At 38.5% G+C, this 144179-nt stretch overlaps 2 protein-coding genes across 4 annotated transcripts; both read right to left on the bottom strand.

Moving 5' to 3' along the window:
• Positions 1–13913: 13913 nt before the first annotated feature.
• Positions 13914–27744, bottom strand: ccdc3b (coiled-coil domain containing 3b). Its single transcript, XM_052569281.1, has 3 exons — positions 27061–27744; positions 21519–21693; positions 13914–15073 (listed from the first exon to the last, which is right to left on the bottom strand). Exons 1-3 carry the CDS (start codon positions 27414–27416, stop codon positions 14813–14815), a joined length of 792 nt encoding a protein of 263 aa, XP_052425241.1. The 5' UTR covers positions 27417–27744; the 3' UTR covers positions 13914–14812.
• Positions 27745–36684: 8940 nt separating this feature from the next.
• Positions 36685–61117, bottom strand: si:ch211-236d3.4 (protein FAM107B). 3 transcript variants are annotated; one of them, XM_052569283.1, is made up of 5 exons: positions 60813–61117; positions 48840–48897; positions 42539–42770; positions 38179–38335; positions 36685–38001 (listed from the first exon to the last, which is right to left on the bottom strand). In XM_052569283.1, the coding sequence occupies exons 1-5, from the start codon at positions 60834–60836 to the stop codon at positions 37885–37887; spliced, it is 588 nt and encodes a 195-aa protein (XP_052425243.1). In that variant the 5' UTR covers positions 60837–61117; the 3' UTR covers positions 36685–37884. The 3 variants fall into 3 exon arrangements, with proteins under 3 accessions (XP_052425243.1, XP_052425242.1, XP_052425244.1); XM_052569282.1 differs by having other exon boundaries at positions 48840–48900; positions 60813–61116; XM_052569284.1 differs by lacking the exons at positions 48840–48897; positions 60813–61117 and adding an exon at positions 47486–47672.
• Positions 61118–144179: the final 83062 nt, after the last annotated feature.

The raw sequence follows: 144179 nt of genomic DNA on the forward strand, positions 1-144179 counted from the left end.
TCAATGCCTTCTTATAGGCTACTTTTGGGAAACACAGCTCTGTTTAAATGCACTGTCAGAAGTGAGAGAACTTAATTCTCTCAGAGCTTAATTGATTGATTCTGCCTTGCATTTAAATGGGTCGAGCTGGCGGTCTCTGCACCAAGAAGTGAAAAGCTTCCACTTAAAGGCATACCGTTTCCTCATTGAGGGAGCTCTGGATTGGAAAACGGTCTTACAACCTCGATTGAGAGACCGGAAGCTAAGAGTTGTGCCTCCTCAGAGGCAACACCTATGGCCTCTAAGCTCCATGCGGGGTTGCACCCTCCGCCTGCGAGAGGAGATCTCTCCTGATGGGAATCTCCCATGGAGTGCCGTCAAAAAGAGAAATCAGGCCCAGGAACCATACCCGGCCCATCCAAAACGGGGCTACTAACAGCAGCCGTACTCCGTCCCGGCACACTCTTTCCAGAACTCCCTAGAGTAGAGCAATCGGGGGAAAAATGTACAGATGATGCCTCAGCCATGTCCGTACCATGGCGTCCTGCCCCAGTAGAGATGGATGAGTCAGTGGAAGCCAGAGGGGACAGTGTGATGTCTCTCGAGTCGCAAACAGATCCACCCGAGTCTGGTCAACATCTCCAACTCTGCTTCATCACCTCAGTGTGAAGCCGCCATTCCCCGGGCCTCGGCCCCTGCCTCAACAGGATGTCTGCTCCCATATTAAGATGCCCAGGAATGTGAACTGCTCTGAGCAAGAGGAATTTGTCCTGTGCCCACACAAGGATCTGGTACGCTAGTTGTATAAATGGTGTGAGTGCAGATCTCCTTGTTGGTTGATGTAAGAGACCAACAATGTGTTGTTGGTGCACACCAACACATGGTGACCTCTTAGGTCTGGGAGAAAATAACGAAGTGCACAAAGCACGGCCACCATCTCCAGGCAATTGATCTGCCATGTCAGATGGCGACCACTTCACAGACCACGGACAGGGTGGCCACTCATGGCCGCACCCCAGCCAGTGAGGGACCCGTCTGTCGCTAGCATCACGGGGCCACAAGAAGCTCCCAGCACCGGGCCCTGGGACAAGAACCAAGGCTTCCTCCACATATCCAAGGCACGTAGGCAGCGCAGTGTGACCTCTAGCATGCGAAGTGGGTTTCCCCTCAGGGAGAACCCCTTGGTCTTGAGCCACCACTGTAGGGGTCTCATGTACAGCAGGCCAATAGTATTCACGTTGGACGCAGCTGCCATCAGACCCAGCAATCTCTGTGACTGCTTGACAGTGAGTGACCGGCCTTCTCTCACTCTCAAGACTGCAGTGAGGATTCGACTCGATCCAAGCAGGTGACATATGTGCCTGGATTGTGGTCAAATCCCACATCATGCCCAGATAAGTGGATATCTGAACTGGAGAAAGCACACTTTTCTTGCCGTTAAGTCTTAACCCCAGCTCTTTCATGTGAGCGAGAATGACACCTCGGTGCCAAACCGTCATCTGCTCAGATTGAGCTGATATCAACCAATCGTCAATGTGGTCGTGAAAGTGTGGGGTGAGAGTGCAAGGCCAGTGGAAGATCTGTATTGTTATGCTTTTGCCCCCAAAGGCAAACCTCAGGAACTTCCGATGAAGAAGGATGGAGATAAGTGCATCTTTTGATATATTGTGACACACCAGTCCCCGGACACTGCAACCCAAGAGGGACCACCTCGATGGTCTCCGTCCTCAGAGAGAGTCTACTTCTGTTCCATTACCAGAGCCTGCTTGGGGCCCACTAGAACTGGATTCTGTGGCCTCTCACTACAGTGTGCAGGACCCCCTGAGACACATTTGACAGTAGTTTTCATGCTGCAAAATAGTCTACTAAGAGAATCAGCCTCTCAGGACAGACTTCGAGGCCACTTTGACTCTAGCATCTGCGGAGTACAAAAGTAACACCCCCAGCACGAGGGGCTGGAACACGGTTGGGACTGCTCCGCCCAGCAGCCCCTGACCGCGTCAACCTTTTCAGAGGAAGAGTGATACACATGGGTTCTCACACAAGAAATCACATCCCTGGAGCCCCTGTACATCTAAATTCACATAGTCAGATAAATATGTCATTTTATTCCTTAGAATTAAATGTAGAGAGCAAACAGACTAGTCAACACGGTCTGGTGTAGAAAAAAAATGAAACAATGTAATACACGTGTTGCCTCGGCAGTGCGCATGTCTTTTATATATATATATTATATATATATTGCCCGTCTTACATTAATTCCAGCAGATCTGAAAGAGAATCCTGCGAGCACAACAACCGCTCTCCCTCGGCGAAAGCGGGGCTGGCACCGCGAGAAACGCCAGTGAAAGCTCTCTCCTCAAAGAGAGCCTTCTGAGAGTGAAGCAAAGGCTCGCATCGCAGCCGTCAACTCCCTTCAGAGCTGACACTGCATGCTTCACTCTCAAACAGACAACACATGAGCTGCGTGTGTCCCTACATTTTTTTTTTTGGCAGGGAAAACACACAGCCTGAACGCTGTCTGCTCTCGCCCAAAACTTCTCCTGATTGAAGCTTTGACAATGGAGTTTATCAGTGGACAAATTACACTAAATAAGACTCACAAACAGATAGTGACTGACACACAAACAGAGCGCTTGCTGAAGACACAAGGCTGATTATTGGCTTTGCCGCTCATGCTTTTATGCTTCCTGGTCTCTGACGTCACCCGCCTATGACGTCTCGTCCTTGCATTGGACTGATTATACACGTTATTCAGAGACGTAACGCTGGACGCATTCCCCATTCGTTCTCGACGCAGCTTGAGTTACTGAAGAGGAATCCTTCCCACGCAATTATTTGCTAACATAGGTTATTCATCCAATTTAATGAATATTGTACAAATTATTTTTTGTTAATGAACAAAATCACTGGTAAATAAAAACACTTTAGTATCAATATTTTTATTTGAGTATCGATTAGGGGTGTAACGGTACGTGTATTCATACTGGACCATTTCGATACAGGGCTTTCGGTACGGTTCACGTGTACCGAATGACTGAATGCAATGTTTTGTGAGCGGAACATATACATTTACGTGTTTCCAAATTAACATATTAAGTGGTGGAAGTCTCCAGTTCAGCGCAAATCCCGCCCTGCAGCTGATTCTAAGGCCGGTGACACACTGGCTGCGTGGCGTGAGCATGGCAGTGCGTGACAGCTGCTTCGTGTTTTCTGTGTCTTTACACACCAGAATCGTGCCTGACGCGGTGCTGGCGCACTGCTGCTAATGTAGGGGACATAGAAGGAGACTGCCGACAGACCAGGATCTTGTCTTCACGACAACAATATCTATACTTCATGTTGAGCATAAATATAAAGCCTACTGATAAAGGAAACTGTCAGCACTATAGACGGCAAAATAGACTATGTTTGACAGGTGCAATTTGCCAGTGTGTCACCGGCCTAAGGTTTTCAAAAGGCATCACACGAGTGTGAACATCACTACAACTAGGAAAAAAATTATTGTAATTCAAACGCAGCTCCTGTCGGCATTTAAACCGACCTTTGCTTTTAATTCAGATCGGTCCAACGAAATAATGAAATCTGAGCAGGTCTAAAAACTGAAACTGTTGATGCTGCACTTTACACTTTGGAAAAGTCATATATGTTTTTTAAATATGAGCAGGCCTACAAGCTGGGATTGGTAATGCTGCACTGTAATCATAGTTATTTATTTATATTTTTCATTATATTTTATTATATGATATTGGTTTGAGACAGAGAGTTTTTTATTTAGTGGAGAACTTTGCAGAAGTCTTTTATTTCTTGTTCTTTTTTATTTTATATATACTTTATTAAAAAGTATAAAACAAAACAAACAAATTGTTAAAAAAAGTTTATAGTAATAAACAACCTGCAGTTTAATGTTTGCATTTCTGTCCCTTACTGTACCGAAAATTAACCGAACCGTGACTTTAAAACCGAGGTACGTACCGAACCGTGATTTTTGCATACCGTTACACCCCTAGTATCGATACTTTTGATACTCGCATCAGAATCAATGTAACAATACTTCAGGATCAATTCCCCATTCCTAACTAGCCAGAATAGGTTACCAGAGGTAAATGAATAAAGTGGTATTTGGTCAGGAAGGTTGTGCACTGTATATGGATGATGTGATTGTAATCAGTGACAGCTTGGAACAGCATTTGGTACATCTTCATGCTCTGTTAATGCATTTAGTAGAGGCACATCTTACAATTAATCTAGCAAAGTGTGAGTTTACCAAGACTACGGTAAGATGTTTGGGAAAAGAAGTTGGGCAAGGTGAGGCAAATTTTTTAAATATGGTGGAGTATTATGAGAGTGTTTGTCCCCTTATTAGTTAAAAATTCTGTCACATCTCCGAATCACCCGGTGTTTCTCTGTGTTCCTACGATACAGGTTATTGGCTGATGTGGCTTTGCACCTAGGCTAAATCAACATGCTTTAAAAGAGACTCAATGGAGGGAGAAGCAGTTGCTTGTTGGCATTTACACATGAGTCTGCTGGAGCTCTCACAGGAAATAGAAGTTTCTGGAGTTCACTGCCACACCCAAGAAGTTCTCATTTTGTTTCATCTTCCCCTAGACTGGACTTTTGATTTTTGTTAAAGGTGTTTGCTTGGAGTTTTGTTATTTGTACTATTTTGTTTTGGAAAGTTTTTCTTTTATTCCATTTTGAATGATCCTGCTGGATCCATGCTGGAGCATGGGGACCGCTCTCTCAAGGACCATAAAGAGGACTCTGTGTTCCTGGCCAACTAAATCCACTACCTGGATAACTGCCCCTGCATGTTTTACTGACCTGGACTGAATAACACCACACGAAAGCAGTTGTCCTGTGATGGTCCCCGAGGCAGCTTAGCCACCTTTGTGGATCATCGCTGACTGTGGACATCGCAGGCGACCACACCAGCCCCAATCCAGACCCAGAGCCCAGCTAACGATCACGCCTCAGTGTGGATAAAAAAACCTGAGCCCACTGTTAATGGAAATCAAGAGCCCCCTGTGATTGACGAGCTATTGCCAGAGAGAACTACAAAGTCAAGGATCACCCCGGAGCCCGAGCCTGAGACACCAGACAAGGTGCGAGAGTCAGCAACTTACCATGCAATAGTGGATTATGCCAGCGGCTTCACCATGGCTCCTAGCTCCCACCTTTCCACTGTGGCCCGTCACCATCAGCTCCGCCAGGCTCCCTCATTCCTCATGCTTCACCTTGATCAGTTGTTGACCATCTGCCACCTCGGGAACCCATTCATTTGGCAGCGTCTCATCCGTCTTTCCCTCCAGCTCTTTCAATCTCCTCCTTCAATCTTGCTCCACCATGGCCCTCTGTTGCTCCGGCCCCCCTGCAGCCGTTCTGGATCCTTGCCTCCAGCTCGATTGTTGGAGCTATCTGCTCCAGCTTGGCCCTTCGGATCCTCTGTATCACCCTGGGTCATCGGCTCTTCATCTCCACCTCGGGCTACTCGTCCACCTGCTCTGCTGCCATCGGCTGGCTCCTTGAGTTGTCAACACTTGATCCACCATGGCTCCTTCCTTCGTCAAGACTACTATGGTTTGCCTTCATGACTGCAGCCTGGGTGCCACGTGGCTCCTCTTGTTCCAAGTCCCTTGTGTCTTATCCCTGGCTCCTCCCTCCATCTGATCCACCCTGGCTCCTTCTGTCTTCTCCTTGGATCTTCCCTCCACCCTGGACTCTGTTGGCTGTCTTCTTCCAGGTCATCCATCCACCTCCTGAACCTCCTCCTGCCTTTCTGTGCCAGCCTTTCACTATCCCTCTCCACTGTCTCTTAATCCTTCCTTCTCTGCAGTGCGAGGTCATGCCTTCCGGGTGGGGGGGGCGAACTCCCACACTTCATGGACTTTTGAGTTTGTTTTAATTTCACCCCTTGTGTTCCTTGACCTAGATTATGTATCCCCTTGTTTGTGTCATTATGTTCATGTGTGTCTTGTCAATTATTCTCATTTGCTGGATTATTTTGTGTGGATTATATTAACCTTTTGAGTGGTACAGTCCCACATATGGGATTTTTATTTCCATGCCCCTGGGAGTATGGTCCCCTATATGGGATTTAGAAATTTAGGTGAGGTTATATAACTGCCTAATTCAAAATGTGGTTTCACGCCTTGGCTGGCACTGAGCCAGAGAGAGACATGCTCTGTGCTTGTCATATTATCATAACCATGCAGTGTTTTTACCACATAATTTAAACTGTTTAACCCCTTTACTTGGAAACATCGCCGATGGCCCCAGTTTATTATTGTTTCACTTTCACAACACGTTACATATCACTCTCTTACTTGATCTGGACAAATTGTGCATCAATTGAAAGTTTAAAGACTCTAGCTTTGATACTTGACCAATATTTTGATAAAACATTGCTGTAGTGACAGTTATTTAGCAATTTACGTCAGGAGTGCAAAATAATAAATCCGTATTATGCCACATTTTGAATAGAAATTCACCACTCATTCACATTCAGTCACGTCAGCAGCGGTTTATTTGTGTTCACATAGACTCACTGAACAGCGTCAATAAGGATTTATAGACCAAAGATGCATATCCGCGGAGATATACGGATATATTTACTGATGTTTACTTAATATCTCTTCAGACAGAATCATCATTCCTATTCATTTTCCACTGATTTATGCGATCTGATGATAAATAGCCTCTCCAAGTGCCGTCTCTGTGTGTTTGCTTCCGTGTACTCGAGCTGTGACCCAGACAGACTCTGATTGGACGTTCGGCTTGTCAATCTAAAAGTCAAAAAACCGGACAGTAGGCGTTTCTCAATGTCAAGGATACTTCCTTGGCAGGACTGATCCTTCCAAGTCACTTCCTTCAGAGGCTAGGTGAGACTCCTCGTTAGCATACGGAGAACATGGAAATGGAACAGGCTAGCAAGAGCACGTAATTGCGTCATTACATCAGTGAAAAGGTCCGTTTGAATAACGCTGTGAATGGTATCCTTAAATACCATTTACTTTACTAGTTATTTTTAAAAGAAATGCTGATGTTAAATGACAGGTCCGTTTCAGTTAACCATTTGTATTTGTATAATTTACAATATCAATATGGTAGTAATTTGTACTGGCATTTAAACGTCAAACTTTACTTATATTTACTACAATTGTAACAAATGTTTGGTAACATAAATAAAAACCGTCAACGCTCCGACTACATTAACGTTCGACATTTTTTTATTTTTTAACTAACGTTAGATAGCAAAGCTGCACGCATAGGATTGTGGGTGATTTGAGAGCGCGATACACATATGCATCCTTTCCTGTGTATGGGATATTCTTTGAACGAAGGACTCAGTCCTTGGTTGAAATTCCGAGGATCCTCGACATTGGAACAGTCCTTCGACGGATGTCGATGACGTAGCATCCTTGAAATACTGGCTTCCGAGGATCCTTCCTTGACATTGAGAAACATCTAGTGTCAGATCTTGTCACATGGTTCATGAACAGTTCCTGGTTCATATCTGCTCACAACAACACTGAAACACCATTGTACACACAAAATATCCGAATAATACATCTGTGATTACGATAAAAAAGCTTGGTATGAGATTTTCTTGAGATCTGGGGCATTTTATAGAACAAAAAAAAAAAATTACATCAGAAATCCTAACTTGTGCAGCGATTAAAAAGGCTACAAATAGCATATTTTTACAATAGTAAACGACCAAATTCCACCCGTAATCGCAAAAGGATGTTATTAAAAACACTCGATCAGGGTTCAAAGTCAGTTTTATGTGAAAGTGTACTAATAATTAAATAAATTATCTGATGTAGCTTGATTCTAACATTAGCTCTAATGCTACTAATAGCAGGTGCATTTCTTCTTCACAATCCATTTCTGTCACAATAATTCACTTAAAGGCCATGTTTCAGGTTAACCACCACTTTCGATTAATGGGTACATAAATCACTCAAGATATGTATATAATTTTTAAAATGTCTCAAAAATGGTCTTAAATACCTATTTTTAAGTTTTTGGTATTAACGTTTTTTTTACGCAACTCGGTGATGACGTCACGTTGTGGAGAAGTCGAGGAAAGGTAGCCTCAGTCTAGTATGATGCCGCGTTCCAGGCAACCCGTAACCCATGTTTTTCCAACCTTAAACCCGTGAAAGTGCACTGGAATGGCAGTCAAACCCGTGACTTCGCACCCGTGAACTTGTGTCTCATACTAGATCGATGTACTCCTAGTTTCGAGGTCACACAGCACGCGAAAACAACGATGTCAGCCCCTACGAATAATACTGCATACTACGGATGCAGTGTTTATGTAAGTGGTACACGTTGAAAAAACGATTTAAGGTCAATGTAACTTTGCAATAAAATAAATAATCTAGTCACAATTCCTTGCGCTCAGAAAGTTTGGCGTAACTTGTCGTTAGTAGTGGTATGAAATAATGATTACGAGTTCAAAAACCTGCCTGGAACGCAGCATCAGAACTATAGTGACTGACTGGGATGAGGAAGAGGTGGCAAGAACCAACATGTACTGTATGATAGCCCGCAGCCGTGTAATTTCAATCGAGACAGTCGTGAGAGGGCAAATGAGGAATTGCCAAGAACTGATGTCCGTCAAAGCCTATGCTATCTCTTCCTCCGGTGAAAATGTTGTTGCAAACGTAGCTGCGTGTGTGTCGCTGTGTTTGGCAGGTGCTTGTGTGGGTGCTTGTCCCATGGAAACTGCGCTGAAAAGCTTGTGCTATAGGGAAAGTGAGTGCGTTTGGGTCGCTGTTGGTCGATATCTCTCTATCTATCTATCTGTCTGTCTATATATGTAGTCTATCTATCTATATATATATCTATGTATTTATCTATTTATCTATAATCTGCGCTATCTGAATACTCTCATCTACTACTCGTCTCTCTCTAGTCACTCTCAATGCTCTCAAGGTGGGCTTTGGTAAATTCTCTCCCCAAGGTGACGTGATGCAATGCATTGTGGGGGAAAGGAGACCGCTGTAAGATAGTACCTACTTTTTCGTATTTTATTCCGTTTTGTGATACCCAACAACATAAAATACAATGAATAACAGTTTAAATGTTTATTACTGTAAGGGAAACAGGTCAATTTAGCTCAAAGGGAATCATTTAAGATTTTAAAGGGAATTTGAACAGAATCACTGTTTCACGGCTGATCACTGAGACGTCCTGCGATTCACTGAACAAGCCGTTTAACATCGAATCTGCGCTGGATATTAATATCCAAACTATAGTGAAAACACTATCAATTAGCACAGTAACAAGATCGGCAGTTTAAGACATTAACTTGTAAGCACAAAACACAAGATACTTCTCTTTTCAATATAAATAAGACTTTATTAGATAAATCTAAGACATACAAACTAATCTAACACATAAACACACGCACTCACACAAGTTGCAGGAAGATCGAAAGTTAGGGAAATATGAGTTTAAGAGAATGGAAATTTGGAATCCCAAGTTTACAGCAATACGTTAAATTGCATAGACATGAACAACCATCAATCAAGAAAGAACAGTGATGACAAACAGCATGGCTAAAAGCTAAAGCTATGTAGCAAAGCTAAAAGCAGGCATGTCTGATAGCGAAAGCAGAGCTAAAACTAAAAGCAGACATGACTAATAGCAAAAGCATCGCTAAAGACTAAAAGCAGATATGACTAATAGCAGAAGCATAGCTAAAGACTAAAAGCAAGATTTTATGGTGTCCTAAGTATTTAAACTGGCCTGTTGGCCACACATTAAAATGTTGTTTTGACCAATCAGATATTGTCTTGGCTCGGGGGTATCATAAATCATATGTTATCTTACCAAGCATGTGGTCAGAATTTTCCCGCTCTTGCAGGGTCTAATTTTGGACATGATTCCTATAACGAGAATATGATACATTTGACAAATAACTGATGGTCAAGACTATTTCAAGCAAGCGGATTCGATTACATAGATACTAGACATGAATATGTATCCTTAAGCTATCCCATAGTTATTAAAAGACATACACAATAAGTGATTATAACATGATAGTCAAATGTGTGGGTTACATATAAATGAATATGGAGTGAAGGGATGGACTGATGTTCATTTATAAGTCTTTTTGAGTTCATTTTGGTCCATATATATGTAGAAAAGACAGTTTCTTTGCCATTCTCTTGTCAAAGATTTCTGTGGAGACCAGAGGTTCAAAGCCCCCACCCCCACCCCTTTAGGAATTTCAGTCTGGTTCTGCTAGGTGGGGGAAGTGTTTAAGGGTCTTGTGTAGTACTCTCATGGGTTTACATGTGATGTCTAGCTTTGCATTTCAATTACGAACAACAAATTTGACACAACAAATTTGACAAACTCTTCTCAAAATTGAAATTGTCAATAATTGTTCTAGTGGTGTTAATGTTGAAAGCTGTTCTGTGAAAGTGTTGGCTGGTTGATTATCTTGCTTGGGACTTGTGGCACAGAATGTTTTATGACTTCCTGTTGCCTTACTGAGGAATTCGGATCATGTTTCAGCCACAGCCTTTATCGACTCTTTGATTTGTCTAGTTCGAGTAATTTCTGCTACATTACCAACAAGCAAATTGCACAAATTTGTTAAAAAATTAACCTTGCAACATGGCCTTTAAGGTCGTAAGAAAATGTTTTGTTGTATTTTTATAGTAAGACTTTTGGTAAATAAGGGCTAACTGCATACAGAGACTGAAGTGAGATCGCTGCTTTGTTGCTTTGTAAAAATTGAAATTCCACAAACAAGGCTGATAAAGGTGGAATAAAAACAAAAGAATAATGATAAAAGAATAATGCAGATAATGTGTCATACCTGGCGGGGGGTCACTCGTTTGGTGAGAACAATAGAACCATGAAAACGGGGAGGTTTCAAAGCCAACACACATATAGAAAACACAGGAATGTTTACATGTGAGATCTTATAGAGATGACAAGTGCCATAAATCAATCTGATTAGCCTTCTCTAAAAACACACATGACATGGCCTTAGAAAATATTTCATAAAATTCAGTTTTACAGATTAGATTATGACATTTCTAATGAAGTTTTGAAAGACTTGTGGCTTTAGCTACACTGTATTTCTAAACTCGTATCTTACATCAACAATTTTTTTAATACATTTAAAAAATGTTTTTAATATATTTATTTTTGTTTTTATGTTTGAGCTTAAATATCTCTATTACCATAACAGTCTGAGTGATTCTGATTCCTGAACAGTAAACTTTGTGAAAAAATGTTGATTATGTATCTAGTCAGAAAGAATCATGAGCAGAAACCTTTTTATTTTGGGTATGTCATTTCTGTCTCCATGCCAAAAAAGGGGGGTGACTAGTAAGGGGTTAAACTGTTTTGAGCGGGATGATGACATTGAATTCAATGATGAACTGCCTTTTTGCTTTATTGCCACACTATTTTGCTATTTAATGCTGTTCAGTTGCTTTGTTAAAATCTGTATTGTTTAAAAGAGCTATATAAATAAAGGTGACTTGACATGATGCATGTTTAAGGTTTCAGACATTTAAATACACATAAGTACTAGTAAAACAATACATTTAGAGTTTGTAAAATACACACAGACGTGCCGATGTGTTTTATTCATATCGTATACACATAGTTTAAGTAAAAATAAAGTTATCTCTATTCTTCACCCTGTTCACCGGCCACTTACTAACATGCATTTATAATTTGGCTAAGAAGTGGTTGTGGGCAGTGGTTCCCTTCATTCTTAGGAAAAGACTGTAACAATGGGGAAATGGTAAGTGTAAGTAACAGGGAATGAAACTATGGAAAAGGAGACAATTAACCACCAGAGAGGAAACCATCAGCACATTTGTAACAAAGTGGATTCTGAACTCCTGTTGATGGCATTGCAGTTAGACAGGATGTCTCCAGTCCTTTCCACTCAAACAGCAACCAGTAAAAGAGTTCAAGAGCAGAAGGGAGACAGATATAAGACCTTTTAACTTCTGTATATGTCACATATTATGAGTTTGGCTTGGCTAGTGAAAAAGGTGTAATTTCAAGTGGGAAAAGTTCCTTTGTTTGGAAGTTGGCTCATTTACATGATCAGAGTGGGAAGCAGTTTTGTTTGCCTTTATTCTTTGAATAATATAACAAGCATGCAACGCATATTGTGAGGATGTGGTATACACAAACTCAGTGGACAATGTGTTATCTTAAAGTCAAACATGGCACCAACAGGGTTACATCATCTAATAATTATATCATAAGGCATGCATAAAACGCATACAATACAAAATACAATATACAAAATAATAATAATAATACACACAGTGTCCTGGGGATATGCATGTTAATTTATAAAAAGGTTTGTCTATATGAAATAATGGGAATAAGTTATTTTCTATTTAAAAGTACATTAAGTAAAATTCTCTAAATTCCTTTGGGTCGTTAAAACGGAGTAACCTTTCCTGCCTCTGGTTATTAGTTCTCCAACATCCTGGAACCCAGTCTAGTTGTTGGTTGAGGGGTCTATTGGATTATTAGTTATATTTGATTTTGATTTGTCCAGCCATTACAGCCCTTTTCTGGGATTCGGATGTCAATTAATTAGCATAAAGTCTCTAAGGAAGATCAATGCACCACACATACTGTCAAAACATCTGTTCTGCAGCTTGGCTGAGAACATAGTTTACATTGAAAATGCATTGTGTATATGCGTTCTTTGGAGCATGATAATAGAGTAAAAACAGATTCTTGCAGGGTGCAGAACTACAGTGATGTACTGCTTTAAGGTTATTTAATGTCTATACATTATTAAAAATGACAGATCTGTGTTGTTGGTTTAGAAGTATATAAGAAGTCCATAAATGTCAAAACACTTCTCCACTTCATACATTTACAGCAACATCCATTTTTTTCAGTTTATTGCAAAGAGAACATGCTGTAGCTCTTTCAAGGCTCAGTCATTCAAAGTTATATGCACACACTCACAGACACACACACACACACACACACACACACACACACACACACACACACACACACACACACATGCCCGCTTTTTAAATAACAGGCACACACATTTGGAAATCCTGGAAATAGCGTTGAAAAAATTAATTGCCAATCAATCAATCAATCAATCAATGATCAAGTATATGTTTATTTCTTTGAATATGTAAAAAAAAAAACATTAGAGGAAAAATTGTGGTCTGAGGAAACATTTTCACATTGCACTTTATATTGGCTTAGCATCTCATTGGATGAGTCATAAATGATCTTCATTTCTCAAATACAGGGAGAAAACCAGACAGCCTTTATGATCCCTTTGGTATCATCAGTAAGGTCTAAAATTATTCAGAAATGGTGTGTGTGTATGTGTTTGGAAACAATGTTCCTCCAAGGGCTTCAAATTCCTGAGATTTGACATGAGAAGAAGAAGGATATCTTTCTCGGGTCTCAGAAGCCTCATGGACACAATTTCAATCCAGTGAGGTGTCTTGGACTTACATTGAAATTGTACATTCTGGATGCAATATATCAACCCTTCTTCTATCCAATTAAATGGGACAAGCTAGCCCATTTGAATGAATTAATGACTAGTCCCTACATTGAAGTACTTCCTGTTATAGCCTGGCAAGAGCACATTTGACAGCTTATACAGTATATGAATCAAAGCAATCAAGACACTTTACCATTTACCTTCACCTATGACCTATCACTATTAAGCAGACACTTTTATTTAAAGAAGCTTATTTACTTATATATAATTTAGGGTGAGGTTATCAGGCCAGAAAACATTATTTGGACAAACATTAATTACATACACCACATTTTAAGATATTTTTATGATATGTATGTATATATATATATATATATATATATATATATATATATATATAACAAAAAATAACAAAAATGTGTAAAAGGTAATAGAGACATTTTAAAGCAAATGTGACTTTTTTATTTTTCATTGGCATACATGTAGATGTGTTAAACAGGAAACAATCATTGAAAGTTCAGATTAACAAAAACAAAAATAACAAATTAACAAAAATAACTGTTTCAAAACCTTGTCAGTAAATTGTTCTTTAAATGATGAACAGTTCACTTCACTGAGTAAAGATTACATATGTCAAGTGCTCAGCACCTTGTTTGCAATTATAAAACACATAACTTGAAATTATTACATGAAAAACTTGAAGAAAGCTGATCCCAAAACAAGAGTCATGATGTAGATTGACTCTTAAGGTTATATCTACCCATAAAAACTGAAATAAGACTTTACATATGGAAACACTTCTACACATAAGATTTTTTGGGTCTGTCTTGCACTCGGCCATAAATGTTTATTGGAGTTTTAAGCTGAACAACTTTTACATTAAGGAGAAAAGGGTGATTTTTTTTTTCTTAAATGTATTCATTTATTTATTTATTTTGTAGACTGAAGGTCAGTGTTGCTACATTGTGCCAAAATGTATTTCCATAAAAACACCTGTCCAAATAAATTCAAAACACTGTGCTACATCTTATCAGGCTCTGCCTGATTAACATCATCTGCTTCTAGTCAGAATGATTGTGTTTTCACAAAAAAAAAAAAACACATTGTGGATTTTAATGCCTTTAACCTCATGTTGTGGTTGAAAATTGCAATGCATCAATAACTTTACATTTTGATGAAAGGATCATGATATTTTAATGATTGTGAAGTCAAATTTTTATTTATTTTTAAAAGCTTTTTGTCTAAACTATCTGAAGTCTGTAAAGAAAAGTTAGCCTACATCTTCCAATACACTTTTATTTTTAATTTTTTTTTTATTGCAGGAATGGCTTTTAACTGTTAAGCTTTTTTTGGCAGGATTTTCCTGAGAGTGGTGTCCTGTTGTGGATGTGGTAACTCTGGTTCAGCTTCGTGAAGCTGTTTGAAGCTTTGAACTGGCTCTTTGGTCTCACGTTTGGCCTGCCTCAAGAGACGTTTCATGTTCTTCACCTTGTCCTTCAGGTGATTGTTGGCTTTCTCCAGGACCTTTACTTTCTGAGAGAGGTTTTTGACTTTCTCTTCCTCCTCAAATAAGGCCTTCTGCACATTGGAGCACCATAGCTGAAGGAATTGAAGAAAACGTGAAGTGAATAGAGGTATGTAAAAATGTATAAAGCATCTGTTTGACTTTCATATTTGGACTAAACTGGTGTAAAGTAAACTTCAGAAGAATACAAAATATTTTTTGGCAATTTAAACATTCCTGAACTTCTCAAATTTTTTTTCAATAATAATTTGTTTTTTACCTGAAGAAAAAATGGGTAATAATTTAGTATAGGGACCAATTCTTACTACTACCTAATTTCTAAAACAAAATGTTCGCTGTTTATTAGTGCTTATAAAGCAGACATTCTGCATGACCATTTTCTATATCCCTAATCCTAGTACCTAAACATAACAACTACCTTACTATTTACAAGCAGAAAATTAATAGTTTATTGAAGCAAAAGTTATAGGAGTCTGATGTAGTGAGAAAATGTCTCAGTTACAAATGTACCCCTCATTCCCTGAAGGAGTGAATGGAGATGTCACGTTGGTGACCGACAAATTGGGATCTCGCTTAGAGAGTGTAAACTCAGGCCCCGTCCACACGGAGACGCGTTTCTGTGAATACGCACAAATTTTTTATCGGATAGGCGTTTCGTCCACACGGATCCGGCGTTTTGGCAAGGTGAAACCGCTATTTTTTGAAACCGGGTCCCAAAGTGGATAAATTTGAAAACGCCGTCTCTCCCTTGCCAGACGAAAACGACGAAAACGCCATCTTTGCGTTTTCGTCTGGACGGCTAATCCGTATATTTTCTGAAACGATGACGTCATCAGCCCACATCTCCCCCCTAGTCAGACACCTCTACGTCACGTAACAGCAACAAAAACATCAACAAACACTGAACGATTGTCTTTTTATTAACTAACATTAACACTGATTAATAAATGTATTGTTCCATGTTCGTTTGTGTACCACGCGCAAGGTTTATGAGCATAGTCCAAGTCTTCTTCTCTGTTTTTAATTTATCTCTGTGGCAGAATTACAGCGCCACATACTGGTCTGAAATGTATACTACATCATTTTGCGGTTTCGTGTGGACGCGGATATTTCTTGAGACGAGGAAAAAAAAGATCGGATTGGGGAAAGCTCCGTCTCCGTGTGGACGGGGCCTCAATGAGCCAATGCACATTGGCATGCGATGATTGCATCCAGCTGCCACTGATCGCAATGGGAGTATAATTAGGCACCAGGTGCAATGAATAATCAAGTTTTTTTCAGTGCAGTCTGTGGAGTGGTTTTAACAAGGAGACACTAAACTGGGGCCTCTCAGTGCTTTTTCCCATTTGAGATGAGAACACAGGAGGATAACAGCTCCACACGAAGGCTATAGAATCTAGCGAAAGTGTTGGGGGTCACCCAGCTTGCAGCTCTATAAATATCTGTCAGCGAGGTGCCACAAGCCAATGCCCAGGAGGATCCCACACTCTTAGTAGAGAGGGCTTGCAACCTGAACTGGCAGGGTACACCCTGTGCCTGATAAACCAGGGTGATGGCATCCACTACCCAGTGGGCCATCCTCTGCTTAGAGATGGCATTGCCCTTCTGCTGGCCTCTGAAACAGACAAAGAGATTATCTGAAGCATTGTGTCCAGGCCACATACCATCTCAAGGCTCAGATGGGACAAAGAAAAGCTAGAGCTGGGTCTGTGGGGCAGTGCTTGCAGGTTCACCACCTGATTCCTAAAGGGAAAAGTAGGAACCTTGCTCACATAGCTGGGCCGAGGCGGGGGCCTCAGGATTTACCTAGGAGTCAGCTTGCCCAAACTTTAGGCATGATTCCTCAACTGAAAATGTGGCTTAAAACACTACAAAAATATGGGCAATTATAACTGACTGCCTCTATGTTGTTTTCCCGTTTCTCTGCATCAAAGCATGACAAGCTCTTAAAACATCTAAAACAGCAGTTTGGGTATATACACTCACCGGCCACTTTATTAGGTACACCTGCTCAATTGCTTGGTACCACAAATTGCTAATCAGCCAATCACATGGCAGCAACTCAATGCATTTAGGCATCCAGATGTGGTGAAGATGACCTGCTGAAGTTCAAACTGAGCATCAGAATGGAGAAGAAAGGGGATATACCGTATTTTCCGGACTATAAATCGCACTTTTTTTCACAGTTTGGCTGGTCCTGTGACTTATAGTCAGGTGCGACTTATTTATCAAAATTAATTTGACATGAACCGAGAGAAATGAACCAAGAGAAATGAACCAATAGAAAACATTACCGTCTACATCCGCGACAGGGCGCTCTATGCTGCTCAGTGCTCCTGTAGTCTACACTGAAGACATAGAGCGCCCTCTCGCGGCTGTAGACGGTAATGTTTTCTCTTGGTTCTTGGTTCTAAATAAATGCGACTTATACTCCAGTGCGACTTATATATGTTTTTTTCCTGATCATGACGTATTTTTGGACTGATGCGACTTATACTCAGGTGCGACTTATAGTCCGAAAAATACGGTAAGTGACTTTGAATGTGGTATGGTTGTTGGTGCCAGACGGGCTGGTCTGAGTATTTCAAAAACTGCTGATCTACTGCCATTTTTACGCACAACCATCTCTAGAATTTACAGAGAATTAAAAAAAAACTGAAAATATCCAGTGAGAGGCAGTTGTGTGGATGAAGAAGCCTTGTTGATGACTGGTTAGACATGACAGAAAGGCAACAGTAACTCAAATAACTACTCGTTACAACCAAGGTATGCAGAATACCATTTCTGAATGCACAACACATTGAACCCTGAAGCAGATGGGCTACAACAGCAGAAGACCACACTGTCAACCAAGAACAGGAAACAGAGGCTATTATTTGCACAGGATCACAAAAATTTGACAATACAAGATTGGAAAAATGTTGCATGGTCTGATGAGTCTTGATTTCTGCTGCGAGATTCAGATGTTACGGTCAGAATTTGGTGTAAAGAACATGAAAGCATGGATCCAACATGCCTTGTCTCAACGGTTCAGGCTGATGGTGTAATGGAGTGGGGGATACCCATCTTCCTATGGCTACATCCAGCAGGATAATAACGCATGTCACAAAGTTCATATCATCTCAGACTGGTTTCTTGAACATGACAATGAGTTCACTTTACTCAAATGAACTCCACAGCCACCAGATCTCAATCCAATAGAGCAGCATTGGGTTGTCGTGAAATGGAAGATTTGCATCATGGATGTGTAGCCGACAAATATGGAGCAACTGTGTGGTGCTATCAAAGTCAATATGGACCAAAATCTCTAAGGAATGTTTCCAACACCTTGTTGAATCTATGACATGAAGAATTAAGGCATTTCTGAAGGCAAAAGAGGGTTCAACTGGTACTAGCAAGGTGTTCCTAATAAAGTGGCCAGTGAGTGTATGCTGGTTGCAAGATTCCCCGTCAATTCCCATCTCTTGTCAATGGTATTCAAATCTTTGCCTGCAAAGTTTGCAGACAACCTTTTTGGGGTCATCTTTTATCCTTTCAAAATGATCCCACACTTCAGATTGTCTTCCCGACATGCTAATTAGCAGGTGGATTTTCCAGACCCGCTGTGTTAATGAGCTCTCTGTTGTTTACTTCTCCACTTCCTGTGGAATTTTTTTCCCCCAACTAACCAACTACCATTTTGTTTATTTAAATGGGGAGTCATCTCATTTATCACCAGTAAAATATGAAGTGGCACAAGGATCCGTCCTAGGTCCCCTTCTATTTTCAATATACATGTTGCCCTTTGGTAATATTATTAGAAAATACGGGATTAGTTTCCACTGTTATGCTGATGATACTCAGCTATATATCTCAAAGAGACCAGAAGAAACTTCTAAATTATCTATTAAAAATGTTAACGATTGGATGACCAATAATTTTCTCCTTTTAAATTCGGATAAGACAGAGATATTAATTATTGGGCCAAAAAACAGTACACAGAATCTTGTAGATTACAGTTTGAAACTAGACGGATGTACTGTCACTTCCTCTACAGTCAAAAATCTGGTTGTTATATTAGACAGCAACTTGTCTTTTGAAAACCATATTTCTCAAGTTACATGCATTCTTCCATCTTAGAAACATTGCCAAGCTACACAACATGTTACCTGTTTCTGATGCAGAAAAGATAGTTCATGCATTCATGACCTCTACACTGGACTATTGTAATGCACTTCTAGGTGGTTGTCCTGTATCTTCAATAAACAAGCTACAGGTAGTTCAAAATGCAGCAACTAGAGTCCTTACCGGGTCAAGAAAATATAATCATATTACCACAATTTTACAGTCTCTGCACTGGCTACCTATTAAGTTCTGTATCAGTAACAAATGATCATTACTTACCTATAAGGCCCTAAATGGTTTAGCTCCTGCGTACCTAACTAGCCTTACACCACGCTACAATCCATCACGCTCCCTAAGGTCTCATAACGCTGAAAAAAGCAAAGTAAACTAAAGGAGGTAGAGCTTTTTTCGCATTTGGCTCCCAATCTCTGGAATAGCCTTCCTGATAAGGTTTAGGGTTCAGACACACTCTCTCTGTTTAAGTTTAGATTAAAAAATCATCTCTTTCGCCAAGCATTCGAGTAATGCATCTCATAATATAGTGACTGCAGTTGCATCCGATCAAATGCGCCTTCTTATTGTTTAGCTTGGGTTAAACTAATTAATTTTATTTTGTTGGAACAGCAGCTACGCTAATTATGTCTCTATTTGTCTCTCTGTTTTGCCACGGGATTGGTAACTAGGATTTACACAAGCTCCAGTCTGGATCCAGAACACCTGAGAAGAGATAATGCTGACCCCTCAGAGGACCTCAGATGATGCTAACCCTAAATCAACAAATAAAACTAACAAATATTGCTACAAGTGTGATTGCATCATATAATAATTGCTTTTAATAATGTTCATCTTCTGGTTGACTACGTCTTGCATACATTTTTCTGAAAAATCCTGTCATATGCACACAAATTTACAGTCATCACTTATAAGCTACTACTAAATATTGTAGAAATTTAATTTTCTGTAAAGTTGCTTTGTAATGATTTGTATCGTCAAAAGCGAACTATACAAATAAACTTGAATTGAATTGAATTAATGAAAATGTAGACTATCAATTAGTCCCAAGAGGGTATAGACGGGGGCTGGAGAGGATTCAGCCTTCTCGCCCCCCTGAGAAACCTGATGACCAGGTCGTGCTTCCCTTCCCTACTACAGTGTCGTGGTTAGCAGCAGTTGCAGCAACATAGACTTGAAGGGTGGAGGGAGGCAGCCTTTGCTCTAGCCCCTGCTGCAAAAAGGAAAGTGCAACTCTGATCAGGCATCTTCAAGGGATCTTCTCAGTGAAAAGAACACCACTCAATGAATAGGTTCCACTTCAAAGCCTAAGCGTGTCTTGAAGTGATGGTGTCTACTACCTCTTGACGTAAGTCACCTAGAGCTTTCGCCTCCCGTCCAGAGACCAGCTATGAAGTTTCCAGAGGTCTGGACGCAGTTGTCAGTCGATCATTCCTGAGAGGAATCTGCCAGGGAGGGGCTGTCACAAGGAGCATTAGTTCTGGGAACCAGGTCCGAGTGACAAGCAGGACCTGCTCTTCATCCTCCCTGATCTCGCACAGTGTCTGTACAAAAAGGCTCACTGGGGAAAATGCATACTTGTGCAGGCTCCGCGGCCAGCTGTGTGCCAGTGCGTCCATGCCTAGTCTTCCCTCAATCAGGGAGTTAAACAACTGACAGTGAAAGGTCTCTGGAAAGGCAAACAGGTCTACCTGAGCGGTTCTGAAACATCTCCAAATCACAAGGCTGAGAACCTCTGGTTTAGAGTTTAAACATACCACAACCAACGATATGAGAAACATGTTCTCCCAAGGCAAATGAAAAAGTAAAGAAGTAAAGATGTCCAGAGAGGAATATTAATATCCCAGCAATCACTTCTCTTAATTCTCTTGAGATTTGGACCCAGGCATAAACTACACTTAATGGTGATCACCAATTCACAGTAAATTATAGGTTTGAAAATGTCTTTTGGTTTGGATTTTCAAAATATGTTGCCTACTTATTCTAGCAAGATTTCTGTGGAAAACAAGCTGCATCTTCCACTGCAATGTTGATTTTTGCAGGCAATAGCCACAGACATGCAATAGCCACAAACATTTCTGTTAGTGTTCCTCATCCATTTTCATAAGTCAAGAGAGCCACAAAAAGACATGCAAAAGAGCCAAACAAGCAAGATTTTCATACTTCTTTGCTCACTAAGAAGTGTCTGTCTCTCTAATACTATCCATCGATGTGCACACGGACAAGCACACAGCAAGCAAGAACAGAACATGAATTTTTAAATTAGTCTATCTAATGCTTCATGTATCAGAGTCAAAACAGGTAAAAGTTACATCTGCTGTTTATTATTATTATTATTATTATTGTTATTGTTGTTGTCATTGCTGCTGTTGTTATTGTGTTAACACATTAAAAGTAGCTCACTCTGTTGTCCTCTTGTACTTCCCAGTCTGGGGTGTACATGTGAACCTGTGTGCCAGCTGTGCAGTTGGAAAACTGGAACAAGCTGGCAAACATGCGATGGTTCTCTGGGGTGTCAGAGAAGATGGGGTCCTGGAAGTTGACTCCATGGGGAATGATGCTGTAGTTTTCATCCATCCTGAGAAGAAATGCAACAAAAACTACATTACTATGATCATTAATTGTTATGCTTGGACTAATAAGTGATTTGAACACACACCAATTTCTTCCCCACATGGTCTGTACTATGGACATCAGTGATTAATTATCAGACTTACTAAAAGGTGTGGCTGATAAAAAATTACTGATAAAAATGCTGATATCTGATTTTAAAAAAAAATACAATAAAGGCCACATCCAAACCTCAGGATATCACAGAGCTTGGGGTGGTCTTTTGACTAATTTGAGCCAGTAACCAACCAACTTGTAGAAACTACTTTAGCAACCTTAGTGTCATCCCTCCAGTTTTATTCCCCTCATTCACAGCTGGCCCTTACATTACCATGCTCAAAACCATTCTGAACACCTTAACAACCTCATATCAATACCTTATCAGAAAATTTTTAAATCCTGCTTTATAATGTTACATTTCTGCAAATGTCCATGCATGCCATAGGGTGTGTATCAAACATGTGAGGCAACATTCCGTTACAAAATCATGCTATACCACGAAAGTCGCACACCCGTTATGCATATTTTTCTTTCTCTTGTGTGGGCCTCAGCAATGCAATAGTTAAAGACCACTTGGGACACTTAATGTCAATGACTCTTATATTTTTAGGCAGGCAAGAGGCCAAGGTGAGGGGAGGTACCAATAAAGGGTATGCTGGGACAGCTCTATTTGTGTGTTTGCATTTGGGCTGCCTTTATATATTTTTTTGTTGCTAAAGCATTAGCAAAAGTATTACATTTAAAGAAAAATATTAAGGGAGTAAAAATCGATGTAATCAATATAAGAGGTTAATTACACAGTGTGTGGTGTCCCAGGAATTATACGTATAGCTTAGGGAGGTCTATTATTTTCTCTTTGTTCTTTCTCTTGTCTCTGTAGCTGTGTGAGCAAAGAATTCATTACTTGTGATTGGTGTACAAAGCTGTTCTTTGGCCGGTCTCTTGCTGTTTCAAGCCTGTAGTCTAGCAAACGTTCACACATCAGCACACACATACGCACACACCTCCCAGCAGAGAGGAAATGAGGAAAGTCTGTTATCAAAGTTTCAAGGGTGGTTTTAAAAATATTAATTCAAAAACCATGGTTACATTGGCACAATGTGAGGAAATGAGACACTCTCTTCATACGGACTCTCCAACACCCTTGTTCTCCTATTTTTTTTTTTTTTGTGTGTGTGTGTGTGATTCAGCTGCCATCAGCCTGCAGGAAAATCTACTTTTTGCAAGTTAAATGGTTTGCAGTACTCACTTGTAATAATCAACAATGTATATTTTTTTTACATTTTAGTTTGGGAAAAGAAAAACAAAGTCACTCCAAACAAATGACAAGTTAATGCATGTGTGTACGTTAGAGAGCCAGAATTCCCTCAAGTGCATTCGTTGATATTTATATGATCAGTTCAAACATATGTAAGCTTTGTTCATAAGTTTGTTGGCTGCAAAACACTGTTGCTCAGAGTGAGGTAGACGGTTTTGAGGTGAATAGTTTTCCACCTGGCTTCCATATCCCCTTTTCCCTGACAGAAACATTGGCTTTGGACCTTGACAGCAGAGAGTTCCTCCATCTGGATCTAATTCAGCCTCTTTAGAGGGGCATCAGAAGCTCAGGGGCTTTTACAGAACCTGTGCTCAATGCCAGACTTGGAATATCTAGATCCAAAAAGAGATCCAGAATTCTCTGATGGATTTCAGCTGAGCTCCAGAATATTTTGGACTCAAGTGTCTAGGTCTGGAAGACCATTTCGACTCTAGTTTCAGCTTCAGAAAATTGGTTTGCTGTTAGATCTATGAGTAAGAGATAAATATTTAGTAAACATTCTTACTGGCAAGCCGTTGACAGTTCGTTAAATGAAAGTGACGGTTTTTGTAATAACGTGTGTGGAGCAGTATGAAGTTTGTATAGTTTATGCAAAATAATAAATTTCTCAAAACATGGTAAATATGGAAAAAATGCACAAATATCCCCTTACATTTTTTTCCTGAAAGTAGTGTTAACCAACCCTGCTGAAAAACCATACTGTTAACTTATAACCAATAACTTCCAGATGGGTTCCTCCTTTTCTCCTACATATTTTCATGCATTTACAGATTACAACCTTTTTTAATTCACTGACCATCCTAAAATAGAGAGCCTCTCATTGGAACCTAAAAGTAGTTGTTCCATGCACCACATTGCATTAATTATTGTTTCCATGCAGAATGTCTCCAGTTTCTCAGGCTTTTGATGGTTTGACTAGTGAGCATTGTCTCGCCAAACTGGAACCAGCTGTCTGATTGGTTCATGGCTTCGACTCATGACATATGGGACATTAAAAAGCAGAGAAGAAAAGTTGTGCATGTATACTGAGGCAAGGTTTTCTGTCAGTACACCAGAACAAAGCACTGAATGTCTTAAATGCACATTTTAATGCAATGAAAGTGAAATGAGTTGTTTTTGAGCTTCAGAAATGATCAAACAAGCATAATGAAGTGCCATAAACATGATCTATTCAACTCATTAATTTAGGACTGGATTTAAAAGACCAAACGCGTCTCAAACTTCTTTAAACAGTGTTTCTGAAATCCAGATTAGTTCTCAAAAGCATTGGGCATCCAAGCATGGGCTCACAATTGATAGTAACTGTAAAAACAATGCCCTGCAATGAGTGTACAAAACAATGTCAGTGATGAGATTAAACAAAGGCGCAGTGGTGTAATAGAAGAAATAAAACAAGCGTAACATCCAACAAACTCAACACTTGGCTAATGGCTAATGTAGAGATGACTGTTAGGGTTAGGTCAGAGCCTAGTTACTATCAAGAAAAAATAATTTTCTGATGAATATTACTTTAGATAATAAGCCACAAAAACTGTAAGGGTGTAAGAGTAAGCAACTCCCAAACACTTGATCAAATGCCAAAGCAGCCTGTTAGCACTAGATGGGACCTATAACCTGGTGCCCTCAGGTCGCTCAAGCACTTGGGCACTGTGTGTTCTGTGTAATTAAGTCAAATGGAAAGAATTCCAGGGCTGTTTTAACTGCTCTGTCTCTGAGACTGTGAGAATTATTAGTAGCCCATCTATTTGCTTTCTCATAGATTGGGAAAAACTACATTTTATGTTCATAGCATAGTACTATCACAAGGAATAATAAGCAGTTATTCTACTACAATGCATTATAGTGTTAGTTCACCCCCAAATTCTGTCATTAATTACTCATCGTAACATGATGTTGAAGACTGACATGGAAGAGAATAAATGGTGGAATAAAGCAATAATTTTTGTTTTCTTTGCACCCAAAAGTATTCTTGTAGCTTCATAAAATTAAGGTTGAACCACTGATGTCACATGGACATTTTTAATAATGTCCTTATTACCTTTCTGGGCCTTGAACGTGGTAGTTGCATTGGTGTCTATGGAGGGTCAAAAAGCTCTCGGAGTTCATCAAAAATATCTTAATTTGTGCTCTGAAGATCAACAAAGGTCTTATGGGATTGGAACGACATGAAGGTGAGTCATTAATGGCAGAATTTTCATTTTTGAGTGAACTAACCCTTTAATACGGTTTATTTTATGGCATTGGTAAATTCTTTATTCTGACTAGTTGACATATGTTTAATTTGTTACAAAGTGCACGGCTATGCATTTTCAAAATTCCTTAAGTCGTAACTCATCCCTGAATATTTGTGCTACAATGATTAATAATAATTCAAGTCACGTGTCCTCAGTTATTCTTTAATTGTTTCTTACGCTTTATGTCGGGTCATAAAAGTTATTTCCAGAGAATTCATGTCAGGTAATTTTAGAATAACATGAAATCAATATGCTGCCTTCACTATCTCTTTCTCTTAATAGTTATGACTCCAGTTACAGCGACCTAGTTTGACCCTATAGTCACATTAGAAGAAGAAGAAGAAGAAGAAGAAGAAGAAGAAAACACTTTGCCATATGTTGCTGTATACTTATTAGTACATTAATCATAAACTGTTTCAATAATTACCATGCAAAAATTACTTGTATGCAGTTTTACTGTCACTCAGCTGTGGAGTTTTTTTTTCACCATGACCAACAAATTATTATTTAAAAGCATAAGACCAAAAGTGTCCAGAACCAACCTCATATGCCTGCAGGTTCTCTCTATGTATACTGTTTATGCAAATTTTTGTAAACTATTAGTTACAGCTGTTTCGTTGTCTCAACAAGCAAGATTGTTTTGGTAAAACAGGTTATCAGTTTACATTATGCCTGTGAGGTGCTGCCTATCTCAGTAAACTACTTGGCCAGAAAAGTGCTGAGTGTGATAAATCCAGTACTGCTCTGCATGAGGGAGTTAAACATTCTTCAGCTTAACTGATCGGATCATAGCGTGAGACAGGAAATGCAAGTCAAAAAACAAAAAACAAAAAAACAATTGTCAAGAGATTCAAGCCTTACGCTATTAATATGAATCAGTCAAAAGCCTGTGTCTTTGAGAAAAAGTGAAATCACAACAGTGAATCATATACTGCATAATCTCTATCCAAATGGGCTGTACTTCTATCAGTTTGTTAACTTCCCCCGTCCTTTGTAAGTTCATCTAAAAAATGTGATTTCATCCCCACTATAAACAGAGAAACAAAGACAAGCCAGAGCTAATTGGGTTTGACATATGTTTTGATCACAGGATTCATGATCATTATATACAAGTTGAACCATTTTCCATTCATGACAAAAGAAAAAAAAAGAGGGAAATCTTGGTTGTTTGGCGCAGTATTCAGTCTTTGTGAATACCCCTGGCGGAGCTTGCATTAGCGTAACCCAACCAAGGCCAAACAGAATAGCTTAAGTTCTAAGATGACAATGAGCACAGATGTCAGACAGTTGTGCACAGTTGTAGCCAAGCCAATGTTCTGATACTGAGCTCTCATGCTCACGAATGCTCCATGCCAATGTCACAAAACAACTTTTGTTAATTCAATATGAACAACTTCAAAATCCACAAACATTCTATGATCTAAAATCTAAAATGTGATCCTTAGTAAGCCACCTGGTGTGTTGTATAAGTGCTCTCAAATAGTGGTGACTCAGACTCATGTTCGACTTTATAAGATAAACTTTAAAGTGCTTTTACTAGTGTCACTTCATGCTAAAACTTTATTAATTGTGTGTGTGTGTGTGTGTGTGTGTGTGTGTGTGTTTGTGTGAGAGTATATATATAAGTGTGTTATGTTAATGTTATGTATGGAATCTTGGGCTCTTCATCTTAGTCTGATTCTGTATTCTATTTGATATTTTATTTGACCTTATTATTTTTAAAGCAAAATATTACTAAGTACACCTTTAGCATGAGCAAATCCTTACTGTCATTTGATCTTACCTCAAAAAGAAATAATATGAGTTGTTCTCCACGACAGTGTACGAGTGGCAGGGGAAATATCCCAGCCCGCTGACATTGAACCTGGACCCGGCTGGCACTTCCAGCATGCTGCCCCATGCCTGGTCGCATAGCAGCTCGATCTCCGCGGAGAAGAACAGATCCGTGTCGTACTGCCACGGCAGGTAGTTGTACACGCTGTAAGACTCCTTATGGAGAGCGAGCACCTTGGCAAAGACTATGATCTCCGCCAGCTCTGCGCGGCACGCTTCCGTCTGAGGTCTCCAGTCGTGGGGCAGTTGGCATCCCCATGATGCGCTCATGGAGAGCGCTAATATTAATGCAAGTAGAGTGCCCATGATACGCCGTCTTACCTTACTCGTGCAAACTGCCTAGAATAAAAGCAATTCCGCGCGGGTCACTGTTTTTTCCTTATATAAAAAAAAGAGTCTTCCAGGTCCGCGTAAAACGCAGAGAGGTAATATGCAAACTCTCAAATGCAGTAAAAGATACGCGTTGATACTAAAGACAGTTTAAAATGGGTTCTCTCTACTTTAGGTATAATGTATATCAGTGAATTTAGGATGATCTATAGGTCTTATTCCTCTCCATTCTTCACTGTGCGCTCTGCGCATTAGGCTGCGCGGGTAATGCAGAACACTTTAGTGACGCTCAGCTGTATTACATCTGCAGCAGAAAACAATGGCAAGAGCTTCAGTTCTGCTTCCATTTCACGCCTCAGCAATGTGTGCTCCAAGAAATCAGTGAAAAAAAAACAAGTATGATTAATATTATTATTATTATTATTGACAAAGTATAACACAGAGTTTCAGTACTGCAACATTGTCTTCTGTCACTTGGTGTCACTTTATTAATATTATTAAACGTTACATTAAATAATGTCCATATTTAATAATTTCTACCACAAAATGGACTGAAAATCTTCTTTATGTAAAGCCACGAAATGTTATGAAACATATCACATTCACACTACAGTTACTATAAAATGTTACCAGATTAAACACATTCTCAGCCCTTACGTCATGCATATGAGCTTTCCACATCTTTAACTCATTTTGGTTCCAGTTTGGCTTTGCTGCGAGGAAGCAAATAGTGACAGACCCTGATATGTCAGCCAGACCAATAAATCTTTCAATGTTTGGCCATTTTCGGATTATCGTCATATCGTTGCAAATATTCATGAACACTTGGATGGCCAAGAGATGTGTCAAAATGTACTTATAGTTTTGTCAAAGGATATTGCACATTTTCTAATCCTCCCGTATAATACATTTTGTTTAAAACTTGTTTTACATAATGCATGATCAGTTTTCTAAGTATTGGTGTCAGTGTTGCTGTTAGGTAAATTAGATATTTGACCTCTAAAAATAGCTATGAGAAGCACATCCACAATATAAAAGCACTTAAGTATAGTCATTATATGAGCCTGATGTAGTTTAGTGAGATCAGTTGCAAAAATATCCATACCATGCAACTTAAAAAAATATATATATATGTATTGTCTTAAAAACTATTTCCAGCATTACAACATTTTACAGAGGTTATGTGTACGGTGTACAGATCAAGATTTGACCAACCCCAAAGAGCAATTAAAATAATAAAATCCCATTTATGTTTATGTAGGAAATAGCTATGTCCTAACACAAATTTAAGTCATTTGTTTACTTGCAGAATTAAGGATAATAAACCATTTTCTCATTACATGAGGTTTAAGGTTAAGAATAAACATCTGACAGGTGGAGCGTACCCTCGAGCAAATCATTATTGCATGACGTGTAGTGACATGCCGAACATTTATCACTCTACAGGACGGCCCAAACCCAGAGGAATCACATTTCTAAATGACCTCATTAGGGCTTACTAAGGTCTGTGCTTGCAGGAACACTGTGAGGTGGTGTAGATGTTTTTAACTTTCAAAAAGATTTCAAAATATGTAATTCCTTCTTCTATAAGAGTGTACCAATCTGTACCAACATTATTCCTTTATTAAAAAAATAAATAATAATAATTATGGAGATTTTCTGAATGAAGAATGCATGTGATATTTCCATAAATTCTGGCTTGAAAGTGTCATTTTTTTATTTATTTTTTCAACTGTGATGTGTTTCTAGGTTGATTACTAGCAACGCAGCAACTGTAGATGACTTTTTGAATGACTCGTCTATTTGGATGAAAATACATTTGACTTGAAATAAAACTTTGTGCTAAAAATGAAAAATTTAGCATAAAGCCAAGAGCTAATACCAGGTTTTTTTGGTAATCCACTGTTAACTCTTGTGTCACGATGGTAAAGTCCATCATTTGTTCATGTCTAATCCAGTCTGCACAAGCTTCAAAGGGATTTAGATTCCTGCAGCTCAGATCTAATGCACAGAATAGACATTCACACTGGACCAAGATACCCAGACTTTGATCAGCCACGCGGCTCGTTCACTGGATCTAGCTGCAGATATACACACTGCTGTGATGCTTTTATTTCTGTTTGAAGGCACAGTCTAACTCCAGGCTGAAGGGCCCAACATCATCTCAAATTATCTGCACAAAATGTCAGCACATTTTTTTTTTCAATTTCTAAAAGATCTAATTTTAAAATGACTCATTGTATATGTAGACTTAGAATGTGGAAATATGTGTTAGTGTTTACCCCGAGCTTTACTGCCCCCTGTAGGTGTTTCACCATTAAGCCAACCTAACTAACATATCTATCTATCTATCTATCTATCTATCTATCTATCTATCTATCTATCTATCTATCTATCTATCTATCTATCTATCTATCTATCTATCTATCTATCTATCTATCTATCTATCTATCTATCTATCTATCTCTCTCTCTCTCTCTCTCTCTCTCTCTCTCTCTCTCTCTCTCTATCTATCTATCTATCTCGATACTATTATTTAACTCTTCCCACACAGTAAGCAGTTTTAGCCCAGATCAGGCCCAAATCTGGCTCAAGTGAAATCCATGCGGGCCAGATGTGGGCCGCATCTGGGCCGAAACTGCTTGCTGTCTGGTTTGTACCATGGTGGAAATCCTTTACCTGTTTTGGTGATTTTGATCGAAAATGACCTGGCTTTTAAAATTGTTTGTAAATCCCTCATTACACTATACAATCACCAAAAATCAGACTGAATCTGTTTTATCAACTTGTTTTCTTTTAATGAAACAAAAAAAAAAAATGAAAGGTTTTGTATTTTTTTTTTTTAAATGATTGTTCAGAGGCCTCATTGATCTGAATATATGCACCTCATATTGTGATTGAAAAAACAAACAAACAAACGTTACTTGTGGATCAATGTTGATCAGTTTGCCAATGTTTAATGTTTACTTATTATTATAAAAAAAAATAAAAAATAATGAAGACAAGTACAAAATTCTGTTTTTATTTATGAAAAATGTGTTGTATGTGTTGTAGTCCAACGTTCATTGTTTCAGTGATTAAATGCTAAATGGTTCATCTAGCTGTCATAAACTGTCAAGCACATTTATGTTTTTTACACATTATTAGTAGACTTTTTGTAAATGTGAATCTTGACTAATGAAGAGAATGTAGACCAACCAATGATAAACCATTTCTCTGAAATAGCTCTAAGGTTCATCACATGAATCTTTATTTGGAAAGTTTACACTGTATAGACAGAGGACAACACAAGAGTTAGAAATTCTGAAAATGGACTTATTTTTTAATTTTCTTTTTTTTTTTGCCCATAATCCTTTTTTCTTTTCTGTATCTCAATGACATTTTTTATTTTTTATTTTGGTCAGACCAAGAGTCTAACTGGGAATTCTATCCAGTCTCTTTCAATCAATATCCCACAACCAGTAATGTGTAAATTTGTACTTTTGAAATGGATCTTGTTTGTGAACAATAACACAAGGACTTTTTATTCTGAAGGCACTGATATGTTCATTGACAGAAATACTTGCATTTGAGAGATGAACTAAAGATTTTGAGGAAGTTGCAGGCTTTTGCAGGTAATCCATTGTGTGGTGCTGTTTGTAACAATTGTTTTAAGAAATGCAAATACTTTTTTGCCAATATTAAGGATGATTTGAGAAATGCCCCGAAGTGACTGAGAAAAACTGTACATTATATATATATATATATATATATATATATATATATATATATATATATATATATATATATATATATATATATATATATATATTACATTCATATTTTTTTATAGTTTGTGTAAAATTTACAAACATTTTGAAAATGTTTTTGCAAATATGTTTTAATATATGTATAAGAGCAATAACCTCAGTTAAGGATTTTGTAATTTAAATATGTGTAAAAAACTTTCTTGATGTCAGAAAATGTTACTGCATGTAAAATATGTTATATATATATATATATATATATATATATATATATATATATATATATATATATATATATATATATATATATATATATATATATATATATATATATATATATATATATATATATATATATATATATATATATATATTACAAAAGATATAAACTAGACTAGGAAATGGTATACAGTGTGGTTGGTTTAAAAAAAGACTAGCATAAAACTAACATGGTGGGTTTACAAACATCTGTCAAACATTGTAGTGTGTTAATGTTTTGGAAAGGCAACAATGTCCTGGAAAGCTGTACCTTCATGGGCCATTTATTTAAACAAATAGCATCCAGGTGGATCAATATTTTTATTTTGTATTTCTTAATTTTTTTTAATTTTGTAATTCACTTTCAAATGTCAGAACATTGTTTTTGTATCATAAAACTATTCTTACAAAGTTTTTTACTTTTTCTTTTTTTCTTCACATAGACCTATAACAACCCACATCTGTTATAGCACACACTCAGTTTTCTCTTTTAGCATGTCATATTTCAGCATTTGTGTAATTTGGCAGAAGGTTAGCATGCAGAAATTTCTGTGCAGAGTTTGTAATGCTCTTTTATTGTGGCGCTCCAAGGTGTTCCATTTCCTCCTGAAATTCATTCATTTGGCCTCGGCTTGCCCTCTTGGCTTTTGGTTCTGTCTCCCACGGTATAGCTGACACCTCACCATGTTTACATGCCTGGCATCGCCTTGCAACCCGCCGCCAGGGACGCCACACACACAGTCACAGGACGCGGTGTCAGGTGTGCCGAGGCTCTCTAAGGTGTTCCTGTGAACGAAAAGCTTTACCTGTCGACATCCTTAAAAACTCCTGCTCAGGTAGGAGAAGACAGTCTCCATGTTTGTCACATATCATGAGCAGAAAAATATCTAATGGCAAACAGGATGGTATTGCTAGTGACATATGAATTACAGCCAGGAATGAAAGCAGAAACAAAGTTATATTAAAGTTATTTCAAAGTTTACATTACTGCTGCATAATACATCTGATACAGTTATTTGAATGAAATATTCAGGAAAAACATAAGCTGTTTACTCGTGTTAGGATTGCAGCTAACTTTTGAATTGAGTTTTTGTAGATATACAGTAAATCAAGGATAGAAAGCAAAAGAATATTCCTATGCAGTTAATCTTTATTTATTTCTTATTATAATAGGACATCATATATCATCTGCATGAAAAATAAATCAGCAGAAAGTAGATTTAAGGAAAGAAATCTGGTAAAAAATAGTCAAAACGCATTGATTTTATTCTCTACACCATACAGGAAAACCATTATCACTAATGCTACAGGTTGTGTTGTATGTGTTTTGACATTATCAACAACACTGACCTAAACATGAGTGTATTAGATTGCAATGCCTTGGTACTTATATATATCCTGGTACTGAATGGTTATCATATTCATGTACCATGGCATTAAAACGGTATAGGAAGTCATTTCAAGAATATCATTGCATTTTCTTCATGCAAGTGAATAAAAAAGTATTTTTCAGGTCATGCTGTATTTTTATTGCAAACTTTTTGTAAAGGACATAAAAATAGTTTGTGTTTATATAGCAGATACTTTTTTTGTTTTGTTCATTTGAACATATTGAGGTACCTTTAAACTTTTGATAGTGAACGGTATATTGTGTACACTGAGGTTCATCCTTTATATTTGTGTAGTATCTAAACACTGTTCTCTAAAATGAATCATGTCAATTTAGCACCGTGACTATAGTGTCAAAACAGGTTATAACAACAGGTAGAGGCTTTCAGCAGCATTCTTTAAAAAGCACCAAAGTCGGCATCACCATCTATGTTAGAATTACGCGAGAAACATATCCATCTCAGACCGAATCATTTTCAGTGTGATTTTATATATATATGCAAAATTAAGCATCCGAAACACTTCAGGACTCTATTCTCTATACACATTCTATGATATTATTATAGCATCTGACATCGTTCCATGCTCTGAGCACCTGTGCTTGGATCCAGTGATGCAGTAGAGTGGAGTTTCCCCCAGGCTGTCTTTGTCTTTCCCAGTCTGTGGACTCTCACGAAGCCATGAGCCACAGGGCTACATGCCTGAGCCCTCTTCCTGTGGCTCGCCGTCAGGCCTCTGAGAGGTGCGCGAAGAGAAAAGGAAGTTCAGAGAAGCCCCACCAAAGATGGATCGTGTTAAATCCCACTTTACATGTTAGCAATTGAGACATGTGAGCATGCAATGGAAATACCGTACTCTCCTTCTTCCAGGAAACTATTGTAGTGATTACATATATATCAATCAAGTGCATATTATTAGAATATTACAGTAAAATATCACACATTGTGCACACAGCAATAATATCCTTACTAAGCATTTAGTCTTGTTACCCCAAAACATCCTAATAGTTTGATACATTTGAAGACTTCTTTTTTTACCAAATGGGTCTGACGAATAAACATAATTCACTGTGTCTTGCGTGACGGATTGGGGGTCTCACCGTGTGCACCCCTGCTTGTGATCCACCATTAAAGAACATCTTAGAGTTGTCCTGCTCCTGATAAAAATTAAAGAAATAAATACATAGATCAGCAGTTTCACATGGTGCTTTTCGGTTCCATATGCAACACAAATGATCTTGGATTATATATCAGATGCATCTGTGAGTAAAACAGGGTCCAGGCCCTTAAAATTGTTTCACTAAACCCCCTTTATTAAAAGGCTTATATATAAAGTGGTGTTAAATACTGACGAGATAGCTGCGGTGGGCTTTTGGACATCTGTAATCAACTCACGTAATCTGAGGTGGCCTCGAGTAGTTCTTCTGCCTCGCTGTCTTCAGAGCTGCAGCCTCCTTGTTGACATCTCACTGCCCGCCTCTCTCGCCCAGACCTCAGAAAGTCCTCTGCAGAAGACTTCCGGAGAAGTGCTGAAGAAAGTAAATAAGAAAATAATCCGTTTCTCATAGGGAACCTTCTACAATATAAGTTGGGGCGGGACAATACATATGGAGTTTGATTGCAATTGTAATGATCTATTAAAAAAATATTTTTCACTGATTATTCTACTGATAATAAAAAAGCTAACTGTATATGTCTTCTTTTCCTTAGAACTATTAACCATACTTTATTTAAAAACTGTGTTAATAACAATTATTGAAATCAACAGATTAAATGGTATAGATTAAAATTTAATCCAATATAAATAATGCATATAAACTAATATACATTGATATTAATAAGCACAAGCTTCTCATACCTGCTTCACAGATGTAGGTCACAAACGCCAGGGCGAGCAGCGTTAGTATCATCTGTCTGTGTGGCCCCATGTCTGATCTCAGCTCGGAGCTCAGACTCCTGCTGCTTTGTACCTGACCTGAGAATCAAGCCCCTCCCACAGCAGCATCTACTGCTGCAGCAGTCTATCAGAGGGGCGTGGCCTTCAGCATCTGCCCCCAACAGATCCAACTGGACCAAAACAGGAATGTAGATTTACATAAACCGAAGCACAGTTGAGCCAACACTGGGCACACTGTGCATCTTAAGATGCTATCAGAAACTATGAAATGTAAACACTGGTTTCAGGCCAAGCCAGCGAGAGACAAACGGCAGGTTTTATCTAAAGGTGTGTCACTGAATGTTATGCTGCTTACAATCTTTAAGTGCACTTGTTAGTTGGTACATAAATATTATACATCATATTTACTTACAAGTTTACATTGGTTTCTGTCTAGGCTTGTTTATACTGGTTTTATGATTGATTCAACACTTTATATGGTAGTCTATACAGCTAGTTGTCAAAAGAGGAAATTGTCGTGGGGGCTATATTTCAGCAAAGCTCAAATAATCTTTTAATTAAAATAATAATTATAGCCACAGAGTTATGAGGTATGTTATTTTGTGTGTTTTAGATGTTATATTTTTATTCATTTATTCATGTATTATTTCCACTGGCTAGTGTGATCATTTTGTATGGCATCTTTCATATTTTCATATATTTATGGTTTTGTTGTGTTTCATACCAGTTTGATTGCCTGTATTTTGTTTAAATCCTGTAATGAGCAGTTTAATGGTCCATTTTGGTCCATTACTCTAATGCATATAGTGTGACAACATATATATATGCATTGCTATATATCTAAAAAAAAAAAAAAAAAAACACTTCATCATTTTTCTTGGGCAATATATATATATATATATATATATATATATATATATATATATATATATATTTTTTTTTTTTTTTTTATTTTTTTTTTTTTTTATTAAGTAGCCTTACGCCATTGTTCAAAATACAAAAATAATACTATGCCAGTAAGACCTAGTAAGTTTTTTTGATAATATTTTAAATGAATAATGTTTAAGTGTAGCCTTGATGATACTAAGAAAGTTCTTTCATAAACATTTAATAAGATGCATAAAATGACAGCATTTTTAGTTTACACGTCATATTCAATAATTAAATTATTAATCACATTTGAATAAAAAAAAGGCATAGCAAATGCATTGTGTGCTGGCGTGGTTTGTATTTACACCTGTAGCGTCTCCCTGAAACACTGTGTTCATGTTCAGGCTGTTGTGTTGCCAGGAGTTCAGGTGTGCCATTGTTCAGTTCAGGTTTGCAACGGCCTCACGTCAAACAATTTAGCCCTTGTTTACTAGAGCACAACAAATCGGATCCTGAAGATTCTTAGGGATTAAACAGATTAGAAGTGGATAGCGTGTTTTTGTGGACAAAGGGGCTTGTGATTCAGGGTCTAGTGTTACCTGTCCCTCTAATTAAGAAGCTATCGAGAAGCTGGATGAAGGGCGAGATGGAGACTTTCCATCAGTGAAAAAAAGAAAAAAGAAAACAGAAAAACTCAGAGGACCCATTAAAGTGAAACCGAGCATGATAACCCCAAACCAGGCCTTGTGACCTCCTGTATCATCACGCCACTTCACTTTTAGACCATCTACTTAAAATTCACAACACACACACACACATTATCCTCTACTGTATCACTTTAGAAGTTTGTGAAATTCCACAACCTGGAAGTCTGGATGCCTGGCCCTGCGGACACAGAGCTGGCAGCATCTAAATAGTACAGGGCTAAACTTGATAGCTTATTGTTAACTTGTTGGTGCATTTAGATGGATCAAATGGTTTTCTTTGCATGTGTGTATTTTGCCAAAGCAGAATTACTTGTATTGGTTTGAATTAATTAAAGAATTGCAACTAATTTTTTAACGACAGAAAAATGTGGCACAAAATGAGAGAACCATTCATATCTTTATTCACATTGAGCATGTGTGCTTTTTCTTTATTGTGTAAGTTCTCTGTTTAAAACAATCAAAAGCTCACAGCTAAAGCTAAAAAAATAAAAAATAAATTGTAAGTAGCCAACTGTTCTATTCGTTTCATGATTTTGACTGCAACAACATGAGAATTAAATTAACATTCAACTAAAGTAACACATTGACTGTTGTATTATCCAATGGCCTCCGGAGCCAAAAAGGCATTACATATTTCAGTTTTACTTTGTGCTTCGAAAACCCAAACAATGTAAAACTGTTTATTAGGGAACATTTAATGAATATATGACTATGAACAAAATTCTATGCAACATACAGACCGCAGTAAAAGTCAGGCAAGCCCATCCTGTTGCATTATTTTAACAAAGGCACTGGAGTAAGCACAAACCAAAAACGTCCCTGTTTTCATACTGGTTTAACTCTATGACGTGTCAAGATTAAATGGTTAGCTTTGTAAAAGTGCATAATCATTTGCTTAATGGTTGTTGTTTGTTTGTTTTTTCCTTAGGAGTAAAATCTTTTTTGTGTGCACACTTGCAAGGTGTTATACTGCAAATCAAGGGCGATGAAAGCTGAAAATAATCATAGTTCTTATATTTTTCATTTAAAAGTGACAAGTGCTGATTGTTAAGTATAAGAGACAATGTTTAAAATTAGGCAATGAACAAATATTTTGTGGTTTGATAATAATACTGATATTGTTTGTGTAGTCGCCGCCTTTTGTTATATATGTTCTGCCTGTCATTTAGAGAGAAATAGCCTGTTTTTCACTCTGAAACTAACCCTGTTTTCACCTTTTCATCTAATGTGGCAGAACCCAGAACATAGCTGTCCATCCATGCATACGAACAAACTCATAAGCATCCTGGACAGTTTATCTTTAACCCATCAAGTCTGACCCAGAGCAGAAGAAACACAATTTTTCTCTTGGCAGTCTCCTGAATCCTCTTAGGCATCAACCTTCTTATAATGGGAAGGTGTAGCAGAGGACCTTTGGGTCGTGTCCTTATCTCTGACCCCTCTGAAACTCCTACAGAGAGAGGTGAGTGTTTTGTTGGTGTGAGACAGGAAGTAGAGAAGCAGAGTCGTGTGGGTGGAGTTTAGGAGCTGCAGCAGCTCTCTATGTTAAACACATGGATCCAGTCTTTGTTTCCGCCGCTACACCTCATTCTCTCCAGAACTTGTAAACGATGTCCGTCTCAGGTTTTCCTTCACTTTTATGAATTCCGGAGCATTGCAGTTGCTGTCCTCTAATCTTGCTTGCTCCTTCTCCAGCTATAGTACACAAGAAAACGTTTATATATGTTATTTGGTTGCTGGTTTTGCCAATAAATAGGATATATGTAAACATAATAAAATGTGTTTGCTTTGTTAGGACCTCTGAGATACATGAAACAATAAAAGAGGATATTGTCCATATCGTACACCAAGTGATTGTATGTTTTTTTCTACCTCCTCTAGTTTCTGTTGTCTCTTGAGAAGCTCCTGTTCCAATGGAGAGATTTTCCTCCTGGCCTCCTCCTCCTGCTTTTTTTGTTTAATCATCTGCTCTCTCTTCCTTTGCTCCAACACACGTTGCAATTCTGGCTTGTTCTCCACAACAGTACCTCTGAGTATAATAGAAGAAAATAGGAAATAAATAAATAAATAGCACGGAGCATTTGATTAACACGAGGTACTTAGATTGGACGAAATGAAACAGAAATAAAATAATAATAATAATAAAAAAATGGGAGAACTGAAACAAACTTTAGAATAGAACAGAATCACAAACAGAATAGAACTCAGAATGCATCACGTTATTAGCTGAAGCAGTCCTTCAGTCATCCGGCAGGTGGCAGTGTTGTCATGTTTAATCAGTAAATGTGTGCTGTGTAAAACTTTATATACACTGTGTGTGTATATATATATATATATATATATATATATATATATACACACACACACATGTGTTGCATCTGGAAATCTGTTATAGCCTGTAAAACTAGTGCTCATTTATTTTTTTTTATTTTTTTTATGTAATGCATAATATCCATATGTTTACTGTTGTTCTTATCCTTCAATGTTATGACTTCCCATCTTAGTCCTGGCTGAGGCACATCCCATTTATAATGGGCTCATTTTGACAGCCCGTGACATATGAATTGTGTGTTTGTTTGTCTAAGCGCAGTTTAACTGAATATATATGAGCCTTCCATCTATCACCCAAAGTGGATAAGCGCTCACGACTGTTCTCAAGGTGTCAAGCTCCTGCTAACACAAGTGATAATTATTAACTATAGTGCCAGGATAGACATATGCATACACACACACACACACACACAGACTGATAATTAAATTATGTGTGAGCTTGTTCTCCCCACAGTTAAGTGGCGCCACCGGTGCTGAGAGAAGGGAAAGGAAGTGTGTATGTGTGGAGTTCAGCACGTGTGGGAGTTCTAATTAGTATCCTTGCTAATTTAGATGGTGTCCTTCAAACTGAAGAGACAGCCAGACAACAACAAATAAACACAAGGGGCGGTTAATGAAGATAACAAGAGTGAGATCATCCCCCAAACAGCTCCTGAGAGCCCTCATAATAATAGCATCTCAGCTCTCGGCTATGAATAGTCACTTGCTAAACCTTGTTCAGAACTTTGGCATCGATCCGTTCCTGAAATGATCCACAGATGGTGTCTTTTTTCCTTTCATGGCTAACAGTGACATCTGAGACAAATTTGACTCTCCCCTTTAGCGTCTTCTTTTAGCATCAATTTCCTTGAGTGATGCCGTCGGTGTTTGGTGTAGATCTTTTAGGAAAGAGTTTTGCAACATCACTGGCCAATAAAAAGCTTATCTTGAAAAGGCTTGATAAAACAGGCACTGTTCTGAGAGTGACCTATTTCCTCCGCCACCCTTGTGCCACCTTTGATGCCCACTGTTATATGTGTGCATGTGAGATCCACATCTCTTTTTCTCTCTTGTAATGTGCTTTACAGATTGACTGTCTTCTGCAGGGTCTCTGAGCACCAAAGAGGCACAAGAGCCAACAGTGACTAAAAGATACCCGCTTAATGGCTGACACGGCACTGTGCCAGTAAGCTCTCTGTGGCTTGATGTGTTTTGTAGTGGCACAGAGGGCACACACTAACAAACGTAGCCACACAAACAGTGTCTTCTTCTCTGTAATGAAAGCCTTTAATAAATAGGCCCTCCACTCATGCTGTCTGCAACTTCATTGGTTTGTATTAGTCTCAGCACATGAGATAGCTGGAATAATACGGGGAACTATATATTGGTCAAAGTCAAGGATGTCTGGGAGTCTTGCTCCTAGAGGGCAGTTTCATTCCTGGAAAGCCACAAATGCAGTTTCAGCCCTAACTGAACACATAAGAACCAGCTGTACACTATGAGTACAGTATGACTAAACGCTGGTCCTGCAAGAACATTATAGTCCTGCCATAAGTTTGTCATTTTAGGTTTTAGATGGGTGCTCATGAGAATCCCGTTGTCTGCCTTCATACAGTATGTGCCCTTCTGAGTGGTATTACATCATTCAAGTTGTTTTTTTTTATTATAAAAGTGTGGACTAAGGGGATGGCCACACAGGGCACTGTGATGTATCTATGTGCATGGAAATCATTAGGGAAAGACCAGTAGGCAAATTTAGCTAGAACGCAGATCAAAATGCAACTTATAAATAGTTGCATCTAGTCTATCCTCAAAATTGTCTTACAACATAGTGAAGATGAGCTCTCTCTCTCTCTATATATATTAGTAATTCAACTCAAATTCTGAAAATTTTATATAGATTTTAAATAAATTGTAAATAAATCCAATGCACACAGAGTGAAGTAGTCTAAGTCTTTGGTTCTTTTAATTCTGATGATTTTGGCTCACATTTAACAAAAACCCACCAATTCACAATCTCAACAAATTAGAATATGATGACACGCCAGTCAGCTGACAATCACTGACACCCTTCACAATGAGTGTTAGTCACAAAAAAATATTGCCAATAAGCTGGCTGTTCACAGAGTGCTGTATCCAAGCATGTTAATAGAAAGTTGAGTAGAAGGAAAAAGTGTGGAAGAAAAAGATGCACAACCAACCAAAAGAACTGTAGCCTTATGAGGATTGTCAAGCAAACTGGATTCAAGAATTTTAGAGAACTTCACAAGGAATGGACTGAGGCTGGGGTCAAGGCATACAGATGTGTCAAGGTATTTGGCTACAGTTGTCGTATTCCTCTTGTTAAGTCACTCCTGTACCACATACAATGTCAGAGGCCTCTTACCTGGGCTAAGGAGAAGAAGAACTGGACTGTTGCCCAGTGGTCCAAAGTCCTCTTTTCAGATGAGAGCAAGTTTTGTATTTTATTTGGAAACCAAGGTCCTAGAGTCTGGAGGAAGGGTGGAGAAGCACATAACCCAAGTTGCCTGAAGGCCAGTTTTAAGTTTCCACAGTCTGTGATGATTTGGGGTGCAATGTCATCTGCTGGTGTTGGTCCATTGTGTTTTTTGAAAACCGAAATCACTGCACCCCTTTACCAAGAATTATTGGAGCACTTTATGCTTCCTTCTGCTGACCAGTTTTTTGAAGATGCTGATTTCATTTTGCAGCAGGATTTGTCACATGCCCCACTGCCAAAAGCACCAAAAGTTGGCTAAATGACCATGGTGTTGGTGTGCTTGACTGGCTAGCAAACTCACCAGACTTGAACCTCATAGAGAATCTATGGGGTATTTTCAAGAGGAAAATGAGAAACAAGAGGCCAAAAAATGCAGATGAGCTGAAGGCCACTGTCAAAGAAACCTGGGCTTCCAGACCACCTCAGCAGAGCCACAAACTGATCACCTTCAAGCCACACCAAATTGAGGCAGTAATTAAAGCAAAAGGACCCCCTATCAAGTACTGAGTACATGTACAGTAAATTAAAACACTTTCCAGAAGGCCAACAATTCACTAAATGTTTTTTTTTTCTTTTTTTTTTATCAGTTTTATGAAGTATTCAAATTTGTTGAGATAGTGAACTGGTGGGTTTTTGTTAAATGTAAGCCAAAATCATCACAATTAAAAGAACCGAAGACTTAAACTTCTTCAGTCTGTGTGCATTGAATTTATTTTATACATGATTTTCACAATTTGAGTTGAATTACTGAAATAAATTAACTTTACTTCTCTAATTCTAATTTACTGATATATATATATATTGTTGGAGTTGGTTGCAAATCAGGACATCTAAATTCTTAGTGGGAACATCTTGTAGTCCCCAAATATCTCAGTTGGAGAAAAAAAAAAAAAAGTTTTGATTTATTGTATTGTTGTATTGATTTAGTGTATTCTAATTGTCAGTGCTCGTGTGACCATTTATATTGTATACATTTTGGAATAAAGCTAGCCAGAAATATGTTGAATGTGAAATCAATTTGATTCACTTACCATAATCAGATGAATGCCTTCCGTATATCATATTTGCAATCTCAGAACTCTTAAGTAGAAAATTTCCAGTTAAACTTAAATGTCTTGCTCAGGAGCACATAGATGATATGGCTCTATTTTGGTTGGGATCGATTTTTTATTTACCAACCTACTCTAAGAAACATATAAAGAAATGTTCCCCACTCTGAACGTATTATTTGCCATTTGGCAGATGATTCACAGGGACTTGCATGTAAATTTACAGAACGTAACAGGAAAATGCCAATCAGTCTATTTTGGACTCATTACCAGATTGCAGAGAATGATCACAGAAGCCATCATGGACAGTCTGCAATGGATTTTTCCTCATCGCAAGATTGTTTATGTACTGTAAACTTGTGTGTCCTCATACCGTTTATGGTTCATAAGCAGCTCCCGATGAAGCTCCTGGTGGCTTTTAGAGGCTTTCACTGGATTAATCAGCTTTTTAGGCTTGATGAGATCATCGTCCTCTGTCATGTAATCAGGCTGAGGAGCATAACTGGCCAGTGGGGGGATCTCACGATGAGGGTAACCGAATGGATCCCTGTCCGGGGTTTTCGGCTGATGAGGCTGTTCCCATTGGATGTCTGCATAAGCTGAGGCTGAGGACAGAGAGAAAACAATGTGAGAGGAAGGAAGTAGCCTTTTTCCCTTTTGACTTCTTTTTACTGGGAGGAGAAAGGCAAAGAGTGACGCAAAATGAGAACATGATAAACAGCCGGAAGTAGGATGGTGCAGCATAAACAACCCACATCAGAAAGCCTGCATTAACTACATACAGCTTGTCTCTGCCAAATTTAAATTGATTTCAAGTGAGCTGAAACAGGTTTCCTGAAGGTAGCAGGTGGACATGGAGTGTTTGTGTTCCTCTGTGTGAGTGGAAATACAGTTACTCTAATTTCCTTCTGTTGAGTCCAGCTATTTGAGGATTATATATATATATATATATCACCACTAAATGACAAACTCGTATCCAGATCCATAATGCAAACCAGCCCAACTGCATCATGGGTAGAGCCACTCCTCTAGGGCAGATTAAAAGTGCAGTGATCTGTGCTAAAGTGACAGTAGATCAGGTGTCATATGCATTGAAGCTTGCTTGGAACAATGCTATGCTTGGAGGAGGAACCAGAGACAGTCTCCACCATTCAATATTAAAAAAGCTGAGCTCAATTCTTAGCACTTCTCAATCTGAGTGCATGAGAAGAGGACAGGGATGAAATGATGATGATGTTGATGACAGGCGAGATGGTGAAGTGAATTCATGCATGTGAAAGTATTTGTGACCTAGGGTTTAGTATCAGAGGTTACCAAGTTCACAAAACATTTCTGAGTTTTAATTAGTGTACGTGTGTGTACTGGTATTCCCAAATGTAATGTGGACCAAATGTCCCCAAAAGAATAATAATACCATTACATTTTGACCTTGTTGGTGGGATATATATATATATATATATATATATATATATATATATATATATATATATATATATATATATATATATATATATATATATATATATAAAAAAAATAAAAAAACTTATACATAAAAACAATTACACCTATGGAACAATCCCATAAAACATGAAAACCAGTCATGGCGTAGCCAGTCTTTGAAAATTAATGAGGTCCAAGGGGTTTCTAACACCCCTTATCATAGAATTGTGCTATAATAACCCCTATAAATACAACTTAATTATATACCCTATTTATTGCATCAAAGTTTGTTAATATTATATTTATGTGGTGGATAATTTTTTCTGTAGTTTATTATTCATATTGCCCACCAAACGTGTTATGTTCAGATAGCCAAGATTATAAAAGAAAATACCTGCCAGTTAGTTCCAGTGACGCAGAAGTTCAAAATTATTTCAAATATTTTGGAAATTATATAAAATAATATAATCAATGTTATCGATAATGTTATCGCTGACCCTAAACCGCAACTTCCTACTTTATTAACTTTCTAAAGTGTCAAATTAAGTGGAAAAACGAGTCAAAAGACTTATAATAGCTGCATCTGGCAACACGAAGGCTGCGTCTTGCGCTCTCGCTGTAGACTCGTTCACTTCGGAAGTGTCTCGCAGCGATTGTTTTCACACCATGGACGCTAAACATTCTGAATCATGCAGACATTCAGATGAGGAGTTTAGCAGCAAATGAGTCAATCAGAGAACAAATTTTATTTTCCAACATGAAAAATGTACCGAGGTCCGGAGGACCGGTGACCTCATAGCTGGCTACGGCCATGACACCAGTGTTTATGTTTGTTTATGTTTATGCTTAACAACCCAAGAAACCACCTAGCAATGTATTGGTTATCACAGTAGCCCACAGTGAAAAATCACCCGCAGTGAATTTTGTAAGAAAAAACAAACAAACAAAAAAAACACACATTTAGAAAATCTAGGTAGAAATACAACTGTACTACCTTGATGTGGCTCTTTGAAAGATAAACAAAATGTAACATATGGAAATGCAGTATTTATCAGAAAAATAAATATATAGGAAATCTGTCACAGTCCACAGACTAAGGATAATGAATCCATGATCACTGGTTGGAAAAGATTGTGTCATAAGTGGGGCTGACAGATTATATATTGTCTTTTGAAGATGCAAAATAAAATGCATTATATAATAGAAATATATATATAATTTTTTTCTAAAAAAAAAAGAAAAAAAAAATTAAACACAGGTCTACATATAAGTGTGTCTGTGAAATTAGAGTTAAGTATATGTGGACACCAGGGTTAAAGTGTTTATTTCATGTTTGTGTCTGCAAAGTCTCTTTTAGTAATGACAAAAGAATGTGTTGCAATGTCTACTTGCTTTTAACTGAATAAACTGTGTGAGCATGTAGCCAACATTAATATTATGTCAAGGGAGAGTGTTGCGTCATGGTTATGAAATGCAAAAGATTTTGTGTGCTAGTTCAGAGCTTACAGATAGAATTCAATATGAGATAGGAGTACTAATACATACACACACACACACACACACATACACACAAGTGCCATAGTACGTTTTGTATTGCTACACAATCTGGCGTTCTGAAAGACTGTCCTTGATCCCATCGATTAGAGATCAGTAACATGGTGAAGAGCAGCAGAGGTGGACTGTTGTCTGCTCTGAAAGTGAATATCCTTCTATTATGGGCATAATGCATTTATCAGCATCCCCCACAATCCCAGGAGCTACACAGACAGGGAAGTCATGGGTTTCTGCCGATCAGATCTGAGCCCATTTCCAAGAACTGCAGATGATAAAGAGTGAGGTTAATTAGATTGGTTTGGTGTCTGTTTGTGTGGGACTACAGCAGGTGTTTCCTTATATACTCAGCAGAACTGAAAGTGATTCAGTAGGCCTATACATAGAAAGTATGCTAATATGCTTTGAGGGACAATATATGTTAACGCTTACAGAACTATGCTTCAATGATGGTATCATATGGTAATACAACACTTTAGTATGACATTTTGATATATATTGGACCTAAAAATGAAATAAACTAATATGTACAGCCCTAAAAGGAAAAGATACTAATGATACTAATGAAGGCACATTCAAAATATCTGGATTGCACTGCTATATATTTAAACAAATAATTGACACTTTAACATTTTATTTATTTATTTTTATTATGAAGCCCCTCATAATATATATCTTATGTCATATTATCTATGCAAATTTTACACTAATGGTAAAAAATAAAAAAAAAATAAAAAAATAAACGTTTTTCTCTACTTTGAAAAGTAAAAAATTAACAGATAAATGACATTCATATTTTAAATGTGCTTTAAGGATCCAAATTAAAATTAAAAACGTGTTTAATTTTTTTAAATCAAATAAACACATACATAAATGGATAAATAAGTAAATAAATAAATTAATATTTAAAGGTAATTTGTGAAAGGAATACTAAAGCATGCTAACTTCATATCAGGTAGGACAGTTAAGATTCCTCTGCATCGCTGAATTATGCCACTGACTGCCAGGTATTCAGCCTTACAAAGACCATTTTTGTTTATACAAAAAAATCCTCTGTTATATAAGAAGTTTGTTCCCAGAATGGATTGTATACAAACAGAATGCTGACAGTTGTCATGGCGATGTCAGCATTCTCAGAGGATGCCCTGGGATCCCATTCTCCCATGACTGTGTGTGTATGTGTCTGTGTGGAGTGAAGCGCTATTTCCCATAATCCCCGCTGAATGCTGGTCCTTGGCAAGCCATAAAATTTAGGCACAGCTCTCAGACAGGGGATTTGCATTATAAAGGTGCCCAGCAAGAAGCAAAGCAGCAGTCTCTATGGGCAATAACACAATATAACCCATTTCAAGCATCTAAATGTAGTCTGGACGAATGAATAAAAAGAGTTTTTAACATGCAGTTTTGTAACTTTGTGTATTTTTTTTTCTGTGATAGCTAGCTTTTATTGATTGATTTATTTAGTGTCATTTTACTCATATTAGATTAATAGAATAGAATAGAATAGAATAGTTTGAAAAAAAGATGACATATATATATATTTTTACCTTTAAGACTTAGTTCACAAAGAAACTGCTTAATAGACTTCCAAAACATGTTGGTGAAAGGTGTGTTTGTTTAAAAGCTGGGCATACAGAGATGGATGATTTAAGATAACTGTTCAAATACACAAAGCATGGTTTATTGGTGTCGATCACGATCAGGCAGAAATTCATTTTGGACCTTGTGCTTTTCAGCTAAAACAAACACACAGCATGATACTGCTGGTAAAACATTACAAAAAACTAAATTGTGAAAGATGACCCTGCTTTGCCACTAAGATGTAAGGACTGATTTATCCTGTGAAATATTAAAATACTACATCTTTATCAGCAGCCGACAAAAGTGCATAAAGTAAATGACAGATGGTGACTTTGTAATGACTACCAAATAGTTTTGGGAGTTTGTTTTCTCACTTTAAAGCAAAACACCATGAGAAACAAGTTGGGCACTATGCCCAGAGCAAGCATGGTTCCCTGTTTCTCACTGATTTGTTCAAGTGTCATTCCTTTGCCTTCTTAGCTAGTCTTCTATTTGCTACAGCAAATTCTTCTAAAAAATAAAAAAATAAAAACATTATACATATGTAACTTCACTGTCATTAAGTTATTACATTGCAATACTACAATGTACACTGCTGGAACTTATTTAAATAATATTAAAATTATTTTATTCTACTATAAGAGTTACACTGTTCTTATCATTGGTATTCTAATAATACCATTGAATCTGGTAAAGTTCCACTGCATAACATTAAATCAGCATCCTGTAATCTCAGCTGCAGTCTTACCTGACTTAACAAGCACATCTCTGGGTCTGCTGGGCTGGCCCTCACGAGGATAAAAACTGTGTTCAACTCTCTGGTCCATTCTGCTGTTTCCTGTGTGTGCGTGTATGTGTGTGTAAGATATCCTACATGTTTATGTGAGGGCTGGTTCCCCTGAGTTTCTGCTGTTCTTCACCCACATGCCTCTGTTCTCACAGTGTAAACAGTCATGTGACCACTGGCTATCAAAGCCACACCCCTCCTGCTCCTCCCAACTTTATTTTTTTTTCACATACACACTCTCTCTTTCTCAGGAGTCTGATGGGATTAGTGGAGGGCTTAAACCCTCTCTTTTGCTCTTCTGCTAAATCTCACATTAACCATTGGACTACCAAAAAGCTTTCATCCCTCTCAAATTCATACACTGAGCAATTTAAAATAAGTACACATACAATCACACATTGTTTACATCTACAATAAAACAACATCTCTAGACATGATCATTAGTTCAGGCTCATCTGAACTTCTTTATCTGCAGAATTATTTTATATATATATATATATTTCTTCTCTTGAAATAGGGCATCTGTGGGTATTTGTTGGTCATATACGACAAGAATGACACTATGGCATGAACAAAGTTGTATATAATGATGTGTGGAACTTCATCTTAGCATGTAACATTATTTAAAAATGTATTTATTTATTTGCCATAAAGTGTTACAACATATTAAACCAGTATTTTTTTTTTACTTTTTCTTTGCAAAATGTAATTATATAATCACCAAGCTCTTATACAATTTTGCATATATACCTATTTCCAACTATATCTGCATAGACTCAGTATACTTGTGTAGGTCGGGTGATATATACTATATAGCATATCTCAACTGCTTGATTGCTTGAATCACAAAATGTGAACTATTTTATCACTCACCTCTAATCTGCTAAAGTCAACTATAAGGCATATTTGTATTAAGATATTCTATACAATGATATCATGATTTTCTGCAATGCTGCCGCTATACAGGTACATTTGACTTGACTTGATCGCTGCTCTACTGTATATTATTAATACAGCAAGTTTGAAGTGTCCTGCCAAACAACTAAACTTTGCCTTCCTTTTGTGATGAACATTTCATTTTGAATTCTTTTTAGGTTCAGTGGCACATGACAAGTTTAAAAGCCTTTATTATTATTTTATGCCAGGAAGCATGACTATAACTCGGGAGTCTTTTTGACCCAGTCATGATGTGTCAAAAAACAAGGTTAAAGACATTCGGATGGAACAGAAGGAACCTTGGCAACATTGCATTGTTCCTCTGCAGGGCTGTTGGGTGGCTTTCATTGTTCTCAAGGATGCATAAGTGTAGACTTACCCACTCCATTCAGGTGCTTTCCGTTTTTCACACTCTGCTGCTTAATGTTGTATGTCTTCTGCTGTGTGAGAGAAAGACAGAGAGAAGAGAGAGAAAAAGAGGCTTATCAGCTTACTAATATTCACACCAATCTCATCAATCACAGCATTACTGACTCTCTGTCTGCTCGCACTTTCCTCCAATTGATTTAGGATGTATTATGAGAGTCTTCAGTGGTCATGAATGCTGGAAAGGTAGAGGCACATTAAATATGCTTCTGTCACTGTAACATGAAGCCAGCTGTTCTGTTTCTTGCTGTGCAATGCTTTCAAGGAGACGCGTTCTGTGCTCTATAAAATAAAGTCAGAATCTTAGGGTGAGCGAAGAAACTTCTTCCTTGTTAACCACTACTTACATTTAAATTAATCACTTGTTGCAATGTACTTAAAAATTCATGCATGTAACTACAACTGTAATGAATTTCTGTAATACATTTATAATTACACTGCTGACCTGTCCCTTACAACATAACCCACCCTTAAACCTATCCACACCACCAAACCTGCTCCTGACCTTACCCATAACCCATATTTATTGGGCTTTTGATATTTCCTATTTCCTAATAATTCAAAATTCCTTGTGCTGTTCCAAACCTATATGAATTTCTTCCTTTATGTAGAACACAAAATTGGATGTTTAGAATGTTCAATCGAAAGGTGTTCCACAACATTTCCACTGAATAATCACTGCTTTCAAGTCAAGCAGTTTTCATATCTAACCCCAGTATTTACACTCAGTGTGCATGAAACCACTTGGTCTCAAATGTAAAAGTTTGGAGATTCAGCCCTGGGAGCACAAAACCTCTCTTCTTTTAAGTGGACCTCACATCACCCAGCTTTTCTACAGCATGCAGTTACAAATGAATGCATGAGGACTCTGGCTCTTTTCTGAGCTTTATTCAAAGCAGAACACTCGGGCTGAATGAATGAATATTGTTGAGGCAGTTGCTAGGAGAGGCCTGCTCAGGCTTGGTGTCTTCACAAGAGCCTCACTGTCTCATCGTTCTCAGTAAAGACATGGAGAGGAAGGAAGAAATCTCTTTAATTTCAGCCTTACACACACACACACACACCGCTTGCACTGTGTGTGCAATTATTTATGTTAACTATTCCTTTCACTCCCTTTGCAAACAAAACCAACAGTAGATTTTTCTTCACCTGCACAAATATGAATGTCATTTTCCTCTGAATGAGCCCACAGGCCTGACATAAAAAGGAAGCTTTAATGCGGTGTAATTAATTTGCCTCTTTTTAAAAGGGATTTGTTTCCTCTCATTGAGAGAGAGAGAGGTTTTAAATAGTATTATAATCAACAAAGACTTACTTAGAGGCTGAGAGATGCAAAGCCTCCTCAAGTAACACTGGAATCAGGTTGAAATAAGCTTATGCTCACTAAGAGTCAATCCATATTTGGAGCAGCGTTCCGTGAATGGTAGAGTGGTGTTTAATAGTATGAAGGAGATCTGAATTGGATTTATTCAGCACTGAATGCCCTCCCTTAATTATGGAATGGCCCTCAGTCCATTAAGCCGTGGAACTGGGCTTCATATATCTTCATTCTGTGGTGAAATGTTTCTTAAGTCAGTCAATATGTGTCAGTGTGGCAGTGATTATTCAGACAATACAGGTAGAAATAAACCAATTAGATGCCAAACAATACACAACATCTCTAGAACTGTGAATAAACAAAACAGCATATACAGTACAGTAGTATATAAAATAAGACATTATAGGAGTGAGGATATGGTAATGATTATAATTATTTGAAACCTATAATAGAAGTCCCCCCACCAACCACCTTTAAGATAAGAACACCGCCCAATACAGTAGTTACCAGTCTACCCAGTGGGCATCTGATGTTAAACAGACATTAAAATAACATCAAATTGATGTCAAAAACTCCACATGACGTTGACTTGATGTAAACTGAATGTCAAACACATTGACCTATATATACATTATACCAATTTCAGTGTGGGAGCAACTTCCTATTTTCATCCAATTAGCACTGGAAGAAGCTGCCGTCCAAACTGAATTGAAAATGATGTTACAGCATCTTAATCAAGAATATATAATCTAATATATGACATCAAATGGATGTCAATGTGCCCGCTGGGTGTTAGCTGGACCTGTGAACTTGTCTGACGTATCTGTACACTGTACAGAACATTTTTACAATTTATTGATTCTCCCCAATTCGTCTTTTACATTTTTTCAATGTTCTTTCAAAATACCCTTTACAATATTACATATGTACAATCATAAAGTCTCGCAGTTTTGTGAACATTGACTCAAAGACCAGTCACTAGTCAGGTGGCTATACGACATTTGACAACTGATTTTTTACAAAAAAAAAAAAAAAAACACGAAATAAAATATTCAGGTTTAACAAGTATTTTAACATTGCATCAACTACTGATGAACACATACGTTTTATTTTAATTATCAGTCAGTAGGTTATTTAAGCATGTATTGCTTTGTCTTCTTCTTTTATCTTTCATATGCTTTAAAATGCACAAATTCACATTTAACATTCCTTATTTACATAAAAAAGAAAAAAGGTTTTCATTAAACTCACCAACCCCCCTGCAGTTGTTCACGAACACCAGTTTAAGAAACTGTAACATAATGTAAGGTTTAATACTGTAAGGGAAACAGGTCAATTTAGCTCAAAGGGAATCATTTAAGATTTTAAAGGGAATTTGAACAGAATCACTGTTTCATGGCTGATCACTGAGACGCCCTGCGATTCAGTGAACGAGCCGTTTAACATTGAATCTGCGCTGGATATTAATATCCAAACTATAGTGAAAACACTATCAATTAGCACAGTAACAAGATCGGCAGTTTAAGACATTAACTAGTAAGCACAAAACACAAGATACTTCTCCTTTTCAATATGAATAAGGCTTTATTAGATAAATCTAAGACATATAAACTAATCTAACACATAAACGCACGCACACACACATTCACACATTGCAATTGCATAGACATGAACAGCCATCAATCACTTAATTAACCATCGCATTGAGTTCCTCAATGAGGTTCAAATTATATTAGATACACCAGTACAAATGTCTGGAGAAGTTACTTGCATCTCCTGTGCAAAGGGGGCTCCCTTTGTTGTTGTTGAAAGGGGGTATCCCGATGTAGCTGATTGGCTGGAAGTTCAGTAGTCGTTGAAGTGATGTCTTGGGAAGCCCGTGGTTGGGCGTTGTCTGAAGACGCAGAGTTGTGTTGCTGGTTTAAGTTGAACGGGCACTTGAGGTCAGACTCGGTGACATGGCGTTACAAAACTTATCTCAGAACACAAAACTCTCAAACGGAAAAGAAAATAAATAAAATTTGACGAGACTAGGTGGTGTTTCTTCTCATTGTGGCTAAGTAGCAGCAGGCGTGCAGGCCGAAGCACGCTGGAACCGCACTCAAAGAACAGTGATGACTAATAGCATGGCTAAAAGCTAAAGCTAAGAAGCAAAGCTAAAACTAAAAGCAGAATTTTATGGTGTGCTGAGTATTTAAACTGGCCTGTTGGCCACACCTCAAATGTTGTCTTGACCAATCAGATATTGTCTTGGCTTGGGGTATCATAAATCATATGTTATCTTATCAAGCATGTGGTCCGAATTTTGAATATGGAGTTAAGCGATGAACTTATATTCATTTATAATTCATTTTGAGTTCATTTTGCTCCATTTATATCCAGAAAAGACAGTTTCTGTGCCATTCTCTGACATAAAGATTTCTGCGGAGACCAGAGGTTAAGAGGTCCCCTTAGGAATTTCAGTCTGGTTCTGCTAGGTGGGGAAGTCAATCCAAGGATCTTGTTTATTACTCTCATGGGTTATAATGTGATGTCCGGCGTTGCATCTCAATTATTTGCCCCAAATTTGACAATCTCTTCTCTGAAATGAAATTGTCAATGATTGTTCTAGTGGTGTTAATGTTAAAAGCTGTTCTTTTAAAGAGTTGGTTGGTTGGTTATCTTGCTTCAGACTTGTGGCACGTAATGATTTATGACTTCCTGTTGCCTTTCTGAGGAATTCGGCTTGTGTTTCAACCACAGTCTTGATCGACTCTTTAATTTGTCCGGTTCGGGTTCTGAAACGCTACAATACACCTCATGTTGATAATAACAATTGAATATATTCTATTACTCTTTGTATTTATTTATATCAATATGGTACAAGATTATCCATATTTAAATCAATGTGATGTACAAGTCAAAAGTCATCTAAAAGTCATCTAAAAGTATAGTTGGATTATGTAAAATGTGCAGTGTAATACTACATTAAAACATTACTAACTAGAGTTTTACTTTAATTTTACCATACATTTGATTGGATATTTTTTAATGAATAACATAATGAAGCATATTATGTGTAAGTTTATATATGGTACAGTACTATAGTTTCACCCAGTGGAATATAATGTAGTACTGCAGAGAAGAACAACAAGCTCTCTGAAATCAAAGTTGTCCTCTCGCCTATCACAAGGGACAGAATTTAGGCCAAAGCCAAAGCAATCTGGCATCACTAAACCTTGAGGAGAGCCGAGCGTGACCTCCGCTAGAATGCACCATTGTCCTCCGAGATGGGCTGGATGCCACGGCGCCTCACCTGTAGTGTCCAGTTACTGGCCGAAGTGATCGTTTGACCTTTCTGCTTGTGGCCCGTTCTGATCTCTCATGTTTTATTTACGCTGTTCAGAACGCGCCTCCTGTACCAACGTACTGGAAAGTGATATTGCATCCTCACGCATAAGTCACAAACAAAAAGGGTTGTTTTTAATAGATTTTGGCCCTGCTTTGCCGCTCCGGTTTCAAGCTGAGGGGTTCTCAGGTTTCCTAGACAACACAAACAATTAGCAGAGGCCACGGAGGGAAGAGGCAGCCTGCTAATTATCCACGGAACCTACTAGAGAACACGGGCACGGATCAACGCTCCAGTCTTCTGCAGGAAACTATTGCGGCACCCCGACAAAAACTGAAACGGACTGTTTTTATCTTCAATAAAATATATTTGATCATTCTGATTACCACGTGTGGCACAGTTCTGCAGATTTCAGTGGTCTTGCTCCAACGCCTGGGCCTGAATCTGAATCTAAATGTTGCAATTAAACAGACGCTTCGGGATCCCTAAAGGATTAGTTAAAAAGGTTCCTTCCCCTTATGGCCATTATGTGTTTTACTGGCAGCTAATACCTTGTAAACTATACAAGATCAGAGTCCATCTTCTGGTATCCTGTTGAGATGAAAGTAGGTGGAAATGGTAATAAATCTTGGGCTGCTTGGGGCCATTCTATTAAAGAAGTGAACGTGTGTGTAGTAAAGTGTGTGCACATCTTTGTGCAAACCAACATCAATGCCACTCGCTCTCCAAATCACATGCAGGGTATCAGGAAAGACTGTTGTTGGACTTTTAAAACATTTGCAGAGAATTTGCGTCTCTAAATTCATCTGTGATTAAACAACTATTTCATCTGAATATGCTGAAAAGAACCCATTTTGAAAAGGAGTTCGTCTTTGTAGCTTTGCAAAACTCTAATCCAGGCTACAGCCTCACTTGAAATGTACTGTTCGACTGGAAATCACAGTGAATATTAGCAGTAGATTAACAGCTGTTAATACAGCCTGCTCATCTGTGGATTTAGAACGGATTTTTTCTCTCACTTAATCATCACATATATGTGAAATATGTATCACTGAAATGATAACAGCATGTAACGGGAATAAAAGTTTTGCCCTTCAGCCATTTATACAATTAGCACCTTATTTATTCAAACCTTATATATTGGCCTTATGTTGTTACACAAAATTGTTTTATAGTAGACTACAGTTTTTAAACACAAAGTCTTTTTCCAGTAAATCATATGCAGATAGCAGTCAAATGCATTTTCAGATTTGGGCTGATTGTGCCACCTGGTGGGGAACACAGTCCTACAAATAAATCAGTACATATCCTCAAATGCTCAGTTTATGTAATGCCTAGATTAATTCCTTTAATGCCATACCTATACTATTCACAGACATATATAAACTGTGTGTCATCAGATATTTTTGGAGAAATATATCTTATTTCATATGCCAAAAGCAAATCAGCTGCATACTGTGCATCAGCTCTGCTATATGAGTCACAACTGTTTCAGTTTACAAATGACAAATCTCTCGGGATTTTATTAAAGGAAAGTGTTTAACTCATTAACTTCATTTGAATCCTGCATGCAGTCATGTGCTGATTTTGATCAACGGTTGATCAGCTGGGGTGGGACAGATGTAAGTCTCCTATAGAAGATTAGGGCTAATATCAAAGGCCAAACCAAAAATATTGAAAGTGAAAACTGATTTGTGGTAAAATAGTTAGAGATGCATCTGAATATAATAGGGCACACATGCTTATTATCAGTACGAAGTATGAAATATTTAATAACTATAACTTACAACAGTTTTTATTTTAAATTATATATATATATACATTTTCTGGAATCTCTGACTGCAATAAAAAAAGTCATAAAATCACATGCAAAGTAAAAAAAAAAAAAAACACATTCATAAACCAGACGTTGCAGAGATCGTGCAATTTCTCATATTGCATGTAAACGGTGTTACACAAAATGTAATTGTTTTAGCTTGTTCTAGCTCTCGTTCTAACTTATTTAATTTAATTGTGTTGCTCATGTGTCATTTTCTACCTTCTTCTTATTTCCTGTCAAATTAAACAACTTCCAGTTTTTGGGACCTTATGCATTCCTCCGGTTTAACAGGATGATAAAAATCATTCTCAGGTTTTATGAACAGTGGTGAACCTTGTCCCTCACTTTTTTTCTTATTTGTAAAAATTCCTTCATTTGACCTAGTTTAACAGATACACAGACAGCAGAGAAGAACAGAACCTGTGATCAACGGACTCTATTGTATGAATCATGATTTTTATATGAGGTTTTTTTTTTTTTTTTTTACAATAAATAATTCTTGGTTATTCATACTGTTAGTGATTTTTACATTTTATAAACAGTGGAAGATTAAGTCTAATTTAGTGAAACAAAATGTCTAGTGTAAAAGGAAACATCCAAGCAGTCATTCTGTAACTTCAGCATTCCAGAGTCTCAGATTAACCTCTATCTCTACCTACAGCCCACAATTTAGCCTTCAAATTGAAGTGTTGTTTCTTATTTCAGAGAGTTTTTTTCATTTAATGGAGTGAAATGAGACCCGTACTAATGCTGAAAGAGAGTGACAGAGAGAGAGAGAGAGAGAGAGAGAGAGAAGGAGAAACTCTGCTTTAAGAGTCCTGTTTAAAGTCCATTGATCAGAGACTCATTTGTTGCCCAGGCTGAAGGTTCAGTTACTCGTCTCCAGGGTTCTTATACATTCTAGTCTGGACCCATCTTACTCTGAATCTGACCCACTTTTTCTCGTACACATTCAATGTCTGACATCAGCCAATCAAAAGCCAAGCCAAACTCTGTATTATTTCAGCAAAGTTAACTATTTAGGATTCATCTTTCATAACAAAATCAATAGAGATGATCAAATGAAAACACAAATTTAATACAATTAACATTAAATGAAGCAAAAAGCTAAAACGAAAGCTTTCTCTTATTAATGAAAACTCATATTGGGAGTATAATAGCCTAATAACAAAACAAAAACAAAAAAACAAAAACAATAATAAAAAGTTATATCAGCGGCATTTCATTTATAACAAAACATTTCAATCTGTCATATAGCAAAGCATACTGCACAATAATATTTGAGAAACATGTCATAAATTAATATATAATATAGCATAATATAATCTAAAATTAATAATTATAGATGCACCATGTAAGATTCCAAGATTACGCTCATATCATTAGCCTTAAAAGCAATTTGTAAAGTGGGTCACCTCAGGGTCGCATTATATTCTCTATTATCTGTGGAATAAATGAATCCGGGTGACGAATATACAATATTTTAGGGCATTTCTACTACAGTAGTGGTAACTGAAAACCTTTGTACTTTTGTGGTCATCCACACCACTAGATGTCAGTCCAACATCACCACACGCAAGCAAAAAATGACATAAAAATATAATACTACATCAGTCTGTTGATAATAAAAACAGTAAATAACACTTTAAATGCATCAGAGATCAGTTCTGTCTCCGATTACCTTTCTAGGAATCAGGAACTGCCCATGTACATAAACACCTGCTCTTTCAGAGTTAAATTCCTTCCCAGAGCGTGCAATTATTTTTAGCTCGACTCTTGGATCATTTAGAAAGGATTTTGCCTGATTGGTCTAATCTTCCTCAGTAGGTCTCTGGCACAGGAGGCATTAGCACAACTTGACATCCCATTTAGCAGTAGGGCAATCACATGCAAGTGCTCTGCTCAGGAGTCGGCTGACGTAGCTGCATTAATCCTGATCCTAGATCAGATTTGTTGTTATATGGAGAAAATATGATCATCTAGTATGCATTATATTTGTTGTATACCACATGTTTTGGCAAATGATATTGGTAAACCAAGTATTCCATAAATAAATACAAATACATTTGCACAGACAGAAATGCTAGGGCTAGTAGTGTGGTAGTATGCTATTACAAACACTGCCAAGGTTAGCACAGATTTCATTGGCTTGGATAGAATCCAATCTTTCCATATTCACTCGTGATTGAGTGAGCTTTGTGCAGGTGCGTCTCATCTCACCCATGCATGAAATGCCATAGCGGAAACACACGCTCCAGTGGAATAAAGCTTGTAACAGGATGAACATGGAGAAAAAAAAAACAAGTTTTGATGAAAACAACCGAATTAACCAGACACAGCAAGCTGAGCATGGCACTGCATTAGCTTGTATTAATAATCACAAATGTTTGCATGATTTCGCTTTACAGTTAGGCCTCAGTTCATCAGCCGATCTGAAAAAGTGAAAGAGGGGTCTTGTGATCAGAGGGTCTATAATCGTGAGGTCCAGTCGAGGTATTCAGCTCATACCAAGTGGCCCGGAAGCTGGCAGAGAGGATGAAATTACAGCTCTGACAAGCTGACATTTTCAGCTCTCTCACTGAGCACTGCTTTCTGTGCTGCACCTTAGACAACACTGAAGAACTCACATTCCAATAACTGTTCAAGGGGTGTCCTTGTTCATGTTTTACTTCAAATATAAGTTTTAATGTAGGATATGATCCTTCATGAATGAGGTGGATGTGAACCTGAAAAATAAGTCTACAGTCATGGCCAAAACTTTTTGGCAGTGCCATAAATGTTGTGTTTTGCCAAGTTTGCAGCTAAAGCTGTTGTGGTGTTCATTCACATTGTTTCTAGATTGTGTAGAGTCATCAGATGCATTTTAAATAATCACCATAAAAGTCTTGCAAGAAAGAAGCGCTTCCAATCATTGTGTTCTTGTTAGCAGTGGTTACCGCCGAAGAAATGGTCTCACATGTAAGGAAATTGCTACAAAGAATATTGCACCCGAACTAACCATTTACCAGATCATCAAGAACTCCAAGGAGAGAGGTTTGACTGGAGTGAAGGAGTCTTCAGGATGTCCAGCAAGCACCAGGACTGTCTCCTCCTGAGGAGTGAGCTACAGAATCGTGTCTCCAGCAGTGCAGAGCTTGCTCAGGAATGGCAGCAGATGAATGCACAGTGAGGAGAAAACTTTTGGACAATGCCCTGGTGTCAAGAAGGGCAGCAAAGAAGCCACTTCCCAGAGATCAACATGGTGTTGGCCCAGATCCGGCCCACATCTGGCCCGCATGAAATCCATCCTGAGAGCATCCATGTGTGGGATTGCTTCTCAACCAAGGGAGTGGGCTCTCTCATGATTCTGCCCAAAAGCAATGCCAGGAATAAAGAAAGGTATCAAAACACCTTGCAAGAGCGACTTCTTCCAACAGTCCATGAGCAATTTGGTGATAATCCGTGCATTTTCCAGCAAAGCAATAGTGATAAAAAAAAAGTGGCTTGAAGATTTCATTTTCATTACATTGAAATTTTGGATCCATGGCCAGGCAACCCCCCAGATCTCAAAAGGTGAGTGGACAAGCAGAAGCCCACAAATTCTGATCAACTAGGTTCCGAGAACTAAAAAGGCAAGAATGGATTGCCATCAGTCAGGATTTGGCCCAGAAGCTAATAACCAGCATGCCAGAGCGGATTGAGGGGTTATGAAGAACAAAGGTCAATACTGCAAATATTGACTAATTATATATGTGTATCATTTATTTTTTATTTTTTATTTTTATTTTTATTTTTATTTTTATTTTTATTATTTTTATTTTTATTTTTATTTTTTTACAATAAAAGCCTTTAAAACTTTGGATGCTTATCATTGTTTTTCAGTGTACCATAGACACATGTGGAAAAATAATCTACAAATACCGAAGCAGCAAACTTTGCGAAACACAAAATATATGCCACTGTCAAAATCTTTGGCCACAAATGTATATTTTGAGCAATTACAGGATGCTAATGTGGTCTGGCACCAATTTACATGTGGGACACTTATTTGTCCCGGAGAGCCATTTGCGTTTGGACATTGATAAACTTTTACTTGGGAAGCTTGTGGACATTTAGACAATAAACTTCTTAATCTGAATCTGTCAATTAAGTATTATTATTATTATTATTATTATTATTATTATTATTATTATACATTTCTGAAAGTTATGAACACTTTCACCAATGTCATGTCCACCACATCTCACACTATCACAGTATTTTCATTTCATTTAAATGAGATCAAATTACTTTAAATTTGGCTTTAATTACTGTAAATGATACACAATAAAATACTGTCTGCAAAGTGATATTTACCTTTTTTTATTCCTCTACACATAACGCTTTGTGTTTCATCTCAAGCTCAGTGACGCTGCTGTATACATACTATAGTGAACAAAAGCTGTGTATTAAAACAATCTATCAATTTTCACATAAAACATTGCAACAGTTTATTATTAATTAACTCTCAATTGATTATTTCAAATATGGAATGTGGAAAGTAGCTCAGATACTTAATTATACATTAAATTATAGTAATAAAGTCCCTTTTAAATAAATAAATGAATGAATACAGTAAATCTTGTTAACATAAAATTGGCCTAAGATTGAGAAACACCCACAGACACAATACACCTGTAACTGTTTCCACATGTTTGATCCATGAAGTGTATGAAAGCTTGATTTAATTCTGACTGCGACTCCTCACTCTGATGAGTCTGACATTTGATTGTACAAGCAAATAGCTCAGACATAGGTAATCAGAAGAGGTTCCTGTAGCCTATAATCCTCTCGTAACCCTCTCTATAGCAGCTGTCAGCTGTCACTAGCAGAACTGAGCAATGAGTCAACTTCAGTCACCACCACACCCTCCATCCACACCTTCCCAGCATGCAGTCCTCCCCATAGCTCGAATATTTGTCAGTGTTACTACTCCAATACCTCACTGGATGTCGCCCAAACGTTCAAAACACCAACAATCGGCTTTGGGGTTAATCCGAAACTTGTGGAAACTATGCAGTTTGCTTTTCTGAATTGCATATAAGGTATACAATTGTATATGATGTAAAATGTCAACTGAATGTGTCCTGGATTCAAGTGCATATAATGAACTCAACTGTTATTATTTAGACATTTTTAAACAAGTGCTCATTTAAAAGCATGAATGTCGACTTATATAACAAAATAACTTTAAATCTTTCTTAAATGTGCATTCGCAATTAAGTATACCTTCTGAGATACAGATAAATAATTGTATTTTAAAAGGTACTACTGTAAATACTGACATGGTTTAAAGACCCATCAGCAGTGCTTTGAATAATTGGTGATGATTCTGATATAACAGTCTTGTCACATGTTCGAAACAAGCCATGGCCTGTGTCATCCACTCAACAATCACCCAGTTACCTAAACTGCTTAACAAAAATTACAAAAGCGTACTTACTTTCTTGCCATAGGACGCCCCCATGCTGACACGTTGGGGCCGCTGTCTGTGTGTGTGCTAGGCCCAGACTCCAGAGATTTCCTTCTGATTCCGAATTCTTCTCCTCGACTGGAGCTGTGTCCACTTCGGCTCTACCAAGGAGGGAAGGAGGGAGGAGGTGCAGACGGAAAAGCCCTCTCGCTCTCCCTGGCACCTTGACAGCAGTCGGGTAGTCCAGCAAAAGTGACTAGTTGGATTAGATTATAATAACTAAGTCTCTCTGAGATTCTTTGGCTTGACAAAAAGGAGCAGCTTGTAAGCATGAGGTAGCTATTTTGTCATCATGGGTGTCTTAGCTTTAAACAAACTGAAGACAAACTGAGCATGTGAGTCATAGTAAATCAGACCATTCGTGGCACCTGTTCCTCCGCTTTCCTTACAGGACTTATCCAATGCAATGAGATTATGCTAATTGGCAGTGACAGAGTAGGAAGTCTTGGGAAAATCTCTTGGTGGGATGGCTTCAGAGTAGCTGTCTGGATTCTGATTTTTACTGCCAATATCAAGGCATGGGTGGTCTTCATTAATACTGTGTGTTTACTCTACGTTACAGGAGATACGTAGTGCTGAACAGTACTATGGTCAGGACGTACCATGTACTATGTCCCTTACTTCTGGCCAAAAAAAAGGACAGCTGAAAACGACTTTGTGATGTCATCAGACTGGGCTACATGCCAAAGTCATTTTCAGCTGACCTCAATCACAGATGGCAAAATTATTTATTTATTTGTTTATTTATGAAGCTATTAAGATTTATTTATTATTATTTTTAGACAATCTGTAGACAATTTTTAGATTATCTGTAGACAATCTGGAATATATTTCAAATGCTGATTTATTTATTTACCCAATGCAGTAAACGATAAAAACACCCAAAAAAAAAAAAAAAAAAAAAAATGTATATTCTTGTCACGGCAAAGTTAGATTTTCAGTATTATATATATATATATATATATATATATATATATATATATATATATATATATATATATATATATATATATATATATATATATATATATAACCCTGATACACTACCATTAAAAAGTTTGAGTGCGCAGGAGCAGGGGTTGAAATCAATGATCTATAAGCCCAATAATGCGAAAGGTCAATGGTGATTTTGCCCAGTGCTAAAACAAACGGAGCAGTACTGCCATCTGCTGGTGAGGACTTTCTATAGACATTACTCCTAATCTAATGTACAAATTGGAGTTTTCTGTGAAGCTTTTATGCAACGATTTGTATCATGAAAAACGCTATACAAATAAATGTGTATTGATTGAAATAAATGTGAAAGGAACATTAAACATTCTATAAGCAATGAAAACCATTCATTCATTCATTCATCCGAAGATGATCAGTCTTGCATAGTGATATCAACCTACTGTACCTGCAGAGTTTAGATCACACACTAATCAAATCTAAGTGATCTGAAAATTGAAGGCAGGTGTGTAGAGAGAGAGCAGGACTGAGCATCTCACTTCTGTTGTATTCCATTCAGAAGGGCTCATCCTTGTGCCACAAAGGGTTAATGCTTCAATGGAAAGAAGGGTGTAGAGAACCAACACCTTCAACCCTTCAATACCGTATAATGTCCTAATGTTCAACACACACTTACGTGGCATGACCTTTAACATTGATAAAGTTATTTGAACTCCACTCAGTTAATGAACTGAGTAAAATCCATTTTATTGGGATCCTTGAAAAACAAAAGATAAACTATATTTTGCATTGAGACTAAATTCCTACCTTTACTAAAAATTTGTCTTCATTGCAAATAAATGCAAGTTACATTATGTGTAATATTCTCTCAGTAGTCCATTCAAGTGATAATGATGGCCTACTACAAGAGAGTTCATGGTAGGCTGTCACACATTTAATTCCAGTGAATATTTCTCAAGGTTATTTTTATGTATAGACACATACCCTACAGTATGGGTTTTTTCTTTCTGAATGCATTCACCCCTGCAGCACAGCTTTACTCAAATAGAATTACATTATACATATATATATATATATATATATATATATATATATATATATATATATATATATATATATATATATATATATATATAAAGGAGACAGGCTAGTACAAAACAAAGTGCTAAGCTAAAAACAACAAAATAGTCTCATATAGCTTTTATGAATATAAAAATCCATAAGTTGGAGCAACTTATATATCTATATATATAAAACTAGTGGTATGCACAGTACAGCAAAAAAGTGGGATATGTTTTGTAAAGATCAGTTGCAGTTTAGTCCTATTAAAGCGCACGGCTTTTAGCAGATGATGCTAAGTCACCTATTTTCTCCTCTGTTCTCGCATCCCTTCTTGTTCTCGGATGCATCTGCAAAAGAAACAGTCCATAATTGGCTCTAACACGTCTTCGCTCCACTGATGAGGACAGAAATCCTTTCCTTGCCTTTACTTTGCCACTTATTCTTGCCGTATTAAGAGATGTCTTTTGCTTTGTCCTTTGAGGAGGAAAGATTTAAGAACAAACTCAAGTGTTATTTTTAACCAAAACAGTCCTTAAGTCCTTAAAAACAAAGAGTATCATGAACAAAAGTATAGCAAACGCACATGCATTCAGCGTCTGTGTCTTTGCCAGAAAAAACAAAATCCCAAATGCTATTTTGCTCACTATGCAGTACTACAGTTATTCTGCTGCTTTTGGGATGGAAATCAAACTAATTTATCACTCAGGGAAAAGCACAAGAATATGAAATGCACTAAGAACATGAACATTTAAAAAAATGTAAAGGCCACTAGAACATCATTCATTAATGTGTAATAACTGTGAATCCTTCAGATGCATTACGCACCATCTCTCAGTTTAAACGCATCTGGGTGGCATCTCTCAACTTAATAAAGAGTTCAGATTTTGTTTTGCAATGAAATTAGTTTTTTGAGAGTTAATACAGAATTTCATCTCATCAGACGTCAGAAAGGCCATGACATCTGCCAGATTTCATCTGAAGGCTGTTGCTTTTTTCCTCTCTGTAAAAGCGACTGCTCTTTACAAGTAAACTCGATCTGATTCACCTGATCCGAGATGTATCTGATGCTTCCCTTTCTTGAACTAGCAGAAAGACTAGAAACTATATCTGTTCATCCTTTTCAGCAGTCGTTAACATCCTCTACTTACGTACACTGAAAAGTGAAACACTGAGATCTCTCAAAAGACCCCAAAAATGCATTAGCAATTCAATCTAAGTGTCTTCTTTGATATTTGTAGTGGACCTCTTTTCTATGTTGACTTGCTAAAATAATCAGTTCCCGTGGTACCAGAGGTGTCAGACTCACCTGGGCCTCTGAGACCATCTTAAACCTTGTACCGCTAGCAAGGCTATTTTTAACCCAGTAGATAAATTCTCCTTCAGGGCTACAAGAAAAACCTAGCACACTTGGTAGCCGAACAATACAAGGAAACTCATACTTTTGTATTGTACGCCTTTAGTATGTTTCTGTCAGTCAGACAAATAACCACATGCACTCTAGCTATTGCTGGATGTTGAAAAATTGTGAGTTTCATTCATTCATTCATTTAGATTTTCGAATAAAAGTGCAGTCATACACATACTGTACACCACTTTGATTAAATGTATATTTGGAAGAGCACTAGTGATCTGTGTCCCCTTTAAAACTAGTCAAACACGGTATATTGCAGATCATGCCATCGACTCTGGTTCATCACGGTACACCAAGTGAGTCAGATCTCATTAAAAATCCATCTTTTTTTGCAAATCGACATGTTCTTAAAAGCATCTTTATATCCTAGTCTTGCTGTAAAGAACGATCGCCATTGTTTTTCCCCCAGTCTCAGTGGTGTCTTGAATTAAACAAAGACGAATGTCTTATATTACATTCTTCTGTTTGGTCTTTCAGAACAGGCATCAACAAATAAATAGGTTGGCTCGACCCAAAAAAACGACAATTATATCAGCATGTGCTCATGTTATTCCAAACCCTGCAAGACTCTCATTCTTCTGTGGAACAGAAAAGTAGTTGTCTTGTAGGACGTGTACAGTGTAAGTGAATAGGGACTGGTGCTGTGTAGTGCAAAAAAAGCTATGTGCTACTTTTCTGTGTGTGCAAAAATGGTGCAACAGGATGCATTATCAGATTTGACATCAAAGATCAGCCAAAGATGTTAAATGTCACACCAGACAGAACTGTAACTCTCTCTCCACTCGCAGCCCTATTAGCTTTCCTCTTTGCTCACTACAAGCCCCGACCCCCGGACCCTCAACACACCCCATCAAATCCGAATAATCCTTTTCGCAAAGAATAGGGATCAGTTAAAGTGAAAAGCTGGGATTACTGACAGGAGAATAGGATAGGGGAAGTTTTAGAATACAACGAGCCATAAATAGCCGGGGCAAACATGGAGGTTTTGATGGGCGCTTTCCAGACGCAATGGAAAACATCCAATCTAGAGAGGAAATGAAGCTATGGGAACCCCTGTGATATGTAGTTCAGCTAGCAAAGCCCCTTTTCCACAGCTAGTGTGAGAGACAGATGTGACGCACACGAGAACAAAGTCATCTCCGCACATGTCCCTCAACTATCTCTTTTGTAGCATTACTGGGAATCAAAAGGAGGTGAAATCAGGTGGGGGTTACTGGGGTTCAGTGTCAAATCCAGTGAAAATGTAAACGGATAATTTAAGGGCACTAACCTGCTCCGCCAACCATTGTGTGCTGAATGACTTATCAGCTGGCTTCAAATGTTTGACTGAAAATGGTCCTCAGTATTTTTGCTCAGAGCTGGACACGGGCCCAATTTAATCTAGCGTATCCACAGTAATTACGTGAAGATCCTCTTAGGACTCGTGTGTGCTTGTGTGTGTGCTGATATAATGGATGGCACCTCATCACAGAGGCAGTGTGGGTAAATTAGACAATTCCCTTCGCGCTCTCTTTCACTACTAAAAAAAAACTGAACAAAAAAACATTTTGTCATGTGCATTATGGTTGCTAGAACAGAAATATTTTGACAAGTCTGATGCTTTGCTGTGCAAATCTCACTGAATCAATAATCTCCATCAAGAGGCAAGGTTCAGAAGCGACTTGATATTAACCTGAAGTGACAGGAAACTGATATGAGGACAGCAGGCTCCCAAGGTCATTACTTTACCACTTCCTTCATCAGGGAGCCGACATGTTTTGAGGTCCGCCTCTCAGAAAGAAAAAATGCACTGATGCACTCGATTGACTTGATTTGACATGAATGCAGAACATCACATTTTTAGGGCCGTCATGTACTGTTTTATTCTAATATGCTGATGATTTGGTGCTCAAGAGACATTATCAGTATTAACAGTTGTGCTGCTTAATATTTGTGTGGAAACATACAGTTTTCAGGACTTCTTTAATGAATAGGAAGTTCAAAAGAAAGGCATACTGTAGCATACATTATTATTATTCTTTTTATTTTTTTTTGAAACAGTACATGTTTACTTCACTTTTATCAATTTTATTAATCCTTGCTGAATCATTTTTTTTTTTTTTAGTATTATCGTCTTGTGTTTAACAGTGCAAATCTCTTAACAGTATTGTTTTGTTTTGTTTTTCTTCCTGAATAAATGAACGACATATAGTAGTAACTATATCAATTGAAATTAATTTGAAAAATCTGCCTGCTTAACATAATTCAAAGGGAAAACAATATTGTTTTTCTTACTCCATTAGATGATATTTTTCTAGTTTGAAGCGGTTTATTTTCCAGATGTGTTTTTTTTCTCCCCAAAAACATATCACACCATCAAATACATAACTACAGATTAATATATGACATAGAGAAATATGTTCCTTCCACAGTAATTTGATAATAATAAATGCATTTTGAATAGACAAAATAGAGAAGGATGATTTTTACGGCCAGATTTTATAGTTACAACTTCCCATTCACTAGAAAAAAACTATGACCCTTTCTTGAAAGCAAATAAATCACAAACACACACACACACACACACACACACACACACACACACACACACACACACACCCACGCACGCACGCACGCACGCACGCACACACACACACACACACACACACACACACACACACACACACACACACACACACACATATATATTATTTATCCATGACCATTGAACATATCAAGAAACATCTCATAAAAGGTGATCTTTCAGAAAAGAAAAGCTAAGCTGGAATTTGTAAAGGTGTTCTAAGAGTTGCATTGGATGACTAACTCCAGTATAGAGTGATATAATAAAAAAATTGAATAAAAAAATAAATGAAACAATGGAATGGAAACATATGCTGTATAAACAGACGCTCTCATTTTTCTTGTCTTGTTGAATCATGGCCCTTTGTTGTCGCTGAAAGACTGTTCTTGCGGGCTGACGCTCGAGAAAATGAAATGACATAGCCTCTCACTCTCCTAAACTGAATCTTTAGATAGAACTTTGGATAAACACAGAAAGAGCTAACCTTTTGTTTTCAAAAGCAGATTGTGTGGGAAGCTTGGCTCATGGGATGTGTAACTGCACCGATTTCTGCTTTCTGAAGTTGGCTGAAGTTCACTTGCTCTCAGAGATAGTGATTATCAGATATTTCTCATGTGCTTGGTGCTCAGCGCATCGGCTCCCAGCAATATCCTCTTTGCTTTGATGTGAAGGTTGTTCTTTCTCCGTCTCCTCAGTATGCATTTCAGTCCCTCGGAAAACATGTTGAATACGTGCATGCCTATGGGCTTTACAACTGGCTTCGAAATGGTCCAACGATTCGAATGATCCAAATGGAAATCTCGTAGATTAGTCTCACAATTGCGATCAAATGTCTAATTAAAAGATAAAACCAATAAGATAAATATAGAATCTCATTTCTCACCTCCTTCTGTAACGTAATGGGTTGAGGAGGTATTTTTGGAGACGTAATTACAAAAAGCGCAAGTTGGAATCAGCAAGTGTGGTTGCGTGCGTTAAACTGAGAGAGTGCTGGCACTTTTGATATGCCTCAGCATTTCTAAAATATGCCTTGCTTGAACGGCAAACACATTTCTCCTGGAACACGTTGCTCTGATGATGTGTAATCTCTCACTGTCTCCTTCCCATCATGCACTCTGTCAAAGAGGATCATTCACACAGTCAGACACTCAAAATCCTGATGAAAATGAAAGTTTGGCTTGTCGTTCAAAATTAATATTACACACTGAATGTCGATAGAAAAAGTATATATATATATATATATATATATATATATATATATATATATATATATATATATATATATATATATGTGTGTGTGTGTGTGTGTGTGTGTGTGCGTGTGTGTATCACAAACTGACACTTTGAGATAATGCAGAGAAATATTTAAATATAGCAAGTAAAAATGCAATAAAATACAAATGTGTACAAATGAGGCTATAAGAACATGTACAACCCATTTTAATTATTCTTTTTTTTTTTGGCACCTTAATTTTATTAAATATTCTTCTTAATATTATTAATATTAAAATGATAATCAATCAAGCAATCGATCAGTTAATCATTTAATATACATTAAAATCTAATGTGAAATACATATACAAAAATATGTGGACACCCGCATTTATTTATTGCTTTATTAATTCATGTTTAATTAATATTTTAATTATGGATGCAATTGATTATCTTAATTTAAATCTAATTAATATTTGAATATAATATACATTAGTTTTATGCATGATAAATCAATATCATTAATCATCTAATTAGACATTTATTATATAATAATAATAATAATAATAATAATTCATTATTTCTATTTTAATAATTATTTTGTGTGAACAAATTAATCTTTTCATTTGTTTGGTTCGACTTTAAGTGTTCTTATACATATTAATTAACTACATGACTAACTTTAGGGTTAGGGTTAGGATTAGGGTTTGGCTTAGCGATACTTGCATGTAATTGTGCATAATTTATTACTCTTTTAATAGTAAGTACATGTAACGTGTAAAAAGGAAATTTAAAAATAAAGAGTTACCATTTATTTTATTTATTTATTTATTTATTTTTGTAATAATGACCAACTAACTGTACACAATTGCAGATTTTTGGATTCAAGATATGGATACAAATAAAGCTAAATGAAATCAATGCAAAGACCTGAGAACTGTATTTAGCTTTGAAGAGTTGTAACTAAGAGCAACTGCTCTGTTTGTGCATCTCGGTCCATTCAGCAGGGGGAGCCAGTGAGTCACAGTTCTCAATGCACAGCTGGAACGAGGACAAACTTCCATACAATGCAAAATGATGCTTTTTGTTTCAGTCGCACCGCTGTGCTGCTCTCTCCGGTCATTTAGTGAAAGCAAGGACATTAAGATGCAAAGAGAGCCCTCACAACTCGACGAGGGCCTTGCGGAGACACCCACACTGCTGTTCCTACGCACAAACACCATGCTAAACAACAATAGGCTGAAGAGAGGAAGAAAGAATAGGAATAAGAGAAACACATTCAGAGCATTTGTGTGTGTGTGTTTTTTTTTTTTTTTTCAGACCTGTCCTCTGCGACAAGTTTATTAAGCAGTAAGTGGAAGTGTTAGTGTGCGTTTACACACTGATACATGTCTCAGACGAACATGCTCCAGAGGAGGGCTTCTCTCAGCATCAGGCTCCGAGAGGGAGATAACAGAGCTTCCACCACAGATAACCGTTCCTGCTACAGCTTTTTAAGGACAATTGAACCCTTGTGTAGCTGCCTGAGCCAGATTCTAATTCATGGTAAACTGAAAGCAGCTGACGCTGAAAGAGAATCGTTTCTGCCTTTGTAGACACAGGTAGAGACAGGCTCCTCACAAAGCTGCAAATGGGGTATTTATATCACACTGAAGCTCTAAAGCCTCCCAGAAAGAGGCAAGCATCGGTTCTGTCATGCTAGAAGAACAATAAGAAGAGACACCAGCCACTCAGTTTGTGAAACAAGCTAAACTAATATGCAAATTCACTGAGAGTAAGTTGCATTTATAGAGAATATCCCAGTAACTACACAATCAATTGCTGACTGATGAGACTGGCTATTTCATTGCTAGGTCCTCTATGAAAAAAAAAAGTTTCCTAACAGCTTTTACACTATTTCTGTTTCCTATATCCGTCTGCTCTCTCTTTGGATGTTTTTTCTTGCAGATTTTGTTCTGTTATTCTGTTCCTATACCAGTGCTGCTGCCAGTCTGTTTGCCTACTTTAAAATGAATAGAAACAACTTAATGGACCTTGTTGCAAGACTGCGCAAAACAGTGATGCAGTATGCCATTAAACCAGCCGCAACTCCAAAACAAATGAAGATTCACAATGACTGAGGAGTCACTGGATTGTTCCAGAAATCACAATGTTTTCTTTAATGATCCGTTTGTTACTTTGTTTATGTGACATTGAGATAACTTATAAAGCAATGTTTATATCACAAAAAATAACAATATACATTATATAGAAGAAAGACTACTCTCTATATATAATCTTTCTTCTAAGCAGCTATATATTAGTAATAACTTGTGATAGATAAAGAAAGCAACAGGACAGCATCTACACATACTAGCACGAAGATGATGGTTAAGTGGTTCTTCTCATCAGATCAGCGATGTGTGCGGTTGGGAGTAATAGGTGCCGGGAGAATGGACAGGGCAAGGTTATTAAGATAGCAACAGAGATACAGGAGCGAGGATCCTTTGTGTCCCATCAGTGTGACAAACAACAGCAGCAAACAAGCTCAAGAAATGAACCTACTGTTGCAGCATCCACAGAAAATATGAACTGCTGTAGATAAAGCTACACAACGCTTTCATTGATGACGTGTGGGACATGTTTGTCTCATGGAAATTATCAAGACCTGCCCAAGTCATGTCTTTGTTTATTAATTATATTTAAAATTAATTATATTTTCTATTTAATAAAAATATAGTAAGAGTTTTTGGCTGGACCCTTTAAGAAGAAAGAAAAATCCACAAATCAGTCATTAAACCTAACTTTAATTAATATTCATGTAACATCCAGGGCCATCCTTAGAGGGTGCAACTGTTGCGGTCGTGCTTTTTATACTGTAATATTATTATTATTTTTTTTTTCTTACATTTTTTTTTAGCATAAATGAAAACTAATATATTAAATAATGCCATGATATATAAATATATATCATGTATTACAGAAATTTACAGTAAAAGTATTAGATGTATTAGATTTACAGTAAATCTAATACATCTAATACTTTTACTGTAAATTTGCCGGCTTTGGCGACATCTGCTGGACAGGGCTCAAAATTGCTGAATTATATTAAAAAAAAAACATTAATTAAATGTATGTATCGTATTATGAAAGCTGCGCTTCAGGTCCATCTTTCAGGTTGTTGCTTTTAAAGAGTTGTTGTTTGAACATTTAAAATAAAAAATGAATAACTGCTCTCTCGCCTTGGGCACCAAATAACCTAGAGCCGGCCCTGGATTTACTTACCTTAAAAATAACTTGTATCATTAATGTTCATTGCATTTGAATTTGTACAAGATGTACAAATTGGGTAATAAATAGGTACTAACCCTTAATCCGCACTTAAACCTAAACTAAACCCTTATATTAACAGTATTTTTTTTTTTGTAAGTACATTGTGAGTACATTCATGCGCACTGTAATAAAAAAAAAAAAAAAAATATATATATATATAATAATAATAATGCTTATGTGGAGCACTAGATACAATACTTTGAAAACCAAAAAGTTATTTTGGTACCATTTAAATCCAAAAAAAAACACATTCAGATTTGATGGTGGGTGAATATTGTTAGGCTTTCAATGCTTTCTATGACTGTGCTACAACAGGTATAACTACACAACGTAAACCAAATCAGAAATTGTAACAACTTTTCCAAATTATTCTTGAGCTCACTGGGTGAACAATCCTTGAATCTGTGACTAACAGCTACCCCCTTCTCTCTCTCTCTCTCTCTCTTTGCACAGGGTGCTGGACTCAAGTGAAGGTCACTCACATCTGATCAGCCATGATGTGGGGAAGAAACCGTTGGCTACGGTTTATTCATCAAATGCCACAATTGGCGACTAATTAGCGAGGCTAAAGGCTCCAGCGGAGGAGCTTTGGCAGAATGGATACTTAGGATCGAGAAGGTGAAGCAATCAGGTGTGTAGACGCTCCTGGGAATGAAACGGCTTCAGGCTGCCATCCTTCAGAGCCTGAAGCGAATGCAGGGTTAACCAAGCATCACATGCTCAGAACGCAGTAGATCCACTCCCGCCGAGTTAATGTATGCTTGGCTGGAGTTGTATCCAAACAAGTGATTTTACCACCATACCTCTTGATATCATCAGCAAAGTCACTTGGGATGTGAGAGGCCAATGCCTAGTATTACAACCAGGGGCGTTGGACTGGGGGGGTAAAGGGTACCGAGTACCCATTGCCCGAGCCGGGGGGGGGGGGGGGGGGACTAAGAAGTCAGTTATCTATACATACATGTACATGCACATCATTTGTAAAGCATTTATTTACAAATAAAAAAAGTCCCTGTGCAAAACTAAACTTGTAGTTAGGCACTGGTTTGGTATATAAAAAAAGTCATTTTCATGCTGTGCAGGGCCCCACCACCCCTCTCAAATCAACGTAAATGGTACGACCCGCAGTTCAGGTGCTTCTGCTGCTGACCTGCGGTGAATCAGTTAATGAGACAGGAGCTGGAGTTAGGAAGGAGCTAGGAAGACAGGGAAAGAGTCATGTCTATCCTTAAGAAAGAAAAATCAGGGGCTCAAAAAGGAAAAGAAGATTAAAGAGAGAAAGGCAAATGGGGGCAAGCAGTTGCTCACTCAGTTTTTTTAAAAGAAAGGTGAGCTCCAAATGCTTCATCGAGCACTGTCATTGTTTTAACATAAATATCTACTCTTGGAGGAGTTCTACCCAGAGTCAGAAGTTTACATGAAAACACTGTATATTTCCCTCCATTGTCAAAATTTAACACCTGCGAAAACACAGATCGTTAGCGCCTATTTTACCGAATTGTTATGCAAATTAGCTCACGCACGTTCTTACATTAAGTACAGGATTGTTATCAGTTTAATGCACATCTTAATGATTGAAAATGACTTATTTTAAAACGTAATTCAAAGACTGAATGTCTAGTTTGGTGGTTAGTGTACCCTGTGATTCCATAGTCTGCATTTATTTTAAACAGACAAATAATCAGCAATTAACTTGTACTTAGCGTACACTTGAAAAAAGGTATTGTGACAATAAATGATATTTTAGCAACCATTTGAAGCCATATATTTCAGTTTCAGACCCTGCAGCAACCGGCCCCTCATCATGGCCAGATGAAAGCAGTGACAGTGAGGTTTATGTGACAGTGAGACTCACTTAGTAATTAGTAATTAAGTGTTAAGAGGAAATAAGCAAAATGGGTACATTGTTATTGTACACATTTAAACTTTAAAGGGATAGTTCACCCAAAAATGACAATTGTCATCATTTACTCTCCCTCAAGTTGTTCCAAACCTCTATGATTTCCTTTCTTCTCTTAAACACAAAAGAAGATATTTTAAAGAAGGTTGGTAATTAAACAGTTGATGGTCCCCATTGACTTCCATAGTATTTTTTTTTTCCTACTATGGAAGTCAATGGGGTCCATCAGACATTTGGTTACCGACTTTCTTCAAAATATCCCACCCATTGGTATCACTATGGTATTTGATACGAGGGGCCCAGCAAAATTGTTTGTACCCAGGGCCCAAAATTTGTTGCTACGCCCCTGATTACAACACCAAAGACAAGCACCTGTTCTTCATATCTGAGACAGACAAAGGCATACAGAATGAAGAGGTCTGCTGTCCGATATCTGAGTAGTCTCCTCCAGATATGAGTGAGTGTCTTTCAGCTTCAAATCTCCGTGACCTCATGGTGTTGTTGTGAAAGCAAGGCGATGCCTCCAGCTCTGGGCCTCTCTGAGCGTTTGAGCCAGTGCCTGGCATTTGGTGTGGTTTTCCTTCCTGCGGTTCAGCGAACTCTTGTTTGTCTGTCTTCTTGTTTTCAAAGCAGTCGCTCTCGTCTGATTTTGGCCTGCTCTCTAAATTATGGATCAGTGCGCGTTCCTCTCGCCTCGTCGGAAGCGCCGGAAATCAGTGGGCTACCGCAGCTAGCTCATCAGAGAAAGGTCAGATGCGTTCGGATGGCATGGATTTCCTCAACCACATTAATTTGAGCAGGGAAAAAGATGTGAAAGAAACGCTCCTGCAAAATGGCAGACGAATAGCCATTAAGCCTGGGACAATCACTAGCTTGTTTCTTTTTTTTTCTTTCATTTCTTTCATTCATTGCTTGATAAGATAATAGATTATTGTTATATATAACTATAATTGTTTTCCCCTAACAAATATCAGAGTTATATATCAGGAGTTTTTAGATTAAATATAGCAAAATGACACATTCCCAAAATATAAACACAATATCTATTTATACTGTCCATATAAACATATGTATACATTTTTAAACTCATTAAAGCTTTGATCCATTCGTTCACTTGTTTGTTTCTGTTTGATGTCATTCAACTATTCCTTCATCCATCCATTCATTCACTTGTTTGATCGACTGATTTTTCAGTCTACTGAACCAAACCGCACTTATAAAGACAGGACTCAATTTTTCAGTTTGTAGCACTGTGACATTCAAATTTCTGTAATTCCAAGCCGACGAAAAAGAAAGAGACATACAGAGCTAGACAGCCATTTGCTGCCTGTCAAAGAGTCTCTTCGTGACTGGCTGATTGAACATGTCCTTTAATGTGAATCTCTTCTCAGGCCTAAAACCTTCAAACTAATTCCTCACTCCAGTTTGTGAAATTATGTTGTTACTGGATCAATGTTTCACACGAAACAATGTTTAAAACACTCGTTATGCTGGCCTGACAAAGCTACTACACCACTGTTATTAATCAGCTTATTGTTTTGGGCTTGATATGCATGCAGGGTTTTTCTGTGAATATCTGTGAAGAATCTGTATATTGGTTCACAAGAGAATTCAATACTAGAACTGCAATGTTTGCTGCTTATTATCAGTAAAATGGTTTGGATGATTTATGTTGCAATAACCAGCCCCACCCACTCCCTACACTCAAACATATGTCCATTTATACTATATATACAGCACCCCCCCCCCCCTTTGCCTTCAGAACTGACTTCATTTTTCGTGGCATAGATTCCACAAGGTGTTGAAAACATTCCTCTGAGATTTTGGTTCATATTGACTTGATAGCACCACACAGTTGCTGCAGATTTGTCTGCTTCACATCCATGATGCAAATCTCCTGTTCCACCACATCCCAATGCTGCTCTATTGGATGGAGATCTGGTGACTGTGGAGGCCATTTGAGTATAATGAACTCATTGTCATCTTCAAGAAACCAGTCTGAGATGATTTGAGCTATTTGACATGGTGACATTATGCAGCTTGAATTAGACATCAGAAAATGTGTAAACTGTTGACATAAAGTAATGGATATGGTGAGCAACAATACTTAGGTAGGCTGTGGCATTTAAATGATGCTCAGTTGGTACTAAAGGGCCCAAAGTGTGCCAAGAAAATATCCGCCACTCCATTACACCAGCACCACTAGCCTGATCCATTGAGACAAGGCAGGATGGATCCATGCTTTCATGATCTTTATGCCAAATTCTGACCCTTCCATCTGAATGTTGCAGCAGAAATCGAGACTCATCAGATAAGGCAACGTTTTTCCAATCTTCTGTTGTCCAGTTTTGGTGAGCCTGTGCAACTCGGATCCTCTGTTTCCTGTTCTTAGCTGACAGGAACACCAGGTGTGATCTTCTACTGCTGTAGCCCATCTGCTTCAGGGTTCGATGTGTTGTGTGTTCAGAGATGGCATTCTGCATACCTTGGTAGTAACGAGTGGTTATTTGAGTTACTGTTGCCTTTCTATCATCCCTAACCAGTCTGCCCATTCTCCTCTGACCTCTGACATCAACAAGGCATTTTCGTCCACACACTGGATATTTTCTCTTTTTTCGGACCACTCTCTGTAAACCCTAGAGATGATTGTGTGTGAAAATCTCAGTAGATCAGCAGTTTTTGTAATACTCAGACCAGCCGTCTGGCACCGACGACCATTCCTCATTCAAAGTTACTTAAATCCCATTTCTACCCCATTCTGATGCTCGATTTGAACTTCAGCAAGTCGTCTTCACCACATCTAGATGCCTAAATGCATTGAGTTGCTGCCATGTGATTGGCTGATTAGCAATTTGTGTTACCAAGCAATTGATTGGGTGTGCTGTCCCTAATTAAGTGTCAGGTGAGTGTATATATATATATATATATATATATATATATATATATATATATATATATATATATATATATATATATATATATATATTATAGTCAAAAGTCTGGCTAGGTCAATATACTGAATTGCATTGAATAATTATACTTATTCTGTTGCTGCAAAAGCTTAACAGTGGGATAAGGATTAGCATTCTTTTTTAAAGCATGCATTATTGATTCTTATACTATTCTGTTTATCACTGTGAAATTATTTTAAACAAACTCTATTGCATAAAGCGCTAAAAAAATAAAGGTGACTTGACTTTTTTGTGTTTATCAAGTGTTTATCAAATATTTTTGAGTGTGGCATCTAATGCTTAAAGTAGTACATTATCTAAGCCACCAAAGCTCCAAACTCTCACTGGAGGAAGGAGAATGAGCAGTAGACAGCTTGGTTTACTCCGTTTGCACACATGGTACAAGAGATCAATAATTGTAATTATTATCATTATTTTCTCTTGGCCTTGGCTAATCCCCAGTTGTGACAAGAGTTCGATTTTTTTCGCATTGCATCAGGGGAGAGAGATTGCACCATACAGTCCCTGGATTTGATGTAGTGCATTTGTTCCCATTTCAGTGACACTCCTATAGTTGCAGACAACTAACAAATGAACACCAATAACATGCTTCATTATTACTGTATCATAACATGGAAAGAATTAAAGAATGGATAGATAAATGAATGAATGAATGAATGAATGAATGAAACAGCCCCCCCCCCCCCTCCCAATTTAAAAAAATAAATAAATATATATTAAAAATAAACAAAAATGAGCACATTTGGACTCAGCCGTGTGTCGACAGGATACCAGGCAACTGAAATGCTGACTTACTGCTGAAACTGTGATGCTGCATCACACGATTTGGATAAAGAGATAGACCAGAATCTTTAACTGGTCTGACAATTAAAATGGAGTGCAGAAGCTAATTAGAGCGGTCTTTATTTCGCTGAGACTGGATGGTGAACTTTAATTCATGCTGGCTGGAGAGGGAGCAGATTCATTTATTTGGGTAATTGAAGGTGCTGATTAGCTGTCTGTGAGAGAAAGGGAAAGGAGAATGATTGCTTGCAGACTCTAGCTGAGTAACAAACCTAATCTACCTTTCGCAGTTACCTCAGATAGTGCTTTAAATCTAGGTCAGACACCACATTTAAAAAGAGAAAGACAGAGATAGCAAAAGGCCACCTGTTGGAAACGGGTCTTATGTTATTATCTTACTTCTATTTGCATTTGGATGTGTATTCGGAAACTGTCAGGAAATAAGTTTGAGATGAAAGCTGTAACGTCAAGCTATCTGCAGATGAGGGTCACGCAGATATGTTCACCATAGAGGAAAATGAGAACATCCTGTTGAAGTGTGTTAATATGCTCGCAACTAAAATTAACAACTGATTATATAAGTGACGGCTGGTTTTAAAAGCACCTTCCATTTAAATCCAAGTAGAAGAGAACAGTTGTAACTGGAGGCAGTGTACCCTTTTATCATACATGCGTTTGCACTTTTCTAATGCAAGTCTATTTCACCAAAACAAATGGAAAGATGCTGTTGCCAGGTCAATTATGGTGACAAAAGTTAGCCAGAGAACATGGATGTGTATATTAGGGGCATTCAGTCCATCTGCAAAACGCTTTGCATACCCCAAGCTATTTGACAGAATAAGTTTATGTTATGTTATTATACGTTTATATACTGTAAATATATATATATATATATATATATATATATATATATATATATATATATATATATATATATATATATATATATATATATATAGAGAGAGAGAGAGAGAGAGAGAGAGAGAGAGAGAGAGAGAGAGAGAGAAAATGGGCTGTTGATGTCAGCTCCGAATGAAGAGTTCCCAAAAATCGCATTTTATTCAATGTCAAATGGACTTGACTAAATCAACAGTAGCTGTGTATTTTTATGTTTTCTCAAGCAAAGAAGATAGTGAATGCCCACTGAAAACATATTTTACTTCTTTTTTTTTTTGGCACTGGCAAAGTATGTTGAAGTAAGGTACACAGGATAACCCTAACCCTAACCCTGACACATATTTAAATAGCATTAAAACATTTACATAATTTGAGATACAAGTTTTATTAAATGTATTAAATTGTATAATTTTTTTTTTTTTTTTTTTTTTTCATGCATCTTGTATACAGGCACTTTAGGCAGCTATAAATATTTCTTAAATAAAGAAATGGCTGGTAGATTTGTAGAAAAATATGTCCCCAGTCTCCCCTGAATAAGCTTATTAGAAATCAACACAACCAATGGTAAATGTGTATGTCAATATCCAGGGCAAAGTGTCCATACTTCTTTTCAAGGGCCTTAATATATCCACACGTTTATGGATTTAAAGATCATATTTAATACTCATGTGTCATTTGAGGAGATATTAATACACTATATTGGTGTACATAATGTATTTAATGTACAAACATGGCCCTGTGGATTATATTTCAAAGTGATATGTTATACAGTAAATTCATAACCATCTCTCATCCAGTGGTGTCACTGTTGCCATGTGTTAGACAGCAGGGTTGGATTTCCAGATTTGTTAACATACAGACCAACCAATTACAAAAAATAAAATAATAACAATAATAATTATTATTATCTTAAACACACATTCAATGACATACTGGAATTGTCAATTCAGACAAAAATAAATAAATAAAATAAAATAAAATAATAATAAAACAAAAAACAAAAATAATAATCAGTGATGATATGTGATATGTGGGTGTCCTTGTGTTTTATTATAAGGCTACTGAGACAGACTAATCAGAGTTACCACAGCAACAAAGTGGACAGCAACAAATATAATATGCTTAATATAGTAAAAACTTATAGCTATCTCATATGGTAGAAATCGTAAGCTTTAAGATCTCCAACCATGACTTCAAATATGTGTGGTTAAATGACACTAAATAGTTCCATAAACATGAGCTGAATAGAAAACGCTGAATGCAAACTGGCAAAACCAGGACCCGCTTTAGCCGCTCGATTATGCCCATAGCCCATTTTGTCCTTGTTTTTAATTCAGATGCACCGAATGCCAGATAATCAGTGCCAAATAAAGCATACTCCATTCACCATTTCCCAAAGCAAATTCTAAGGGGACAGAATATGACAATTTGAGCCCAAATTTTGAGCACAATGGGTCCATTCTTTCAATCTGCATGTAGAATTTATCTCATTGAATATGTTAACTGCCCCACAATTGGGCGAAGTCTTGTTGCACCACAGAAAAACAAAAAAACAAAAAAACTTTAGGATGAGGTCTATTTTAAGTAATTTTCTGGGGAAAAATACTCGTGCTCGTATCCTCTCTCCTCTTGTCAGATTTCTGGGGCCATATCCTCAGGGAAAAGATATAAAACTTATCAGCGGATTCCATCTCGGGTACTCTGTCTGGACTGATGAGATTCTGACTGTTCTTACTGAGACACTCATAAAAGCTGTGGTGAAGTTTAAAAGCCACAGAGGTCTGGGACCCAGAACACGGTAGTGATAACCAAGACACACCTAGCCTCTAATAACTTTACTGAGGCGGATGGCAGTTAAATCTTCAGATTACAAGAGTGATATCCTCCTGGAAATTGTCATATGGTTCTGAGAGAGTTTGGTTCACTATGTATTTTTCATGTATTTTGATTTGTTCTTTTAATTACGAACTGGAAATTATTCGTTTAATTTTTGTTTAACTTTCACATGTACTTACGTAATAATTTAATTTAATTTAAGAGGTACTCTAAATATATTTAGAAACCAGAATGTTCATATTCACGCAGGCAATAAACAGTACCTACTAATCGGTGTGAATCTGATACCATGAAAGACGGGGTCATTGGATCTTTACATAACTTTGTTTGGTAAAGGACTATATAATGACAAAGCCTAAAGCCGAAAGGGGAACAAAGTTGAATAAACCTTTGAATGATCCTCCTGCTCAGTCACCGAAGGGGATGGAAGCAGAAGTCTGAAGCCGAATCTAGCAGTATTCTTCTGGCAATACAGAATATGAGCAAAATGATGACTGATTGGTATGATCTCCTGGAAGCATCTTTGGCGTCCACTCAAGCATCTTTAGTGAGCCTCGGGGATTGAATCAAGGAGGTTGAAAATGCTAGGGCGGATAATGACTGCCACCTCTCTCTCATCGAGCAGAAGTGCGAGCAAATACAGTCAGAGAATGAAGCCTACCATTATAAAGTGATCGACCTGGAGGCTCGCTCCAGGTGGCAAAACATCAAAATTGTTGGCTTACCTGAGAAGATCGAGAATGGGCACCTTATGGAATTTCTGACAAAGTTTATTCCTAACCTGTTGGGCGCAAGCAACTTTTCTAAGCCGATGGAAGTGTATTACACTCATCGGCTGTGGAGGCAGCTTGTCAGAGAGCATGTGCGACCACATGTGTTGATAGCCAGGATTCATCACTTTCAAATAAAGGAAAAAATACTTCAACCTCTGCGGTACAGCAGGCCGATACACATCTTTTTCTTTCCACGATTGTTTTCAAAGGGTGTACATTGTTTATTTCCAACTTTTGTATAAATCCCAATTTACCTGCAAGGGGAAGTGGCATTACCTTTACCAGCTGGAACGTTTGCGGCCTGGGTCATGTGCCCAAGTGCGCTAAAGTATTTTCACACTTGAAATCGGTGTCTGCCGATGTTATGTATTTACAAGAGACACAAGGCCCAAGAAAGAGAAGATGATCTAATGCAGCTGGGTTGACCATATTTTTTCAGTCAACATTCTTCAGTAAGGTTAGATGAGTTGCAAAATTACTTTTTTTTTTCTTCTGCCTCCATAGTCCTCCAAGAACTTGGTTGAAATATGGAGACTGACATTTCCCACAGGTAGAGACTATTCTTTTTTTTCACAAAGGCACAAGTCTTTCTCTAGAGCATATATATATATATATATATATATATATATATATATATATATATATATATATACTAGTCTCCAAAATTATATAATGTACTCATGTCCTTATTTCAAACTATCACAACATAATTTCTGATCATTCTCTTACTTCAGTGGTTCTTGACCTTGACCATTAGAGTTAGTCACATTGCTGGCCCACATTGCTTTCACCCCTCTCTACTTTCTGACGCAACAGTTTTACAATTTATATCTGAAAATATTTATGTATTTTTAAGATCAATGATAATTCTGAAGTCACAGATTCTACTTTATGGGAATCTTTTAAGGCTGTGACCAGGTGACACATTATTTCATCAGCCAGAAAAGACAGACTTAAATGCCTTTCAGAAAAAGAACAGGAATTATTTCAGTTAGAACCCTCTTATAGAATTTCCTGTCACCCTTTCATTTTGCATAATATCCTTAAGTTAAAGTATGAATATAATACTATTGTAACCCCTTTAGACATTTTTGATGTGTATTCATCACTCGTGTGCTCCTTTTGACATAGTTTCTGTTTCCATTTGATTTGCCTCTGTTAGTTCCTGGTGCCCATATTTGGTTATGTTCCTGTTCCTGTCCTCGTTATGTCATCATTAGTTCATCCTCCTCACCAGCCCATCCCTTAACAAGCTCCCCATTATTAAGTCAATCCTGTGCATTCTGTTATGTCTAGTGTTAAATTTGAGTTGTGCTTGTGTTAACTGTGTTAATCTTCTTTGGATTCCCTCTGTGTGGATTATATTAAAGATTCTTCTTCTTCATCTTTATCTTCGTTGTATGTTTTTCACACAGCACTGTGACAGAACTCTGGACCTAAAATAAAGTATAGTAGCAATCTAACCTGCATTTGTTTCTTGTTTTTTGAAAGTGTTTCAGTTGGTTTATTTTTGTTTGTTTCATGGCTATTGATCCATCCATCCATTAATGTTCCACCAAGGAGTGGCAATACATGGCTAAATGGATCGTCAGTCTTCGTTTCAAAATGGCAGTAACCTGGAGGACTATGTTGAGGAGTTTTTCAACACCTGCCACCATGTCTGCTGCAACAATGTCTGTTTGTTGGAAGGATTTTAATAAGTGGATCCACACTCACATCAGACGAAGCGGATGTAGTCTGTATCATCAGAGTCCCGCAGTACCTTGCAGATGTCTCACAGACCCAGAGCCCAGCCCACCCTCACCCCACTGCACAAAGCTAAAGTCCGAGCACACCGTTGATGGAGAGCCAGGGCCAGCTACGACCCAAGAGCCATTGCCAGAGAGAGCAACGGTGCTGAGAATCGCCCCGGAGCCAGAGTCTGTGACGTCAGTCCAGGTGTAAGAGGCGGCTACAGAACTCTCCACGGGGGACCACATTGAGTACAGCGAGATCGTGGAGGAAAGCTCTGCCCACTGCACCATGGCTGAGGGTGAGCTGAGCTCAATGGACTGTAATTGGTATATTTATGCAGACATACTCCCTCTTCTCCTGCATTCTTCTAAACTCTCTGTCTGCCCTGAAACAGCAGACTGCCCTGAACCCTCTATCACTCCTGTTTCAGATATGGAGGCCGTTTGTGAACTCTCTTCCTGCACTGAATTATCTATCTGCCCTGAACTGTCTACCAATAGGAGAGCGACCACGAAGGTCGTTCCCCTGTCCATTCCCTTCCAGATCCCTGCCAGCACCATCTGCTTTGCCTTAGCCCCCCGAATCCTCTCAATTGCTCTGGCTCCTCCTCCACTTGCTCCGCTGCCATCTGTCAGCCAACCTGAAGTTGTCAGCCCTTCCTCCACCTGGCTCCCTTCTGCTCCAAGTCCTTTTTCTGTCTTCTCCTTGCCTCCTCCCTTCATCTGATAGGCCCTGGCTCCTCCTTATTCCTCTATGGCTCCTCCTTCCATCTGATCCACCCTGGCTTCTCCTGTTTCCTCCATGGCTCCTCCCCCTGAACTCTGTCACCGTCCTCCTCCTGGGAGTCCATCCTCCACCCAAACTTCCACCTGGGTTGTCCACCTTCCTTCCAGCCCAGTGCCATCCCCTATGACCATCCCACATCCACTGCTTTGTAGTCCTCGTCACAAAACTGTCACACCCCTTTGGATGTTTTGTTGTGTTTTCATCCCTCATGTGCTCCGTTTGACCTAGTTTCTATTTCCCCTTTATTTGTCTCTGTTAGTGTCATGATCGGTGATACAAGGAAACCACGGAGAGAGAACCAATTGCAGGTATGACATTTATTGAGGGGCAATCCAAAAGGGTAAACACTCCAGGCAGGGTCAAAACCAGAGAATCCAAATAAACAAGAACAGACAAAACACAAGGTAGGATCAAGACTACGGAATGACAATTCATTAGACAAGGACTCCGTGACACATACTCAGACAGACCGGGTTTAAATACACAGAAAAGAAAAACATGGGGAACAGACACCAGAAGTGTGAACACAAAAAAGGGAGACCAGGAGGGAGGAGGACCGGAGGAGGTTCAGGGGGAGGGATGGAGGGCCAGACCAACTGAGAGGAACGGGGACAGGAGTGAACACAAAAACAAATGGCAAAAAACAACATGAAGAGAGGAGCAGAAGACCACCACGTCTTTGTGGTCAAGGCCAGAGTCCTCCAGGGCGGGGCAGAAGACCACCACAACCATGTAGTCAGGGTGAGAGCCCCCCAGGGTGGAGCAGAAGACCACCACGTCCTTGTGGTCGAAGCCAGATTCCTCCAGGGCAGAGCGGAAGACCACCACAACTGTGTGGACAGGGCAGAAGCCTCCCAGGGCGGAGCAGAAGACCACCACATCCTTGTGGTCGAGGCCGAAGGCCCCCAGGGCGGAGCAGCAGACCACCACAACCGTGTGGTCAGGGCGGAACCCCCCAGGGCGGAGCAGAAGACCACCACAGCTGTGTGGTCAGGGCGGAAACCCCCCAGGGTGGAGCAGAAGACCACCACAGCCATGTGGTCAGGACGAGAGCCCCCTGCGGCCGGAGAGACCTCCGTGCGTCCGGACCAACGGTACGACGAAACTCTGGTTATCCCCTGGTGTCTTTACTGGACTCCATAAGATCTGTGGTGGCCTGACTCTGCTCGCGAAGATCATTGGTGACTGGCCTTTGCTCATGAAGATCAATGGTGACTTGCCTTTGTTCATGAAGATCACCAGTGACTTGACTCAGTCCTAGAAGATCACCCGTGCCTTGACTCTGTCCTTGAAAATCACCAGGGACTTTACTCAGTCCTTGAAGATCACCAGTGATTTGACTTGACTCTGAAAGGTCAACGGTGACCAGCCTTGTCTCTGGAAAGTCCATGGTACCTAGCCCTGGCTCTGAAAGGTCATCAGTATCTAGCCCTGGCTCAGGAAGGTCATCAGTGACTAGCCCTGACTCTGGAGGATCAGCGCCCGCGCTATGCGGGACGGGTTGTCACATTATGACCAAATAAGGGAACAGACAGTTAATAAAGTGACAGACATGTCCATACTTGGTTATGTTCCTGCAATGTACACTGTTCCTGTTCTCATTATGTCATTATAAGTCCATCCACCTCACCTGCTTGTCCCTTGTCAAGCCCCCATTTATGAAGTCAAATCTGTGCATTCTGTGTGGTCCAGTGTTAAAGTTGAGTTGTGCGTGTTTTACCTGGCTACCTTCTGTGTGGATTATATTAAATTGTATTCTTCGTCTTTATTGTGCGTTTCTCACAATGAACATTGACAACTATATTATCTGAACAGGTATGGGATCAGTTGTGGAGGATAATACAAAAATATTTTAAGTTAGGGGGTAAACCTTTTAAATTGCTGGCTTTGACAGCTTCGGATCCTACAAACTAATGAAGCTATACATAAGTGTGAGTGAAGTGACGTGAAATTCAGCCAAGTATGGTGAGCCATACTCAGAATTTGTGCTCTGCATTTAACCCATCCGAAGTGCACACACACAGAGCAGTGCACAAACACACACTGTGAACACACACCCGGAGCATTGGGCAGCCATTTATGCTGCGGCACCCTGGGAGCAGTTGGGGGTTCGGTGCCTTGCTCAAGGGCACCTAAGTCGTGGTATTGAAGGTGGAGAGAGAACTGTACATGCACTCCACCCGCCCACAATTCCTGCTGGCCCGGGACTCAAACCCACAACCTTTCGATTGGGAGTCTGACTCTCTAACCATTAGGCCACGACTTCCCTAAAATAATAATCAAAAGTAATATCAAAAAATGGGGACATTATTGTGGATCCTAAAGGTATAAATTATTGTTTTAGAAAATATTATATAACATTAATAACATTATATACATCAATAGCAAGAGACAAGGGGGCATTTATAATTGGTTAGACCCTTGACCCTTCCTAAATTGAGTGATGATGCTTGTGAGGCCTTAAACTCTAGCATTACTATTCAAGAGATTGTTGATGCGATAAAATATTTTCCTAACGTCAAGGCAGCAGGGCCAGACTGTTTTGGTATTGAATTACACAAAAAGTTTTCTAAGAAGCTCGCTCTTTTTTTGCTCAGAATGTTCACTCATGTTCACTCATTCTCTAAAAATATCCTGACACATTATATGATGCTAATATCTCGCTAATATTGAAAGAAGGTAGACATGAGACTGAGCCTTCATCTTTAGTCTTATTGCATTATTAAACTCAGACGTTAAAATGTGTACAAAATATTAGGTAATAGATTAAATAAATATATTTCATCCATTGTGCATATGGATCAAACTGGTTTTGTTCCTAACAGATTTTAATTTTTTAAGATTAATGAACAATGTATCATTAGCAGTGTTGGGAACGTTACTTTAAAAAAGTAATTAGTTATAGTTACTCACTACTTGTTCCAAAAAGTAACTGAGTTAGTAACTGAATTACTTTATAATAAAAGTAACTCGTTACCAGGGAAAGTAACTATTTGCGTTACTGTATAAAAAAATAAATAAAAAAAAGTTGCTACATGTCAGAGAATTTGTACTTTTTTTTTTTTTTTTTTTGCAGTTTTCACAAGTAGAATGAGTAGAACAGACAGGTACATAACTTTCGATATTTATTGCACGTCAAAAGACAGCAAGAGTTTTATCCTGCACTTCAAGCATTATCCTTGTAAGAAAAGTGTTTTTGGCCACTAGTTTTGTAGATGCGTGTGTCACACATTACATGCACGTTCTTGCCTTTGACCACAATGAATTTGAAGTAGTGCTTATATCTTCACCTTGAAAATGCCAACTTCTTATCGGATTGCTCCTGACTCGCCATCTCTGCTGCGAATCTCTGTGTAACTGTTGCGTGTATGTGTGTTTGGCGCCGCTGGCGCAGCCGCGTGTGCCGGCATGTGTGTAAAAACACTGGCTCTGATTGGCTACCATGAAACACATGACTCTGCTTTAGCCAATCACAACCGCTTATCTCATCATTAACCCACCTGCTCACTCGCTGTGTGAGCCAAGGGTCCGTTCGGATTGCATGGTTTATTAAATCAATGCATAGTAACGCACAGCATTTAACGTTCAGTAACGTTAACGGCGTTGTAACGACGGGAAAAGTAATTAGTTAGATTACCGTGTTTCTGAAAAAATAACGTCGTTACCTAACGCCGTTCTTTTAAACGCCGTTATTCCAAACACTGATCATTAGTTTAAAAAAGACTGTGTGTTTAGATGCAAAGAAGGCGTTCGATCAGCTGGAATGGCCTTGTAAGGTGAAAGTTTTGGAAGAATATGTATTTGGTAGTCGTTTTGTGCCATGGATTACACCATTGTATTCTTATTCAACTTACAAATTTATTCTGTACTTACAAATTAAGAGAAGCCAAAGCCATTTTTATAACACCCAGGGACATGTCAATGATATCCCCTCAGTCGTTTGCTTTTTGCAGTCGCGATCGAGCCTCTTACGATCAGTAGCTATTCAAAATAATTAATCTATCAAACCTGCAAGTCTGGGAAATGTGTATCATTACCTTTCATTATACTGTATGCAGATGATATTGTTCTTTTTCTGTCAGATCCTGAACAGAAAATCACTATACTTTTAGATCTTATAAAATAATTTGGTACAGTCTCTGGATATACAATTAATTGGCAGAAGAGTGAATGTATGTATTTAGGTGCTGATCTTGATACTAAATTATTGCATAATCTCCCTTTTAAAATCACGGACAGATTTAAATCTCAGAGTTGTTCTACCCAAAAAACCCAAATTAATTTTTAAGCAGAATTTTGTTCAGAAATTAGACGATTTGAAGATAGACATAAGCAAATGGACGACACTTCTTTTCTTTATAATAGGACTATAATAGGATATTATTATTATTATTTTTTTTTTTTTTTTTTTTACATTAGATTTGGCAATTCTCCCTCGGGCTTTAAAGCTGACAAAATATTAAAGATACATTTAAAGAAGATAAGAATTAAAGGTGGGCTATGGCTACCATGTTTCTTACATAGTTATTAGGCAGCAAATGCCAGTGCCCTTGTCTATTGGCAGGAATATTATAAAGTGAAAATCTCGACTGATACACCCCCCTGGGTTGCTATAAAAAAACAAATAAAAAAAAACAAAACAACAACAATTGGAATTAAAAATAGTTTGCTTCCAGCCCTTCTCTTTTCAGATCCTGGATCGCTTGCATCTGTTAAGATTGATAATTTTATTGTTTCAAACTGTTTGAAAATATGGCGTCAAATTAAGAAGGGCTGCAAATTATCTGACACTGCTATTTCTGCCCCAGCATATCGTATTCATGCATTTCCTCCTTCTTTCTCTGATATGACATTTAGTATCTGGACACTGAGTGGTATAGTCACCCTGGAGGATTTAAAAATTAACTAACATTTTACTTAATTTTCTCCCCAAAACACTTTCAACCCCAAAAAACCATTTTGAATCTTTGTCAGAGGAAAAAAGGATTTATAGGCTATTGTTGTGCTCACCTGATTACAAACATTTGTTTTCAGATTTTGTAAATGTATTTTCTCAAGAAGTGAGTTATTCTACATATTTTTTTTAAAATGCTTGGGCACACAGATTGAAGCTGATGTATGGGAGGAGAGCCTCAGCAGGATTCGATCTTACTCCATCATTTCTAGGTATAAATTAATTCAGTTTAAGGTGAATAATAGATTGCACTATTCAAAATCAATATTGCACAGAATTTTCCCTATTATCTCTCCTATTTGTGAACAGTGTACATCTGTAGAATGCTCTCTGACCCACCACTTTTGCACATGTCCAAAACTTTACGATTTATGGTGTGACTTTTTTAAGTGGTTTTCTGACATGTGCGGTTATGTTTTTATACTTGATCCAGAAATTGCATTATTTAGGTATTCTGTTCTCTGTTAGATTATAATGTGTCTGTACAAAGTACCATAATTTACGGAATGATTACTGCTTAAGAGTGTAATTCTAAGGCTGTGGAAATCAGACACTGTTCCTCATTTTAAGACCTGATTGAAATATCTTTCTGGAATATTGCAATATAAAATTTTTGGGCAAACAAAGTACTGCACAACAGATTAAATTACATTAATTAAATTAAAAGTAAACACACGTGATTATTCCTTTAAAATTAAAGATTTATTAATATCTATTTGTAGTATTAGTAGTAGCATTGTTATTGAGTCATAAGACTCAATAACAAAATATATTTTGACAGTTTCTTCACATTTAAATAAACTTTTATTTTGACGGGTTTTCGTGAGGAACTCACAGCGGCTGTGCATGTGAAACAATGGTACTTTTGTAATATTATACAATAAAATGCTAATGAAGTGACTCTCAGAGCAGCTGGGGATGAAATTCGTGTATTCATATCATCATAGTGCGACAACAGAGGTTGAAAACAATGCGTCACCCGCACTTGTGTAAACAGAAAAGTGCGTTGAACCATCCGCCATTCATTCATCCTTTCATTGCTGAAATTATGGCGCCTTTACACATAATGTCAAATGCTTCCACAGATTTCTAGTATTACTATAGAATTTTATCTGAGCATTGCAAATTACATTTTGTTCTTGTTCTCGTCAACAGTCTCTCCGCCATGATAAGCACTGAATGAGTGACAGCTTTCTGTTGGAACATTGCGCAAGGTAAATAAGAGGGTGACATCTAGAGGAGAACACTAATGAAAAGATTCAGATTAATCAGATCTTCTTTTAAATATTTGCTGAAATAAGTAATGAAAAGATAGATTCATAAATACCATATATATATATATATATATCTTACATCTATAACTACGTGCTCAAGTGTCAATATATCTTGCTTTTGGTTCATGCTTGTGCCAAGAACATATATGTAAATTAATAAATAATATCATCACAACTTGAAAAGTTACTGACTATTTAATAGTCAGTCTGCCAAACCTAATCTCACCCCACTAGATTTGCTGTAAACAAATTACAAAGCATCATCCGTGGAGAGAGTGGGAGAGGACTTTTACTCAAAAGGACACAACACAGTGTTGCCGCATAATGTATAAACCTTTTGTGCATATAAATAGATAACAAGAATAGTTAAAACACTATTGTCCACAGCGAAAATAAATTATAAAATTGTGGCACATTCAAAAGCAATGAGGCCGTAATCATGAACAAAGGAGCCAGAGGCGACCCAACAGCCCATTACACGTGGTTGATCAAGCTCTAGACCCACAAGAGAGAAATCAGGTGAAGTTTATGTTTTTAGAGGAAAAGAATGAGTGATTGTAGAGGATAACCTTCTGAATGATTCCTAGTTTTAGTCACTCCACAGTCTGTGCGTCTTCCCATAGATGTCACCTGATGTTATGTGAAGTCATCTACTGTTTGCAAAGCTGAAGAATTACAAACAGACAGTCTGCCACTTAGGAGCAACTAGCTTTTTAAACCATCGCAAGTGTTCATACACATCTTTAACGCTTAAGGACACTTCGCTGTTGTTTTTAGATGACATTTTTAGAGAGCGGTGGCCCTGTCTTCACCAGCAATGCACACTTAATTACTGTCAGCTTTGCTCTTTGTCAAGTGGACCTTTTTGCTGCCTGCACGGCAAGACTCGTTAAAAGCCCCTTTTCAAGTGCTTCTCTCCCAATCTGACGTTAATTACTGTATCAGTGCTGTTTGTTAGGTCAGTAAGAAGCTCTTCTTCGCAGAGAGGAATCGGTCATTATGATGATCTCATTATTCAAAGATGTGCTTCATTCCACTATTCTATCTGCTTATTTTTCTGCCTCATTTATACTCAGCTCTCATCTATGAAGACTTGCACGTGCATGCAGCACCTCCTGTGCCGAGGTTCTCATACCGGTGTAAGGCCTGTTGTTATTAAACTGTCATTTTTGGTCTCCAGCAAAAGTTTGGAAAAACATACTTGTTACTTGTAGTTAATTACTAAATTTACCAATTTTAGAATAATAGAAAAACCATGAAAATTATGAAATTGCATAAATGGAAACATACAAATTTTAGTACAGTTCGTTAGATTTAATAACAAGTTGGTTATATTTATTCATTTAGAATCCGGGTTTAGTGATATGATGAAATTCATATATAAGCACAATTTGTTTTATTTTCTGCAAAACTAATTTCAAGCATTTTCAAGCATTTAATATAAATGAATAATATGAAAAAGTGCATTTTGGTATAAAAAACAACAACAAACAAACAAAACACGAAATAAATAAATAAATAAGTTAATTTATTTAAACATAAAGTCATTTTTCAATATGGTGAGAAACTAGCCGAGTGCACGTAGAGTTAGTCTTTTCTTTTTACTCTAAACTTTGACCTTGGAAGGAAAGTTTATAACACCAAAAATAATGATGATGATGATGATGATAATGATGATGAGGATGATGATGTTGGTTATTTTCATGCATTAAAAGAAAATTGCCAAAATGAACAAACTTTCAGGCACTTTTCTCATGTTTCTTCAAAATATAAGACACCTCCTTCCCTTTTTTACAGTCAAACAATATAATATAATATAATATAATATAATATAATATAATATAATATAATATAATATAATATAATATAATATAATATAATATAATAATCAAGTTGATTTTCTGTAGAAGTTGCCAAAGGTAACAAAAAATGGATGAACTAGACAAGAAGATAACTGAACTTCAACTTTAAATTAAAAACAACTTCAAAGTTTATGAAAAAAATAAAAAAAAATAACAGAGACTTGCAGGCACTGAAAAGAAAATTATATCAACATCTAAAACTCCACACACCATATCTGCTCAACCAATATTAAGTCCTGCACATCTAACAGCCCCTGCGGTCAAAAGTGATCACTTAAAACTGACCTTCTCTACCTTTTAAAAAGATCCTCTGATGATCCTGACCCACTGTTATATATATAAAACGTTGTCAAGATTTCATGGCATTACACCCCCTCACCAATGCTGACATTTTAGCAACTTTCCACAGTGCGAGACAGCTCGGCAGAACTTCCATAACAACTTGGAAGAATTTGGAACTTTTTTCTTTTCTTTTTTTTTAGGATACCATGCTCCAGGAAACTGTCCACACTATTTTTCGAGTCAAAACAACACTTTCTGCAATCCAAACATGGAAGTCAGTCTACCAGCAGTGCAGTAACTGCTGCAACCATACCTAAACTACAAACCAAATCCAAGAGACCACCTTCACCTTCTTAACTTTCTTCTCAACCTCCAATCATTCCGCCACAGTTAGTTTTGCCTATCCACATTAGCACTTGGACAGGAAAAGCTATTGTGGACATAGGAGATAGTTACACTATGGTTCATGAAAATGTGTGGAAACTGCTTACCTCACACAAAAAACTGAAACCTTGGACTTTTTGGGCCTTTGTATTTTGCAAATGGAGAAAAAGAAGTTCCTGTTGGATGGATATATCAGCAAGTTTGTCTCTATGATAATTCATTTACCTTACCTATTGATGTCCTTTATTCCAAAACCCTTGTCTGTTCAGTAGTCTTAGGTTTGGACTTCATCTTCTTTAGTTTCATGCAAATCAACATCATTGACGGTCGATATTTCTTCAAATCAAGTCCCGAAGAACAACACTTGTTTTAACCTGGAAATGTCATTGTTCCTGCAAGTAGCCCTCAAAAAAAAAAAAAAAAAAAAAACAACTGGGAGTGTTGTACCTTCACCTCGACCCACACTCTTGTTGTCACCTTTTGATAACCCAAATTTAAACATTTTGATTGAAAAAGCTTTAAAACAATGCCCACTTACCTTTTGATGTTAAACTTCAACTGCAGGAGGTGCTTGAAATAACACCCAAGTTTGTACACTTTAATAGAAAGCGAAGCTTACCCCTTGCCAAACATTACCAAAGTTATTGAATCACTTTCAGAGGCAGCTATTTGCTCCACAATTGACCTTAACAGCGGTTATAGGCAAGTGGCCATGGACCCCTCAATTAAACAACAACAACAGCAAAAACTGCTTTCATCACTTCTTTCAGCATCATATATTCATCAACAGTAACTCAGCACCTACACAAACTTCATGTTCTCTGTTGCAAGCTACAAGATGCAGAATTGACCATTAACTTAAAGAAGTGTAAGTTCTGTCTCAAGGAAACCTAATTCCTGGGTCATGTAGTAAACACTCAAGGTATCATGGCAGACCCATGCAAAATTGAGGCCATTCGAACTTATCCAGTACCAACCATTCTCAAAGAGATGCAATGGTTCCTTAGCCTTGCTCGATGGTACTATCGTTTTGTTCCAAACTTTTCACAAATCGCCGAACCTATTAATGCTCTGAAAAAGAAGGGAAGAACATTTCATTGATCAGTGAGCATTTAATCAACTCTAGATATGTATTACTTCACTTCCTGTCCTTGGTCATCCAAATTTACAACAGCCTTTCACTGTATGCTACAGGCCTAGGTGCTGTGTTAACATAAAGAAGAGAACAAGGGAGGGAAAAAGTCATAGCATATGTGAGACGAAGCCTAAACCCAGCAGAAACAAACTACTCAGTCACAGAGAAAGAATGTCTGGCCGTACTTATTACTTTACCTGAGCTCCGTTTTGCTGTTAATTCAGCCATCCAAGAAATGTGACGAGTCCGTTTTGCACCGAATACCACAAACAAACAGTTTTAACGTCACAAGAGACAAATATTTACAGCACAGAATGTTAAGTGGAGAACTGTGAATAAAAGAGGAAAAGAAAATGGGGTAAGGAGGTGTGTTGTACAAAGAGACACGTAGATACGTGGCCTGAGAGTGTGTGCTGCCTACCTTAGCGTCACTACCACCGCCGCCGAGTGAGTCAAGTTGTCGAATCAGATGCACAAGAGAGTATTATTAACACCAAACAAATGAAATGGATATTACTACATAATTGTATTTTTCCTGGCAAAGACAAAGCATGACCTGGTCGTTGCGTGGAGCACTGCCTATTCCTGGAATGGATAAATGAATGGGTTTGGTCTTTGGTTTGGTCATCTCCTACGCTGATGCCATGTGCAGTGCGTTACCAATCACAAGCTGGTTTCCTACCAACTGGCATGTTCCTCGTTTTCCATAATATTTTTCAGCTTTCCTGTTTCTACGTGCAGATTCCCAAAGTGATGACAGCTCATCGCAGGTACTCTCCAAACCAACGTATTTCTTTTCATCTATCTACAACTTTCCCTACACAGCAAACTTTTTTCCTATGAACTATTAATATTGACACAACCGTCAAAGGACCTTGTTTAAAGTGTGAATTGGTTGACAATAGTTTTGAGAATTATTGAAAATTGTTTTTGCTATTTGAAGAATATATTAATTACGTTTTCACAGCAATGCATTTTGAATGGCTTGATTCTTTAATGTTTGATCCAATTATTCCGTGTTATCATTCCTGTGTGTAACTGGTGGTTTCAGTTATCCTGGGTTAAAAAAAATTGTTAACTTAAATTCTATTGATTCTATGTGGTAGACTAAATTATACCTGGTGCCCAAACTGATAATATAGAGTTTACAGTTAAAATTCTTATTGTTAGGCTGTGCCACCATTCGAGTTTACAACTTAATATTATTAAATGTGTTCAGACAATATTGCACACAAAATTTGAACACTTTAAATAAATTAATTTACTGGGTATTTAGAGGTCATGTATTTAAAGAGTTTCTGAAGGCACAGTTATTATAAAATCCTTGACTGTCCTTAATTGCGTCATGTATGCAGAAAATTACAGGGACATCAGGGAAACTTTTTTATTTTGTAATAAATGACAAACTTTATCTTTAAACCTGTTAGAAAATCTGATATGTTGAATGTGTTCTGCTGTTCTTGTGGGAATTGATCAACAAGTCTGAGACCTTAGTGAGAGTTTTAGAACTTATCACATCTTACTGTCATCCCGGCTGACATTAGGTCAGTTAGACGAGAGCAATGACTTCCCTCGACGCAGGAACAGATTCCAGATTCCAGTGGCAAACTGACCCAGGAATGGATCCAATTTGCATTCAGCCAGGCAAAGGGAAAAAAGAAGAAAAGCGTGCATTTAAAGTGTTCTGGGGATAAAACAAGAGTGTTGTTTCATCTCTGTTTTTATCTGCTAGGCTTGTAATGATTGCCTTAAGGGTTACTGGTATTTCAGCAGAATAATTCTGATGTGAAAAAGGAATTGTATTTAAATATTTATGACTTATAGCTTCACATTAGATTTTTCAGATAACATATTTCACGCATTTCAAGTCTCACTGAAACAATATAACAAGATAATGTGGGCTTTGAATTCAATAAGCAATCTGATATCCCCAGAATACACCACCAAATTTAGATTTTGTCATAAGCTATTTGAAGATAGACAGGTTGAATTCACTCTTTTGATTCAGTATGTTCAGTATGTCTGTAAAGAGCACCTCAGACCCAGAGGTGCCCTGTCCTCTCCAGTGGCTCTGAGACACAAACTCTGGCTAATCAGAGTGATTGGAGCAGCTGGCATGGCCGTGGGGGCTGAGGGACACCTTGTGACTCCATCAGACCTGCCAGTGGCACACCTGGAATACACCACCAGGGTGACTTTGAGATTTCAGAGAGACAGAGAAAGTAGGAGGCGCCAATAATGCCTTGCAGCGCCAAGATGCAAAAAAGTACCATCTCCTGGTCAGCCATAGCTTGGCTGTTTCAAAACATAGGCAGTAGCATTGGGCAAATTTTAAAGATAACTAAGCCTACATTTTTGTTTAAAATCTATGATAGATTATTTGCGGATACGTTGAAAAATAAACTTGGAGCATATTTATACAGTGCATTATTATACCTGCTTGGTACCCAGTCAACAAACCAAACTGTGACACATTCAGTCTTCTAAGATAAAACTGTTAATGCAGACATATTGCTGTGTAGCGAGTGAATTGGCTTCGCCGCTGCATGCAATGCAAACTGAGAGCTACCTTGATGAGGTGTACTTAGCAAGCACCATATGGCTACTGGGTCTTATAGGCACAGAATCATGGCTGCTGCAAGAAGAATTATCGTGCCAGCAGTGTGGAAGACACAATAATTTCTTCCCCACCTCACAAATGTGCGAAACACAGTCATATCTTTGATAAATTCCTCACCAACAATAACCACAAATGTCCTCAATTTGGAAACTTACCAAATGCTCAAAAAAGCTTCTATTTTCAGATGGGAGGAAAACAAGCTCAACAGCAGGTGAAGTGTTTGCCAGCCATCATTATGTACTTGCTTTCCTAGACTTTCAAGCCAAGAGTAATTTCTCACACAGCTAAAACTACTGGACAAAGTCATATTCCATTATAGCACAAGTATATCACACATGCATGGTCTTTATTGTCACTGTATGTATGGCACAAGTTATTAGATGCTATCACTGAAGCAAGTGTACTATCCTGTTGCAAGGATCTAGATATTTTACATTCTCTGAAGAAAATATGAGTGAAATTCAACATTTTGTCCCTTACAATGATAGTACTTAGTGATGAGGTTCATAGTCATTTCAATTCATCTAATTTCACTACATTGATCATTTTTTTATTATTTCAAACATTCACAAAAAACATATTGAGAAATTTTATAACAAATACAGTAATTGCCAATTGTAAAAGCTGCAGAAATGTAATCCAACAGTTTATCTGTACTTACAAATGCAACCGATTAATTTTATTAATTACTTACTGACAAAACTCAGAGTCAAGTCAAGTCACCTTTATTTATATAGCGCTTTTAACAATATAGATTGTAACAAGGCAACTGAACAGCATTAAATAGGAAAACAGTGTGTCAATAAAACAAAAAGGCAATTCATCATTGAATTCAAGTGGGTGTATCTTACACACAGTTAAATGGAGAAACATATATAAATACTGTAAAAAAAGATGCAATTATTCAGCATTACACAGTAAAGTATAAGCTATTTTGTTTGTTTCACTTAAAAGAAGTTCAATTTTGGCATTTCAGTCAAGAATCAATTGTATGAGTTGTACTGAATTTACTAAAAAGTGCAAAACAGGCAGCAAAATTTGGTCAAGAATTAGCTGCATTGACCAATAGAACAGTGACCTCTGTGTGAATGATGCATAACACATTGCTACATTATTGACTGTAGACAATGGACCATTTTTGCCCACAAAACTGAGTGAATCTGACCACACCTTTACAGTTCATTGGAAGAGAAGATGATCATTGATTAATAATGTGATCTTTGGCTTCAGAAGACAAAGCATGTTGCATGGACTACTTTTAATACCTGTTTGAAGATTCTATAAAGCATCTAAATCTGTGTTCTACAAAAGAAAGCCACACTGTTTTGATCGACATGATAGCGGGTCAGTAATAACAGTGTTATTATTTGCCTTGGCAAGCTGCACTAAAAATGTGAAATACATATGCTATGTCTGCGTTTGTCTAGTCTAATGTGAACTCCAGAAAATGAGTTAATAATTTGTTGTTGGGAGTGACTGAGGAAAAATCATTGCAAGGTTCAGTGACTTCTGCAGGGAGTTTGTAAAGTTTGACATCTGAATAATCGATTCCCTGCTTCAAATTTAGGACCAACGGATAAATCTAGTTTCTGTAGTTTACTTCGTTTTTAATTAATCAGAGTCCTGAGCGCTCCTATGTGATCTTATCGATATCATTTCATTTGGTGGCTGTTAATCGATTCTTAATGAGCTTCAAGTAATATCCCCTTTATCTTGTAAAAGGCATTTTGGCCAATCCAGGGGGCTCTATCATGTAAACAGGATTTAAATAATGTTAAATATATGAGTGGTCTCACTCATATCATGAGAATATGTAACTGTCATTTAATCGAAAGCTCAGGAGACATATTTATGTTTTTAACTGTTCAAATGCATTTCTGATGCCAACTTCGATATTTCTTCCCTCATCCTCTATTTTCTCTCACTTTGCACATGCGACAGAGGAAATGACACATTTTGTTCCTAACTAGACAAACACATTTTCTTAGTGCAGCCAAGGGTGCAAATTCACACTCTGTCGTCCTTCCTTCATCTATATGTGTCTAATATTCTGTGGTTTGACATTGTCTCCATAACCGAGAAAGTTCTCATCAGTTCTTTCCTGCGTCAGTGGTGCTTATCGCAGAGTCAACGCCCCTCTGTCTCTTGCCCTTATTGCCCAGTATTTTTGCATCAGTGCTTTTTAATTTCACAAACACACTTTGGCTTGCCTCAGTCTGATGGTTTCTTAAAACATAACAAGGCCATACTTCTGTGGTAAACAGACTAAATATCAATGTTCATTTATGCTAGGGCTCAGTTACAACAGCAGATGTAAGATTGTGTTAAATCCAGAAAACTGAAGCTGGGAACCCAACAGGAGTTCAGGGATCTGTGGTGTCTCATTCTGTTTCACTGTATTATTCTCCTGACATTTCGTTTAAAAGGGTTATCGGATGCGACATGCATTGTGCAAATAATTTGTGATCCAGCCTCATATAGTACAGAAGAAGTAAGTATAAGATTATTTTATGAATCTTTGCAAATCGCTTTTTCTAATAGCATGCTTGTTAGCAAGTTCCGCCGCTAAAGTAAACAGTGTCGTGAGAATGGCTTGTCACCCCACGGAAGAGAGGGGTGGGGTCAGCCCAGCTCATTAGCATTTAAAGGAACATTCTGAAAATAGAGCTGATTTTGTCGAGGTAAAAGGGTGTTGTTTTACACTACCACTGAGGCATTTTAACCAAAGTACATTATAAACGTTTCATTAAGACCCTAAAGAATCATATCTACTTGTGTAAAATGGGCATCAGATGACCCCTTTAAAATACAACTTAAAATTATTTATGAAACATTAATTGCTTTCAGAATGGGACTGAATGTCACACTAGACTTTGAACATTATATCAGAGCCACATTTAGGGAATCATGTGATATTTAAATTTATGTGCTTTTTAAATTTAATAAGAGGAGAATTTGTATTAGTCAGAATTTCTGCACGTCCATATACTGATCTGTACAACCAAGACTAACTGAAAATATATGCCTCTCCATACATTTTTGTAACAAGGTAATTATGTACCTTACTGCACGCTCCGTGGCAGTTTCAAAGTGAAATGTCCAGAGAGTGGTGTTAAAACACGTTTATTACATTGTGGAGGCACGTATTAAGAGGTGACTTTAAAACTCTGTGCCTCTAAATCGTACTTTGTGAGAAAAATAATAAAAGTTGTCAGAGTTCTAGTATTCTAGTATTAATTTCAACTGGAAACTGCAGTGAATCATACATATAGGTATTTTTTTATTGTTATTTATTTATTTTTCAGTTTTATAGAGGCACGTATTTTCAATGAGCGTATGCTGGATCTGTAATGGGGAAACTGCAATATAGCATGGTAGGGACTATACACTAACAAACAGGAAGCTTATTTGTTAATTGCTAATTCTTTAATTGCTTATTTGCTTGACAAGCCTACGCTTAAAAAAAAAAAAAAAAAAAAAAACTGGGTTATTTATTATTTACTCTGATGTTGGGTTCAGCCAGTTGGGTCATTTTATTTGGTTAATATATATATATATATATATATATATATATATATATATATATATATATATATATATATTGTGGCGGGGTGAGGAACTACACGACAACCGTTTGACAGAGAAAGTCCCCGAAGGGTGGATTTATTGAAGGTAAGTGCTCTGGGTGAAGGCGGTGCTCTCCTGTGGCGCTTCAAGTCCCTCGTGCTCGCTGTGTCCTGAGTGGTGGATCCCGTGCTGTGCTCTCCTTGGTGGGGCTGACGGTCACACGCTGCTCTCTGTAACAGAGGAGGAAAGGGTTAGCGTCCTTGTTGGGAGACATTCCTCACCACTCTGTCTTCCTCCTCTGCTTAAGAAGGCTCCGCTTGATGAGCTGCAGGTGCGGCCGCTCAGCCCGTGATGAGCTCGTGCCGGTGATTCCCGTGTGTTGCCAGGGCGACGCTGACGAGCGCTCGGGACGCATGTCACACTCCCCCCCCCTAAGCGTCGACCTGCGCCTGCGGTACAATGGGGAGAAATGGGGAGGGTGGGGAGTGGAGCCTGACAGACCTGCGAAAGCTGCCCCTATCCTGGAGAGACCGTCCGCGTTGGCGTTGGCCGTCCCCGCCCGATGTTGTATGGTGAAGTGGAAGTCCTGGAGCGCAAGGAACCAGCGGGTTACCCTGGGGTTGGTGTCCTTTGCGCGGGCCATCCACTGCAGTGGCGCATGATCTGTCAGCAGGGTGAACCGGCGTCCGAGGAGGTAATAGCGGAGCTCCAGGACTGCCCACTTGACGGCCAGTGCTTCCTTCTCCACGGCGGCAAACCGTTGTTCGGTCGGGGTAAGCTTCCGGCTAATAAAGATCACCGGGTGTTCCTCGCCGTCCTGGACCTGGAAGAGAACGGCTCCCAACCCGGTGTCCGAGGCGTCGGTTTGCACCAGGAAGGGGCAGTTGAAGTCGGGGGCTCGCAGGACTGGCTCCGTGGTGAGGGCTGACTTCACCTGCTGGAACGCCTCTTCCGCTTCTAGACTCCAGGCTATCTTCTCCGGTTGCCCCTTCCTGGTCAGATCTGTCAGGGGAGAGGCTAAGGAGGAGAAGTTAGGGATAAAGCATCGGTAGTATCCTGCCAACCCCAAAAAGGCTCGTACCTGGGTCTTGGTAGAGGGCCGCGGTGCCGAGAGGATAGCTGTCACCTTCTTTTCCTGGGGGCGGATGAGGCCACGTCCCACGCAGAAGCCCAGGTACTTGGCTTCGGAGAGAGCCAGGTGACATTTCCGGGGGTTGGCGGTGAGCCCCGCCCGGCGGAGGTCCAGCAGCACCCTCCGGAGCCGCTCTAAATGTTCCCCCCAGGTCTCTGAATGGATGACCACGTCGTCGATGTAGGCCGCGGCGTAGGCCATATGGGGCCTCAGCAGGACATCCATGAGCCTCTGGAATGTGGCGGGGGCCCCGTGCAGGCCGAAGGGAAGGACCCGGTACTGCCAGTGGCCACTGGGGGTCGAGAAGGCTGTCTTAGGCTTGGCATCCTTAGACAGGGGGACTTGCCAATACCCTTTGGTGAGGTCGAGATTCGAGATGAACCGGGCCCTTCCTAGTCGATCCAGGAGCTCATCGACGCGGGGCATGGGGTAGCCATCGAATTCAGAGACCTCATTTAGGCGGCGGAAGTCGTTGCAAAACCTTAGGGTGCCGTCGGGCTTCGGGACCATGACGATGGGGCTGGACCATGGACTCCGCGAGGGCTCAATTACCCCCAACTTCAACATCTCCTGCACCTCTGTCTCAATTGCGTGTCGCCGAGCCTCCGGGACACGATAGGGCCGCTGCCGGACGATGACTCCTGGTGGTGTTCGGACTTCGTGCTGGACGACGGTCGTCCGCCCTGGCAGAGGGGAGAACACATCCGAGAACTAACCGACCAGGTGCTGCAGTTCCGTCTTCTGGGCTGCGGAGAGATGGGGATCCATGTCCACAACCACGGGAGAGGTGGCGGCGAGGGCCGAGAGCTGGGGCCCGGTCCCCACCCAGCGCTTCAACAGGTTTATATGATAGAGCTGTTCTTCCCTTCGGCGACCGGGTTGGCGCACTTTGTAGGTGACGGGTCCCACCCGTTCGGTGACCGTATATGGGCCCTGCCAGCGGGCCAGGAACTTACAGGCTGAGGTGGGGACCAGTACCATGACGTGATCTCCCGGCTGGAACTCCCGGGGTTGGGCAGCCCGATTGAAGAGGCGCTGCTGGTCTTGCTGGGCCTTGGTCAGATGCTCCCGGACCAATGGCATGACCCTGTCGATCCGCTCTCTCATGGCCTTGACGTGCTCGACGGTGGTCCGACAAACCACAGGCTGTTGTTCCCAGGCTTCCCGGGCGACATCTAGGAGCCCTCGGGGCTGGCGGCCGAAGAGGAGCTCGAAGGGCGTGAAGCCGGTGGACGCCTGGGGTACCTCCCGGACCCCGAACAGTACATACGGGATCATCTGGTCCCAGTCGCGTCGGTCCTCGGCCACGACACGCCGCAGCATCTGTTTGAGGGTCTGGTTAAAGCGTTCCACGAGCCCATCGGTTTGCGGATGGTATACGCTGGTCCGGATCTGTCGGACTTTGAGGAGTTTGCAGAGGTCAGCCATGATCCGGGACATGAAATGGGTGCCCTGGTCGGTCAGGATCTCCGCTGGTAGGCCAACCCGACTACTCAGTAGGAAGAGCTCCTGTGCGATGTTTTTGGCGGTGGCCTTGCGGAGGGGAATGGCCTCTGGGTAGCGGGTGGCATAATCCACGATAACCAGGATATGTTCATGCCCCCGGGCGGACTTCGGCAGCGGCCCCACCAGGTCCATCCCGATGCGCTCGAAGGGCACCTCAATGATCGGCAGCGGGATCAGCGGGCTAGGGGGAGGAGTATGTGGCGAGGTCCGTTGGCACGTCGGGCACGCTTGGCAGTACCGCTTGACATCCGCCTCCAGTCCTGGCCAGTGGAAGCGGTCCAGGATCCGTTGCACCGTGCTGATCGAACCCCGGCCAATCCCGGCCGAGGAGAACGGGTACCGGTTGGTTCCTTAAGATTCCCACTTCGACGGGCCAGGAACCAGGGGTCGCGGTGATGGTCACTCGCCGGGCCGGCACATGCCTGGTGTCCCCGTGCACGCACGTTATCGCCAGCCGGGCTCTGGAACCTGTTCGGGGTGGAAGGACAGTCGGTTGTATCAGGCTTACCCCGCTGCCCGAGTCGAGGACGGCGACGAATGGCCGGCCGTTGACGCGCACCTTGGCCCGTGGTGCCTTCGGCGCTGGACCGTGGACTGAACAGCCTGCTAGCCATGTCCGTCCTGGGGAACGCGGCGGCTCGGTGGGCATTGGCTCGTCCTGGGGTCCGGGAACCGCAGGCCTGCTCACGGGTCGCTGGGTGCCCTCCGGCGAGCGTCGCTCCTGGACCACCCTTCGGGGAAAAGGCGGCGCTCGGTCCCCTACCTCCCGGTGTTGGGCGGCCTCCGCCAGCTCAATGGCCTCCACGAGCCCGTCGAGATCGGTGGGGTTCCTCATGCCAGCCGCCTGCCTCAACGCGCGGGGGAGGGCGCAGAGGAACCGGTCGATCACCACACGCTCAGCTACCTGGTGTGCGGAGGGACCCCCGGTCAACAGCCAATGTTGGGCCAACCGGGATAGTTCGGCCGCCTGGGCGTGAGCGGGCTGTCGAGCTCGATATTCCCAGTCATGGAACTGCTGCGCCGCACGGATTGGGGAAAGGCCTACCCGGCTCAGGATCTCCTTTTTCACCTCTCCATAGTGCTGGCTTCTCTCGGTCGTCATGGTGAAATATTCGCTGCGCTTCCCCGGTCAGCAGCGGCGCGAGGAGTCGGGCCCACTCGTCTTCTGGCCACGCCTCCCGGACTGCGGTGGCCTCAAACATCTGAATATACATCTCCACGTCATCATGCGCCGTCATTCGTGGCATCAGCTGGACGGCCTGGACACGGGGGTCAGGCAGCGGCGTGCGGTGGGTGGCGGCGCGGAGGGCGGCGAGCTCACGTTCGGCGTCTCCTTGACGTGAGGCCATATGTTCCATTATTTGCTGCTGGCGGATGCTCACCTCGGTGAGGTGTTTTAGCAGTTCTTCCATGCCGGGGGAGGAGCGGCCGCCTGTGGAAACAGAGCAGATGAAAATGAAAGGGGGAAAAAAAGAAAATCCAAAAAACAAACGGGTGGCTTTAACGGTCTCCTCAGGGGTCGGTTGTCGGTGTCCACCTCACACTATTGCCCGCATTCTCCACCAGTGTGGCGGGGTGAGGAACTACACGACAACCGTTTGACAGAGAAAGTCCCCGAAGGGTGGATTTATTGAAGGTAAGTGCTCTGGGTGAAGGCGGTGCTCTCCTGTGGTGCTTCAAGTCCCTCGTGCTCGCTGTGTCCTGAGTGGTGGATCCCGTGCTGTGCTCTCCTTGGTGGGGCTGACGGTCACACGCTGCTCTCTGTAACAGAGGAGGAAAGGGTTAGCGTCCTTGTTGGGAGACATTCCTCACCACTCTGTCTTCCTCCTCTGCTTAAGAAGGCTCCGCTTGATGAGCTGCAGGTGCGGCCGCTCAGCCCGTGATGAGCTCGTGCCGGTGATTCCCGTGTGTTGCCAGGGCGACGCTGACGAGCGCTCGGGACGCATGTCACAATATATATATATATATATATATATATATATATATATATATATATATATATATATATATATATATATATATATTTTATTTACTTATTTAATTATTTTAATTAATTATTCTTATTTTTATTTTTCTGTTACTCTGCTGCTGGGTCATTTTTACTGTCTGTAAAATAATGAACCCCAGTCCTGGGTGAGTCTAACTCATTGTTGGATAATCTGTGCCAAACCAGTTTCAGCTGGATACATTTGTCAAGAGTCAGTCTGTGTTCTGTTCTGAGAGAAACCCAGACTGACAATAAACTTCCTGAATAAAATTTAGGTTTGAATTACATTGTATTCCTATCAAATTATTACAGTATAAATAGGAAAACAACTGTAGTCTCACATTTGATATTTTTTGTCTATCGCATTTAACATCTGATTGGAACCCAAGCCTTCTACAAATGCAGCATTCACAGAATACACACAAATTATTGTTGCTGCTCCTGCCACGTCCTAAAATATGTATTGAATGCTTTTGTTTTATTATTGTAAAAGTCTGACTTGCCATTGAATAAAAAAAAAAAAGAAAAAAAGAAAAGTGTATACTAATGGTCCCTGTCATATATAGTCTATGTCTGTCTGTGTATGTTCATGTTTTTTGTGGTGTATGAGGACATAGATTTGTATAATGAAATGGGTATGACATTGATATTACATCGTGAAGGTGATTTATGAGGACACTTTCGGTATCCCCGCAAAAACTTTGTACAGTATAAAAACCATTATGCTTATGGAGAGTCCCCATATATCATAAAGAACCAACATGTGTGTGTGTGTGTGTGTGTGTGTGTGAGTGTGTTTATGGATGTACTGTATGCATACACTCACACAGAACACAGAAACCCATTTGTGGTGAGGCAAACTGAAAGGGTAAAATGGTAGGGTAAACCTTGAAACTTGCCCATTCGGCAGAAATAAAATTAATTTAAACCATTCTACCCTTCTTTGAAGAACCCTTGTAGAGATGGATGTGTTTGTGCAAAAACTGTTGATTTTATAAGTGGTTTTAAGTGATTTCTGTGCTTGTTTTACATGTTTCTAAGCTAAGTGGTACTAAGTGGCAGAGACCCTTTATGAACTTCAAGGTAAGCAGAAAAAGCAACATAGCAGAACTCTAAAAATGGGACAAAACACAGCTTTTTGAATCATTGTCAAATGAGATGAAGCCTTAGCGCACTGAATAAACTACTTTTGTGAAGAAACGGCTCATTGCCTAATGAACTGACAGCCTGTCTGCTAATCTGCAACAAGCTTGATATTAAATATTTATTTTGGAGTGAGCTGTATTTGTTGGCACAGACAAATTTTGCATCATATAGTATTTTATCTCTTAGGTATCCACAAACAGTGACTGACAGTCACAAAACTTAGAATGTGTTTTAGTGGCATCAGTGGCATGGTAGAGTTGCTGAGGTTGGTATCTCCTTAAGGTCTAGCTGGATGTTGCTACTGTAGATTGTTACAGACAGACAGATTTTCAAAGAAAATCTATGAAATTTCACATACTTGCATCAGCTAATCATCAGCTATGAGAAAACCTCAAGTCATGTCAACGGAATGATGGACTGAGTTTGGTGGGTGTACCTTTACTTAGAACTTAGAGTAAGAAATTTTGTCTCAGGTTGTCGAACCAAGATAACAACTTCTGTTTTAAAGGAATATTTTGGGTTCAGTACAAGTTAACTTTGATCGATGGCATTTGTGGCATAATCTTGATTATCACAAATGCATGTTCGACTTGTTCCTTACTAACTTCTTATCTGTAAAGTAATAACCATCTTTACAGCTTAGTTGACATGAGTGAATGAAAGGCCATACAATGATTGTAAATATGATTTATGATTAAGTATGACATTTTAACAGATAAATTAAAGTTTTCTATAAAACGATTAGCTTTACATTTTTCCTTTTAAATCCTTTCAAAAGTATATGTTGGCTTTTGTGATTAATTTATAATTATTTCAATCCCCCTTTTTTAATGTAAAGCACTTTGAGTTGCTGTTGTGTATGAAATGTGCTATATACATAAACTTGCGTTAATTGTATTGAATCCGCACTTCTAGTGTCCTTCAAATCATATATTACATTAAAGCAACAACATTAAAGCAGACAATAATTACACTATTTATTTATTTTTATTGTACATTCAGTTGAACAACATTAAGTTTGAGTTCAAGACTGTCTGCAGTGACTCGGGAAACTGTTTAAAATCCTGACGGACCAAAGAGTGCCTCTTACATGGTTTTCCAAAATAACATGTTATATTTGTCCCAGAAATTGTTAATGTTCATAATGACTTTATCCTAGCCTGGAAGATTATGTAGCCTATATCTTTCAGCACAAGCTTTCTGTCTGTATGCTTTATAAAGACAGCTAATAGCCATAGATTGTGCTTTCTCTTTCAGTTTGCTCTGTTTTGTCATACATCGTACTTCAAACTCATTGATGCAACTTTGTTAATGTAATGGAAAATGAAGGTGAGGAAGCAAGTGCAAGTAAAAGGGGTTTTAATGAACACAGTCAGATACATGAGTAACACAAAACAGGATAACAGGTGAGTGAGGTGAAGTCTGATGGCGATCCGGGAAGTAGTTATATCCGATGTTGATCCATGAAGTGGTGCTCAAGAGATGTAGCAGGAGATCGTGACACAGGAACTGAGATGAGCGAGCTGTGGGGTGAGAGGTATAATCCGAGGGTTTGAAGAGTGGATGGGATTCCAGAGACACAGATGATCCAACGAAGGAAGAGAAGAACACAGAGAACAGGAACGAGAGACCAGGCATAACAAGGCAGACTGCAAACAACGCTCTGACAAACACAAGACAGGGCAATAAGTAGGGATCAGGTAATGAGTAGCAGATGGTGTAGATGAACAATTAACGGAGACGCCCACACGAAACAATCAGTGCTGACTTGAGACACACACAAACTCCACCCACAGTGCAAATCCCGAGGCCACGGTTTACCAACCGTAACAGTACCCTCCCCTCTAGGAACGCCTCCTGGCATTTCCAGATGACCCTACCTGTCGATTGTAATCATCAATCAGGGAGTTATCCAATGTCCCGAGCAGGTACCTTACTCCTCTCCTCCAGACCTTAACCCTCTCAGTCCACCAAGTACTGGAATCGTCGTCCCCTTCGTCTTGAATCCAGAATAAGATTATAATCGTATTGTAATCAACCAAATACGACCAAATAGGTGGGTTCCACATCTACAAGTCACGGCGGTGGGGGAACCGGGCTGGGCAAATTAATTTGTGAATAAAACACAGGTTTAATTTTTTACACATGGAAGGCGGTATGAATCCTGCTGTACGCCGGAGGTAGTTTGAGGCGGACTGTCACAGGACTAATGATCTTGGTGACAGGGAACGGGCCAATAAATTTGCAAACTAACTTATTAATATGGAACGGAGCAGTATGTTGTTGGTAGAAAGCCACACTTTTTGACCCATGACGTATATGGGAGGCTTGGACTGGTGGCGATCGGCCTTGGCCTTGGTGAGAGCCCTCACCTACAGCAGAGTCTCAGGGGCTCTGGTCCACATGTGGGGGCACCTCTGGACAAATGTGTCTAAACATTGCAACGTTCACATTAAACTTGGTTGGCCCGCTCAGACTGACCGTTGCTCTGCGGATGATAACCCAAAGACAGACTAACCATAACTCCCAATAATTTACAAAACTCCCTCCAAAATTTGGACACAAATAGGGATCCCCTGTCAGAAACCATGTCTACCGGTAGGCCATGTAACTGAAAGACGTGATCAATTACAGTAACTGCTGTCTCCTTGGCTGAGGATAGTTTGCTCAAGGGAATGAAATGGGCTGCCTTCAAAAATCGGTCCACTATGCTCAAAATGACTATCATGCTATTAGAGGGAGGTGGGGCGGTAACACAATCTAGAGTGATGTGGGAACAGGGTCTCGAAGGGACAGACAGCGGTTGAAGAAGCCCATCCAGAGGTCGGTTAGACGTCTTACCACTGGCACAAACTGAGCAGGCCAAAACAAAATCACGAATGTCGCAAGCCATAAGTGGCCACCAGAATCGTTGCTTTACTAAGCACTTGGTATGGCTTATCCCTGGGTGACGAGACATTGGAGATTCAGATTCAGATTCAACTTTATTGTCATTGCACATGTGGGCACAAGGCAATGAAATACAGTGGACAGGGGAAGAGATAACAGCAAAACATTAGGAAAGAGAGGAGAAAAAAAACAGCACCCAGACTGTGCTCCTATGGGAGCACCGTTTGAGAACAGTAAAAACACCACAGCACAAATGCACATAATCAATACACCATAAACACACGACTAGACTGGGGATGGATATTTGGGGGGTTGAGGTGATCCAGCCCAGGCAATCAGCATCCGGTCCAACAGCTATTATAGCGCTGGTCGCAGGCCCGCTTGCCAGACTGGCGGAACAAAGCGGCGAAGGTGAGGGATGGGGGTGTGGGGTGAGTGCATATCTTTATATGTGTGAGAGTTTGTGTATTTGTAGGCCTGGAGAATTGCGATTCTCTCTAGATGCCTCAGTCCGCAGATTATACAGCGTCACAGCAAGTTGCCATGGAGATAGCCTTGGTCAGGTCCTAGCCTTGGTCAGAGTCTCTCGCTGCCGTGCTTTCCAAGGAGAAATTTGTTTTCCAGCCAAGGCCAAACCAAGGCCAAGCTGGTAGTGGAGCCGAAAGAAGATAAGATACCAGTTGTTTTGGTCTAGTAGCCGCATTCCAATTTAACGGTCACTATGATTGTCCCTTTTGGTCTCCAAATCCTCCAATTTCCCTTCCAATGCCGTGAGCTTCACCGTGATGTTATCCATATTGCGGTTAATAGTTTCAGTCTCAATGCTGACCATTCTGCCCACTGCTTCAATCATGACGGGCAGCCTTGTGAGGCTTTGAACAGCTGTTCCCGTCTTCTGAATTTTCCGATAACCCAGGGCAAGGCCTAATCCAATCAGCAGAAGACCTGTTATCATGGTTCCGAATAGGTAGATGTCTTCAATGTCCTCCACAGAAAGAGCCGCCAGACACATGACCTGCCAATTCGCCCACGTTTCCATCGTGTGGCCAGCTGCAAACGTTCCGGCAGGGCAGTCAGGTTCCCCCGAACCCAAGCTTCTCGTCGAGAAGATGGTGTCAATTGCGTTGAGAGACCAATTTATCAAATCCATGTTTCAGTTTAGGATAGTTTAGGATAGCAATGCAGAGAGAGTCTCTCAAAGTAGACGAGACAAGAGAAACAGGCGAAGCAGGGAAGACAGGGAGGAGAGGAAAGAAATGTGACCGCCTCCATTGAGAGCTTTTTACTTTTTCTAGTGGGGGTGACCCCACTGAATAATGTCGGACCGTAACTCCTCCGGAATGAACAATCGATTCGGTGGGCACCCGGGTGGAGGCCTTACTCCTTCTAAGGCCTTCTTGACCTTCGATTCGACCTCCATATGAGTGATGAGATGACTATTCTTGACAAAGAATCGGGTTTGACATTCTTGGAACCTGGGTGGTACGATAGAGAAAAATCAAAACAACCGAAAAAAGAAAAAAAAAAAAACACATGCCCACCGAGCCTGCCTGGAGTTGAGTCTTTTGGCAGTTCTAATATATTCTAAGTTCTTATGATCGGTCCAGATGATGAAAGATACCCCTGACCCCTCCAACCAATGACGACACTCCTCCAAAGATAATTTGACGGCCAACAACTCTCTGTTACCAATGTCATAATTATGTTTGGGAGAAGATAAACGATGGGAAAAGAACGTGCATGGTTGCATCTTGTCATCTAAGGCATTGCATTGGGAAAGAACTGCACCTACTCCCACCTCTGATGGGTCGACCTCCACCACGAACTGATGTGTGGGATCAGGGGCGACTAGGATGGGAGCCGAAATGAAGCGACTCTTGAGGTTGGAACACACAGTCTCGGCTGTATTAGACCACTTGAACATAGTATTGGGGGAGGACAAGACGGTCAGAGGTGAGACTAGTTGGCTGAAATTGTGAATAAAACGCCGATAAAAAATTGGCGAACCCCAAAAACCACTCTAGGGCCTTACGGGAATCTGGACTTGGCCAATCTATCACAGCCTTAACCTTGTCAGGATCCATAAATATTCCCTTAGATGAGACGATGTAACCTAGGAAGGGAACAGACCGTGCATGAAATATGCATTTCTCTGCCTTGACAAAAACAATTCTCTAGTAATCTCTTGAGCACTCGTCTGACATGTTGCACGTGTTCCTGGAAAGATGGGGAAAAATCTGTATGTTATTCAGGTAAACATATATGAACTGATCTACCATGTCTCTCAACACGTCAGTAACGGGTGCTTGGAAAACCGTTAGCGAGTTGGAAAGCCCGAACGGCATCAGCAAGTATTCAAAGTGTCCTCTAGGGGTATTGAAAGTGGTTTTCCACTCATCCCCCTTCCTAATGCAGACCAAATTATAAGTGTTATGTAAATCTAGTTTTGTGAAGACGGATGCTCCCTGTTACCTCTCGAAGGCTGAAGACATCAATAGCAAAGGATATGTATTCTTTACTGTGATGTTGTTCAGCTCTCGGTAACCAATACAAGGTTGTAGATAACCATCCTTCTTACCAAAAAATAAAAATAAAATAAAAACATTTCACACCCCAGCTGGAAAAGAGGGAGGGTGGATGAACCTTGATGCTAGAGAATAAGAAAGAAATATATTTCTCCATGGCCTCCCTCTCCGGAATGGAAAGACAGTAAAGCTTGTCTTTAGGCGGGGACTTACCTGGAATTAACTCTATGGCACAGTCATAGGGACGATGTGGAGGGAGAGAAGCAGCGCTGGACTTCATGGGGAGTTCATGAGGAGGAACGGAAGGGTTTTGTTGTGGTTGCCGGAGGTGAGGAGAGTTATGGGTCCTGTGGTGTGTGTGATGTGTGTGCGCTGATGGTGATCTGGTGTGAAAGGGGGGTGCTAGGGAGTCTCAGGTGTTGTGCAAGGGTGGTGTCCATAAAGTTACCTTCGGCTCCTGAGTCCAGAAGTGCGTGACTGGTGTGAGTGTTGTTGGCCCACCTCAGTTTCACCGGAAGGAGAGTAGATGATGTTGAGGACTTCCCAGAGGAGATCCCACCTGATAGTAGCCTCAGGTTTACTCCCGGGCTGGCTCTTTTACCTGACAGGAGAGTAGAAGATGTCCAGAGCCACTGCAATACATGCAGAGTCATTATTTTGAGAAAGCTTCTCATTATTACGAGAAACTAAGTCATTATTATGAGAAACTATGTCAATATTACGAGAACGTTTCTCAATATAGCAAGATACTAAGTCATAATTATGAGAAAGTTTATCATTGTTATGACTTACAGAATAAACATTTTCTTAACTATGGTGGGAATGAGCTCCCATATGCAGGTGCTTCTTAACAAATTAATAAATTAAATTCCTCAATAACTTTCCAGAAGGCCAACAATTCACTGAAAACTTTTTTTTTTTTTTTTTTTTTTTTTTTTTAAGAAGTATTCTAATTTGTTGAGATAGTGAATTGGTGGGTTTGTAGGTGGCTGAAGTGCCCTTGAGCAAGGCACTGAACCCCCAGTTGCTCCCCGGGTGCTGGATCTATAGCTGCCCACTGCTCTGGGTGTGTGTTCACAGTGTGTTCACTTCTCAATGCTGTGTGTGTGCACTTGGATGGGTTAAATGCATAGCACCAATTCTGAGTATGGGTAACCATACTTGGCAAATGTCACAGCTTTCACTTTACATGGTTTTCACTATTTGTGTTGAATTACTGAAATAAATGAACTTTTCCTTGACATTCTAATTTATTGAGAAGCACCTGTATACAAAGTGGGTAAAAAAAACAACAAAAAAAAAACAATTGAAGTTCAGTGGATTGCATTTAAAATGTTTAATATATTTAAACTTGTTGTTTTACAAGGGAATGCAAGCACGAAGCCTGGTAGAACTGGTCACAAGGGCACAAAGATAATTTCATTTCATAATTTTTTTTGGGGGGGAAGTGTTGATGAGGCATATCAGATGAAGATGTACAGGTTTGATGTATGGAAGATTCAAACTGCATATGACAGGCATAATACACCACGTGTGTTTACCCTCATAAGGTCTTAATTAAAGCGATGAAGCTCTGATTAAAAGACAGCTGGCTTTTTATTTGGCACGTTTGGAGTAGATGTTGGTCATTAACTGTCTCTTTTTCTATCTGTGTCTATCCCTCACTTTCTCTCTTTATCTCAATGCCTAGCAAGCAACAATAACAATGGAAGTTCTCTTTGTTTGGTGACTGAAGGACACAAACACCATGGCATCAGATGTTTGAAAAGACCACACACACATCCTGGGATTTCAAAATAGACAGATTTGAATCTGTGTGACAAAGTATGGGCTGAAAAAAAAAAAAAAAAAAACTTCTATCAAAGTCACAGCTGCATTATGCGCCTCTATTCAGCTGCAGGCATCTCCTATCAACTTTGATTTGTTCTAATCCAGATCTGTAGAATTTCACCTTGAAAGCAAACATGAGAAAAATGTCACAGTTTACGGTGACACTTTATACCGTGATTATTTTTTTATTTTTAAAAAAAAATTTAAGAATCACCTGGAATCATGATCCATCAGAGAAAAAGATAAATGCTTGCAGATGTGTGACTTGGGAAACATCATTAAAATGTTTTCTCAAAGTGGAAAGTTTGCAGATAAAACCTCTAATCTCAGAGGACACAGAGTTACTCCATCACGGGTAGTACTGAAAAACTCACTGAAGGGAATAAGCAGGAAAAATGCAAACTGCTACATGATCTCAATATTGCACACGAAGATAACTCCAAGAATGATCACCAAGGCAACTAATTACCATCCGCTCAGAGATAGATTTATGCTTGCTGTTTTAATTGCTGCCGAGCGTTTTAATGAGTATCTCAACAATGAATAAATAAATCCTGACAAGAGAAGGAACAATATTAATTTATTCTCTTTCACCACTCTCAGATTCATTTAGTCCATACAGAAGCTTGTGGAACCCACCCCCGCCCCACTCGCCCGTCGTTATAGACACTGTGTCGTTAAACTAGATGAGGAACCTTTAATGTTTCGCTGTAATCGCCCCGCCCCCCTTGTTATCCTAGTTGTCGTGATTGCCTTACCTGTGCCACCTGTTGTGTCTTGATTAGTTCTCCTATTTATTTCCCCTAGTGTGCTCTGTCTTTTGTCGGTTCATTGTTCTGCATTGTGATTGTTTCCACGTTGTGATATGTGTTTCTACATGTTCCTGTGATATAGTGTTATTCGGTGTTGCTCTTGGAAGAAGATGTTGTGAGACCTGTTATTGTTTATTTGTAGTTAGTGTTTTTGTGTTTTGAGTTTTTGTTTATCGTTTCAACCTAGTCTTGTTAAGCTATTTAGTATCCACCCTAGTCATTGTTTTCCCCCTCGTGGGTTTTGTTTTCCCCTTTTGTTGAGAATAAAACCTGTGTTTGTGCATTCCTGTCTGCAAGTGAGTTCCTCCTTACCCTCCACATGACAGATTGATGTTTGACATGTTGGACCCTTGCCAGTGAAAGCTGCCATGTAATAAAGCCTAATTTTTAAAGAGACATTATGAGTTCAAAACAATTTTAATATTCTGCAAGATTTGATGACTGCATCTTTTGAACGTGTCGTAACATATCCAGCTTCATATACAGTACATGAGTTTTCTAGATCAGTAGGTTTGTGCGGTAGTTCAAGCGATACAGCATTGAACTTGACAGGTGAAGAGCTCTGGTATAAACCCGGTGAAAGTACGGTTCAACAAAACAGCTCGAATCTGCACAAAGAAGTTAATATAGCACAGCCGCATCAACAAATGCATTTTTATATCACTATCGGGTAGATTTAGGATTGGGTTTGGAGTAGGGGATATTTTCAACATGATAGAGAATGAACCACAGCAATACATATCTAAAGCAATGTAGCAATACGTATACCTATATCAATGTAACAAAAAAAACATGCTAGGGTAACGTATTGAACCTGCGTTTTAGCACCACTCACTGGACGTTTCATTTTTAAACTGACTTGAAATGTACGTACAGTAAGGTACGCAATAATGGTGTTGCAGAAATTATTTTTGAGGCACGTACTTCGAATGAGCCTGGGTTGTTACAATAAGATGGATGGATAGACAGAAGGAATTTGGTGATGAAGCAATTTCACAATCAGTTACAAAGAAAGTAAAACTGCTTTTTTTACACCTAGAATTTTAAACCGATAAAAATCTGGAATTTAAAAATATGCAATTGCATTGCATACATATATACAGTAAATATAAAAAAATATATATATTTATTAACATTCAATATATTATATATAAGTTTCATTTTCAATAATAATAATAATAATAATAATAAAAACTACTGTACACCTCATATTTTCTTGCACAGAATAATATTTCATTTTGAATAGCAGGAGAGAGAGAAACCACCAAGGCTTATCTTAAATATTTTGAAATATAACGAGAAGCACAAGCAATATTGTATAACACAATATTTCTCAACAATATTTGTCTAGTCTGCTGATCTAAAACGCCCTTTTAGCTTACGTAACTTATGAATATTCTCGCACTGCTGCATCTGGAGGCAGGAAAATGGATCATGCCTCTGATATTTCTGTAAAATGTTTTAGAGATCTGCCTTCTAATAGTGTCTCAGCTCCTTGTCGCCCGAGGGGACGGCCCTATGTGTGAGGGATGAGTGAGCATTTGCTGCACGTTAAAATGGCTTTTATGTTACAGTCTGTGTTTTTAATTGCCCTTGTGCTGAAGACCCGGGGGCCTGGGAGAATTCACCCTGACTTTTATCTAATGTCCCATTAGAGCTAATGAACCTGCCGTTAACAGAGAGACAGAGCATACTGTGAAATCGCCTCTATCTCCAACCCTGCAGCTCACACCGGTAACATCCGGAACATGTGCTTATCTGCCAGCAGACATACTGCCCATCTGAGCCTCTGCTAACGGTGTGAATTATAGCCTCCAAGAATGAGAGGATGATGGGAGAATATGGAGAGAATACAGTAGGTGGCAAGGCACAGTTCCTTAATGTGTTTCTGGGGGAACCTTGAGGGTGTTAGATTTTAGAACACACCAAGGCGTATTACACACATTTTAAATACATTTTAATCAATTTTATGTACAAAAGTAATTAAGCTATGACTTCACAGCACTCGAGAGCCCATACTATTTCACTTTAAGTAAGAAAGTATCGTTCATTATCACTTGTACTTCTTATACTGCTATGTGCAATTATACAGGTGTGTGCAAGTACTATATGTAGTAAATATAAAATAGAATTGTAATAGAATAGAATGTAATAGAATGTAATAATTATTTGGTCAAAAATACAGTAGATAATGTGAAATATAATTGCTATTAAAATAGCAGTTTTCTACAGTATGTAAATAAATTATAAAATGTAATTTATTTCTGTGATGCAAAGCACAGCATGCATTTTGATTTATATCTATTTCGAACAGTAGGTCAATTTGTCTGTTTCGTAAGTTTGTGCACATACACACTGAAAAACTGAGTACCACCCTTAACCGCTAATGGATGGCTGGATGAGCTTACCATGACCTTTGCACTCTCTTAAAACTTTTGGTGTCATTTAAACCCCTAATCTGGCCACAGTGCCAATACTGGAGACATGCTCTCCTGTCTAATGAGGAAACTCTTCTGCTGTTGCATAATCCATTAAGAGGTGCCTCTGACCTGAAACTACATCTCCCACGCTCCTTTGCTCTTTTCTGTCCCACAGAGGTCAGGGCTATGTGGGTGTTAACACCACAACAAAAGACAGAAGCTAGTGTCGATAACAAGCAGAATTTAATAGAAATGCACTGCTCTCCTCTGACAGCTGTGCAACAGGCACCCATGTGTTATGAGGGTCAGTGACAAATAAGAGTGCTCATGATAAAGAAAAGTCTACTTTACTTTCTTATACATGCACTGTAGACTTTTTATATGTTAGTCTATAGTTTATCTTTTCTATCTTTTAGACTTTTAAATCTAGACGTGCATCTTATAAATGCACTCTTTGGTTTCTTTTCTTTAGTTTTATATGGTAAGGTGAAAATTTCTATAATTGTAGCTCATTCCTGATTACTTGACAAAATTATAGTTAACATACAAGTAAAACAAACCATTACATTACTCATTTCAGGTAATCAGATTACTTTTTGATTACTTTTAGATTACTTGGGGCGGTTTATCGCATTTATTTAAATAGGACAATGTATATATATATATATATATATATATATATATATATATATATATATATATAAATAAACATTGTCCTATTTAAATAAATGCGATAAAACCGCATAAATATCGCATTTATTTAAATAGGACAATGTTTATATATATATATATATATATATATATATATATATATATATTAAATAAATGCGATAAACCGCCCCAAGTAATCAAAAAGTAATCAAAAAGTATATATATATATATATATATATATATATATATATATATATATATATATATATATATATATATATATATATATATATACATACATACATAGAAAGAAAATATATTCTATTTGTTGCTTTATTTTTAAAATAAAGTGCATTGACTATTATATTACGTCAGTGTTTCTTAAACTGGGGTTCGTGGAGGAAATGCAGGGGGTTGTAAATATAATGCAAAGTTAATAATTAATTAAATCATAATGTAAAATTAAGCTAAATCATTTTAAAATAACAACAATCAAAATAAAACACTTAAAAAAAGATTAAATATAATCAGTTACAACCCAGCATTAAACATGGACCTGGTTCCTCTTTTGTAGTGCCAGCAATCACAACAAAACTAACTCATATTTAAGGCGTGCTGAAGCTAGCATTTACCAGTAACCTTTTTCTTTGCCTGGCCCAGCACCCCAGTGATTGTGCAGCACAATGCCTAATACCATGAAAAATAGGTCAGTTCATGCGTCCTCCTGCCGAGCAGACGCCATGATGGAACCATCATGAAGATGGAGATTATACACTCAGAGGGAGAGAGAGTGGCTCCCCGGCGCTGTTGGTACATTGCCAGATTAAAACTGCCCAGCAAGGTGCGGCAAAGTCATCTAAAAGGGGCGAATCAATACTAATCTCTGCAGACAGTGGCGGGGAAAAGATCGGTTTCAGTTCACTCCTAGCCCCAGGTGAAAAGGCTTAGTCTTTTTCAATTGTGGTTATGTGGCTAAAGACAGCATGAGGCTGTTTTTTCATCTCATAATAGTCAAGGTGCAGATGCGAGGATGACTTGGTTTAGAGCAACTGAGCCACGGAGATATATGTAAAACCGTGACTTTTCTGCAGGAGAGCTGCATTCGCCCCCCTTCAATCACAACAGAGAGGCTAATAAAATGGAACAGCCCAAGGCAGGAGTTTCTGGCTTTAATGGCTCGCCTTTCAAACTTGTTTTCGATGCACCGTGGCACGCCAGCATTTAGTGTAAATGTCAAGTGGCTGGAAACAAGAGCTGACTAGAAAGGTGCCATAGCGTGCCGCCAAACGAGAGCTTCGAGCAGAACAAAGCGAAGATCAGAACAAATTTGAAAGAAACAGGTGCCATGACATGGGTTGTGGCATCAGGGTATTAGCGCCTGAGTCGGTGCAAGTTGCACATTGAGAGGGTGTTCCTGTGCCAAGAACAGACGTTTAAATGTAGCTGAAAACAGACTAGGTTGGAAGCAATCAAAAAGAGCACCGCCAGTATTTCCAGACTACAGTGAGATCAGGGTACGCTGTTTGACGGAGATAACATTTCAGCTTCCCAAGCTCCAAATATGGCTAAATGTCAGTGTTACCGCATGTCTTCTTGCTTTTTATTCAAGCTCCCACCAAACAGATGAAAGAGCTTTTTTTTTTTTATATATTCCAAACGAAGCGAGAGAGGACTAAAATACACAAGAAACTTAGCGGGGAAGGAAATAGGAGGTGCACTTCACTCACTTCCCACTTTATGGATTTATTGAAATGTATCACCTCTCCACTAAAGCCCCTCTAGCTCAGCCTCATATTCCTACACGGCTCTCAGATACATATCTTCATAAACGTAATGGAGTACGGGGGCCGGGCCCTGGGTGGGGGTGTCGAGCTGGAGACATTATTCACATCTCACAGCAGGTGATTTGGCGAGCACGTGGAGAAAGCGGCCGACCACGTGTCTCTCATGTAGATGAGTAGGGCTGCTGCAGGAGAGGTTTTTGAAGTGTTTTGATTTCTTTCCCCCCACATAGTTTTCATTTTTGCATAATCTTTTTTTTCTAAACTATCAATTTACCCCTCACTGGGTCTTCATTTGCTTTGTGTAATCAGACCGAAAGTTATATTAATGGATTTTAAGTCTGTGCGGATCAGCGTGGCGCATCGCGGCCAGATGATTTTTCAAGGGATTGAAGTCGGAAGGCTTTGAAAAACCAGCTGCCGGGCGCTAGCAATGATCACAGAGATAGAATTTCGAGTCCGTCCACACCTTTAAGACTTGATTAATACTTCAAGGTCTAGATTTGAGGATGTAGACACATTCCTAATGAATTTTAGGATGATGAACATCTGAGAGCCGTGAAATTTATGATAGGATGTGATTTGGCCGGATATCAATACACAATTTATTCAGCGGCAAGGCTGATAGACTCATCTGCTATCTGCAGATGATTAATATCTAAAAAGCTAAATTCAGAGATGCAAATGTGTTAAAAATCCGGCTAGATGCAGAATACATCCTTTTCAGTAGGAAATTGAAAAGCTTGATTTGGCTGGATAAATGAGTTCATTCACCGATCTCCTCCGCTACCCGCGGTGAGACTGCCAACGTTCATTTAAGCCAATTTCACAATCACAAAAGGCGAGGAATTGCGTGGCCTTTTTAATAAGCCTGTAATTTCGGATAACATCTCTAATGGCTTCCATGACTTCGGGAAAAAAATAAAATAATTAACAGATGAATTAAAGGTTACAATTTGAGCACGTCACCACAACCATGTTTGCCACCATGAAGATTCCGGCAGAACGACGGTGTCTGCCACACAGAACTAATTGATGAACACAATTCACTGTGCTCAAACCGCAAGCTGAATGTGTGACATTGTGAATACACTGGAATGCAGGAATCAAAACGTGACTCACTTAACTGTAAAATGAAGAAAGATCGGTGTCCTCACGTGCAGTTTTCTTTCTTAAACATTCTAGACACATGGCCAGACATCCGGATCCCACTCTTCCATCTTTCAGATGTTTGCAGTCAGATGCTAAAGTGATGTTGCCATCAGCTACAAATGACTTGGAAGTTCTGTTTGACCGCAAACAGGATGCCTCCCATAATGCCACACTGTTATTCATCCTCAGCACCAGCAGTCTTTAGCAAACTGTCAGCTGCATTCACAATGAAAAACACTGGCTGGACAATCTGAAACAACACACGCTCATTCCGACTGTGCACTAGTATTTTCAGTTTCTCTACCATAATTGTGTATATTAAGATCTAACTCATTTAAAAAAAAAATAATAAAAAAAAAATCAAGATGAAATTGATGTTAATCAGGAATCACAACCATTTTTATACACAGTCCCCCATTTTTCAGGGCTCAAATGTAATTGGAAAAAACAAATGTAACAATAAATAAAATTTATTTTTCTATATATTTGGTTGAGAATCCTTTGCAGGCAATGACTGCCTTTGGTCTGGAACTCATGGACATCACCAGAGACTGGGTTTCTTCCTTTGTGATGCTTTGCCAGACCTTTACTGCAGCTGACTTCAGTTGTTGTTTGTTTGTGGTTCTTTCTGCCTTTAGTTGTGTCTTTAGTGGAATGTATGCTCAGTCGGGTTGATATCAGGAGATTGACTTGGCCACTGCAGAATATTCCACTTTTTTATCTTCTAAAACTCATGGGCTGCTTTTGCTGCCTGATTTGGGTCATTATCCATTTGTACTAAGAATTACTGCCCAATCAACTTTGCTCCATTTGACTGAATCTGGGCAGAGAGTGTATCCCTATTCACTTGCCTTCTGTGACTTCATCAATAAACACTGGTAACCCAGTTCCACTGGAAGCCATGCATGCTCATGCCATCACACTGTTCCAACATGCAGGGCCATCCTCAGCCAAATAATGCTTTTCCATAAGTGGTCTAGTTTTTTTTTTTTTTTTTTTTTTGACAAATCTGGATTCTCACACCTTGTAGTTAACTCTCTGTTTTTGCTCTAGTGAAGTCTTCTCTTGATTGTACACTTTCACAGTGACGTCTACCTCCTGGAGATTGTTCTTCACCTGGCTGGATGTTGTGAAAGGTTTTTTTCTTTACCATGGAGAGGATTCTATGATCATCCCCCACTGTTGTCCTCCATGGACATCCATGTCGTTTGATGTTGCTGAGCTCACCGGTGTGTTATTTTATTCTCAGAATGTACCAGACTGTTGATTTGCCTCTCCTACTGTTCCCGGTATCTCTCTGATGGATTTGTTTTGTTTTTGAAGCCTAACAATTGTCTTTTTCACTTGTATGGAGAGATCCTTTGACTGCATGATTTGGGTTCAGAGCAACAGCTTCCAAATGGAACACTTAGAATCCACTCCAGACCTTTTCCCTGCCTAATTGATGTAGAAATAAGGAAAGAATTGTCTACACATGTCCATGCAACAGCTTTTGAGTCAACTGTCCAATTACTTATGGTCCTTAAAAAAATGGATGAGGTACATATTAAAGAGCTGTTATTCTTCATACTGCTGTTTTTGGCGATCTGTTTTAATTTTAGTTTTAGTGTAGTCTTTGGGCCCTATCATACACCCTGCGCAATGTGATGCAAGGCGCAGCACAAGTGTGTTTGCTAGTTTCAGTCCAGCATCGTTCGGATTTTCCCGTCCAGCGACATGACATTTAAATAGTAAATGCATTTGCGCTAATTTTTGCGCCCATGGGCGTGCTGGTCTAAAAAAGAGGTGTGTTCAGGTGCATTGCTGGCGCAATGCTATTTTAAGGAGCTGCAAATAGACTGCGCCATAGACCAACTCAAACCTGGTCTGAAGTCTGGCGCTATGTTTTTTCTTTGTTATTTAAAGAGTGTGTTAGTATATGCATACATGCTGCCTAGTAAACACAGGGATGCACAGCAGCACACACATATGCCAAATATATATAAAAAAAAGAAGAATTGCAATGTATAAGATTTATTTTGTAGGCTAAATATATATATATATTTCTTTCACACATGCCTGTTTGGACCCTTGTCTTAAATGATATGAAGTGAGTTTAGAGGCCATGTGGCTTATTGCTGCGGATCCTGAAACTGGATTACACCACATATGTGATTTTGTATCAACATTAATGTTGGCACTTGGAAGATTTGGGATTTGTGTTCTTGAACCTGAAGTTTTATGGACATTGATTTCTATAGTGTGGTGAATTAACTTTTAAAATCATTATCCTGGTCATCGTCATCTTCTTTGTTAACATCAATCAAAAAAACAGATAAGACTTTCATTTATAGGTTGCTGTTTTTTGAGTGGAAAAACATGTAAGATATTTTGTGTGTCTATGAAAGTGTTTTGAAAGATAAAAAGATGCAAAGAATGAAAAGTATTTAGTTATTGTTTTCTGCACGTCACAGATTTGTTAAGATTGGTAATAAATGTTTCCAGTGTGTATATTAAAACAACATATTGTTAATGAATCCCACTCTATAAAAAATCAGATTTATAACTAATTCCTTTGTAAGGTTAAGGAAGCAGTTATACAACTGTACAGTAGATATACACACTAAAATAAGAATAAATATGGTTAAACTCCACATTGACACCTTAGTTATTTATGCTAGTAATTGCTAACTTTGTCTCTTTATTTTTAGTCATCTTATTAATTATCTGGCCACTTTAAAATAGCAATGTTATAATGAAAAGGAATAGAAAGTATACATTTAAATATAATACAGTTTAAAATGTACAGCATAACGGGAATGTCCCAAAGCGCTTCCGTCTAGACAAACATACATTTTATAGTAAAAAAAAAAAAAAAGAAAACACATTTCCTACGCACCTGTTTGCTACATGCTTGTCTTTGTCAGCCTCTTTTAAACCTAGTCACACATGAATAAAAACAGGGAAACGATGATTTAGTTTTATAATCATACTTAACTGTCCTTTCAGATGACCTGCCTCATCTCCTCATTATTGCTTATGACAGATATCAGAGTTCAGTTTCCGTCGCATTGCTGCGTGCGCTCCAGCCAACTGCCAGCCTATAATTGGTAAATGACAATGACAGGGGCCCAACCTTGTTCTGATGGGCAAATGACCTGAAATCTTGGCCCTTCTGCTGTAATGAAATGTTCTGGCCAAACAAATGTATTGCAATAATAGCAATTTGCAACCTGCTTATTAATATTATGAAATTTAAGACCCGGTTGACGATCAGTCCCCATTCATTATTATTAGGTTTGTTATGCAAATAACACAGGGACCAATTAAACTGGCTCATTTCCATGAAAATACTCTCCCATGCAGCTATAACAGGAGATTGCTGTGGACAAGGCTGAGTAAATACATAACCACTCCGACAGCTGTCAGAACAGATGAATATGCACTGCTAAAAAATAAGCCCTTGAGGAAGAAAGGGGAATTATAATGACTTACCAGAGAGGTCTAGAGAATGCTTTCTGTATAACATGTAAGCAGTCCACATTGCCCATAAATACAGTGTATGTGGTGATTTTAAGAAAATGCGGTAACACTTAAGATTAGGGAACACCATTCACTATTAACTAGTTGCTTATTAGCATGCATATAACTAGCATACTGGCTGTTTATTAGTACTTATACTACGGGGCTGATTAATTCTGGAATCTGATTGATTACTGATTTTCAGGAAAACGTGCAGTAGTTCCAAACACGTCTTGACCACATTCCAAGTCAATAGCACTTCGCCAAACGATTGAGTTTATTCACATATGGTCCTTACAGTTTAGAACAACAAAAGAAGGAAAACAAGATTAAAACAGCAAATTATTGTCATGTTTTTGCCACAAATTTGTAAACTGTGCATATGCACAGATTTGCTCTTAGAATGTGCATGAGCTTAAATCCATGCCAATGCTCATATTTGTAAAAACTGCCTTTGACATGGAAAAGTGCTTGGGTCTGAGCAGACGTACGCACTTTTTCTTGTCGAAGTACTGCAACTTTTTGAAAATGTAAAGTGTATTTGGAGCTCGCTGTTCTAAATTCAAGAATTTGGACGATGACTGGTGATCTTTTATATGTTAATGACATTAATTTGGAGTTGTTTACAAGGCAGAGAGCTGAAACCATTCAGTTGAGCACAAGTTCAAGATCATTTGCAACACATAGATTTCATATCCGAGAGGTGTATACATGCATTTTCTGTGCATATGTTCATTCTACTAATCACACGTATGCATATTTGAGAGATGGTCGTAAGATCCAATTTAAGATGGTTTCTTTGCAGAATTTTATAAATGAGGCCCTACGTTTTATTATGTGCAGAAAGTGCATACTGCTTAACTGCATTAGTCTGCTATCAACAGTTCAAGCCTCCGCTTCTAGGCCTAAAATTACATTTTGGAACTAGCAACAGAGGCATGGGAAGAAATTAATCTAGCACACAAGAGCATTTTAAAACCTGACAAATGTATTGAAATAGAGCATCTGAACAATATTTGAGGTGTGGTAACTGTAACATAAGTGGAGTAATTGACTCCGGTCTGTTGAATTATTAGAAAATATTGTACAACTGAGGTGGTGATATGGCCACAACATGAAGCAGCCCGTTGTCAATTATTCATTATTCTAAAATAATAATGCCTTATTCTGCATGACCGTAAAAATCTCTTAACCATACCTAGGCATAACTATAACAGTCAAGGTGGTAATTAGCTGGTTGTTTAGCTGTCTGACAAGCTGAAAAGTTTAAATTCATCAGTACAGAAGTCTAAAAGGATGGGGCCAGGTAATCAAAGCTGTGGTCACATTTACTGTTGTTGCGTGAGAAATTCAGTCATTTCAATAATCTTGCAAGAGGGCAAACAATATTCCACATGGATTTCACAACAGTTTGGTTTGAAAGTGATTTCTGTGTGAGCTACACTTCAGTGATTAAAGACTTTTTTTTTTGGACCAATGAAATTTGACCCTGAAATGTGATAAACACCTTTAGGTGTCCTTCTTTTAAGCAGTGTCATTTGGAACACACTACAACATCAGGCACCACACAAACACCACTCCACTTGTGAGAGTTTGGCTTTAGCATCTTTCTAAACTAACAACACAATACTCTAAACTGCACAAATATCTGTGAAATACACTTTATATAGACCGAACTACTTTTATCCATACTTTTCATCATTGAATAAAATATATTTGAATTTCTCTGAAATATATCTGAACTGATTTTTCCCCTGAGCGTTGTGGAGTTGCCACAACTGTGATGCCTTAGGGGTAACTTACAAATAATGATTTTGTGTGAACAGCATTGGAATGGGAAAATAAGATGCATTCCTTTAACTTGAGTGCTGCAGTTTTTGAATGTTGTGTCACACACAAGTTGCTGCAGAAGACAGGAGCGCGAGAGTCAGATACTTTTATCTAGTGCATGTTTGCATATATTCTACAGAAAAATATGGAAAAGCAGCACATGGGAATACAAAAATGTATACTGTGTGAGTGTCCCAACAAGGTGTCTGAGAAGACATAATGTTACCTTTTAGAACAACCTTTTATCCATAATTCACCTACAATGTGCTTTCAAATACTGTCTAGTAAGGCAGCTCAGGTTTTGGAGTCACTCTCCTTCTCTCTCTCTCCCGCACACATATTACCGTAGGCAGAATGAACCCTCCATGAGAGCAATATTATCTCCTACCTCTTTGCTAAAAATGGCATAGGACACAACATATCATAGGTGAAGTAGGCTTCACTGCCAGCACATTTTGAATAATTATTTTAAGTGATTTCGAAAATGGAAAAAAAAGAAGAAGAAAAAAAAACACTTACAACTTACATTCTCTTAAAAATAATTTCACAAAGGTCAGGAAGGGACTGGACTGAGACCTTCAAAAAAGATAATAATACTATTATTAATAACACAGAGGCATTCTGTGAAGTTTGAACTTTATCCCGTTGAAAGGCACGGCTGTGGAAAAGGCACTTGTAATCGGAGTCGTGCATTATATTCAGTGGGGGAGGACTCATTTGCTGAACAGCCCAGAAGAGGCCACCAGGGCTGATGGCAGAAGAGTGGGCCATTTCCTCCAATCAACCAATTTCACACCTGGAGTGGAGCCCAACCTGTCAAGAGCTCTGTTTGGGGGAGAACAAGGTGCCAAATGTCCATCAAACATGCAGTCTCTACAAATAGCATTTAATAAATCTACTCTTTAGTCCAATGGTATTTTGCAATGGCCATTATATGGTGACTAAATAAATCTGTTTCAAAAGTGTAAAGTGGATCTTACCAACCCAAAACATTCAGACATCACTATTTGGAGTTGGTATTCTTACCAGTAAGTCTGTTAAGGCTCCATTTATTAAGAAAATAGTAATATTGTAAAACATAATTGATATTACAATAATAGATTACAATATATTGTAAATGTTACATAGTTTTGTAATGGCAAAGTTGAATTTTCAGCATCATCATTCCACTCTTCAGTGTCACATAATCCTTCAAAAAGCATTCACATATATTGATTTAATAGGCATAAGCAAGAAACAATTCTGATGATTGTTAATGTCTTTTTAATTTATATATACATATATATATTTAAAATATATACACAGACATTTTTTTTTTTGATTCAGCTAATAACAAATGCACTTTATGCATTAAAAAAAATATGAAAGAATCAAAGAGCAAAATGAGTTAGACTGTGGTACTTTGCATTTAGTTTTAAGTCAAGCTGCTTGACAAATTGAAAAACTGATATTTTTATTTACTTGGAACGACACAAGATTTTAATTTTCACTTACATAAATACATCTCGCAAGAGCACCTCCGAATTGGTGGAAACATAAACTGCGAGTTTAAGAATATAATGAGTTCATTTCTGATTTGATTTATGTAAAGCAGAAACACATATTGCTATGAATCTAACCTGGAATGACAACTCGCATCTTAATTGGAGGTGTGAAGTGTGCATAGCAAGAGACTGATTAGAATATGTAAAAAAAGAAACAATATTTGCGGTTGGTGGCTTGTTTTTATCTGTCGTCTGATCACATGCATGCACGAGGGCAGACTCACAGCGGGACACATGTTCGGGCATATCTCAACAATCATCAGTACAGGCACTTGAAATAGGAGCCGCGCAACACATGAACACCTGACTCCAAGCAGCCTTGTGGTCAAAATCAATTCTGGCATGTATGACAGAGATAAAGTCTCTGTAGAAAAGTGAGGAGATACAAATGACAAGTGACGAGCAAGCTTCTGTCTGGACATGACAGATGACTTAACGGCAAGAGACCTCCCTGACAGCTTCTCTCAAACACATCAAAGATGGAAAACCATCTGGGAATAAGACGGCTGGAGCCATGGACAGATTGAGTTGGCCTTTGACATTAAAGACAGAAGACTGTACTAAAAAGGAATTAAGGAACAAAAGAAAAAAAAATGCTGAAATGACTTGAATGAGAGAGTAAGCTTTTAAAAAAATAAATAAGACTTCAACAATCAATAGTGTCCCTCGGTGATATGTTAAGTAGGACATTGTGTTTGAAAAGTAAATCCCTCTAGTTCCTCTCACTGCATTTAGACTGTCATGAAGTTGTGCTGACAGATGGGAAAGAAATTATTCACAATGCTAGTGTGAACTCCAGATAGGCTCCAAATAAATAGCATGATGTCATTAACAGTGTTGCGAAGTAACTAAAAGAAGTGATGCAATTAGCTTAAGTACATTTGTCAGCAGCATGACAGTAGCTTAACTCTTTGGAAAACATTGTAGCTTTTCCTGCAACTTGGTACTTTTTCCTCATAGAGATAGATAGAAGTTTAGAAAAAAGAAGAAGATATATATATACATATAAATGCCTGAATACAGAATATATGTGAACTGAAGCACAGTTGAGTTGAAGCTCAGTAAGACCACAAACAAAACAATAAACGTTTTTCTATACTTTTCTAAACTCCCTCTTTATTTCATTTTTGCGGTTAATGACTGATGCACAGTAGCTGTGATGGGCAAATACAGTACCAACACCGAGCAATGAGAGTGCCATCAGTTTTGCTCATTTTATTTGGTGCTTTCTCAAAGCTTAAAAGGATTAAACTTTCAGCCCCTGGAATAGAGTGTGTGCACAGCGTTGTGAAGTGGCAATCTGTCTGAAGTAGTTTACTGGTGCATCTCCATGCACTGTTTTCTATTCCGCTTGATAGAGTCTGGCAGAACACAACAATCCAGCCCAAACTCTAAAAGGGTGATTATCTTTAATGGCTATATAAAGACAACAGCAAAATGGCTGTCCAAACTCAGATGGTTATCAGGTCCTGCAATGGTTTTACCTAGAATGCAAAGTTCACATTTGAAATCTCTTCATTCTAATTTATTAGCATGTGTCTGTCATCATCATAGATTTAGCCATTGTTATCAGTAAATTACTGGCTAACTTAACATTAATATGCTACTGGAACTTCTTATAGCTTATGGGCTTTTGGTGCAAACCATAAAAACTTTTTTGAAATGTATTTTGCATAAAATGCAGATGTTGAGAGTATTGGTCTCCCCAGAGGTCAGGTGAGGCCAGACAATTTGTATGCAAATGCATAAAACCGCAGCAGCTGAACGCTTCAACATCAGCATCTAGAGATAGCGTCACTCATGCATACAGTTACATATACAATAATTATGTAAACTGCAGCTTCCAAAGAGATAATCATTTGGAATGTTTTTTTTGTGATTTTTTTTTTATCAAGTAAATAACGCTGAAAATATCATCTGCTGCACAAACAATTATGATTGCATTTCCATTTGTCTACACTGTTGTTGGTGATGTTGTGACATGCCTTGCTACGCCTGGTTGAGGTTTTTTTGTTTGTTTTTGGTTTTTGTATCTTGAATGTTCCTGTTACTGTTTATGAACGGTTTAAGACATTTGCGCTTAATAATGTTCATGTAATTAACATTTAATATTTCATTTAATGTTCAACATTTAAAGATAATTTAACATGTAATTTAAAACCATGTGAGCAAATCTTATTTATATGAGCATTTTAGAAGAATTCCTTAGTAAGGAAGTACTATTTAATGACCAAAAATCTCAATAGATTAGCAATGTTAGAAAAAGTATAAACCGAAATCACTTATCCAATGCACTCCTCAGATGCAATCGCATACAGAAAGGGGTTAATTGTGTCTCTGTGTTGGGCCAGGGCACCAGGTGGTTTGGGTTCAAAAGGCCTTCAATGTTTGTGCAAAAATATAATAATTTCTCGGTGTCAGCTGCTATTTTGATTCCATGAGCAGCCAATACATGACTGCAGTCCAGCTTAATGGGCATAATGCTCCACCGCTTTGCAAATTCATGAAACCCTATCCCAGGAAAAAAAAAATGCAATAGACTCCTGGGACACTGCTAGAAAAGAGACATTTTTTTCTTTTTATTGCTGTTGCGCTGAGTGCAAAGATGGAGGTCAATGGAAGTGAATATAGCAGATTCACTTTGCATGCTGATTTAGGTGGCTCCCCACCGCGGGACCTTAACGGTGCCTTCCCCATAAAAGATTTCAATTTGTGGAGCAAGAGACGCCGGGGGCCTAAGATAATCACGCTTGTTCCGAAGCCCTTAAGCTGATGTTATGACGAAGGCAAACTGTCAACTGCTAAATAGAAAAACATTATAGTCTTTCTTTTCGGAAAATGCACTTGTCATTTCATATAGGGGACACACGTATCTCCCAGCCGGCCACAAAACACTTTCTGTCACTTTCGCTTTGCTAGCACATATCTCTTAAAGTATAGAGAAATAAGGCGCTATATTGGCTGCTATTCGGGTCATGGCTCAACGCCGGCAGGGATTCTGTTCAACCCCTCCAACCTCAAGTTTTTTATTTTTTTTCGTCGAGAGCATGGAGTTTTGAGCACAATCCGTGATTACAAGGATTAGATTGGTTTAAAAGCAAGGGTGCCCAAACACTTTACTCTGAAGGGCAACATTCATGCAATTTCAAATCTCACTGGAACGTGGGGGGACGAAGGGCTTTGAAATAGCGTGCTTGAAAGGGGCCTGGTGCACAAGGGGGCGCTGGCAGGGGGGGCGAGGGGAGACCTGGCACTGACACCGTAGCGATTTCACCGTGAGCACAGCCAAGTCAACTGTGAATAATGTCATTTGGAAGTCCGGGATGACGCAGGGTTCTGGAGAGCTGCCGAGAGCACTGCTCTGTGAGCCCCAGATGAACTTTTGAAAACTCACTGAAGTCAACGATGCATTTCTGCTCTTAATTAAAGGAAAGCTCACACTTCTAATTAGTCTAATTCTGGGTACTAATTTGAGGGGTCATTAAGGCGCAGGAAACTAATCTCCATCAAAAACCCGGCAAAGCCGTTTAGAGCGACTGGTTACGTGTGCTAGAGCTGAATGTTTATAAGGACTCTGAGCCGACTAAAGGGCTGGATTACCACTCTGACAGATAGTGATACAGCAATGTAGTATCACCACAAGGCACAGATGAGCATTTATTCCAAGCTGCCATGAATTTTTATGTCTTCATGAGAACCAAATTTATATGGTTAGAATATAGTTACACTCGCTGAAGTTTAGCCAGAAGGTATTTTAAAAGTAGAAGATGCCCTTCTGGAGAATCCTAGGGTTAAAGTCACCATGGAATCTGCAATTAACCCTATTTGCACTCTTAATACATGTTAATACTCTTTTTATTGTGCAATTCATCAGTGCATGTTTTAACAATATTTAAGTTAACTGTTAAAATATATACACAGTACTTTTAAGGTCCCTTGAGAACCTCTGCATTTGCCAGTAAGATTTCTGCATTCTGTTGCAAAACTTTTGTGATGAGAATAACATGTGGTAGGAAGAAACACTATTTTGCAAGAATTCAACAATTCACTTTCATACTGCCGGTGTTCTGTCGATTTGGCCAACCCTGTCAGATTTTCCTACCTCCCACTGAAATAGTGGGTAGTACAATTCGACAACGAAAAAAGGCTACTGTAAAGTTATGGTTTATTAATGTCTTACACCTACCACAACCCTAAACCTACCCTTACAGTACTGCAAATACAGTAATTATGTGTTATATTTGCGGTTGTAGCTTGAAGGGATATATTCAAAGGAAACCAACGATAAATATTATTTTCTACCAATTAGATTGCATTTTTATTAAAGTATACACCTACCCTAACCCTAAACCTACCCTTACAGTAATGCAGATACATTAAATATCGTTGTTTAGCTTGAGAAAAAAGATGTAATAGTGATGTGCGCATGCGCAGTAAACCCGAGTAGGAAAATCTGACGGGTAGGAAAAATGTCAGGACACCGGCAATACAGAAATCAGAATAAAGCTATTATGATGTCTTTTAAATGTTATCTCCTAGCCATTAACTCCAGCTAAATTCCCTTTGCTTAAAATCTGCTTCACCAGATTTCAAGCCATGGGCTGGTACACAAGAACCACATGGCTTTCAGAGAGAAAGAGAGAAAAAAAAATGGTCTGAAGATAAGAGCCAAACCATACACGTCTGGTATTCAAAAGGGCAAAACCCCCATCAGAATGAGTGTCCAGCCATTGGTTGCACCTCAAGCCCATCTCTCCACTGCAAGGCCCTTTGTAATCGCCATCATTAGCGGAGCTCACCTGTTATGTTCCTCATGCCAACCTTGATTAAGACCCAGCTAGTGGCTGAAAGCGCATGTATGCGCCAGGATGTAGGGGCTATTCATAACAAATGGGAAGACTTGGACCAAATTGCAGCCATCCAGCATCTCTAACAGACGGGAAGAGACGGACCAGCTTTGTGTTGTGTAGAGCAAGAGTTGGGGATGATCCATCGCTTCCAGCTGAGCCAATGAAACATGAAAAAAACAACAAGACATTATTGAATGTTTTGGGGTAGGTAATTGCAGCATGCAACTACTCACCAACATTTGAAATATAATTGCTTGTTACTTAACTGAAATAGTCTGTTAGTATTTATGTACTGCAAGCCACTGTCCTAAGCAGTAATATAAAAGGTGGTAGACAGTTAAACACTTCAGTCCATTCCACATTTTTGAATGTGTGGTCTTATTTACTGTTGCTCTGTGAAATTTAGTGGGTGAAATCGAGCCATTTCTCTAAAAATGATTGCGAGAGTTTTGTGTGATGGCAAAAAGGTTATCCATACATATTTTGATTATGTTCAAGTGAGTCACTCATATTCACAAAGTTGGCAAATAGAAAGTGTCTGCTATGTGGACTGCTTAATACATCACTACACTATAGACAATGGACAACTGGCTGTTTTCGTTCTTGAAATTTCGCTTATGTGACCACACATAAAAAAAAATGCTACAGTTAAAGCTTCTAGAATATTTACAATATGTTATTCGCTAAAATCTTATTTCATCAGAATATATAGTAAGGCTAATTCTGAATGGTCACCATTTTTTTGGCAGAAAAATGGTGTAGTTATGGTATCTACTAGCAGGGGCTAAATGGCTGATGCTAACTAGCCAAACAAGTAAAATAGAACAGACTGTCACCTCTCTCTATTTAAGTATGATAAAGTAATTATTGAAGTAGCAAAAAAAATAAAAAAATAAAATAAAAAAAAATAAAAAAAAAACAGGGGCCTTTTGCTCTGCATGGTGACAGAAGGACCATGACCGTGATAATGAGTTTTTGCATTATTAGGCAGTAATGAATGGGACACACTGATTCGCCTCCATGTTAGCCTCAGGCAAAACAGCTGGATCTGTCAGTCACACCGATGGGGAGTCAATCGAGGCTTGTAACCTCAAATAGTCCCTCTTTTTTGAGATGGAGGCTTATTTTTCCATTTTCAAGCATCTATTGAAAGCATACTTGCTGAATTCTACAGATTATAGTGGCAAATGAATCCACAAGCAAATAAATAAACAAGGAAGCATGAATGTAGATTTAACCCCCATGGTTTGGAACACGTTTAGTGTGCTAAAATGTATATTCATCCAATGGTTGCATTATTTATTTGCATCTTGCGAGTCTGAATGCTAGGTTAAGAAAGGATGCAGCAGACTACTGCTATCTGATATGCATTATCAATGAGATAGAATTTGAATCAGATTGTTCACTCCTGCTACCTCAGTTCAAACTCAGCAATGGAAATGGAATTTATCAAATTTATAATTCCATTCTAAATGGGGCACTTGAAACCTACATAAACACTTGATTTAAATTACCAGATTTTTCATTGTTGCAGCAAAATAGTATTTTATTTCTGTCAATAAGGCATAATTAATAATTTGAATTTGAAACAAAGGGGAAACATTACAATGACTTTATTTAATTAAATTGCAGCACTCTTTTAGCATTTACGTAGTGTCTGGGTAAACTGGATTGCCTGTGGTTCATAAATAAAATACTAGTTTTTTTACTGCATGAAAAAAAAAAAATGCAATAAATCTCAAATGATTTCCCAAACTTCTCCCCTAGCTGTTTTGAATTGATGCCCTTAAATTATTGTTTGAGCTGATGTCTGTAAATTCTGCCTTTGTCTCTGCATTCTTGCATCATTCAAAGGCATCAATCATTTGCTCTCATCCTTTTCTCTCAGCTTTTGCTCTCTCTCATTTCCCATCAACGACTGGCAGACATCAAAAGAGAACACTAATGACTGAGAGAACTGGAGGATGGAGGAAACAGCTGAAGGGGACAGCAGATGGATGGAGAGGTGTCAAACGTGATGAGCAAGGTGCAGCTGCATCCTTTCCTATTTTCCCAGCTGCTTGGCATCGTGGGGTGAGGCTTAGGTGACCCCCGAAATATCGCCCATCTGACACCCTGACCTAAATCTGTCCTTTCTGGCTTTATCTCGACAAGTTACTAGAAGGTTTTGACATGTACTGAGACACAACTCAGCAGTTAGGACACTGATATGACTGATAATACAACACTTGTCCCTGTCTACAGAGATGCATCTGTTACACTGGCAGCAGTTAGATAACGTAAGTGAAGACAGCTTGAATGGCACACTCAGTAGCAGTAGATGGCAGTAGATGGATTATTCATTAATTCATTAATTCATTAACTCATTCATTAATTCATTAATTCGTTAATTAATTCGCCCAACAGATATTAACAAGTATCTAAAACAGCAGAGAAGCAAATTATTCTTAATTGAGCAAAGAAAAGATTAAAACGGGTTGCTGATTTGGTCGTTTATGTATACAGCAAACATTATTATTATTATTATTATTTTATTGTTATGATATTTCAAAATAGCTTAAAATAGTCTAGTGAATTAAACATTATAATATCTATGATCACCAACACTAAAACAATATGCTGACTAGATTAATACATGAATGGAGAGCCTAATCTACTCGTCAATGGGAAGATTAAATCCATCCTACACTCCTTTATTATAGAAAAAGGATGTTTTTCTTTTCATACACTCTCACTTGTTGCAGATCCTTCATCAGTTTGCAATTTTCTTTATCTTTTTTTTTGTTAACCCTCTGGAGTCTAAAGGTATTTTTGGGGCCTGGAGAGGTTTTGTCATGCCCTGACATTTGTGCTTTTTTCAGTTTGTTATAAACATCTAAATGGCTAAAGTCTAATATCACTGTAATCAGCACAAACTGGGCCATAATCATATGTGAGCAGCATGGATGTACATGAGTGTGTTTTTGAAAAAAAAAAAAAAAAAAAATGTTAAGCGTGGTTAGTGAAAAACTAAAAATGTTGAATGACTTGAATAAGGCCATAAAACACATACATAACATTGGTTCCCGGGACTTTTGAGAACTGGAGCTTGTAGCCTAGGATTTTTTCTTTCTAAATTATGTGAAAATCATCTTGTTTACTCACTCACAGAAAACAATATATTGATTTAAATTTTCTAAGACACTTTTTGTTGGTAAAAGTCATATGCGAGTAGGTGTCAACTATCATGAATATCATTGTGATTTACACCCGAGAAGACAAAGGCCTGCATAATGAGCTGCATAATGAGCCTTTCAGTCAGCTGTGTCACTGAGAGGGAAGAGTTACAAGAAAGAATGCGAGGACAAAATAAATCTACATAATTTTATGTTTGCAGTTTATTTACAACCTAATTTAATATCCACTTGCGATTGCAGATAAACAGTTTATTAGGAACAATCAAAGCTGAATGGTATAGTATTGTATATTTTTATTGAAACTTTATAATATTTCACTTGATTTTACATTTAGTCGGGAATTATAGTTTGGAAAAAGTCTTTGGAAAAAGTCTAACTAGTAAAATGTTTACACGTTATGTGAAAACTAGTACAAGTATATAAATAAATAAAAATAGACTTACTCATGTTTATGATCTCTGCTGAATAAAGTGCTTCATTCTTTTTTTCTGAGGAAATCCAAATCTCAGTTTAAATCCAGGCTCATTTTGCCCTTTATTTGGTATTTTATTCGTTGCCCTTATATTTCAGTACTAGGCGTACAATGATAAAAACTCACCTATGATTCTGTGAGGCGAGGGTTAGGTTATGAGTCTTTAAATATCTGTATATGAAAGCAATATAAGTCTAATAAGTCCCTATTTAGATATTGTGCGATATTACAAATATCGTATTCAAAAGTAAGTTTGTCTGCTGTCAATAATACTATAATATGGGATACGAAAGAGGGAGAAAATGGTCAAATAGATGTTTTGTAGGAATATATGTGAACTTTGCAAAATACATGTAGTTGGCTATACTCATAACAGATTTCACATGTAATGCATTACACCCAGTGTTGATCTACAGTGATACAGTACTGTATGTGGGCCCAGCGTCACATTCAGATCCTAATTTCAACCTCATTATCTGCACTCTTCACAAATTTGACAGCTCAAAATGTCTTCATACTCTGTCACTAGCTGGAGGAGCTGTCAACAAAACCCTCTGACACCACAGTGAGCTTTATTTTGGCAGCATTTGAGGAGTTCAGTTTGAAAAACCCCTTCAGGTTTATGAGCTTTTTTTTTTTTGGCTGCCTTAATTAAGGCAATTTGCCAGATGTTTCTTCTTCCTATCATTAAAGGTGAGGGCTCATTTACCCTTCATGATCTCCTGAGAAATCTGATTTGTTATAAATGTAAATTTATTATAAATAAAGGTTTCAGGTCACACCCATCCTAAAGATTAGACTCCAGTAAGTGTTCATAATTGCGCTGGTTTAAAATAAATACATATATATAGTTTTCAGATTTAGTCTGGCTGATTGAAAGTTTATTATTATTAAGGTAAGTCCACTTTTCTTGTTTCTTCTCTGTTGGTCCTTCATTTTCGCAGCAACAAACTGAAAGAGGCAAAACATCAGCTAGCGTTGCTAATGCTAGCATCAATCCACTCCTGCATGTGCTGATAGCAAGAACATGACAAATTCACTCTGTCTCCAAGAGAGGTAAGATTGTCCCAGATGAGGAAGAGCAATGTTTTCCTCTGCCCTGACGTCGAGCAGCCTGGTTCCTTATGTACACGCCATTTATATCTGCAAGTCAATATCATTTATCTGTCTGGTAATATCAACACATTTATTCTGTGTTACATCAAAAGCACATCGCAGGGGGCTGTAATCTGTTTTACACGGGGTCGGATGATGGTGGCTGCCACGAAGCAGTCCATTAGGAAAGAAGTATGTTTCGACCATGTCACATCCTCAGATTGAAAAGGAGAGTCCAGCTGTCACTTCCTTTCACAGCAATTATCGCAAGTCATGCATTTTCATTTCCATCGCCAGAGTAATTTCGCTCTTTTCCCCTTCCCCCGTGGTTAATTTTGCACTTTTTTCCCCCCATCACTGTTATCCCCTTTAAACTCGTGAGGTACAGTCAGTCAGGCAACTTGCAAAGTTAAGGCTCAAGTCTTGTCTCTTCCAAGACGTGAAATCAGTGAATGAAAAAAACCCTGTCGCTGTAATGGATTTCAGAAACATTCTCTGTGAGAGTGATGCCATTTTTGCTGTGTGTGTGCGCAGGAGCAAAGAGAATAAACATATTTTGGGATGGGTAGCCTCTGGAAAGTGTTTGACAGCCATGAATAATATCATGATGCACAGCTCAGTATAAAAACATTTCCATCCAGAAGTTAACTGGATGAAATGTATCTTGAATGCTAATGTTTAACTATTATTCGCTCTCAGGGGTGCTACTACTCATTTGTTGAGGCGCATGCAATAGCAACACAGGCACCCTCCATAACAATTAATGTGGCATTTATTATTAGGCCTTTTGGCCCTTTCCATATGAATCCATGTATATATATTTATATAAATAAAAGATGACGTACAGGTCTGGGTCTGGCTAGACTGTTAAAATAATTTAATTGCATTTTTTTTTTTTATTACTAAATAATTACATTAATTTGTTAAACTGACAGCCTAATATATCTAGTTTGTGTTATTCATATTTTAGTTATTACGATATTTTAATTAATATATTTTAAGATAATTTATTACTCCCTCTCCCCTCTCAAGCATTGCATAAGTTGTATACTGCAAATACACTTTAGGACTCTCTCTCTCTCTCTCGACTTGTCACTTACTGACAATCATAATTTCACAGGATGGCTACTTTACCATAATTTTTGAACAAGTTTTTTTTTTTTTTTTTTTGATGTCATAAATAAATGCACATTCCTTTAATACTTTTACGTCCATTCATTTTATTTTTGCTTGGTTTTACAATGTCTCCATGCATGACAATTTACCATGCTCTGTAATGTTTTGCCAAGACACTGTTGTTGTGTAAAGACCCCATATATATATATATATATATATATATATATATATATATATATATATATATATATATATATATATATATATATACTACTCATTTGTTAAGAATAAGCATAAGAATAAAAAGCACTTCATCCAGTACTTAGTGTCTTTCGTTCCAACATAAGAAAACATTTCTGGAAACTGCATCTGAAATAGCATGTATTTACACAGTGTCTGTATTGGACATGGATTCATTTAAACTTTAGTTACAGATGCAAAAATAGGATTAATGATTTGTTTTAACATGAAACGTTGAACATTGATATTTGAAATAATTTAAAACATTGGAAGAAAAATAGTCGAAATGTGAAATTAAAACTGCCAGTAGGTGACAGCAAGTGTATGTTTATAAGTGAGTCATTGAGATTCAACTGATTAATTCAAACAGCTGATTCATTCAGAAACATAGCATTTGAGTGTGTTAATGAGTGAATCACTGAACCATTTATTCAACCGGTTCCTTCAAAAAGCTGATTCGTTCAATAAGTAAACACCATCCATTCCTCAGAGATGCAAAACAGTGCTGTGATCTTTGTTTGGAACTACTTCCATTTGCTAAATTGAGCAAAAACAAGCAATATTATGTCTAAAATGTAAGTCACTTATTGCTTTACTCAACTTTTATAAAATTATTATTAAATGTGATTATGCATCTGCAGAAGAACAGTACTCTTTGTGTGAAAGAGATAGAAGTTAACTTGGCCTACATTAAATTATATAACTATAAAAAGCATACAGAAGAATTATTGGCGTCTACAATTTAGAATGCCTGGAATATTGAGTTTTAATAAATACTAATAAATTAATGTGTGTATTGATTAATTAATGTAAGATTCAGTGACATAGACTACTTGATAATGTCAGATTGCACATCATTACAACAACACTTACCATTTCTTTCCAGAAGTTGCTGTATCACTGTCTCTATGGGATTCAGGTCTGGTGAGTTTGCTGGCCAGTCAAGCACACCAACACCATGGTCATTTAACCAACTTTTGGTGCTTTTGGCAGTGTGGGCAGGTGCCAAATTCTGCTGGAAAATGAAATCACCATCTTCAATTAGCTAGTCAACAGAATGAAGAATGAAGTGCTCCAAAATTTATTGGTAAAGGGGTTCAGTGAATTTGGTTTTCAAAAAAACACAATGGACCACTCAGTCCATTCCTTGTCAAGTTCACTCAAATTCTTGAAGCAATTTTGCTTGATAATCCTCATAAGGCTGCGGTTCTGTTTCGTTGTGCATCTTTTTCTTCCACACTTTTTCCTCCCACTCAACTTTCTGTTAACATGCTTGGATACAGCACTCTGTGAACAGCCAGCTGTGGCAATGTATGTCTGTCAATGATTGTCTTCTTGACAACTGTCAGATCAGCAGTCTTTCCCATGATTGTGTAGCCTAGTGATCCAAACTCAGGCCCCGTCCACATGGAGACGCGTTTCTGTGAATACGCACAAATTTTTTATCGGATAGGCTTTTCGTCCACACGGATCCGGCGTTTTCATTAGGTAAACCGCTATTTTTTGAAACCGGGTCCCAGAGTGGATAAATTTGAAAACGCTGTCTTTGTGTTTTCGTCTGGACGGCTAATCTGTATATTTTCTGAAACGATGACGTCATCAGCCCACGTCTCCCCCCAAGTCAGACACCTCTACGTCACGTAACAGCAACAAAAACATCAACAAACACTGAACGATTGTCTTTTTATTAACTAACATTAACACTGATTAATAAATGTATTGTTCCATGTTCGTTTGTGTACCACGCACAAGGTTTATGAGCATAGCCCAAGTCTTCTTCTCTGTTTTTAGTGTATCTCTCTGTGGCAGAATTACAGCGCCACATACTGGTCTGGCATGTATTCTACATCATTATGCGGTTTCGTGTGGACGATATTTCTTGAGACGAGGAAAAAAAAGATCGGATTGGGGTAAGCTCCGTCTCCGTGTGGACGGGGCCTAAGAGAACATTTTGTAGGCTCAAGAAACCTTTGCAGGTGTTTTGAGTTGATTAGCTGACTGGCACGTCACCATATTTGTTAAGATTGTTGAGATGTTTGTTGAATTGGTGGGTTTTTGTTAAGCCAAAATCATCACAATTAAAAGAACCAAAGACCTAAAGTACTTCAGTCTGTTTGCATTGAGTTGCACAAGTTTCACAATTTGAGTTGAACTACTGAAATAAACATTTTCAAAACATTCTAATTTATTGAGATGCACCTGTATTTTATATGTGTGTGTATTTATATACACATAATAAATACACACTGTACAAACACATTTAATATGTAAACAAGATATTTTATATTTGATGCGATTGCAATTTATCAGTTTGACAACACTAACAGCCTTGGTGAGCACAAGATACTTTCAAAACCATTTAAAATTCTTACTAACCAATACTGTAATAAAAAAATAATAAAAAAAAAAAATTGTTAGGGTGCAAGGTCAAGGTTGGGTGATTTTCACTCTCACTTCCAGATGATTCTGATTCTGTAGATCACTTTGTCTGCATGACATCAGTATTTCCATCCATGTCCATCACACTCAAGAGACTTTGGCCTTCAGTTCTTTTTTCACCTTCCTCATTCCTCCATCATCCAGTCCACACTTAGAAAGCACTCAGAGAGAGACCTCATTCATCCAGAGAAGAATAACCTACATCAGCTCCATCACTGCCTACGGTCTCTCCACAATTCACTTCTGCAGCTTAATCACAGGTTATGGTGGATGTTAGTCCAGCAGCTCTCTCCACCACAAAATGAAATCTTGTGACCTTCCATTCTTAAGCCATGTGGCTTTTAGCTGCTGCAATACAGACCTTTAGTCTGACAAGATTGGTGCAAATGTTGAACAGGCAGAGAGGAAGTTGGAAAATTACTTCTTTATGATCTCCTGCTCTGCCAGGTTATGAAAAAAGAAAAAAACACATTAATCAAACACTGACAACCGCTTTGTTCTCATTAGTGTAGTGCCGAAATAAAGTGATTCCACATGCACTGTTTATAATCCCAAAAGGTCATTTTTTAAATCTTAGTGACTTGCTGCAGGCCAGAAAGGACTGATCTGTTGGCGAGGGGTGGGGGAGCTCTATAACAGCCCTTAATGAATACATTTCACGGACAATGCACAGTCCTCCAGGAGTCCTTACATTGGGTTACCATACTCCCCCAACACGAATGTATCGATTTGGGTCCAGTACATTTGGCGTTACACACACTCAAAGAAAGATTATATTATAGATAACAGATCTTGTCGAGGGACGAAAACATAAAACAGGCTTAGGAAATTTGAGCTTCAACTGGTATTGATTGCATGGGGTGAGAGAGAAGAGATGTGAGGGAATGAAGACTGACAAGGCATGCTCTATTGTTTTCAGTGTTGAACACTGAAATATTACAGTGCTTCATATAGAGTTTGAGCTTGATTATTCAAATGTTTTTGAGGATCAGGTCATGTTACACAACCTGACTGCTTTTGCATCTGGATCAATGGCATGACACTGGATTTTTATGTCTAATTTATTTATTTATAAAAGGCATGAAAAAATAATAGATTTTGTGATTCTTATTAACATGGTTAAAAATAATGTGTTTACAATCCATCAATCAAAACTGTGTTAAGGCCAAAAATCTAAATTTCTGATTTATTTTTTATTTATTATTATTATTATTATTATTATTTTTTTGGAAAAAATTGATTATTTTTGTTTTCTTTGTGAACAAAAAGTATTCTTGTAGCTTAATAACATTGCGTTTAAACCACTGAAGTCACATGGGCTATTTTAACGATATCCTTACTACCTTTCTGGGTCTTTAAGATGGTAGTTATGTTGCTATCTATGCAGGGTCTGAAAGCTCTCGGATTTCATCAAAAATATTTAAATTTGTGTTCCAAAGATGAATGAAGGTCATGACATGTGGGTGAGTAATTAATGACAGAATTTACCTTTTGGGGTGAACTGTCCCTTTAAACCAGATCCCCTTTTCTTTTATTGACTGTCATCAAATAGAGCCATAATTGTATACAAAAATATCATGGACTTTGACAACCTTTATTGTCAACAACAAGCAATCTAAAAATGGTTATTGTCTCTTATCAGATCATATATCCAAGTAAAATTATATTAAGAATAACACAGATCACGTTGAGTGGACAAAACAATATAAAATGTATGTAGGAAATTAGAGATTTAACTCATATTGATTGTGTGGGGAAGATGAAGAACAAGGACCGACATGGCACGTGGTGTCGTTTATGCGTGGAGAGCCGAGATGAATGATAAATGTGGACCAGGACCCACGCTGGGAAAAGCTATCAGCCAAATGGAGCTGTCTGCCACAAACCACCATTTTGAAGAAAGAAGCATTTGCTTAACATATTACTACAGCTGCTGGTGGTGCAACTTACAGCCATCAAAAAATAAAAAAGAGACAGGGGGTTACAAAATTGCATATTGGCTTCTGTTATAGAGAGGATGCGTGGAATATATGCAGGGCGCTGTGAAAATGATGTGCATGTGTAAAGTGAATATGTAAAGCAGGTTTTCTAAGTAGGGTTTGGGATAAATATCACTTTTTTTTCTCTCTCTATTATGACTCACACACACACACACACACACACACACACACACACGGATACAGACACCTGCCTGCTGTTGTTGCATTTCATACTGTGTGTGTGTGTGTGTGTCAGTGTCAATGTTGTTTGGGAAGGATGTGATGAATTCCGACGCGTAATGGATGCTGGGTCGCGTTTTTAGGAAGGACCTGTCAGAGCATATGCTGTTTAGTGGGGGTGGACATGTGACGAAGTCTGGTTGTGAATCACCTGACAGATGTTTTGACTGGAAAATCTAGTCTTGCAGGAGAGACAAGTCTAGACAGAAAAATAAGAGAAAATGGGGTTAGTTGAAGCTCATGAACATTCCCACTGTATATATATATTTACATTACATTTACATTTATTCATTTAGCAGACGCTTTTATCCAAAGTGACTTACAAATGAGGACAGTGGAAGCAATCATAAACAACAAAAGAGCAATGATATATAAGTGCTATAACAAGTCTCAGTTAGGTTAAATGCAGTACACATAGCAATGGGCTTTTAAATAATAAAAGAAAAAGAATAAACAGAATAAAACAAAATAAAAAAAGAATAGAGCAAGCTAGTGTTAGAGGTCTTTTTTGTAATAAATGAAAAGAAAATAGAATACAAAAAGGTAGTTTTTTTTTTTTATTTATTATGACCATTATCACCTACTGTTTTTCCAATAATAGAATAACAGTGAAAGATTGGTGCAAATCCCAGTAAATTGACTACTGCAAACCGTAGTAAATAATAGTGCATGATTAATCTTGCTATTCTGTGTCCATAATTTTTGAAAACTCCTACAAACGAATATGCAATAAGTTTGGCCACAAAAATAAATAAATAAATAAAATAGCCATGCATTTTTATTGGAAATAGTTTACAGCGAGTATGTAAGATATTCTGCTGCATGAATAGGCATAGATTAATCCCATAGCACATATAGACAGGTGGAGCTGGGGGAGATGGAGGCTTTTAAATTAACTCTGATAGCTCGAACACTGAACCAGACCATTTAAATATTAAGCAAGAGTGCTCATTGGCTGCAGAATCAGGAGAGGCCAATCTGTTTATGCTGTGAAGTTAATGATGGAATTGCCAACAGGCTGCATGTAAAAGACCTATCGATCACATCCAACTGATCTCAAAACTGAACTACTGTAGATATGCCAGTTTGTTTCATTGAATAGATATATGTTTTTACAAAGGGACAACATGTACTGGCCATGCACTGATTTTATGTACAGTTAGATGTACAGTTCGTGTACATCTAGATAGTTTTATTTATTTATTTTTTGTCTTATTGCAAGTTTTAAACTCACTTCTGCTAGTTAAAAAAATGCTAAGTGATGTGTTTATGTATAGCAGAATCACAGTAATGAAACAGTCATTAATGTGATGATAAAATGTAAGATTCCCATTTTCTTTTTTAAGGCACAGATGTCATGAGCACTGTGAATGAATCCAAGACAGACTGATTTTTAATTAACTGCCATTCACCTGTGCAAAGGAGGCTGGTACCGAAGATGCTAATCTACCTAAAAGCTTCCCTCCCCAGATCTTCATTTACTTCCTTTCTTTGATCTCTGTTATGATCCAAACTTAAATCACTATGAAAAGACAGGTGCCAATAGAGGCGACTGAAAATGCTTAAACTCTTATGATTCGTGGTAACATTTACATATTTGTTTCTCAACGAATTCTATTCAGTCTTTATTTTTCAAAGCCCCGAATCACAGTACTTCACATGATTCCACTCGCATCGCAGAACGGCATTTGCCAGACAACTGGAAAATTTTGTCTCCTGGTCTATTTTTTTGTGAATCCGGCCCTATGAATCTTTGACATTGTCATGCAGCAGTCACCTTCAGCAGCGATCAATGGAGTACTCGAAAGCAGAGATTTGGAAGCCGAAATATCTTCCTTAGTAAACATGGGCAAAGCAGAATGAATACCAATCTACGTGGTTGTTTATACATATAACTAAAAGCAGTAATCTGAGCCTCTATCCCTGTGTTCGAGAACTTTCTGGAATGCTAACAGAAATGAAGAGGCAATAACAGAGATCATTCATTTAACACAGACATGGAGCATAAATGTAATTAGAGATGATATTCAGGGAATGGAAAGAGGAAACGATCATATTTCCTTATTACTGGATGCCTCAAAGCAGTCAATTTAAAGAAGAGTAATGAACACGGTAGTAAGTATGAGTTGTGAGAGGTGTGATTCATCAGCTAGTTAGTTAGATATGCATATATAACTTGTTTGGTAAAAGACAGGCAGAAGAAAGTAAAACTTCACAAGTGATTTGTTTTAATAAAAAAAATAAAAGTTACTAATTATATTAAAAGTTCAATCAAGTTGTTTTAAGTCCCTCAGAAGGTATTGCCCCTTCATCAGTCCTTAAGAAGTTTAATAGAAAGCACGTCCATTAAAAAAAAGAAAAGAAAAAAGTGTCTCACACAGCTCTGGGGGGTGTACAAAAGCCTCCTGCAGAGAATCGAGAAATTTTTGTAAGAAAAAGAACCATATTCGAACCATAATAATCACTTTTATTCTAGCTTGTGCTCACAGTTTTTAAACGAAGCAGTTCCGGGCGGATGACGTATGAAGTCAGCTTTGCACATGGGACGCTCAGAAGTGACGCATGTGGAAACGCAGCAGAGAGATAAAATAAAAAACAACGGTCACTAATTAGATGAGGATTTGTAAAGATGAATGTCGGAGGATCTCACCAAGAGGACACTGGTTTTCCTTTGCTAAAGTAAGGAAACTTTGCTTCCTTTAATCTTTTTAACAAGCATTAGTTATCACGAGACTCACTAGCGCATGCACAGCA

The sequence above is a fragment of the Carassius gibelio genome, chromosome B11 (assembly GCF_023724105.1).
Source record: "Carassius gibelio isolate Cgi1373 ecotype wild population from Czech Republic chromosome B11, carGib1.2-hapl.c, whole genome shotgun sequence".
NCBI lineage: Eukaryota > Metazoa > Chordata > Actinopteri > Cypriniformes > Cyprinidae > Carassius > Carassius gibelio.

Excerpts from the sequence above, each read along its gene's own strand:
- ccdc3b (XM_052569281.1), bottom strand. The coding sequence starts at position 27,416 with ATGGGCACTCTACTTGCATTAATATTAGCGCTCTCCATGAGCGCATCA. Across the intron at positions 21,694-27,060 it reads TCATATTATTTCTTTTTGAG|GATGGATGAAAACTACAGCA; the intron begins GTAAGATCAAAT and ends ATTTCTTCTCAG. Across the intron at positions 15,074-21,518 it reads AAGTACAAGAGGACAACAGA|CTATGGTGCTCCAATGTGCA; the intron begins GTGAGCTACTTT and ends CAATTCCTTCAG.
- si:ch211-236d3.4 (XM_052569282.1), bottom strand. The coding sequence starts at position 60,836 with ATGGGGGCGTCCTATGGCAAGAAA. Across the intron at positions 38,336-42,538 it reads CTGCTTATGAACCATAAACG|AGGTACTGTTGTGGAGAACA; the intron begins GTATGAGGACAC and ends TATTATACTCAG. Across the intron at positions 38,002-38,178 it reads GACAACAGAAACTAGAGGAG|CTGGAGAAGGAGCAAGCAAG; the intron begins GTAGAAAAAAAC and ends TGTGTACTATAG.